Source organism: Zalophus californianus, chromosome 2 (genome assembly GCF_009762305.2).
Source record: "Zalophus californianus isolate mZalCal1 chromosome 2, mZalCal1.pri.v2, whole genome shotgun sequence".
NCBI classification, from domain to species: domain Eukaryota; kingdom Metazoa; phylum Chordata; class Mammalia; order Carnivora; family Otariidae; genus Zalophus; species Zalophus californianus.
The window spans coordinates 164,270,226-164,398,254 of record NC_045596.1 but is presented as its reverse complement, the minus strand read 5'-3'; the positions used below and the strand labels follow the sequence as shown (position 1 = coordinate 164,398,254).

General features: G+C 44.6%; 1 protein-coding gene across 1 annotated transcript; it reads left to right on the top strand.

Annotated features, from left to right (window-relative positions):
- Positions 1 to 54,178: 54,178 nt before the first annotated feature.
- On the top strand, positions 54,179 to 110,534 carry IKBKB (inhibitor of nuclear factor kappa B kinase subunit beta). Its single transcript, XM_027597548.2, is given in 22 exon segments — positions 54,179 to 54,283; positions 66,113 to 66,207; positions 67,617 to 67,734; positions 70,288 to 70,357; positions 87,200 to 87,288; positions 88,331 to 88,420; positions 90,544 to 90,668; positions 93,680 to 93,787; positions 94,958 to 95,087; positions 95,457 to 95,651; positions 96,318 to 96,432; positions 98,004 to 98,127; positions 98,672 to 98,823; positions 98,984 to 99,045; positions 100,299 to 100,408; positions 101,563 to 101,612; positions 101,722 to 101,821; positions 102,029 to 102,176; positions 105,371 to 105,466; positions 105,468 to 105,499; positions 108,040 to 108,130; positions 109,202 to 110,534. Coding segments are annotated over 22 exon segments (2,271 nt in total). The 3' UTR covers positions 109,268 to 110,534.
- Positions 110,535 to 128,029: the final 17,495 nt, after the last annotated feature.

Here is a 128,029-nt window from a genome sequence, read left to right as displayed (position 1 = left end):
GTCAAGGGAACTACAGGCCTGGGGTCTCGAGGGAGACCAAGAGGGAGCAGGAGATTAAGAGGACAGGTTTCTGGTCACCAATAGGTACCCCTTAGCTTTGCTGCAATACACCCAAATGACTCAGACCAGATTATACCTTGCTACGAACCTAGGCACTGGGACCTTTGTGTTCCTATTAAATAAGAGATTGTTTTTCTTCTGGGAAGCTTGAGATGGAGGAGGTAGGTGTAGAGAAGCTGATACAGTGACAATGGGGGCCTTGATTCTAGACAAGGGATTGCTGTGGAGGAGGGAAAAAGAAAAAAGAAATCTTGGTGAAATCACATCCTGGGAAAATTGTATCAAAACCCTTTGCTTTCAAGGAAGAGAAATAAAACCCCAGCCCAAATAACATGGAGACAAAATGGGCTCAGGGAAACCGGAAGGAAATATTCCTATAGCACTTTCCCAGCCTGGCATTCTTTCTGAGTTGGCACCCATCCCTTGCAGAATGTGTGAGTCACCAGTGGGAACCCCTTATCAATGGAGTGGGCGCAGGGATGGCACATGAGAACAAGGACCGCGCTGAGACCCCAGTTGGCTGGCTAAGAAATGATGTGATGTCTGTGGAAACTCCAAGAAAAGAGAAATGGGCAAGAGCCTTAGGATGAAATGGTTTGGGACCAGAGGACAGAAATTTTATGTACAATCTAAGGAGGTTTAATTTTGTTAGCCATCAGGGTGGATTTTTTTAATATCTTTTTTTTTTTTTAATTTGAGAGAGAGAGAGAGAACACTAGCAGAGGCAGAGAAGCAGACTCCCTGCTGAGCAGGGAGCCCGATGTGGGACTCGATCCCAGGACCCTGGGATCATGACCTGAGCCGAAGGCAGACGCTTAACCGACTGAGCCACCCAGGTGCCCCAGCCATCAGTGGGGTAGATATTATAACCGATGTGAGGTGGTGTTATATGGCATTCATTGTCTATGGCTTCATCCCAACTAGAGACTCTCGAATTGCTCAGTTGTATCACTAACCTGAATTCCATGCAAACATCAAGAAACATCAAATAGGCTAAAAGCCTGAGAAATGCCTTTATTTTTTTTTTAAGATTTTATTTATTGGGGCGCCTGGGTGGCTCAGTAGTTAAGCGTCTGCCTTCGGCTTGGGTCATGATCTCAGGGTCCTGGGATCGAGCCCCGCATCGGGCTCCCTGCTCAGCAGGAAGCCTGCTTCTCCCTCTCCCACTCCCCCTGCTTGTGTTCCCTCTCTCGCTGTCTCTCTCTGTCTCTCTCTGTCAAATAAATAAAAATTTAAAAAATCTAAAAAAAAGATTTTATTTATTTATTTGACGGAGAGAGAGAGCACAAGCAGGAGAGAGGCAGGCAGTGGGAGACGGGAAGCCGACTCTCTGCTGAGCAGGGAGCCTGATGCGGGGCTCGATCCCAGGTCTCTGGAACCATGACCTGAGCCGAAGGCAGATGCTTAACTGACTGAGCCACCCAGGCGCCCTGAGAATTGCCTTTAAATATGGTTGTTTTGTTAAGAGTCATTCACGAGATGGTACCAGAGATCTTTGCACTATATTTGCAACTCTTCTATAAGTGTGAAATTATTTCAAAATAAAAAGGTAAAAATTGGGTTATTCTCTTGGAGAAGTAATTCTACTTCTGCATAGGGGTGCCGACCCCCCACACTGTTGAAAATCCTTGTATACCTTTTGACTCCCCCCGCAATGGAACTACTTATAGCCTACTGTTGACTGGAAGCCTTACCGATAACATAAACAGTTGATTAACACATATTTTGTGTGTTATATGTATTATACACTGTATTCTTACAATGAAGTCAGCCAGAGAAAAGAAGTGTTATTAAGAAAATCATAAGGAAGAGAAAAAACATTTACAGTATTGTACTGTATTTATTTTTTAAAATATCTGCACGTAAGTGGACCCATGTGCTTCAAACCCATGTTGTTTAAGGGTCAACTGTATGTAGCCCAATGAAATGAATTTTTTAAATCCCTAGACAAGAAAATGTAGGTATAAAACATTATTTTGGCTATCTAAAAACTGAGAATAATCTATGTCCAAAAATAGGGGAATAATATGTTAGTCTAATGCAATATTACATAGCCATTATGGTGATTGATAATATAATTATATAGAAAATCAAACTGATCATAAATTACCTTACCCAGAAGAAGTAGAAAACAAATATGTATTACGCATTGTAATATAAACCACGTAAATACCACATATATGTATAATGAAGATTGGAAGAGAAAATCAAGTGTTGGAGGGTTGTACTTTTTAGAGATTTTTTTGTCAATTCCTTTCATGATATTTTTAAACTGTTTTAATAAAAAGAGATTTACTGACTCCACAGTGGATCCAAGCTAGTGTGAGTGTGTCTAGCGGTTTCTCTCTGACACAGGCACCAGAAGGACAGGGTTGTCTAGGACAATGAGTTGGAAGATTAGGAATTTTCCTTAACCTGTTATAAAGTTATCCTTGCATTTATTCAAACTCTTTTTGAATACATCTCACTTTCAATCAATTCCTTCCTGGAGGGGATCGAGTTTCTTCCTCCCCATTCTCTAAAACAACTTCCTGTCCTTGGTTCTAAGCTACCCCTTTGACCTCTGAGACGTGACCTCCAGTTTCAAACTTCTAGAATGGGTAAACATGCACCTGTCCAATTGCACTGGCTCCCTGGTGAGCGGTAGGGCTGGTGGAGAGAGCCTGCGGCTCTAAATCAGGACGTTTGTCTTTTTTCTCTGAAATTAGTTGGATGACTCTGGGCCAGTTTACCCTGTGCTTTAGCTTGACAGCAATAAACTCACAGGAGTATTATTTGGCTCAAGTAGGATAACAGAGGAAAGAAAACACTTTGAGGCAAGTGACATAAAATTGGTGATTTAGTAAGTCATTTTGTCAATATTTTTTGCAGTTCTGTACTGTCTTCTAAGCAATATTAGTGTCATACCTGTGAAAAAAACCAATGCTAATAATATTTTTTCTTTTAAAAGCCATTTTACAGGGGCACCTGGGTGGCTCAGTCAATTAAGCGTCTGACTCTTGATTTCGGGTCAGGTGATCTCAGCGTCGTGAGATTGAGCCCTGCATCAGGCTCCGTGCTCTGTGCAGAGTCTGCCTGGGATTCTCTCTCTCCCTCTGCCTCTGCTCCCCCCCCACCCCCCCACCGCCTCTCTCTCTCTCTCTCTCTCTCAAAAAAAAAAAATTACCACACTAAACACAAATTAATGAAGGAGGAGACTGTGTCAGGGAAGAGAGCGTATATGGGAAAATTCTGTATTTCCTACTCAATTTTTCTGTAAATCTAAAACTTCTCTAAAAGATGTCTGTTAATTAAAAAAATATTTACTTGAAAATGCAACATCTTATGATTTTAAGGGTGTCTGGGCTCAATTAGTCTGAGGTGACTTGAGCTACTCTAATCCCTTCCTCTATACTTGAGGACACTGAGAAGTGGCTGCCCCAGGTGGCGGTGTGAGTGCTGGGGGCCAGTGTGGGAGTGCTGGTCTCCTCTGTGTGCCCTTGTCCTACTGTACCTAGCACCACCAAACCCAGTAGCCTCCTTGAAGTCCTTGATTTGTCTCCTTTCAACCTTTCCTGTCATTTCTTTTTGTTCTAAAACAACAACAGCAGCAATAACCAAAACCAAATGGGCACAGATCCCTCCACCCGTTCTGCCCAGAGGCTGACCCCAAGTGTGAGGTCCTTGCCGTGTGTGGCGGGGACAGACTCCTTGGAGAGAGCTGCCCAGTCCTCCTCACCTGTGCGATGAGATCATGCCCGATAGGGGAGGTGTGATGACTTACGCAGGGCAGGCTCTGCATCAGTTCTGGTCACCAGCTGGGGAACAGCATGTGTTCAGGGTGACAGGAACATACTGTTTACACTGGACCCACCTTCCCACTGTGCCATTACAGGACTCTGCTCCAGTGGCCTTCTTCCTGAGTCAAGCATTTTTGCCCAGTGAATAAAGTTCTGGTGTAGCTTTCCATAGCTCCTTGCGTATCCAGACTCCACCTCAGGGAAATGATGCATGTTTTACAAGATGCTTTTTGAGCTTATCCTGACTGAAATGTACATTTTTTTCCCCCCTGTGATGGATTTGCACCAATCTGAGTGAATCTGAGATCAAAAATTTCCCCCAGCCTTCCTTTATCTATGGGGCACAGTGTTTCCTGTTTGATTTTAGATTGATGCCTTTAATCACACACATTCCAAATGTCACTTGTCCTATCTCACTGTGCTGGTTCAGGGATGAGGTGGCCCAGTCCACAGCTTTTATTAGAAACAGAGGGAAGTTGCCAGAACTCAGAGCACCAAACAAGCTCCTGTTGATCTGAATATTCTGACCTGACCTCCAATTTAAAAGAAAGACTTTGTGGGGGTGCCAAAGTAGCACAGTCAGTTGGGCGTCTGACTCTTGGTTTCGGCTTAGGTCATGATCTCAGGGCTGTGATCTCAGGGTTGTGGGATCGAGCCCGGTGTCAGTCTCTTCACTCAGCAGGGAGTCTGCTTGGGATTCTCTCTCCCTCTCCCTCTGCCCCTCCTCCCTACTCTCGCTCTAAAAAAAAAAAAGACTTTGTGAGCCCCTACTTACTTACCTGTAATGACCATCACAACTGTAACAGGTCAAGGCCACAGACCCATCCATTCCCAAGTTACTATTTCATGGGTTTGGGCTAATACAGAAATCACCTTGGAATGTGAAGAATGTATACATCAGGTTAGAAAACACTATGATGCCAACTTATTTTTTTTAAGATTTATTTATTTTACACAAAGAGAAAACACATGAGCGAGCGGGTGAGGGGAGGAGCAGAGGGTGAAGGAAAGAATCCTGAGCAGACTCCAAGCACTGAGCACGGAGCCCGATGTGGGGCTCAGTCTCACAACCCTGAGATCATGACCTGGGTCAAAATCAGGAGTCCAACGCTTAACCGACTGAGCCACCCAGGTGCCCTATGATGCCAACTTATAAAAAAACACCCCCCCCAAAGGGTTAACAGCATAGGAGAGGTTATAGCTACAGGTCTGAAAAGCAACTGCTCAGAGACAATATTGGAAACCAAGGGAGTAGGTGAGCCTCTCTGTAGAGAGTGTTGAGAGTGCCAAGGTCTGAACCTTGGATTTAGAGTAAGATTTTCTAGGGTGAGAATTTCTAGCATGTAGTGGGCCTCCGTGCCCAGGCTGGCCAAAGGCAAAGGGCTCAGGGAGAAGGAGGGCTGGTGCCAAAGAGCAGAGGAGACCCGAGGAACAGGAGGAGGCAAACCACAAGGCTACAGGGGCAGGGAACATGAAGAGGAGAAGGAAGGTAGTCATTGGGGTAGTGGAAAGTAATCTGACTCGTAAAGGAAAGTAAAAATTATTTCTGAAGGGTGGTGTTGATCATGTGGCCCCCGCGTCACCACACCACAGCTCTGATACCCAGGGATGGTACCTATTTGGAGCCAAGATAGTGAGAGGAAGGAGACTTCAAACAAGGAGGAGCCAAAACCTCCCACATGAGCCCGCCTTGAGCTGCCATGTGGTTGCGGCTAAGAACTGATCTTGCGTAGTGCCCTGTCTTCTACGAAGCTCTTCCATATACACTCTCACATCCGTTCTTCACACATGTGACATCCTGTGAGAGGGACAGAGAAAGTGTTATACCCAATTCACAGGGCAAGAAACTGAGGCCCAGAGAGGACTTGCCTGTGGCCACAGAACTGCTCCCTCACAACAAGAGAGCCCAATAAAGTCAGCCAGAATAAAATCTGGGCTCCAGCCCCGACGCCACACAGCAGAGCCGCTGTCCTCCCTTCAGGCCCCCGTCAGCGACCAAACAGAGAACCCAGCATCAGCCTGCCGTAGGAGGCAACTCAGATGACAATGCAGTTTGTTCATGTTTTTGTCCTGCAACCAGGAGAACCCGCACCACATCAGAAACAGACTCTCCTGGCACACGGGCCAGAGGGATCCCATTGTGGTAGCGCGCACACCACCCCTGAGCTCTTCACGTCCTCGAGGCAGCGCCGTGTGGCGGGCTCTTGCCTCCACAGAATGTTCCTGAGACTGCCTATTGCATTTTCTCCTGCTTGTCTCCCTCACTAATGGGAACAGTCCTGTGATCGCCCTCCACATCTCAGCTCCCACCCCCTAGGTGGGCACCCCCAGGAACCCCTCGTCTGAACCCACCAGAGCCTCCTGGTCAGGGGGAGGGCCTCAACACCCAGCAGCAGTGGTGCTTCGCCCTCCCCACCTGCCTCCACCCTGTCGAGCCTGGGACAGATCACTCTTTTTCCATCCTTAAAGATGCCAGAGGCATGCCCTTGCCAGAGTAATTAAAGTTGTCCCTGTAGATGTGACCTCCCATTGGACATAAGCCTCACCGTGGTGGCCGGGCCTCCTGCCTGCTGCCACAGGGCCAGGCTGGGGAAGCCACTCTCTAGCTGAGGGAGGCAACAGGAAACAGTGGGACGAACAGGCTCACATCTGGAACGTAGCTGCCCAAAGGCTCTGACGGCCTGTAACAGCACTGATATGGTCCAGAGGTCAGGCACCCTGAGTTCCCGGAGCCAGTTTCCTCATCTGTAAAACAGGAATGAAGTCCAACACTCCTACTTTCAGAGGCGTTTTTTGGAGGGTCAAATGATAATTGGCGAGACATTGCTATGTAAACATAAGTCAATTTTATTTTCCTGTATTAAGCTTTATGCCCAACATGGGGCTTGAACTCACGGCTCCAGGATTAAGAGCCGCGTCCCCACTGACTGAGCCAGCCAGGTGGCCAATAAGTCGAATTATGATTCCCTATGAAGTACCTTCATGAAGAGTGCAGAGCAAAAAGGCAGGTAGAGGGCAGGGAAGGTGGGAAAGGAAGTGCAGCTACCTCTGCACACTGCACCTGGAACCCGAGGCCCTGGGACTTTGCTCAGGCCTCCCTGGAGTCAGGCAGCTGCGGAGGTGGGGTTGACTGTCCAGGGGGTCGGCAGGGCAGGGAACACAGGGCCAAGAAAGGCTAACTGGCACCAATTCCTTTAAGCACTCTGCTTGTCCTAAACAGGAAATGGGGCCTGAATCCTGAATTCCTATAAATAATTCAAGGTGAAGCCACAAACAAAAACACATCTGAAGTGGTTCTATCCGGCTGGGAGTTGGACACAAAGTTAGACACGATCATTTCCGAATGTCCACATGTCATCCAGGCTGAAAGGGGACCGTGTCTCCACACTCTGACCTCTCCCAGCTGTGGCAGATGCCTGGAAGGCTCTGGACCCCGCAGCATGGGTCAGCACGCCCCGCGGGGGAGGCTGCTTCCGGGACCCAGGAACCTGCACTTTTCTTTCCCCGGGCTTTTAAACCCCGGAGTGACTGCCACTGGTAAACGCGCCACTCTGTGATCCTGTATGACCCGTTGTGCCCCTGCTGGCTGATGGGGTGACGCTCAGCTGCCTCTGGGGTCCTGCCGCTCCTCTTGGCCAGGTGTCAAACACTTCGCCACCCCTGGCTCCCTTGATCTGGCTATCATCTTAAAAACTGTTTTCTAAAGGTTAGTAAAAGGAGGTTGAGGACACTCTGTAGAACGTTAATAGCTACGACCTCTTATGTAGCACTTTCCAGGGTCGGGCACGTCACATGCATTTAATCCCGTGAGGTTGGTGCTGGGATCGTCCCCAGTTTGCAGACAAGAAAACCGAAGCCCCCAGAGGGGCAGTCACTTGCCCGACGTCATACAATTAGTGAGTGACAGCATTCGATCCAGCCTGACTCCAGAGTTTGCCCGAGCAACTGCGGTGCAAGGCGGCCCGGTGAAGACGGGAGAGCCCAGACCCGACTGTCCAGAGAGAACGGAAAGGCCGTTAACAAGGCAGCACGTTGGGCGTGTGCTAGCCAGCCGACCGGCATGCCATGGAAAGGCCAGGACTCTGCCGTGTGCTGGCGAGCTGTGGCCACCCCGAGCCACCTTGAGCACAGGAGGAGGTAGATTGGCCGGGGCGAGCAGTCAGCGGGCCTGATAGGCAACACACCCTGGTCTGTGCTTGCCATCTCTCTTCTCCTCTCTCTGCGTGACAGCTCCCCTCGGACGGCTGCTCTGGCCTCCAGGGGACATGGACCGGATGGCTCCAGCTCACATTCTTATAGCCTATTACCTAAGGAAGATTCTGGGGACCGGCCCAGCCTAGGTCCTCTATCTCTGCGGCTTGGGGTGTGGGGTCTGTTACCAGAAGAAGCAGAAAGGGGTGCAAGAAGACAAAGGTGGGGGGTGCCTCAGTGGCTCAGTGGGTTAAGCATCTGCCTTCAGCTCAGGTCATTAACCCCAGGGACCTGGGATCGAGCCCCGCATTGGGCTCCCTGCTCGGCATCAAGCCAGCTTCTCCGTCTCCCTGTGGTCTTCCCCTGCTCATGCTCGTTCTCTCTCTCTCTAAAATAAATAAAATCTTAAAAAAAAAAATACAAAGGCGGTAGACACAACATACTACCTCTTGAGAACAGATACTAGTCTCTCTCTGCACGGAGATCCTTGTACCTGAGTCCCATGGAGGTGAAGGGAGTCTTGTACTCCCAAATCCAAGGGTAGGCTAATCAGATTTGCAGAATTATAGAACTAGAAAAAGCCCTAGATTTCACTTGGTTTAGCCTACGCTTGGCACTTTCATTGCTCTGGACCCTCAGGTGCTCTACCAGTTCGTGGTAGATCTGAGCCACCGGGGTGCCTCGACCCAGCCCCCTCTCTCCAGAACACCATAGAATAAACCTTACTGCTCCAAAGAAATGAAATTAGACAAAGTTAAATATGATCACAGGGTAAGAGATGCCGTCTATCTGAGAAAAGGCTCCATATGAGCCTCCACAAAAATAGGTCTAAAAAGTCCCAGCCAATTCAATGCACAAAGTCATTATCACTCCATGGCCGACTGATTTGATCACTTGCTTTCCCTCTTTATAAAATCTGACTGTCTAACTCTTCCTCAGACAGAAGAGACAGAAGCAGGTGCACACAACTTCTGGTTTCCACTGTTCTTCTGTCTGTAGAGTCTGTTTCATATTTCTGGGGTATCCTAGAAATGGATCCTCACATCCTCAGAGTGTTTTGCAGAGAAAGTGAATCTCTTTCATGCAACTGAGCTTTTCATGATCCAGATAAATAAAGCTACTTCATTTCACCATTTCATTCTGATACACGTACCGAGATCCCGGAAACTTCATCTCAATCAAACAAATCTTATACCTCTAAATTCAAGCCATGTGGTCGGTCCTCACTCCACCTAGGGATCAGGGAGACAGAAGAAGACATAGGCATTCATTGATTTATGAGCTCAGTGTTTCACTTCTCAAAACAGTTATTGGATCCTTTACTATATGTCAGGCAGTGTGTTCCATGCTGGGGTTATAGAGGCAAGTGACACTCTGCCGTCAGGTAACAGTCTAGTGAGGAGACACAAGTTTTACGGCTGACTCTTGCACAACATGGGTTTGAACCATGTGGGTCCACCTAGACTCAGGGTTTGGGTTTTTTTTATAAATACAGTACAGTACTATAAATGCATTTTCTCTTTCTTATGATTTTCTTTTTTTAAAAAAGTTTTTTTTTAAAGATTTTATTTACTTATTTGACAGAGAGATAGAGAGCACAAGTAGGCAGAGAGGCAGGCAGAGGGAGAGGGAGAAGCAGACTCTCCACTAAGCAGGGAGCCCGACGCGGGGCTTGTTCCCAGGACCCTGGGATCATGACCTGACCCAAAGGCAGCCGCTTAACCGACTGAGCCACCCAGGTGCCCCAAAAAAAGATCTTATGTATTTAGTTGACAGAGAGAGAGAGGAACACAAGCGGGGGGTGGGAGGCAGAGGGAGAGGGAGAAGCAGATGCCCCACTGAGCAGGGAGCCAACATGGGGGTCAGTCCTGGGATCATGACCTGAGTGGAAGGCAGATGCTTAACCGACTGAGCCACCCAGGTACCCCTCTTTCTTATGATTTTCTTAATTACGTTTCTTTTCTCTAGCTTACTCTATTGTAAGAACACAGTATATAATAATATACAAACTATGTATTAATTAACTGTTACGGGTAAGACTTCTAGTCAACAATAGGCTATTAGTAGTTAAGTTTTTGGAGAGTCAAAAGTTACACTGATTTTCAATTGCATGGGAGGTCAACGCCACTAACTATAGTAGAGCCAACGATGCTAACTATACCCTTATAGTTGTATTATGTACTAGAGAAGTCGGCAGAATTATTCCGTAAAGGGCCAGATGATAAAGACTTTAGGCTATACTGTCATAACCACACAGTGTTGTCACTTCAGCGTGAAAGAGCCACAGACAAGGGGTAAGCCGCTGAGTTAGCGGTGCCAAAACTACCAGTTGGCTGATGAATCTTTACTTAGAAAAGCCGGTGGCGGGTTGATTTGGCCCCTGGGCTGTAGCCTGCCAGGGGCTGGACAGAAATGCAGCCGGACAGGATGGAAGGAAGCACGCGGTGCAGCTGGCTCGAACGAAGGAGGGAGGTGTCACTCTCACCGAGGAGACGCTAACACCCAGCAGGCTTCATGAGCAAGGCGAGGCCGACTTGAACGAGAGGGGTCTGACTTTGCCCCCCGGGCGGGGGCGAGGGGCCATGTCGCTAGAAGAGGAGGCACACGGGAAAGCAAAGCGCTTAGGCGGCCACACCAGTTCGCGTGGCTGGGGACAGGCGGGAAATGGGGAGCCAGCGATGAGGCTGGAGAAGGGGTCGGTCCAGCTCTAGAGGCTCTCTGAGCCACACTGAGGACTTTGGTCTTTGTGCTCAAGGCAGACGGGGAAGAGGAGCAAACGTGCGGGGGCTTCTGTGTTCCAGCTGCTATTCTAGAGAATTCACAGAAACAATCTCATCTCATCCTCGCAAAACACAGTGAGGTCAGTATTATATTATCAACGCGGTGTTATTAATTCGTAATTATTAATAATCTGGTATGACTAATTAATTTGTGATAGGAACATTTGCCCAAAGTTCACTGTTTCCCCGAAGCGGCAGAGTCAGGCTTCAGACCCGGATGTGTGTGGCGCCAGACCCCAGCTCTCCCCACGCGCTGCCCCTTGCGGGGCCCACGCACCGCCGAGCCTTTCCCCCCTCGCTCCACGGCCAGGGGCCTCCCTCCTGCCAGCAGGAAGCGTCGAGAGAATGCCACTGGTTTCTCAGAGTTGGACAGGACTTCATGCGGCGGGGGGGGGGGGAGTGAACCCCTTGGTGGTGGGGGAGATCTCCTGAGGGGAGAGGGGAGAATGGGGTCTCGAGAAGCAGGGGCGTTGGCCAGTCACCCCGGAGAGTCAGGTGGGGAGGGCAGCAGGTCCCTCCTGGCACCCAAGCGTTCCCACAAGCCTGGCGGGGAGCCAGCGAAAGCCTGGTTCCCTGGGGAACGGGGTGGGGGGGGAGCGGAGGGAGTGCCTTCAGCAGCTCAACTCCGCTGCTCTCTACTGCCTGAGGTCATGAAGTGAGAGGAATTCCAGAGATTCCAGCCCTGGCATCATCCCTGGCTCATCTCCTTCCTGGGCTGACTTTACTTAGTTACTTCCTCGCTGAACATTTTGGTTCTTTGATTCCACCGTCTGAACGTGAGGGTCATTCACCAGAACAGGTGTCTTTTTCCTCTACCATATATGCCAGGCATTTGTTTCCTCGGTGTTCAATAAATATGTGTTGAATTAAACAATTAATATTAAAGTATGTTATTTCTATAAATGTCTTTTATTTGGGTTTTCCACGCTTGCTCCACATCAAGACTTTTGGAAGCCATTCACAAAGGTTTGTCCTTTATAGAAGCCTGGCTTCTAGGGGTGCCTGGGCGGCTCAGTTTGTTGAGCGACTGCCTTTGGCTCAGGTCATGATCCTGGAGTCCCGGGATCGAGTCCCCCGCATCAGGCTCCCTGCTCAGCGGGGAGTCTGCTTCTCCCTGACTCCCCCCTCTCTCATGCTCTCTCTCTCCCTCTCTCATTCTCTCAAAAAAAAAAAAAAAAAAAAAAGCCTGGCTTCTTCCTACTCCAAGAGGCACCGATTCCGGCTGGGGAGGATCTCAGGCCTCTCACCAAACCTAGTAAATCACAATCTTTACTCCAATAACATCCCCAGGTGATTCGTATGCAAATTTGAGTTTGAGAAACAACAGTACATGATTTTGCAACTGTACTTAAAAATGGTCTCTAACCCCATACTTTAACCTCAAAAGCAATATTCTTTATATATTCTGAATCCCGTTCTAGTCTGAGTCCAGAAGACGTTATTAACCCCCACAAATGTCTCCCCTTCATGATTTTTCCCCTTGCATGTATCTGCCCCCTTCCTGCTTCTAGTGGCAATGATGGGTGGCTAGGTAAGAAGGAAGTGAAAGTAGAAATTTTTTTTAAGTGACACATTTGAGAATCAGAGCCAAATACCTCATCGCTGAAATTCCCATGTTACATAGGCTACGTATATCCTGTGTCCCATTTCTTCATTCCTTTGCCAAGCCTTTAGAGGTTCAGAGAGAAGGTGAGTTGACTTGTCCAAGTTCATACAGCTCGTAAAGTGGCAAAGGCTGGGCAGAGGGAAGAGAGTCCTTTGGTTACACCCCCGTCCCTGGAAAGATAGCAGAAGTCCTACGGCCCTTGGTCCTCAGCTCAGCTCCCAAGCACAGAAGGCAGGCTTTCTTCATGGCCATTGCCTGGGGTAGACGAAAAAACGCTAGCCTCAGAGCCAACACACTTGTTTTGAATCTTAGTTTCACAATTTACCAGCAGTGTTGCCTTTGGTGAGCTACGTGCTCTCTGAGCCTGTTCCTTGTTTGTGAAAGGGGGATAATGTTCCTTTGCAGGATGGCTGTGAGGCTCAGAGAAAGAATGCCCAGCAGGCCTGCACAGAGCCTGGTGCATCCAAGATGCCCCAAATGGGGGGGTTATCATCGCCCAAACAGTTTTTCCCACTTATCTCCCAATAATGCCTTCTTCAGATTGTCACCTTGCCCCAGAACATTCATTGGCTCCCTACTGCCTATGGGAGACCACCTGGTCCCCAGCTCACCTTTCCAGCCTTCTATCCTACTTTCCTTTAAATGAAGGTGTGCTTACAAATCTGGTTTTCTTATTTCTAACTTATATAAGCATTATTTCTTCTACAAATGTGTCCAATCGTTTGTTAAAGAGTACTGGTTGATTGTTGGAATTAAGCCACTTAATTGATGTCTGCTGTTATGTCCACTAGGAATTTTTGGCAGTTTTGTTTATTAAAAAAGAGTACTTCCTATTTCGAAAGACCTGTACCCTCTTTTTCTGTTAAATTAGACTTGAGGTTATTATTGCTAAAAGTGCATTCGAAGTTTAACCTGAATCCCATTTTAGACTGTTGACTATCTCGAGGCGGAGCTAACCTCTCCCCCTTACTAATAACCCCTCTCACTATATTGCGACATAGATGACTTCATGGTATTAATTGTTCATGAGTTGTTCACTTAGTTACGGGATTTCAAACCAGTAAGATTTGGGGTGTATGGTTCTGGTTAACTTTTATGCCAAAGTTGCAAGTTTCAGCCTTTGTTAACTTTCACAATTCCTTTGTCATGTTCTTACAGCACTTTCTTAAAATCCTCAAAGTTTTTTTCATTTCTATGAGTGAACTTGAATGTTTGAGGAAATGTTAAGCACACTTTAATGAGACTTAGGAAAGGACTAGGGTGAGTCCAGAGTAATTAGGGGTCCCCCAAATCAATAAGATACAACTGGGTTCATTCAAGCATACCTTTCAGTCTGCTTACCATGTTCTCACTCATCTCCTCTACAAGTCCCAATCGAATACATGATTTGTATTTGTATTGCCAAAAATTCCTAGTGGACATAACAGCAGACATCAATTAAGTGGCTTAATTCCGATAATCAACCAGTACTCTTTAACAAACAATTGGACACATAAGAAATAAGAAAATCGGATTTGTACATATTTTTCGTGGAGGAGAGAGTGGTATATGAGCACTTTATAGAGTTTTTCTTTTTCTTTTTAAGATTTTATTTATTTATTCGACAGCAAAAAAGAGAGAGCACAAGCAGGGGGAGCGGCAGAAGGAGAGGGAAAAGCAGGCCCCCCCCATGGAGCAGGGACCCCCCCCACACACACACAGCCCACCCCAGCAAAGGGCTCAATCCCAGGACCCTGGGATCATAACCTGAGCTGAAGGCAGACGCTTAACCAACTGAGCCACCCAGGTGCCCCTGTAGAGTTTTTCTTAATTATTAAATCCTCCTTGGAAACTTTCATAAGTACTGTGCTCTAGAGAACATAGCTGATTTATTCTTAACCCAAATGTTGCACATTTTTTCTGAGCCTATAGAAGCCCATCTGAGCCTTTCCATTGCCCAGCTTGGGTATAAGCTAAATTATAATGCTAAATTTTGCATGCTGTGTCTGTAGTGAAGCATAAAATCAGGTGATTTTATAACCATGATTGTACTTGTGCTTACTCTTTTGCTGAATGAAAGCTTTGCTGATATAGGGGGTAAGGAAGCTGAGGTGTAGGAGACTATCAGTCACAGAACAGACTCTCAGAGAGATATAAGAAGCATACGTGATTTGAGTTTTAAGCCATTACTAGCAGCTTTTCAGCAAAACATGCACTGTCTTTGGTTAGTTTAGGATAAAGCATGGTAAAGTATCTAATTCTAATGAGGGTCTTGACTTATGTATTCTCTAACATTAAAGTCATTTTCTTAAAGTCACCAATTTGCACCCCTAAATGTAATAATTTATTCAATGATCATCAATAGATGCTAAAACCATTAGGTGAAATATTATTAGTGAGCAGAATATTTTCATGGCACCAAAGTCCCAGCTGCAGAGTAATTATGAATCGCAAAGAGAAATGTACCTTTATAATGGAGAGATCTGGTGGTCACCACTTCATTATTTTTTTTTAAAGATTTTAAGTAATCTCTACACCCAACATGAGGCTTGAACTTACAGCCCCGAGATCAAGAGTCCCATGCTCCAGAGACTGAGCCAGCCAGGCACCCCTGATGATCACCACTTTAATCAAGCAATCAAAATCAGCCTCACATATTGTGTGACAGTCTGGGTATGTGCCTCCTAATGTAATGCAAAAAACACGCAGAATCACCCACAAAATATTGCCTAGAATATTCAGCCCGAGTCTAATCCAAGTTGTAAACCTAACTTCCAGTTCACAGGAAGTCCAGGGGAGGGGGGAAATGTTAAAAAATATCAAGAAGCCAATTAGACAACTCTAGGCAAATCCAGACTATGGAACATCCCAAGGCCATTGTCCTGGGCTCATCCAAAGGTCAAGGTCACTGAGGAAAAAAAGGGGTGGCAGAACTGCTGGACTGAAAGAGATTGAAGAACTCGGGTCGACTAAGTACAAGGCAACAAAAGCTATAAAAACATTCTTGGGACAATTTTAGGAAATTTGAATATGTATTGCATAGAGATGCTGTTATGGAATGATTACTAATTTTTGAGGTCTGATAATAGTACTGGTAGTTATGTAGGAGATTGTCTTTATTCTTAGAAGACGCATGCTGGAATATTTAGGGATGACCTCTCCATAATGCCTATAACTTACTTTCAAATGACATAGCAAAATATAAACATAACATCTACCTATCAATCTAATGATTGATCTACCTAACTATTGATCTATCAGTTGATCTACCTATCTATCTAGAGAGACAGAGACAGGGAGAGATTGAGAGAAAGAGAGGGTGCACAATATGGCAGGAAAATTACTAGCAGTTGTTTAATTTAGGTGGAAGATTTGAGGATTTTCATTGCACAATGCGTTCAACTTTACTGTGTGTTTGAAATCCCCCCTGTCCTTTCCAAAAAAAAAAGGGGGGGGAAATAAAATATCTTCATTTATATTTTAGTAGGAACTATCCACATTAGTTGAATTTTAACTTCATAAAGTCTTAGACATGCTTTACACAGGAAGTATTGGTTTAGTTCAATTATATGAACTCATTGCTAGGATAAAATTTACCACTCTAAGGACAGCTTCATCAAACCTTCATTTATTTTTTTTAAAGGTTTATTTATTTTTGAGAGAGAGAGAAAGCACAAGCAGGAGGGGTGGAGGAAGAGGGAGAGAGAAACCTCAAGCGGACTCTGCACTGAGCATGGAGCCCAACACCAGGCCCCATCCCATGACCCTGAGATCATGACCCAACTGGAAACCAAGGTTGGATACTTAACGGACTGTGCCAACCAGGAGCCCCTCAAACCCTCATTTATTGTTTGATTTTTTTAAAGATTTTATTTTATTTATTTGACAAAGAGAGAGACAGTGAGAGAGGGAACACAAGCAGGGGGAGTGGGAAAGGGAGAAGCAGGTTTCCGCATGGAGCAGGGAGACCGATGCGGGGCTCCATCCCAGGACCCTGGGATCATGACCTGAGCCGAAGGCAGATGCTTAATGACTGAGCCACCCAGGGGCCCCTATTGTTTGATTAAAAAAGAAAAAAACTCTGCTGATTCTTTGGGGACATGGTCAAATGTGATGCGGTGGGCCGTCTTGTGGCGTTTTTGGTGCTAGGGCCTTTCAGTTTCCAGGGAGCTAGACGCGCTTCTCATTGGTGTGCTGGGGCTTGCACATGTAATTGTAACAGTAAACAACTAACAATGAAGCCAGGCCTGACCTCTATGTTTACAAGCCTATAGAAGCCTATCTGCACATTTCCACTGCCCAACTTTAGTATAAGCTAAATTAACTCAGGAGGCTTTTGCATGCTGTGTCTGTAGTGAAGCCTAAAATCAGGTGATTCACATAAGTGCCAAAGCCAGGCAAAAATTCTATGAGATACATTAGTAATTTCAACATTATTTGTACCTTTTTTAAAAAAAAGATTTTATTTATTGGGGCGCCTGGGTGGCTCAGTCGGTTAAGCGTCTGCCTTCCGCTCAGGTCGTGATCCTGGGGTCTTGGGATCCAGCCCCAGGTCCAGCTCCCTGCTCAGCGGTAGCACTCCTTCCTCAGCGCCCCCCCGCCTCTCTCTCTCAAATAAATAAATAATCTTAAAAAAAATAAAATATTTTATTTATTTACTTGAGAGAGAGCAAGAGAGTGGGGAGGCGGGAGGGCAGAGGGAGAGGGAGCAGCAGACTCCCTGCTGAGCTGGGAGCTCCACTGGACTCGGGGCTCCATCCCAGGACGCTGGGATCATGACCTGAACCGAAGGCAGACATTTAACCAACTGAACCACCCAGGCGCCCCACAACATCATCTGTACTTAAAAATTAGTCTTTTGATGGAGGATACTAGTTAGTGCTATTCTACATACTAATCTTACTTTAGAGTTCTAACAAGTAATTGGGCTAGGTAATTCAGAAAGGCAGGAGGGTTTGCGTTAAACTAATTAAATACATTTAATTTTATACTTCTAAGTATAAACTATTTCTAGTTTATATTTAACTCATGTGCCACACATTAATTTTAATAAAATATTTATTTTCTGTCTCACAAGCATTAAGTAAATAGCATTTATAGATTATATGCTGCAAGTTCTTAGACTCTATTTAGGTTTTATGGCCATGTCTGGACTCCAGCCTCTCCCTCATTTAATAAGACACCGTGTGATCTGAGTGATGTCAGGCTGTACTCTTATAATTTATGTGCTTTTCTGTATGTGGATTAAGGTAACTTAAAACAAAAGATATCCAACTGATGAAAATACAGTCAAGTGTGGCTATAGACCAATTAGTCATGAATTCATTGTCATGATTTTGTTTAGATTTTGTTTATTTATTTGAGAGAGAGAGGAGGGAGAGCAGAAGTGGGGTGAGGGGCAGAGGGAGAAGCAGATTCCCCACTGAGCAGGGAGCCCGGTGCGGGGCTCAATCCCAGGACCCTGGGAACATGACCTGAGCCGAAGGTAGACGCTTAACCACCTGAGCCAGACAGGCGCCCCTTATTGTTATCATGTTTTTTTATTTTTTATATTATTTATATATTATATAAATTTATATATATTTATTTATATATTTAAGAGGAATTAAGGGCAATTTTAGGTTGCATGATCTTGAAAAAAGAACTGGATACCAGCTATGTATATCTCAACTTAAAAACTGTTTTGGTCCTGGGATGGAGCCCCGCATCGGGCTCCCTGCTCTGCGGGAAGCCTGCTTCTCCCTCTCCCACTCCCCCTGCTTGTGTTCCCTCTCTCACTGTGTCTCTCTGTCAAATAAATAAAATCTTAAAAAAAAAAAAAAACTGCTTTGAAGGGGGGCACCTGGGTGGCTCAGTCGGTTGGTCGTCTGCCTTTGGCTCAGGTCATGATTTCAGGGTCCTGGGATCCAGCCCTACATCGGGCTCCCTGCTCAGCAGGGCGGGAGGGGGGGTCTGCTTCTCCCTCTCCCTCTGTCCCTCCCCACCGCTCTTACTCTCTCACTCTCTCTCTCAAATAAATAAATAAAATCTTTAAATCTTTTTTAAAAAATCTTAAAGAAACTGCTTTGAAGGGTTTCCTGCTGGCTCAGTTGGTAGGTGGAGCATGTGACTTTTGATCATGGGGTCTTGAGTTCAAGCCCCATGTTGGGCAGAGAGCTCAAAAAAAAAAGAAGAAAGAAATTAATTAAATTGGTTTAATTAATGAAGCCTGGCTTCACTGTTAGTTGTTTGTTAGAATTGCATTGTATTTAATATAACTTAAAAAAATCCATGGTGTTGAGGGGCACCTGGCCGGCTCAGTCGGTGGAGCATGTGACTCTTGATCTCAGGTTTATGAGTTCCAGCCCCACATTGGGTGTAGAGATTACTTAAAAAAAAAATCTTAACAAAAACAAAAACAGAAAAACAAAAAAACTGCTTTGAACAATGGGCCAGGACCAAGAAGAAAGACCTTCTCCGAAAGTGTTGCTGTTTTTTCATAAGTTTACTGATCATGAAAAGAAAGTAGAGATGATATACATCTCTGATAAGGTTTCCGAATCATAGTGATATGACCCATCGGAAGAGTAATGTACTTTGTTTTTAAAAAATGCTAATGAAGTAAATATGGCAAAATGTTAACATTTATTTTTATTTTTTTTTTATTTTTTTTTTTTTTTTTAAAGATTTTTATTTATTTATTGAGAGAGAGAGAGAATGGTAGAGAGAGAGCATGAGATGGAGGAAGGTCAGAGGGAGAAGCAGACTCCCTGCTGAGCAGGGAGCCTGATGCGGGACTCGATCCCAGGACCCCAGGATCATGACCTGAGCTGAAGGCAGTCGCTTAACCAACTGAGCCACCCAGGCACCCATGTTAACATTTATTTTTAAATCAGTAGTGGATATATGGCTGTCTGTTATATTATTTTCTTTACTTTCTGAAGGTTGATATATTTTACAACCTATAGTTTAAAAAATAATTTTACAACCTATAGTTGAAAAAATAATTTGGAAAAAGCACACCATTAAAGTGAGGTCCTATGGGACAGCTGGGTGGCTCAGTCGGTTAAGCACCTGCCTTCTGCTCAGGTTATGATCCCCAGGTCCTGGGATCAAGTCCCGTATCAAGCTCCTTGCTCAGCAGGGAGCCTGCTTCTCCCTCTCCCTCTTCCGCTTCCCCTGCTTTTGCATTTGTTCTCTCTCTGACAAATAAATAAAATCTTAAAAAAAAATAAAGTGAGGTCCTAAAGATGACACAGTAAAGAGGAAGGATGTGACTAGACCTCCTGTCTTGCAAATGTGTTGTTAATCATTAAAGCTGTGATTAATAGAGCGCAGATGTGTGAATAAAATTGCTTTAACAAAAGCATGTGTTTAGATGTAAAGGATTTTTAAGTACATTGGCTTAATTCCAGTTGGTATTATTACTTCTAGTAGGCAGAAAGTGAAAAAAGGAACAATTTTTTAAAAATGTTTTAAAAATAGACTTTAGGGGCGCCTGGGTGGTGAAATCAGTTGAGCGTCTGACTCTTGGTTTTGGCTCAGGTCGTAATCTCGGAGTTGTAGGAGCCCAACATTGGGCTCTGCACTCAGCACGGAGTCTACTTGAATTTCTTTCTCACTCTTCCTCTGCCCCTTCTCCCCTCCCTCCACCCCTGTGCGCTCTCTAAAATAAATAAATAAATCTTTAAAAATAGACTTTATTTTTAGAGCAGTTTTAGGTTCATAGCAAAATTGAAAGGAACGTATAGAAAAGCCCCATATACTCCCAGTTCCCCTCACTGGTACAGCCTCCCTCCATCAACATCCCCCTACTGGAGTGGTTTATTCCTTACAACTGATGAAGGTAAATTGACACATCACCATTGCCCAAAGTCCATTGTTTGTTTGTTTTTTTTTTTTAAGATTTTATTTATTTATTTGAGAGAGAGAGAGCATGAGCAGTGGGGAGAGGCAGAGAGAGAAAGAGAAGCAGACTCTCTGCTGAGCAGGGAGCCTGATGCGGGGCTCGATCCCAGGACCCTGGGATCATGACCTGAGCCTCAGGCAGACGCTTAACAGACTGAGCCACCCAGGTGCTCCCCGTCTTTTTAAAGATTTTATTTACTTATTTGAGAGAGAGAGAAAGGCAGAGAGAGAGAGAGAGAGAGAGAGAGAGATTTCCATTGTTTTCATTAGGATTCACTCTTGATTTTGTACAAATGTACCTGCCATTATAATACACAGGATAGTTTCACTACTCTAAAAAATCCCATGTGCTCCACCTATTCATCCCTCCCTGCTCCCTAATGGCTGGCAACCACTGATCTTTTTACTGTCTCCATAGTTTTGCCTTTTCCAGAATGTCATATAGTTGGAATCATACAGTATATAGCATTTTCAGATTGCCTTCTTTCACTTCTGAATATACATTTTAAGTTTCTCCATGTCTTATCATGGTTTGACAGCTCATATCTTTTTAGTGCTGATTTTGGGGAAGGTCATCAAAAAGACATGACCGCCAACTGACCTGTGAGCTGGAGGCAGGGGATTAGAGGCTCCTCACCCCTCCGCCTTTGAACTGCGGGCTCCTCTCACGTTTCTTGCTCCAGAAGCTGCTCCAACAACACAGCGTTGAGATAGTGATGTGCTGTTGAAAACACTTGCCCAGTGTACATGACTGAACCCGGCTATATAAAGACAAACTTTTAAGATGTGGTGGGGGGTAATGTGGCGGTCCATCTGTCTTGCTGCCACCCAAGGTAAGTCTTGTATGTAAGTTCCCTCTTTTATTAAAACTGCTCCCTACCAACCTGAGTGGCCTGTTTCTTTCTTTGTCCTCCCCCTGCCCTTTGACTACAGAGGCCAGTTTCAGATTATAGCTGGCAAGCTCCCAGGAGGGTTGCAAACGATCAGTTGAATGAGTTTCCATTGATTGGATATACCACAGGTTATTTGTCCCTTCACCTACTGAAGGATATCTTGGTTGCTTCCAAGTTTTGGCAATTATAAATAAAGCTGCAATAAACATCCGGATGTGGATTTTTGTGTGGACATAAATTTTCAACTCATTTGGGCAAACACCAAGGAGCAGGATTGTTGGGTCATATGGCTAGAGTATGTTTAGTTTTGTAATAAACAGCCAGAATGTCTTCTAAATTGGCTGTGCATTCCAACCAGCAATGAAGGAGAGATTTCCTGTTGCCCCACATCTTTGCCAGCATTTGGTATTTCCAGTGTTTTGGATTTGGGCCATTCTAATAAGTGTTTAGTGGTACCCTGCTGTTTTAATTTGTAATTCCTTAATAACGAATGATGAGCAGCATCTTTTCATATGCTTATTTGCCATCTCTACATCTTGGTTTTTAAAGATTTTATTTATTTACTTGAGAGAGAGAGAGTGAGCAGGAGGAGGGGCAGAGGGAGAGGGAGAGAATCTCAAGCAGACTCCCTGCGGAGTGCAGGGCCTGACATGGGGCTCGATCCCATGACCCAAAAATCATGACCTGAGCCGAAATCATCAGATGCCCAACCGACCTGAACCACCGAGGTGCCCTGAGAATAACTATCTTAAGGTAATGTGAATATTGATATAATTTGTTCAAATGTGTGAATAATGTAGTAAAAGCGGTCATCAGGTTATTACAATTAAAAAAAAATATATGGAGGGACGCCTGGGTGGCTCAGTTGGTTAAGCAACTGCCTTTGGCTCAGGTCATGATCCTGGAGTCCTGGGATCGAGTTCCGCATCGGGCTCCCTGCTCAGCAGGGAGTCTGCTTCTCCCTCGGACCCTCCCCCGTCTCATGCTCTATCTCATTCTCTCTCAAATAAAAATAAATAAAATCTTAAAAAAAATATATATATATATATGGGGAGCCTGAGTGGCTCAGTCAGTTAGATGTCTGCCTTTGGCTCAGGTCATGATCTCAGGGTCCTGGCCCTGTGTCAGACTCCCTGCTCAGCGGGGAGTCTGCTTCTCCCTCTCCCTCTGCCTCTCTCCCCCACACCCCCCCCCGCTCTCTCTCTCTCAAATAAACAAAATATTTATAAAAAATTATAAATAAAATACTAAATATAATAATACTTCTTAATTTGGAGTATCACCTAAAACCAAAAAATAACTATCATTATCTAAGACCTGAAAAAAAACTACTGTTATATAAGTAACAGGAACTAGAAATTCTTAAAATCTTTCTCAGAGAATAAGAAGTAATAAGCTTCTACTAAGGCAGCATCACAATCCAAGGTTTAAATTAAATTGTATTTATAGTACTTGAACCCAAGAATAATTTTAGGGTTGGGCGCCTGGGTGGCTCAGTTGGTTAAGCGACTGCCTTCGGCTCAGGTCGTGATCCTGGAGTCCCGGGATCGAGTCCCACATCGGGCTCCCTGCTCAGCAGGGAGTCTGCTTCTCCCTCTGACCCTCTTCCCTCTCGTGCTCTCTCTCATTCTCTCTCTCTCAAATAAATAAATAAAATCTTAAAAAAAAAAAAAGAATAATTTTAGGGTTAAGTTACAAGAGTACAAGACAGATTACATGTAAATTTATGTATGTTTATATATAAAAGATGGGTTAGGGGGCGCCTGGGTGGCTCAGTCAGTTAAGCATCTGCCTTTGGCTCAGGAAATGATCTCAGGGTCCTGGGATCAAGCCCCATATTGGGTGCCCTGCTCAGCAGGGACCCAGCTTCTCCTTCTCCCTCTGCCTCTGCCTGCCACTCCCCCTGCTTGTACTTTCTCTTTCTGTCAAATAAATAAATAAAATAAAATAAATGGGTTAATACAATTAAAATGGTGTATATATGTGCTACATTTAACTGTAATGACACTGTATAATTACAAAGCGCTCTAATAACTAAATTTGGACCTAGCAGTAAAGCTGTAATGCTAGATTTTTTTTAAAAAGAACCTTATGAGTTTGCCCCAATTATTATTTTTTAATATTTATTTAAGTAATCTCTATGTCCAATGTGGGTCTCAAACTCACAACCCCGAGATCAAGAGTCGTATGCTCTTCCGACTGAGCCAGCCAGGTGCCCCAAGTTTGCTCCAATTAGATTAATAGGAGTAAAAGCTAGCTTAAGTCAGCTGATAGTAAGTTCATATCCCCAAATAGTACTACAATGAATTTTCTCACGATTTGAATTATCGAATAAATAATACAGAAGTTCAACCATGAGAGATTGTAGGAGTTTTTGCTCCTATAAACCTTCATGTGCTTGAATGAGTGCTGCAGCTATATTGCCTGTGAAAAAGTCATTTGTGATTTTAAGTCTTATCATAAATATACCACTTACAGGCAATAATAAAAATGGGTACATTCTTCTGCTTCCAGGAAGATGGTGTAGACACGCTTTTCCCTAACCCCCCTGCTACATACAACTAGAAACCCTGAACATTACATATAAAACAAACTTAAGACTCCGAAAGATGGAGAGAAGATGGACTGGCTGGGTCTATAAGACCCCAGAAAAAACATGGTGGTATGTTTCCTGGGCTTTCTTCATGCCTCACATACCCACATACGGAGCTGAAGCAGTGAGCCACCTAGCAATGCCGATGAGCTACACACACACACACACACACACACACACACACACACACACACACACACACACACACACACACACACACACACACACACACACACACACACACACACACACACACAACCCCACCCCCAAGAAAAGCCTGCTTTCTATAGCCAAAGGATCAAGGAAGGGGCAGCCTAGCAAGACAGAAAACTTGTAGACAGTAACTCTACCCTCTCCAAACATTGCAGGAAAAACTGGACCACACTCACCCACACCAGAAAGGCTGAGCAGGGAGCCTCGACCTCTATACTCTCTCCCCGAGCCCAGCTGGAATGAGGTATTCCTACTACCGCTCCCTCCTGGAGCCTCATGAAGAACAAGGACTTTCTCCACCACTCAGTGGTAACAAGGTCGCTCCCCCCTACCCCCAAGCAGGTGTCAGTGGAGACCACCTGAGGAGCCAGAACTCCCACCTGCCCTGCAATAAAAAGGAGCCCCACCCTCCTGTATCAACACTGGCCCAGTGGGAGAAATTTGTAACTATGTGTGATGATGAATGTTAACTACAGTTGACCCTTGAACTACACGACACCACCGATGCTGACCCCCACATAGTCAAAAATCCATATATAGGGACACCTGGGTGGCTCAGTCGTTAGGCGTCTGCCTTCAGCTCAGGTCATGATCCCAGGGTCCTGGGATCGAGCCCCGCATGGGGCTCCCTGCTCAGCGGGAAGCCTGTTTCTCCCTCTCCCTCTCCCCCCTGCTCGTGTTCCCTCTCTCACTCTCTGTCAAATAAATAAATTAAATCTTTAAAAATAAAATCCATGTATAACTTTTGACTCCCCAAAAACTTAACAGCCCACTATTGACCAGAAACCTTTCCAATAACATAGTCAATTAACACATATTCTGTATGTCATTGGTATTACATACTGTATTCTTACAGTAAGTTAGAAAAACTAGTAAGCTATAAAGTAAGCTAGAAAAAAGAAACTGTTATGAAGAAAGTCATAAGAGGGCCCCTGGGTGGCTCAGTTGGTTAAGTGACTGTCTGCGGCTCAGGTCATGATCCTGGAGTCCCGGGATCGAGTCCTGCATCAGGCTCCCTGCTCAACAGTGAGTCTGCTTCTCCTTCGGACCCTCCCCCGTCTCATGCTCTCTCTCTCTCTATCTCATTCTCTCTCTCAAATAAATAAATAAAATCTAAAAAAAAGAAAAAGAAAGTCATAAGAGAGGGGCGCCTGGGTGGCTCAGTTGTTGGGCGTCTACCTTCGCCTCAGATCATGATTCTGGGGTCCTGGGATCAAGCCCCGCATGGGGCTCCCTGCTCTGCAGGAGGCCTGCTTCTCCCTCTCCCACACCCCCTGCTTGTGTTCCCTCTCTTGCTGTCTCTCTCTCTGTCAAATAAATAAATAAAATCTTTAAAAAAAAAGTCATAAGAGAAAATACATTTACAGTACTAGATTGTATTTGTTTTTAAAAACCCACATGTAAGTGGTTCAAACCTGTATTGTTCAAGGGTTGACTGTACCCTTACTGTGGTGATCATTTCACAGTATATACATATATGCAATCATTATGTTGACCTGAAACTAGCATAATGTTACATGTCAATTGCCTTTTTTTTTTTAAGATTTTATTTATTTATTTGACAGAGAGAGAGACAGTAAGAGAGGGAACGCAAGCAGGGGAGTGGGAGAGGGAGAAGCAGGCTCCCCACTGAGCAGGGAGCCCCACGCGGGGCTTGATCCCAGGACCCCGGGATCATGACCTGAGCCGAAGGCAGACGCTTAACCAACTGAGCCACCCAGGTGCCCCACATGTCAATTACCTTTCAACTAAAAAAAAAATAGAAAGAAGAACATGCTAAATGACTCGAGGAGTCAATCTGTCAAATCCACACAATAGGAAAATCTATATTTAATAACCGTCTTTATTCAATAAATTCATGGTCTGGGGAAAAAGATGGGAATAGGAAAATGTTATCAGTTTTTAAAAAACATAAGAGACCAGATGCAATATGTGAACCTTGTTTGGATCTTGATTCAAACAGGCCAACTGTAAAAAATAATGTCAGGGACAATTGGACAATATTAAACACAGATTGGGCTTTAGGGAATATTAGGAAATTATTGTTAATTTTGTTATATGTGTTATAATGGTATTGTGATTATATTTTTTAAGGCTTTAGATAGATATATTCTGTTATATTTATGGGTAAAATCAAATGATATTTTGGAGTTGCTTTAAAATAATCCAGATTTTTAATTTTTTAAATTTATTTTTAAGAGATTTATTTATTTATTTGAGAGGGAGAGCATGAGAGCGGTAGGGGGGCGGGTGGGATAGGAAGAGGGACCAGCAGACTCTACGCTGAAAGTAGAGCCCCGTGCAGGGCTCAATCTCAGGACCCTGAGATCATGACTTGAGCCTAAATCAAGAATTGGATGCTCTACCAACTGAGCCATTCAGGTGCCCCAAGCTTTTTTTTTTTTTTAAGGAGAAGTTTGGGGAGCAGATGAATGAAGAATGGCCAGGTGTTGATAGTTTCATTTTCTCTGCCTTTGTATATGGTTGAAAATTACCATAAAATGCTTTTTTTTTTTTACAAAAAACAAAAACAAAACAAAACAAAAATCAGCTGAGTGGGAAACCCGGACTTCTGCCCCTCCTGACTGTAATGAGGCAGTAACCCTCCCCCCCGCCACACACACACCCAAGTTCCTCTGTGGGAGTGGTGTCAGAAGCAGCCAGCTAAAATACAAGGTTAAGAAGATCCAGAGCCTCATAATGAATGTATCACCCCAAATGCCCAGGTTCCAATAAAAAAAATCACTCATCATACCAAGTATCAGGAAGATCCCAAACTGAATGAAAAAAGACAATCAATCAAGAAATGCCAAGATTGAGATGACAGAGATGGTAGAATTAACTGTTGAAGATTCTGTAGCAGCTTCAGTGAGCAGGTAGAAACACAACCGGAAACAAATGAAAACTATGGAGAGTCTTAGCCATTTGTAGTAGAAAGTGGTGGAGTTAATATGAAAATGGAAGCTCATCTGCTTATGAGCATTAGGTAAAAGCCATGTTGTTAATCTGGCGGAAGAGAATGGGTGGACTCAGGCTTAGCGCAGAGAGCTGATTTACTTATGTCGGGTAGAGAGGCTCCCTTAACATGGCAAAATAAAGAGCATCAATTCAAAGTAAACATGGTTAAGAGCATCTTCCCTATGGTTGGGAGAAAAATTTCTAGCGTTGAAAAATAGTTAAGATTTTGAGTAGACCCGATGTTGTAGGTATCAGGTGCTCTGATTAGACAGCCTCCCCCTACAGCAGCACTGTGCACTGAAAGTAATAGAAAAGTTAGAGATACTAAAGTAGATGTTGCCAGCTGGATATGCAAAGGAGGTAGGGCCCCTATAAGCAATAACAGAAGTAACATAAAAACTCCCTATATGTGGCTGGTCAATTAGTAGTGGTTGAGTTTGTAGGGGTGGGGGAGCACTCTGGCCCATGCTATTTTCTGCCGCCTTCCACAAAGATGTCAACCCATTCTGCCTGGTTATTCGTCATCGTCCTCACTCTGTCGCACCTGCTGCAGCTGCCCACAGTCCTTCTGTGACCTTTGGTTTATAAAGCCAATGACACGTCTGCTACTGGTGTCCCCTTTTCCCCGCTGGTCCTCAGAGCCTCTCCCAGCTACTTCTGGCACTTCCGACACTCTCCAGGAGGGCTACGGAACACTGGGGACTGGAGATGCCCCGTCAACATTGTCACAAATGCCTGCTGTGGAACCAGCTAGCTGACAATGGGCAGGTCCCTCAGGACATAGGTCTGTGTCTTCTCTGTTCTGGGACCCCTAAAACGTCTGCATTGTGGTTAGGATTAATAACAATATTAATCAACATGATAGCCAGCAGAATGTCAGAATGTCAATGAGCAGAACTCTGTATGAGCCCACTTGCACTACTGCTGGAGTGCTGCATGAGGCCCCCTGGGTGTGAGGCTGAGTCAGATCCCAGGACTGAGTGTAAGCGAGACGGTACTGGGGGGAACCCGAAGTTTGTGAGGGCGAGTGAGTACAGTGAGGGACTGGTATTCAGAACATTAAAATAAGAGTAAACTGCCCTGTTTCTGTGATAAATGATTTTAAGAACATTGGACATATACTGTTTGAGCTTTTAGAACAGCATGTGGTCTAGAATTTTGTTTATATTGGAAAAATTAGAATATATAGAGAAACTGGGCCAAACTCAGACAAGGTAGGACTTTATTGAGCATATCTTACTTTATTAGCAGTTACCCTGTGAGGGTATTCTAATCTGCCTTTAAGGCCATGTTGTCTTATATAAACTCCAAAACAGGTTTCCTATTATTTTGGGGGGTAACTATTTTTAGTAATCAGGTTTTGGTTTCATGGATGATATATGAACACTTTTCGTTAAATAATATTAATGATTTTATATGGGAGGTTTGTCATACTTTGAGGTTATCCAAACAAGATGTGGAGATCCAGGCCCGTACATTTGTAACATGGGCGGGGTAATTTTATGATCACTTAAACCCTCATAGTTTTCTTTTCATTTTTTTTAAGATTTTATTTATTTATTTGAGAGGATAAGAGAGAGCACAAGCAGGGGGAGCAGCAGACAGAGGGAGAGGGAGAAGCAGGCTCCCCGCCAAGCAAGGAGCCCGATGTGGGGCTCAATCCCAGGACGCTGGGATCATGACCTGAGCCGAAGGCAGACGCTTAACTGACTGAGCCACCGAGGCGCCCCAAGCCTCAGAGTTTTCTAGTCTGACCTCCACTGGACACAAGGTGGTTAATCACCCTGACTGGGAGAAGAAGATAGTAAAACAGTCCATTCTGAGTTTCCCATCTGGAAAATAAGGGAGAATACATACTGTCCAGCGCTGGGGCAGTTGGGCATGTGACTGGACACTTAAGATGCTACAAATGATGTTTTGGGCAAACAGACTCGATTTAAGTGTGCCGAGTTCCTTTTGCTTCTTTTATTTATTTTTATTTTTAAGTAATCTCTATACCCACTGTGAGGCTCAAACTCCCAACCCCGAGACCAAGAGCCACATACTCCACTGACTGAGCCAGCCAGGTGCCCCCCTTTTGCTTCTTTTAATCTTCTTCACTGTATGCCTGTGTTGGAATAACAATTATTCAAAAAAGGAATTTACAATTAATTGTATATGTTAAATTGTCCCCTAGGAATGGGTTCTCCAGCCACATGATTACAGAGAGCAGGAATGGCCTGGGATTGGAAGGGCGGTAAGGACTATTTCCTAAACTGTAACAGGCTGGACTGCACATTAGCTCTATCCCTGTACCCTATAGAGGAAGGTCTTCTGTTGCATTCAAGAGACTGATCTGATAGTGTGTTGTTGCCAAAATAATTTATTTTCAGTGTTCCACAATAATAATAATAATAATAAATCTACTTACTACTTTAAGCATAGTTTGTATTTATTTCTCATTTCATCCTCATGCCAACCTAGTGGAACAATTATTATCCCCCAATTTTATCAGGTTAGAGAGGCTGATCTCATGTCAGAATGAGGCCTGACCCAGGTCAGCTGTGCACGAGGCCCAGCTGTAAGGCAGCCTCCTGAACCTCCAGGTGAGGATGGTGAAGACAGGGAGCAGGTTGCTGACTGACCATGCCCATGCTGCAAAAGCAAGATGTCTTTGTGGTTCGTTTTTTTGTTTTGTTTTGTTTTTAAGATTTTATTTATTTATTTTAGAGAGAAAGAGAAAGAGACACGAGCAGGGAGAGGAGCAGAGCAGGAGCGAAAGGGACAAGCAGACTCCACGCTGAGTGTGGAGCCCAACTCGGGGCTCGGTCCCAGGACCCTGAGACCGTGACCTGAACCGAAACCAAGAGTCAGATGCTCAACTGACTGAGTGGCCCAGGCGCTCCCATTTTTTTTTTTTTAAGATTTTTTATTTTTAAATAATCTCTATATCCAACGTGGGGCTTGAACTCACAACCGAGATCCAGAGTCGCACGCTCCACTGACTGAGACAGCCAGGTGGACCTTGTGGTTCATTTTGATTTTCAAAGTCCCAGCTTTCACTTTTCCCATGAGGAAGGCTATGTGTAAGAAAGCTGCTTGTGTTCCGCACATCAGCCATTTGGTTGTAAGACGGTGGGTCTCAAACTGGTGGGCTTAGGAATCATCTGAACCTGTCAAAAGGCAGATTCCTGGGCTCTTCTTCCTAGAGTACTATCCCATAGGTTGGGGGTGAGGCCCAGGAATCTGAACTTTTGAGAAACTGTGGTCTGTGGGGCACACTTTTGAGAAACAACGTAGGCTCTACATTGGAGGAGAACTAACATGGACTGTTAAAATTTTTTAATTGTGGTAAAATATACCCATAATGTAAAATTTGCCATCTCACCCATTTTTAAGTGTACCAGTCAGTGGCATTAAATATATTCACATTGCTAGACAACCATCACCAACACACATCTCCAGGACTCTTTTCATCTTGTGGAACGAAAACTCTACTCATTAAACAATAACTCGCCACTCCCCTGGGCAACCACCATTCTACGCTATTTCTATGAGTTTGACCACACTAGTACCTCATACAAGTGGAATCATACAGTCTTTGTCTTTTTGTGACCAGCTTATTTCACTTTGCATAATGACCTCAAGGTTCATCCATGTTGTAGCCTGGGTTAGGCTTTCCTTCGTTTTTTTAAGGGTGAATAATTTTCCGCAGTGTTTATGTACCACTTTTGTTCATCCAGTCATTTGTCAATGGACACTTGGGTTGCTTCTACCTTTTGCATATTGCTAATAATGAACAGAGGTGTACAAATATTCTTCAAGTCTCTGCTTTCAGTTATTTGGGGTATGTATCCAGAAGTAGGATGGCTGGACTCACATGGTAATTCTATTTTTTGAGGAACTGCCACTCTGTTTTCCACAGATGCTCTACTGTTTTACATTCTTACCAACAGTGTACAAGGGCTGCAATTTTTCCACATCCTCACCAACCCTTGTTATTTCCTGCTTTTTTTGATATAGCCATCCCAAATGGATATGAGGTGATACCTCATTGTGGTTTTAATTTGCATTTCCCTAATGATTAGTGATGTTGAGCACCATTTCATGTACCTATTGGTCATTTGTAGGTTTTTGTTGGGAAAATGTCTGTTCAGGTCCTTTGCCCATTTTTTAATAAAGATTTTTATTTTTAAGTAATCTCTACACCCAACATGGGGCTCGAACTCACAACCCCAAGATCAAGAGTTGCGTGCTTCCTCCGTGCCCATTTTTAAACTGGGTTATTTGGGTTTTTTGCCATTGGGTTGTATATGATCCACTTTCAGTTAATTTTCGTGTGTGGTGTAAGGTAAAGGTCCAACTTCAATCTTTTGTGTGTGGATATCTGATTTTTCCAAGACCATTTGTTGAAAAGGCTGTTCCTTAGCAGAGGTGTTTAAATCAGTAAGACCTGGGTTCAAATACTGACTGTCATAATGACTACTCCAGCAATATATAGGATATCCTCAGGAAAATCTCCTACAAATGAACTTGCCCTCTGAATGGAAGTCAGTGGGATACAGAGACTGTGGTTTGTCTGTTTTCCTAATGCAGCTGCCCCTAGGTCTGTGTGCCTTTTCCCAGACAGAGTATATATACATCTGTACCCAAAGGACCTCGGGAAAGCCCTGGCCTAAAGGGGCTGTTAAGCCTTTGTTTAGAAATCACACTTTTTACAATTCTCTGCATGTGAGGAATGGCTCTCTCTTTTCCCCTTGGTCCCCTCAAAGAAGTGAAAGCATTGTGATCCGAAGACACCAGGGGTCTGCAACTTCTGATCTGAGGAAAGCAGCAAAACAGGTCCAGACACCTCATCCCCTCAGTACCTCCGCTGACTTGTGTGCGCAGAGGCTCAGCGGCAGGTCAGGTCACCAGCCACAAGTCAGCAGCACCCAGGGGCCACCCAGCTCTGGGGTGGAGAAACTGTAGGGTGGTGGACAATCACCCAGGCAGGCAGAGAGCAGTGTGGGCTTTATCTGGACACCACTTGGTAAGCATCTGACAGAAAATAAAGGAGGAGGGAGACCCTGTCTCCAGGATCCCAAGTTTCATCCTATTGTGATCACAAGAGAATTGAAGACTTAGGCTAAGAGGGGAAGGGTATCCCTTAGTTTACCAGACACAAGAGCCCTCATCTGGAAAATGTTGGAAAACAAATATTTTGGAAAGCAGTTTGTCAATAACTATTACAACAATTATAACTGCATACTTTTTGAACTTGCAATTCCACTTCTAGGGACTTCTATGAAATTCTTGATGTGTGCGCAAAGATACACATTCTAGGATTATTTAAAATATTTATTTATTTATTTATCTGAGAGAGAGAGCATAAGCAGGCAGAGGGGCAGAGGAAAAGGGAGAAGCGGATTCACTGCCGAGCAGGGAGCCCGACGTGGGGCTCGATCCCAGGACCCTGGGATCATGACCTGAGCCGAAGGCAGATGCTTAACCGAATGAGCCACCCAGGCACCCATTAACACATTCAAAGATGTTTATTGCCACGTGTGTAATGGCTGACATTTGGAACAGCCATGAATGGGTTAAGAAGTGATACATCCATCCAATGGGATATGAAGCTGCTATTAAAAAGAATAAGAATGGGCAGAAATATATTTTCAAGACATTGAAAGTATTAAGTAGAAAAAGATCGCAGAAGAGTATCTCTGTGAGTGGCCTTGTGGATGTTTTCACTTTCTGTGCAATACATTGCTGTATTGTTCTGATTTTCCCCCTGAAATATATTGCTTTGCATTTTAAAAATGCATTTAAATAGGAAAAGTGTACGTCATAAAACTTATGCATGAGGACCCAGTTTATAAATTTATAGATTTATATGGAGCCCCTAGTGCAGATTAGCCATGGATCGACGCTTACCAAATCCTAGCTCTGCAATGTCAGGAAACATCTAGGTGCAAGAGTTGCTTCTTGATCTTGTTGCAGAAAACCACAGCATCCCCGTGAGAAGAGCCAGTTTCTCCAGCGGTTTTTCTGCCCTTTGACTGTCCCTATACAGCAATTTCAAGTTTCCTGACTAAGGAAGATGAACTGGTTCTTTAGACCATTGATACCATCATTTGTCTGGCTGCTCACTTTTGCCAGACAACCGTTCAGTGACTATCAGATGCTGGTGAAATAAAAAGGATGTTCCCCAGGAGGCTCTGATCTCTATCTTATTGCTTCTTTCACAGATATCTCTGGTCTCACCGCACACTGGCCGTAATGTGATTGGACTCTAATGAGGGGGGTATGCCTCTTTTTAAGAGACCCAGATATCTTCTCCAAATATGAATAACAGAACAGATAAGTGAAGTGTAGAGACCTCTTTTGGCAACCAGCTTGAACCATGGAAAGCTGAGTACGGTAGAAGGGCCCACAGCGACCCCCAGCCCCCTGGCTGAAGACGGACAGGCCCATCAGGCCACCCACTTCAAAATAGCCATAAGCCCTAGCTGACTGGTGGGTTACTTACACCTGGACAAAGGTACCAAAGAAGGAAAATTCCATACGTTCCCATACCTCCTCCCCTCCCCGCTTTAACGACAGCCCCCACCACTACCTCCTGGCAGCTGGTCTCTCCCTCACTATCTGGTCTGCAACTCCTTGCAATGTATTCAATAAACTTCTATCTCCTTTGTTCTGCCTCCCGTGAATTCTCTCAACACCCGCACCCTGCACTGCCAGCCTCCACCCCATCAGAACACCCCACATTTGGTGGCCCGCATTCCATCAGGAGACCCCCCACATGAAGGAGCAAATTTAACAATTGCAAAAAGACTCTGCTTTACTAGAAGAACTTTAAGAGGTTCTTTTCAACAGGGACTCTTTCTGGTTCATATGAAAAAGGATTCACTTTATAAAAATTGGTTAATACGGTTAGATTACTCCTTTCTGCCCGTGGACGCCACAGGGTAAGCATCGTTAAAGTCTCCCCTCCCACCGCCATCATGTCTAAGTCAGAGTCTCCCAAAGAGCCTGAACAGCTGCGGAAGCTCTTCATCGGAGGTTTGAGCTTTGAAACAACCGATGAGAGTCTGAGGAGCCATTTTGAGCAATGGGGAACGCTTATGGACTGTGTGGTAATGAGAGATCCAAACACCAAGCGCTCCAGAGGCTTTGGGTTTGTCACGTATGCCACTGTGGAGGAGGTGGATGCAGCCATGAATGCAAGGCCACACAAGGTGGATGGAAGAGTTGTGGAACCAAAGAGGGCTGTCTTAAGAGAAGATTCTCAAAGACCTGGTGCCCACTTAACTGTGAAAAAGATTTTTGTTGGTGGCATTAAAGAAGACACTGAAGAACATCACCTAAGAGATTATTTTGAACAGTATGGGAAAATTGAAGTGATCGAGATCATGACTGACTGAGGCAGTGGCAAAAAGAGAGGTTTTGCTTTTGTAACATTTGATGACCATGACTCTGTAGACAAGATTGTCATTCAAAAATACCATACTGTGAATGGCCACAACTGTGAAGTAAGGAAAGCCCTATCTAAGCAAGAGATGGCTAGTGCTTCATCCAGCCGAAGAGGTCGAAGTGGTTCTGGAAACTTTGGTGGTGGTCGTGGAGGTGGTTTTGGTGGGAATGACAACTTTGGTCGTGGAGGGAACTTCAGTGGTCGAGGTGGCTTTGGTGGCAGTCGAGGCGGTGGTGGATATGGTGGCAGTGGGGATGGCTATAATGGATCTGGTAATGATGGAAGCAACTTTGGAGGTGGCGGAAGCTATAATGATTTTGGCAGTTACAACAATCAAACCTCAAATTTTGGACCCATGAAAGGAGGAAATTTTGGAGGCAAAGCTCTGGCCCCTATGGTGGTGGAGGCCAATACTTTGCCAAACCACGAAGCCAAGGTGGCTATGGTGGTTCCAGCAGCAGCAGTAGCTACGGCAGTGGCCGAAGGTTTTAATTACTGCCAGGAAACAAAGCTTAGCAGGAGAGGAGAGCCAGAGAAGTGACAGGGAAGCTACAGGTTACAACAGATTTGTGAACTCAGCCAAGCACAGTGGTGGCAGGGCCGAGCTGCTACAGAGAAGACATGTTTTAGACAATACTCATGTGTATGGGCAAAAAACTCGAGGACTGTATTTGTGACTAATTGTATAACAGGTTATTTTAGTTTCTGTTCTGTGGAAAGTGTAAAGCATTCCAACAAAGGGTTTTAATGTAGTTTTTTTTTTTTGCACCCATGCTGTTGATTGCTAAATGTAATAGTCTGATCATGACGCTGAATAAATGTGTCTTTTAAAAAAAAATTGGTTAATACAATCTTTCAGAAACATCTATTACGAAGATTAACTGCAAGACCTTTATTGTTGGGGGCGGGCCGGGGCAGGCAGCTGCGCTGATAACTTCTGAATCCTAGTGAGACATCAGAACTTGCTAAGCCCTGCTCTATGGCAATGCCTTTCAAACAAGCTCTTGAAGAAGAACGAGAGGCAGTTGTGAGTCCCCACATTCTACTAACTTCTCTGTAGCCTGGAGCAAGTTGCTTCATCCCTTTTCCTTTTCTTCATTAGCAATGATGAAGAAATATATTCACATATTATCTTCCAAATATTAAAACATATTATGGGGGCGCATGGATGGCTCAGTCGGTTAAGCGTCTGCCTTCAGTTCAGGTCATGATCCCAGGGTCCTGGGATCAAGCCCTACATCGGGCTCCCTGCTCTGCGGGAAGCCTGCTTCTCCCTCTTCCACTCCCCTTACTTGTGTTCCCTCTCTCGCTGTGTCTCTCTCTGTCAAATAAATAAATAAAATCTTAAAAAAATATTATGAAGCTACAATAATTAATATAGTCCCCCTACCCCAGAGAATAAGAGAGCTGAACTGAGAAGTTCAGCTGAACAAAATAGAGTTCAGAAATAGACTCAAAACAAATGAGAAAGATGTTTCTGATAAAGGTGGCATTTCAGTGAAGTGAGAAATAAGATGGATTTTTATTTTTTATTTTTTTAAAGATTTTATTTATTTATTTGAGAAAGAGCGAGCACAAGGGGAGAGAGGCGGAGGGAGAAGCAGACTCCCCAGTGAGTAGGGAGCCCAATGTTGGACTCAATCCCGGGACCCTGGGATCATAACCTGAGCAGAAGGCAAACGCTTAACCACTTAACCGACTGAGCCACCCAGGAACCTCAATAAGATGGATTTTTAAATGAATGGCCAGAACAATAAGCTAGCTCCTTGTGTGGGGGGGGGGGGGCGGATAGCGCTGAATCACTTCCTTATTCCGCATAAAAAAGAAATTCTAAATGGATCATTAACCCTAAAAAAAGAAAGAAAGAAACTACAAATGTACAAAGAGAAAATTAGATTTTTAAAATAATCTTGTAGTAGAGAAGGCTTGTGTAAACAGAATATAAAGCCCAGAAGCCACAAAACATCAGTAAATTGGCTATCATAAATGTTTAAAAGTTTTTCACAACAACAAAAAAATAACACTAAGCAGTGTCAGAAAATAAGTTGGGAAAAATTTTGTCAAAAGGCTAATTTTCTCAGTTTACGAGGAAGGTATATATATCAATAAGAATAAAGAAAATATGTACTTATGAGAAAAAAAAATGTGACCAGGTGGTATGAAATACACATGGCCAATAAACCAATGAAAAATATTCAACATCAATTGTAACACAAGAAACCATAGTCAAATTGAGAAAATTTTAAAATTTTGCTAGTATTTAGAGTTAGTAACATTTGGTCCAACAGACATTCCCATACCTCACTGTTGGGAGCTTATGGGAATCAGGATAATTTTCTAATCTTTTCAAGGGATAATTGGAAACATATCATGTTTTTGAATGTATAAACTTGATCCAGCATTTCACTGCTAGAAATTTGCTCTCCAGACATATGTCCAAATGTAAGCCAAGATATATGTGCCAGAATATTCACAGCAGCACGCTTTTGTTAGCAAAAACTGATGACACTCCAAATGTCCATTAGAGGTGACTGGTTATATAAATCATGTTACATACCATAGAATAATACTCAGCTGATAAATCAATTAGGTGAAAATGTATGAGCTGCTAGCAGCCTGATCTTGGTTTCCAAATATCATTCTCCACTAAGAGGAGCCAGGGGGCGCCTGGGAGAAAAGGCTGATTTCAGGGTAGCTGCATAGAAAGTACAAGATGATCCTGAACCAGCTTTTCACGCCAGAATGTAAGGAAGTGCTCAAAGAATGATGGGGACCTATCAAAAGGACACTTAAATTTGAAGTGGCTTTCACTGGCCATCTGGAACAGTTTGAGCATCAAAACAAATAAAAATAATGGCATTAGATTATAACGCATTGAATAATCTAAGAATCTAAGAGTTCGTGGGATGCCTGGGTGGCTCAGTCGGTTAAGGGCCTGCCTTCGGTTCAGGTCGTGACCCCAGGGTCCTGGGATCGACTCCTACATCGGGCTCCCTGCTCAGAGGAGAGCCTGCTTCTCCCTCTGCCTGCTACTCCCCCTGCTTGTGTGCTTGTGGCTCTCTCTCTCTCTCTAAAAAAGAAAAAAAGAAAAACATCTAAGAGTTCACACTAGTATAAACAAACACAGAAATAAATAAATGTCAGAGAAAGGAAAGCTCTTTTTTATAGTGGAACGCCAGCTTAAAAAAAACCAACTTCTTTGCAGTAGAATTCCAAATATAAGAATAATAGCAGGAGCCCTCTAGCTGCCATCTTGCATCCCCGCGTGTGTGCACCTAATCTCATCTGGTCCGCCCGAGACCCCCTGAGCGCCAACCCTATTCCCCCGCGCGGTCCCATTTCCGATCCAACGAGATGAAAGAAACTATCATGAACCAGGAGAAACTCGCCAAAATGTAAGCACAAGTGCGCATTGGTGGGAAAGGAACTGCCTGCCGAAAGAAGGTGGTTCATAGAACGGCTACAGCAGATGGTAAAAAACTGCAGTTCTCCTTAAAGAAGTTCGGGGTAAACAATATCTGTGGTATTGAAGAAGTGAGTATGTTCACAGACCAAGGAACGGTGATGCACTCTAACAACCCCAAAGTTCAGGCGTCGCTGGCCGCAACACTTCCACCATTTCAGGCCACGCTGAGACAAAGCAGCTGACAGAAAAGCTACCCAGGATCTTAAACCAACTCGGTGCAGACAGTCTGACTAGTTGAAGAAGACCGGCTGAAGCTCTGCCCAAACAATCTGTGGAAGGAAAAGCTCCACCTGCTACCCGAGAGGATGATGATGAATTTCAGATCTTGTGGAGAATTCCGATGAAGCTTCCAAGAATGAAGCAAACTGAATTGAGTCAACTTCTGAAGAAGATACAACTTGAAGAAGTTACTGGGAGCTGCTGTTTTATATTATGACTGCTTTTTAAAATTTCGTTCATAGATCTGACTCTCCAATATTTTTAAGCCCAAGCCCCTCGGACACTGCAGCTCTTTTCAGTTTTTGCGTATACACAATTCATTCTTTGCAGCTAATTAAGCTGAAGAAACCTGGGAATAAAGTCTGAAACAAGGTTAATAAAGTTCTGTGCCAAGGGGGAAAAAAAGAATAATAGGAAAGTCATCAATGGATGCTGAATTGAATGGATGAAAAAGTTTGATGAGGAATTGGACATTTACACAAATTGCCTTAATTACAAAGAGAAAATAGTAATCTACAAGGGTAGAAATCCGGCAGACCTCCCCTTAACCAAGTGATCAAAGTCAAGGGCACCAGTAGTGGGGGGGATACAATGACATCACGCGCCCCCCAAGATGCTACTCTGAAACAGACACATCAAGTCAGAAAAACCCGCGTTCTACAAAATAACTGGCATGTGCGCCTTAAAAAATGTTAACATCAAGGAATACAAAGAAAGCCTGGGGAATTTTTCCAGATGAAAGGAGGAGATGGGATAGGAAAATCAAATGCCATGTGTGATCTTGGACTGGGGAAAAGAAGCTAAAAAGAATATTAGTGGAACAACTGACAGAATTTAAGGACAGACTGTGAATCAGGTAATAGTATCAATGTTAAGTCTCCTGATTATAAGAATTGAACTGTGGTTATGTAAGAAAAGGTCCTATTCTTAGTAAATACACACTGGAAATTAGGGGGAGGGGTACAGTGTCTCCAACATACTTTAAAATGGCCCAGGAAAAATAATATGTAGATGGAGAGATAGATACAGAGAAAATGATTAAGTAAAAGAAGTGAAATGTGAATAATTAGTGAATCTGGGTCATGAGTTCTATTATTCTTGTAGGTTTTCTATAAGTTTGAAATTATATCAAAATCAATACATATGCTGGCATGGAAAGCACTCCAAGATGAATTCTGGGGTGACGAAGGGACGGTGCAGAGCCACGTGTTTATTATGTTGCTTTTAAACAATGTCCCTTCTCCCCCCTGTGTAATGGACATACAAGCCATGTTTGACAGTGTTGGCTCTTGGGGGACAGGTTAGGAATCAAGACCTGGAGAGAGGTTTTTACTTTTCTTCTTCTTCTTCTTCTTTTTTTTTTTTTTAAGATTTTATTTATTTATTTGACAGAAAGAGACACAGCGAGAGAGGGAACACAAGCAGGGGGAGTGGGAGAGGGAGAAACAGGCTTCCCGCGGAGCAGGGAGCCTGATGCAGGGCTCGATCCCAAGACGCTGGGATCATGACCCGAGCTGAAGGCAGACGCTTAACGACTGAGCCACCCAGGCGCCCCAGGTTTTTACGTTTCATTTTGCGTCTTTCTTCTTGTCGAATTTTTCCTTCCCTCTGGTAAAAGATATTCCATAATGTTAATTTCACTCCTTCTTTTCCTTCTTCCAATAAAAATTGAAATGCTCCCACTCAGAGAAAAGGGCCTGAACTTGGAGATGGAGGCCCACGGGAGAAAGGAGAAAGGAGTTGGGTGCGACACACTCAGATAGAGCCCCCTGGCTCCTGAGCCAGGACGGGGGGTGGCCCAGGGACCAAGATCCAGTTTACCTATTTGGTGATCTGGCGGCCCTGAGCGTGGCCTGCAGCCTCCTGCAGAAAGGAGAAGAAGGGACTGGCAGGTAGGTGGGACCGAGCCCTGACAAGGGGAAGTGCTGAAGGCAGCCTGGGCTCAGGATGGATTTGGGTGTGACAGTTGAATTGCAACACAGCCCGGGTGTGTGATTAAAGTTCCCATCTCGGCTGGCGGGCTGTGTGGTCTTCCTCCCCACCAGCCTGTGCACTGGCTTTTCCCTTTCCTCTTTGTTCCTCATTCTTGGCAGAGGCTCTGCAGACTCGGTGATTAGCCATCCTTCCTGCCTTGGCTAGCTCAGCGCTGCGTTCTCCTGGAGCCTTACCCTGTTGGGTCAGTGGTTTGGTCATCTCTGGCCTCTGACTCTTCAACATGAGAAATCCAGCTCAACCCAGCAGTATGACCACACCTTAGCAGCTCTCCAGAAATGGTTGCTAAGAAGTTAAGTAAAAATGGGCCAAACTGCAAAACTATTGTGACTGCATCAGTGGGTGCCAGGGTCTGGGAGTCAGGAGCTAGGGGAGGGGGTCAATGGCAGGGGCATGGGGGAAACTTGTGGGGTGATAGACACGTTCTATAGAGTGATTCTCATTATAGTTACTAGGTTATATATACTTGTAAAATAACTCATTAAATTGTACACTTAAAATTGGTAAATTTTATTATCGTGTAAGTTATACCTCTATAAACCTAATTTTTTTTAAAGGACCAAAATGAAGTAGAGAGATTATCTGTGTATTTAAATTATCTGACATCCTCTGATAATAAAATGAATAGGGGTCTACAGTTCTTTTTTCTCCAAGGAATTATCCCTCTGGGTCATGCCATTTTCGCCCACTTTGCCCACTTTGCAGACCTGCCCACTGGAACAGTGTGAATTGACTCAGATTCACCTTCTAAGGGGAGGCATAATTCATAGCAAATCACTACGGGTCCCTTTTTCTTACAGGAAGTGGTGGCTGAGCAGGGACAGAGAAAGAAATTAGACACCACATACATGGCCCGTTTAGCTCAGAACTTGCTCATGCCAAGGGGAAGCCTTCCAGGGGGTCACAGAGGGTCTGGAGTAGGTCATGTTAGCCCGAGAAGCTGCAGCTAGTAAGCTGGTGAGTGTGACATCAGCAGGGACATGGGACAGGCTTTGGGCTGCAGCCTAAGGCATTGAGAATCAGAATGGAAGTTAGAGGCTGTGTTGGGTATGTCACAGGCCCTGGTTGCAAGCTCCTCTTCAGGACTGAGCTGAGGTTGGGGGTTGTGGCTGAGGAGAGCTGGTTGCTCTGCATGAAAAACCAGGAGGGATCTGTCCTTGTGTTCAAGAGCAGGAGGTCTGAGAAGCTGGGGGAAGGGTTGGTGGGGGCTAAAATCCAGGTGGTAGAAATGGGAACTTCTAAAGAGAAGTTGTCTGATGTTTAATTTCAAATTGCTGTGGCACTGTGATGTACATTCTCTCATCTCTCCAGACTTTTGGTGAACTCTGTAAAATACGAAGTCCTTCTGTGAATGATCATTTGGATGAATTCAACGGAAAGGACTGACTTCCATGCCTGGGCAAAGAACAGGATCCACAAGCCCAGGGTGGCAACATGATCCCGAAGCTGATTACATTCTTCCAATACAGAAAGAATTATAGAGCACCTACTATGCAGTCATAAATGCATTTATTTATTTATTTATTTATTATTTATTTATTTATTTATTTATTTATTACGTGGAGGCCTGTCGTAGGTGATGTGGGGCACCAAAGAGGCAGGCAGGGGCTGACAGTATTGGAGGAGGCAGGCAATAAACAGTAAACTAATACTGTGTCAAAATTAGTGGGAACACCCTTTCTGCAGCTGTGCTAAGGTGCTCGGTCCTTCTGAGGAAGGCTGAGTTGGAGTAAGGCCCTTACTAGCACCATGCTTGACACCTGCTAGCCTAGCACTCACCTGCACTTATGGCCTTGCTCTGAGTTCACCTGCATCCATTCATTCAGGTCTTGACGGGGACCAGAATATGCGACCTGAAAATATGCCACTTTGGCTTTTGGATTATTTTGAGCTGAAGGCAATCATGACCCAGCAGACTCAAGGAAAACTTTTAGCTCCCCCCTTAACCCCCTAAGAGAATTTAAATATGAAGCCTGGCTTAGAGAGAGAGAGAGAGAGAGAGAGAGAGAGAGAGCTATTGGCAGAGAAAACTTTTATCTGAATGACCTATCTGGATGGCAGGGTAAACCTCTTTTTACCAAACATCTGATCTTCTTACTGTCCTGTGACTCACCCTGGCCAATGTCAATATCTGGAAGCTGAGCTGCAGTGTAGGGGCTGGTGCCTTTGCCCCAGCAAGGAGGTCCCAACACCTCCTCTGCTGGTGCCTCAGCACAAGAGAAGACACTGAAAGCAAAGAAAGAAGCAACCGAGGGGTCCAAAGATGACAGAGGCTTTGTTCTTTATGATTAGTTCTCTTTTGTAACATGTTCCATAAAAAGATGAACTCTCTAAAAAAAATCAGCGGGGCTCTGAAGGACTGGACTAGAGGTGTAGGAACAAAATACCCAGTGGTGGTAAAGAAGAGGACCTATTTAAAAAGGGGGATTAAGAATTTTGCGGGGGCGCCTGGCTGGCTCAGTCAGTAGAGCCTACGACTCTTGATCTTGGGGTCATGAGTTCGAGCCCCATGCTGGGCATAGAGATTACTTAAAAATAAAATCTTTTCTTTTTTTAAGATTTTATTTATTTATTTGTCAGAGAAAGAGAGCACACACAAGCAGGGGGGAGCAGCAGAGGCAGAGGGAGAAGCAGGCTCCCCGCTGAGCAAGGAGTCCGATGTGGGACTTGATCCCAGGACCCCAGGATCATGACCTGAGCTGAAGGCAGATGCCCAAGCGACTGAGCCACCCAGTCGTCCCTAAAAATAAAATCTTAAAAAAAAAAAAAGAGCTTTGCAAAGGTAGGAGTTCAGAATCAGAGGTTAACTAAGACACATGCCACCCACCTCACCCACCATCACACACCACCACCTCTTACACCAAATTCCTGGAGAGATGTGAAAGGTGAAAGGGCCAGAGGTCTTTTACTGTAAGGGGCAGCAGAAGGTCTGAAACCCTTTCATTGTGAATCACAGAAGACAGGGATCTCAGCTGACTTCAGGATTATTGCATTTAAAAGATAACAGCATTAATAACTGCTATTCAGAGAGGGCTTAACAAGCACCAGGCTCTGTACTAGGCACCTCGTGTATATAATCTCACTTATACCTTTGAACCGTGAGGAATAGGTTTTATTAGCCCTCATTTGACAGATGAGAAAACTGAGGCTCAGTGAGGTTTAGTAAAGTGCCCTGAGTTCTCAAAGCCAAGAAAACGCAGAGCCAGGATTAGAACCCATGTCTCTCAGACTCCAGTCACTATGTATAACCAAGTGCTAAAAAATACAGTGTCTTTGCATTGGCCAATTCAGTCATTCATTCAGTAAATTTACACTGAGTTACATCTCTGTCATGTACCAGGAATTGGGAATGTAGCAGTGAACAAAATCTCTGCTTCCACGGAGCAAAAGCTCAGAACGGAAGTGAGAGAAGAAACACACCTGCCAGGTGGTATAAGCACATAAGCCCAGGCTGTATTCAGTTTTTCCCTGCCACCATTGCCAAAGGTTGGGCAGCTGTCCTTTAGTTATTTCTTTCTCTTTAATTTGATTTACTGGAATAAAAACGTGTGTGTAAAAATGAAGGGAGCATGCAAAGTGATTTCCTCCCCCAAGCTATCTTTCTCCAGAAAGGGTGACTCAAGTGCCCTTAAGTCCTCAGCTTTCAGTGTTTCATGCAAGATTTGAGGCCCAGTGGCCTGGCAGTCTCTGCTTCTCTAAAGTTTCACTATTGGCCCAGATCTCATTCCCAGGACGGAAGTGAGCCGCATTTTCTTTCCTTCTTTTGCAGCTAGCTCTGTGCTGATCCCCAAGAGGTCCAGGCTGAAGTTCATGCTCACCCTCAGTCTCCACCAGCCCTTCCACATCTCCCACCAGCTCCCCTGGAAGAAAAACGGTTTCTTCATGTCTTCCAACTACCGAGTTTTCCAACTTTTCTGGCAGAAGAATTTTTGTTTGTTGAAGGAGCGAGTTCTGACTTGCAGAGTCTTCTCTTTGCAGGGCTGGAGTAAAACAAAATTGGAAAGATAAGAGTTGCTGAAATCACTGAACCAGAGTTGGCTCTCTGGGGGCTGGGGAAATCCTTTCTATTCCGAGTGGTCTGTTTCATTGCCTTCCTATCTGTTAATCTGTCTCCTTTTACTATGTATGACTCAGTTCCCAGATTATTCAGAAAACAATTCTTTCCTCATTCAGAAGAGCTCAGTGCTGCTTTGCCTGGCTGCTATTAGGTAAGAGAGCAGAGTCTTCTCAACTGATTACACAAAAAGACTGCGTAAGAGGATAGTTATCTTTGATTTATCCTCAGAAATTTTATTTTAAAATAAACCCTTTAGAAAATTTATCCTTATCACTAGTACAGTTCTGCCTCTACAGCAGAACAAATTAGCACACATATTTTATTGCTTGGTCCTTATTACTCATCAATTGATGGCTTTCCGTGGATCTTATGTCCTCAACAAGATTCTAGGTACCTTCGATGAGAGTTACATTGCTTGTATCCCCTGGATTAGTGGTGCTCAGGACTGTGCCAAGCACTCAGGCTGCTCAGTGTTTCCTGATTACCCTAGTCACTGCTCAAAAGCACGCTAAGCCCCAAAGCAGGAAGAAAAAGGGATATGTTTTTTTGCTGCATCTGAAAAAAAATTTTTTTAAATGGTCTGCTCATGTCTCTAGAGAAGGATAGAGACCAGATGTAGGCAGTGGACATGTCTTATCTTGAGGGAAAACAGGGCTTAAGATGATAAATATGGTGGGATATAATAAAATCTGGAGGCCCCTTCCTGGGCCATCATCAAATTTTAAAAGATCTAAATATATGTTACCTTATCAGAAAGATTTATGTTCCATTGAAAACCAAGTTATTTTGAGCTGAGCAATTGATTAAATTAAACTCTTAAATTATAATGGTGTAGAACAAATCTTTGGCAAGGCTGCGGCTATCTTGCTAAGTTTCTCAGGGACAGTGATTTGCAGAAGTGACAGGATTAAAGAGAAATTTTTTATTTTTATTTATTTTTTTAAGATTTTATTTATTTATTTGACAGAGAAAGAGACAGCGAGAGCAGGAACACAAGCAGGGGGAGTGGGAGAGGGAGAAGCAGGCTTCCCGCGGAGCAGGGAGCCGGATGTGGGACTTGATCCCAGGACCCTGGGATCATGACCTGAGCCGAAGGCAGACGCTTAACGACTGAGCCACCCAGGCGCCCTATTTTTTATTTTTAAAAAAGATTTTATTTATTTATTTTATTTATTTTCTTGACAGAGAGGGCGCGCATGAGCGAGCACACGCAGGGGGAGTGGCAGAAGGAGAGAGAGAGAGAGAGAGAGAGAGAGAGAGAGAAGCAGACCCCCCGCTGAGCTGGGAGCCCATCTGGGGCTCAGTCCCAGGGCTCCCAGATCATGACCTGAGCTGAAGGTAGACGCTTAACAGACTGAGCCACCCAGGTGCCCCTAAAGAGAAATTTTTTATGATGTCATATAGCAAACAAACTTTACATAGGGCCCAGAACATCTAGGTGCTCAATAAATATGTTTGTTTTGTTAAACACTTATGTTGCACTTGGAATACATCAGGCACTATTCTAAGTGCTTTACAACTATTCAATCATGCTCCTTTCTCTTCCTGCTTTGAAACTGAGCTTGCTAATTAGCATGATAGGGTAAATGGGGGGGGGTGTTCCTGGGCACTGATGACCTGATGACCCACCTGTTTGGTTTGACATATTGATGTGGGGAACAAAGGCAGAAGGAAATGCAGATAAAATTAAATTTCCTTATAACCTGCAGCCCACTGACAAACACTTGAGGCAGGTGGAGTGTAACAATCCTCCAGGAAACTCCCAGCTGTTTTAATGTTGATGCTTTCCTAGAGGGAAAAACAACCTTGGCTTGACAATAGCAAGGCCTCCAGTATCCCCTGAGGCTTCTTTAGCGTATGAAAGTCCTTTTTTTTTTTTAAGATTTTATTTATTTATTTGACAGAGAGAGAGACGCAGCGAGAGAGGGAACACAAGCAGGGGGAGTGGGAGAGGGAGAAGCAGGCTTCCCGCCGAGCGGAGAGCCCCAAAGCGGCTTGATCCCAGGACCCTGGGATCATGACCTGAGTGGAAGGCAGATGCTTAACCGTCTGAGCCACCCAGGCGCCCTGAAAGTCCTTTTGGAAAGTTCCCTTGGTCTTTACTTCCTCCAGTTCCCAAGTATATAATCGGTTGCTCCTCATAATCCTGGGGCAGAAGCTCTTTCTGCCTATGGGTCCTGCCCCCGTGTTTTAAGAAAACCACCTTTTGCACCAAAGACGTCTCAAGAATTCTGTCTTGGCTGTGGGCTCCGAACCCCACCACTTCAAACCATAGCATGTTGGCTTCCAACGTGGGGCTTCGAGTCTTCTCGTCTGGACTCCGAGCCTCGGTGAAAACTTAGTGCGTACTTCATCTCCTCTCCCTTTACTTTCATTTCAGGGGCTTTTCAAGGAGTATGGTCTTATTGGAACACTTTCATGTCAATTGCTCAGGCTGAAATCCTCTTGCCTGTGGCTACTCTATGGGGAGGAGAAAGTCGGCCTTTTGGCTGGATGTTGGTACCTTGGCCGGAATGGTAATAAGACCCAGAAACTTGCCCTCCCTTCATTTCTGTCCTTATACAAAACTGTGTCTTGGGCACAGGACAGCCACCTACGTCACCAGGACAGCTGCCAATCTTAAGACTCCTGTGTGAAGTTTCCTCCTCATTGGTCTAATGTGATCCTCCCAACATCCCTGGTATAGCGGCTCCTGGCCGCGGGACCTCTACTGGGAACCGGCCGAAACCAGTACCGGAAGGAATTAAAACCCAACCAGGGACTGTTTCCTAGAGAAGTTGGCTGCAAAGACTACATGTGTTGGAGTGTCGCTTAGACCATGATGGATTTCTATCTTTGCCGTTTTCTGTCAATGTCGCCTATTGACTACTTAAGTACAAAATTGGTAGAATAAAAGTTTCACACTTAATGCTGATAACTCTAAAGACATGTGTATCTTAATTAAACCAACAAATTTAAATTAGTTTAAATACTGAATTATGTTCCACCTGTGTCCACTTAAAAGTCAATCAATTTGTTCCCCATTTTCAATTTTTACCTGGGGTGCCAGTGGGGAAATCTGAAGTGGGCGGTGTATACAGGTTCTCACTCTCTCTCACTGTTCCTCCTAATAGATCCAGGTTACTCTAGCAGTATGTGGGGGCTTCTCCCTCATTCATTTCCTGGGTTAATGGCTATAATTGGAGCCAAGAGTCTCTGATTAGTCTACCTCAGCATGGGGACTTTATGGAATATTCCCAAGCAGCTGCCCAAACTCCTTTTGTTTCTGGTAAGTTCCCTGTCTTCCCTGGCCTGACATGGACCGCCTATTTCCACGTTGGTGGGAAAAAAAAAAACATGGAGTCTGCTCATCTGTCTGAGCTGACAAGTTTTAGAAGTAGGAACACTTTCTCTCTGCCTTCTGGAGCACTTTACCTCTACTGCCTCCCTCCCCCCACCCCACCATCTCAGGTGCAGCCTGCATACACCGCCCACTTCAGATTTCCCCACTGGCACCCCAGGTAAAAATTGAAAATGGGGAACAAATTGTTTGACTTTTAAGTGGACGCAGGTGGAACATAATTCAGTTATTTAAACTAATTTAAATTTGTTGGTTTAATTAGATACACATGTCTTTAGAGTTAATCAGCATTAAGTGTGAAACTTTTATTCTACCAAGGTTCGCTGAAAGTCAAATAAGTTTGTGTTATCTCTGTTGCAATTTGTCAGCAAAAAGAGGACTTAAAATGATGGTTAATTTTTTTGTCTCAAAGTTTTCATGGGTAATTGTTAAGATAGCTTTCAAAGTCTTTGGTAAACTGAAAATTTAAAGTTTTACTTGGATAATAAATGGGATTGAATTCATTGGACATCCAGGCCTTTTCCAAATGAGATAAAATACTAGAGTGTTGATTACTGAACTTAGGTTTGTGCTTTTGGCTTCCTATTGCTGAGGATACTTAGGTCTATTGGTAAATATGCTTTGTGCTTTATTAAAAGATTGTACTATGAAAAAAACCTGTTTTTAAAATTGTGAAATGTATTTATAAATTTGTTACTGAAAAAATTCTGTCATAACAGTTCACAATTGGTTACTATTTAATTTTCACTGGAGATAACTTTTCAAGAGTGCAAAATTCTGCTAAATGTAGTTAAGACTGATGGAAATAAGGGAAGCAACTCTGAACGAAAAAGTTGTAAAGGGTTTATATAGGGACATCTTTGGAAAGGAATTTTTTTAAAAAGATTATTTCAGAGAGGGAGAGAAAGAGCAAGCGTGAGTGGGGATAGGGGGAGAGGGAGAAGCAGACTCCCCACTGAGCAGGGAGCCCGATGAGGTCGCTGGGACCATGACCTCAGCTGAAGGCAGACGCTTAACTGACCGAGCCACCCAGGCGCCCCTGGAAAGGAATTTTTTTATATGTGGTCAGGGTTCAAGTCAAAAGGAAAGGATTTTAAAGGTACACTGGTATGAGATTGAAATTCTGCTTTTCTCTCTGTTCAAAAAAGTTTTCTCGGCTGTTGGTTTGCCCTTGATAAGAAAATATAAACAAAGCCTTGTTTGTTTGGGTTTTTTTGGTCTGCCCAGAAAAACAAAACTTTTATTTTCTCTTTAGCAGGTCTCTGATTACATAAATCTCAATGTTAAAGGAGGTAAGTTTTGCTAATAGCTGTATAACCCTACATATCTGCCTTTTGAATCTCTTATTGTCACCTTGGTTATAGGCTAAATAAACAAGTTACAAGCATGGTAATGATCTGTAATCCACTATTCAGCCATGTGCTTTATAACTTTCTGAGTTTTTTTTTTAACATACTTCCCAAGGTTTAAATTATAAATGAAGTCTTTTTGACCCATAGGCTTGCTTATTTGATATGTTAAGTTATTCTGGAAGCACTGTTAAACAAATAGTAAGACTTGGGTTGTATTGCTTGGGTAAATGCTATAACTATTCTAGAGATTATATGCAATTCCCAAAGTTTCAATATGTTTTGGTATAAGGCCATCACTTAATATTGTGATTATTGATATGCTATGTGTCACAGAAGTGACCAGATTTCCTTGCCAGCTATACTGTAACCTCTCATCAGAACTTTAACCATGTCCATTTTTGAGTCTTTTATCATTTATAGTTATTGTTCTTATTCTCTTGTGAAATGTGTTTCATCTTCAAGGAGATTCATAAAAAAGGCTTTTGACAAATACGGGTTTTTGATATCTTTAAAATCCTAAAACTAAAATTGGTAAAAATTTCCAGAACTAAAAGCTGCATTCATTCACATGGAACCAAGAATCAGTAACATGAGACTAAATGAACTGAAGAAGGTGATTATGGTTTTTGTGACTTTTGTTTGAAACATTGCTGGTTTTGTAATGTTTGCTCTTCCAGATTAAGGAAATTTCTCTTAAGATACCATGATGTACAGAAATAGGATAAAATATTCCTCTGTGAACAAATTGAAGCATTTAACTTTTCTCTCTAGCGGAACCCTCTGAAATTCAAAAGGTCTCAATAAGCATTCTTTCTTCCACGGCAATCATAGTCATTTGCATAGGTTCAATAAGAGTCTGTTCTCCTTGTAAGAGGACATCATTAGAAACATTAGTTATTTTTCCAAGGCTTTGGCTGGAATATCATATTTGAGAGACCTGCATAGACTCAGATGTCACCAGACAGCTTTCAGGAACTAAGGTTGCCTTTATGAAGCATGAAGCCAATAGAGCCCCATGGAAATGTTGGCCTGATACCTTGCTTACAGAATTTCCAGCAGCCTTACCAGGTGAGTAAAGAATGTCACTTCCTGGCACAGTGCAGGAAACTCAGGATACCTTGCGGACCTCAGGAAGAGGAATTCTCCCAAATCTACAGGTATTGCAGGCATGTCTGATGGCAAGTATTTGGCTTGGTTTCTGGCCTAGAGATGCTACTAAAAGTTCAACCCGGAGATTCCTTACAATAAGTTCCAGCAAAGCACATTCTAAAAGATCTATATCATCAATCACTATTCTTGCTGAGCTTATGTAAATAATTAGGCCAAGTTTGTTAAAACTGGACTTGTTTATCAAATGAATTAGTCTTGATTTGGCTATCTCTGATTTATTTATTTATTTAAAGATTTTATTTATTTATTTGACAGAGAGAGAGAGAGACAGTGAGAGCAGGAACACAAGCAGGGGGAGAGGGAGAGGGAGAAGCAGGCCTCCCACCGAGCAGGAAGCCCGATGTGGGGCTCAATTCCAGGGCTCCCAGATCATGACCTGAGCCCAAGGCAGACGCTTAATGACTGAGCCACCCAGGCACCCTGCTATCTCTGATTTAAAATGAGGGTGATTAGACTATAGAGAAAATGTTTCAATAACACATCTTTGTAGATACCCTATTTTAAGCATTGTGACTCAAGAAAACTGGATTACTCTTTTACCGTTAGGGCTTCTCGGAGTGAGGATTGCCCCCAAAACAATCAATAGGGTTGAGTCCCTTTGAGTTACCATATGAAAAACCTTTTCTCACTGTAGACCTACCAATAGGTGGGTACTATGATGCTCTGTTATTCACTTGAGGCCAGGTTAATTCACAAATCTCCAAATGAAAATGCAAACTATATCCTCCCTAAAACTGATCTGATAGTCACCAGCATCCCACCCCATATAAGCCCCGGAGAGACGGTTTATTTAAAGGATTGGAAATCTAATACAGCAGGGGATTTAACTCCAAAATGGAAGGCCCCTATCGGGTCATATTATGTGCTCCCACTGCAATATAGAGGGGCACTCTTCATGGGCTTCTAGATCTAGAATAAAACTTGTACCTCCTTCACGGGAAACTAATGAGCAAACTAACGTGATTTTTGTTCCTGTGAACCTGTGGAAGATCTCAAATTTCTCTTTAAACGACAATAGAGGACTGGAGAAAAATTTTAGTTAACTATCAATGCCATTTTTATTGGGCTTCTCTTTCTCATTATAATATTAACCTTATTTTGTTGTCTTTTCTTGTGTCTCCCTGCCTGATGCCAAGACTTCTTCACTGCCATAACTTCCAACTGACAGATAATCCTTTCTATTCAAGAAGGTTCATATATGTTGGAAACCTTGGATTGGCTGCCTCTGACTTTGGTAACTCCTATACATCTCTACGCCCCTATTCAGCAGGAAGAAGTTACAGAAGATAAGCACTTCCACCCTCAACAACCTTAAAGATTTAAGGGTCAGAATTGTTCTGAATGATGTGGGGAACAACTGCAGAAGGAAATGTAGATAAAATTAAATTTCCTTATAACCTGCAGCCCATTGAAGCAGGCAGAGTGTAACATTCCTCCAGGAAACTCCCAGGTGTCTTTTTTTTTTTTTTAAGATTTTATTTATTTATCTGACACACAGAGAGAGCGAGGAATCACAAGTAGGCAGAGTGGCAGGGAGCGGCAGAGGGAGAAGCAGGCTCCCCGCTGAGCAAGGAGCCCCCCGTGGGACTCGATTCCAGGACCCTGGGATCATGACCCGAGCCAAAGGTAGATGCTTAACGACTGAGCCACCCAGGCGCCCCTCCCAGCTGTCTTAATGTTGATGCTTTGCTAGAGGGAAAAACAGCCTTAGCTTGACAATTAACAAGGCCTCCAGGATTCTGTGAGTCCTCTTTAGTATATGAAAGTCCTTTCGTAAACTTCCCTTGGTTTTTACCTCCCCCAATAATTGGTTGCTTCTCACAGTCCCGGGGCAGCAGCTCTTCCTGCCTATGGGTCCTGTCCCCATGCTTTAATAAAACACCTTTTGTACCGAAGATGTCTCAAGAATTCTTTCTTGCCATGGGCTCTGAGCCCCACCATGTCCAACCATGTTCCTAAGAGTTAACTTTGGCCTCAGGCTCCGTGCAGGCAGGAGTGTCCCCTGTGTCAGGCATAGTTATTACCATGCACTCCCTACAACCCTGCTGGTTCCTTTCTCCGACTTGTGTACTCTCCTGTCTCCCCTGCTGCTCTTAGGCTGAACCAGATGAAACAACTGATGTTTGTCGCTGGTGTTTCAACTGTTTCTGTTTTATTAAAAAATGGCAGTTTCATGCAATTCAACCTAATGTTGCCCACATTTTAAAGAAGAGAAATGGAAGCCTGGAGTTGTGAAGTAATTGGCCCTAAAATCTCAGAGTAGTCAATAGCAGTATTAGGATTCAAAATCCAGTTTGCCTCCTTCTGAAATTCTTAGTATGATACTTTTAACCAAATATTAAGAGCTTGGAGCTAAGAACCAGCCGCTTGGGTTGGAATATCAGTTCATCCACTTACTGGCCTGTGCCTTTGACATATTTTCCTCTCTGCACATCAGTCTTCTCATCTGCAAAACGGAGATACCAATAATGCAGTTATTGTCCCATGTGTAGGGTTGCCTTGAGGATTTGAATGTCGAATTCTAAGTATAGAGTGTATGTAGACAGTGCCAGGCACTTGGTAAGCATTTTATAAATGCGAGCTATTATCTTAAGGTTTCCTTTAATGCCTTTTTCCCTGCTTGAGTAAATTTACCAACGCACACCACCTTTGTGTGATAGCATAACGCCACAGACCTGAGAAACACCATAGCAAAAGACCTTAATGATGTCAAGTAGGTAGGAACAGAACGGTGAACTTCAGGGCTGCGAGCTTCTCTCACAATTTCCCTACATCACTGCGGCTGAAACTGCAGTTTCTCGTTAACACTACGAGATTCCTCCCCCCCCCCCTTTTCTTTACTTTTTTTAAGGGGGTAGTGGGGGCTGACGCTCCTAGGGAATACAGCTGTGATTTATCATTCTTGATACCGAGCCAAAAATCCTCCAGATAAAGGGGATGCAGTCTGAGGAGAGGAGGCCCGGGCAACTCTTGTAAACAGTCCCTAAATAAATCCTGGCGGGGGCGCGGGAAATTCCACCTAGTTAAAAATCTAGGAAGCGGTGTCAAGTTCACCCCAGGAGGTCTCTGGGGAGGAAATCCCCATCTCCCCTTGTCCCAGAAACCACATCAGGTTAAAGTCACTGTCTAAAGAGAGTTTGGCGCATTCGGGTTCATTTTAGGGGCACTCTTTTATCTCACGGAGCACAGCCTGTCTAGGGCTGACCGGAGCCGCCTAGAAGCCACACGCAGTCCTCCCAGAGTCACCTGGGCGAGGACGAGGGGGTACCCCGGCGCGGCCGCGGGCGGCGGGTACCGGGCGTGGTATGGGAGGGCGCCCCCCCCGCGGCTCCTTTAAGGGCCGGCCGCGGCCCACGTGCTCCGTGACGTCAGAGCAGGAAGTGTTTGAGGAAGTCGCGCTGGGCTGGCAGGTTTAAGATTCCCGCATTTTAATGTCTTCGGGGAGGTGCCAGAGCCCCCGGTTTTGCCGCCCCAGCCCCCGCCTCCCCCGCCCCGGGGAGCGGCTCCCTTGCCCCGCGTCCCTGCCAACAGGTGAGTCCCTCGGAAGGCCGCGGGGGGGGGGTGCCCTGGTGCCACCTGCAGAGCCCGCCTCTCCTCGCACCTCCCTCCTCACTTGAGGCTCCCGAAGGAACTTCTGTCGAGTTTAAAAGTCGGGGTTTCTGGGCGTACAAACCTATCTCTTGCGCGGGTTGGAGTTGGGAGGCCCGGAACAGCCCTGGCCCGGGTGGTTCCAGGTGGCCTCTTGGAAGTGGTGGCTTTAGGAGAGAGAGAGCCATGATTCATTTGGACTGTGTGAAGACACACGTGACCGTGGGGAAACGCAACGTTAGACTCTGTCCCTGCCACCTTGAGCAGAATGCGGGCGAGGCAGGGCGCCCCTTGCTGGAGTCTCGGCTGGGATGCCCTTTCGAGTTCAGGGGGTGTGGAGTAACGTCTCCTTTGAGTGTCTTTCCTTCCTGCCTCCTTCCACAACAGCTGAGGTGGGGGTGGGGGAAGGTGAGAAAAAAGTTTGGTACCAAAACCCAAAAACAAACCAGACAACCCGGTTTATTTACAAAATGAAAACCAGCTGAGGTTTTTCGTCTGTCGCATAGAAGGGCAATGTTATTTCTTACCTTCTCCGTCTATCTCAATGAGTTTCATTTTTTCTTAACCTTAATCTTTTGTCCCCCACTCCAAATTGCTTACAGAGCTAGCACGGCATCAGTATGAGCTGGTCACCTTCTCTGCCAACCCAGACATGTGGGGCCTGGGAGATGAAAGAACGACTTGGGACAGGGGGATTTGGAAACGTCATCCGATGGCACAATCAGGTAGGGCCTCTGTGGAGCTGGGAAGAGCTAAGGGCGAGCAAGGGTCGGAGGAGGGGAAGACAGGTTCCCCTGGAATCACCTCTGCCCAACACTGTGCTGGGTGGGGGAGGGGGCTCACCTTTGGCCAGGGGCTACTTGGGAGAGAGTGAGAAGGTGGAACTGGAAAGGGGCTTCAGAGCTGCCAAGCTGGCTCTAAGTGGTCTCCAAACTTTACTATGTTCCCCAAATAAACAGTACAAATATTTTAAGTTTTTAGCCTCGGTTTTATGTATCTTAGATTAGTATCTGTGCTACCATCACACTATCATGTACTAATATATTACATGTTACAAAACATACAAAAATAGAAAAATTTAAAGGATGACCATAGTAAAGTATATTTGTGTTTAAAAAGTTGCTTTAAAAATATTTTAAATATGTACTAATTATGATACCTTCCCAGTATTGTTTGCAATATTGCACAGCACAGGATATACAGATCCATATGAAAGTGAGAATTATTGTTAAAGGTAGTGGATGAAAATCCATGTTTCAAAGAATTTTTATAATTTGGAATTATTTGGGCTGATTTCTTTTTAGATCTGATTAGATCCTCATTGTTTTTATTCCTTCTGTGTCTGAAGTGAGTTTCTCACAAGAGGAGTGTTAGTTCTTCCATATTCCTGTTTGCCTGTGCTGGTGTTACATGTACTGAAGTTCTCTGCAGGAATTTCTTTAGGCACTTGTCCATTTTATGAGAGTCATTTTATTGAAATTGGATAATACAATCCATAATCTACCTAAGCCTGGGCCCCTGTCCACCAGCGCCTGCGGAATCACAAGTGATATGTACTCTTCTGAAAAATAATGTGAGGAGGGTGTCATAAAGCTAATATCAGAAAAGCTTAATTTCTTTTTAATTCTTTTGGATTCCAGTCTTGGGTAACCCTGGTGCACATACACCCAATTTGGAGACCACTGCTCTAGGGAACCCTCAGTCACCAAATAACTAAAGTTAGCTTTCTGACTCCAAAATCAGACCTGTGAAGTCCTTGAAGGAAGGCACCTGCTTTTTGATCAGGGGCTGCTGAGCGCTTTTATGGGCTGAAGGGATGGCAGATTGTGCCCCGCTTCCTAGGAGCCCGCTGCAGAAGCCCGCGGGAGAGTCATCAAGCCTACTGGCCAGCCACATGAGAGCGTCATTCCAGACAGCCACCCTCCTTTATCAGTTAGTTGGAAGACGTTCTAGGCCCTGCCCTGAGTCCTGTCAGCTCTGAGTAGATGGAATGACCCCTGGAGGAATGCGGGAGCCAGAGCTGGAGGGCGGCAATTCCCACGTTCGACCCGGAAACCAGAATTCCAGCAAACCCTATGGCCAAGTGGGCCATAGAAACACAACTGGCTCAAATGTGTTCTGTTCTGAATGTAACCATGGGCCTAGCATTACAACATAAGAGCCACATCATTCTATGGCCCCACATAAACCTGGTCTGGGCTGCTTCTAGATAGGCCACAGCTTTTAGATTCTTGACTACAGCATCTGTCTCGCAGCAGCTGAACTAGAGTTGTTTGGTTTCCCTCAAAAGGAGTTCTGTCCAGCTGTGCCATGTGTCTGTCATCTCTAGCTCAAAATGACCTCTGTCTGCTCTGTGAGTTTGGAAAGCTATTGTCAGATGGAATTTGTTTCTGGCTTTATAGATACAGGCCTGAAAAAATTGTGTGTGTGTGTGTGTGTGTGTGTGTGTGTGTATAGATTGGTCTTCTAGAATTACTACTTTCAAGTTCCTCCCCCTGTTCAAAACCCTGTTTGTTTTTCATTTTTATTTTATCTTTTAATTGAAGTATAGTTGGCATACATTGTTATATTAGTTTTAGGTGTACAACATAATGATTTGATGATTCTGTACATTATGCATTGCTCACCGTGAGATAGTCACCGTCTGTCCCCATACAGTGTTCTTATAGTATTATTGACTATTATTTCCAATGCTGTACTTTTCATCCCCCCATGACTTATTTATGGTACTGAAAGTTTGTATCTCTTAATTCCTTCATCTGTTTCACCTATCCCCCAACTCTCCTTTGGGAAACCATTAATTCTCTGTATTTATGGGTCTGTTTCTACTTTTTTTCTTATTCTTTTATTTATTTTGCTTAGATTCCACATGAAGTGAAATCATGTGACATTTTTTCCTCTAACTTATTTCACTTAGCATAATACCCTTTATGTGCATCCATGCTGACACAGATGGCGAGATTTCATTCTTTCTTATGGCTGAGTAATACTCCATTGCATATATATATATCCCACATCTTCTTTATCCATTCATCTGTTGATGGACACTTAGGTCGCTTCTCTGTCTTGGTTGTTATAAATAATGCAAATTATTTCCAGCAAACCCTATGGCCAAGTGGACCATAGAAACACAATTGGCTCAAATGTGGTCTGCTCTGAATGTAACCATAAACATAGGGGTGCAGATATTAGTGTTGTCAAATTAGTGGTTTTGTTTTCTGTGATTAAATATGCAGCAGTGGAATTACTGGATCATATGATAGTTCTGTTTTTAAGTTTTTGAGGAACCTCCATCCTGTTTTCCACAGTGGCTGCAGCAGTTTGCATTCCTACTAACAGTGCACAAGGCTTCCCCTTTCTTCACATCCTCGCCAACACCTTTTATTTCTTGTCTTTTTGATTCTAGCCATTCTGACAAGTATAAGGTGATATCTCATTGTGGTTTTGATTTGCATTTCCCTGATGATAAGTGATGTTGAGCATCTTTTCATGTGTCCATTTTCCATTTGTATGTCTTTGGAAAAATGTCTTTTCAGGTCTCCTGCCCTTTTTTTAACTGGATTATTGGGGCTTTTTTTGGTGTTGAGTTGTTAAGTTGTTATATTTTGCATACTAACCCCTTATTGGATATATCATTTGCAAATATCTTCTCCCTAGGTTGCCTTTTCATTTTGTTGATCACTGTTCTTTCTTCTTTTCTTTTCTTTTTTTATCTTTATTTTTTAAAGGCCAAACTCCTTATTCTGCTGTTTGAGGCCTCTTCACGGTCTGGCCTTACCCTATCTTTCTAGCATTACCTCCGCTTGTTGGCTCCCAACAAGTTGGTTGGCTGAGCCTTCTCTGGGACAAGCCTCTCTCTCCTGGACAGCTTTACGTAATTCTGCCCATTCCTCCAAGATCGGCTCTAGACCACCTCCTCAATAAACCTGCCATGGACTCCTTCATTCAATGGAAATTAGTTCTTCCATTGAATTCCCTCAGCTCCACTCATTTGGCATGCTTCATATACTGCCCTTTTGTCTGTGTATAAGAATGTGTCTTGTCAAGGCTCTAAGTTCCTGGTCAGCTAGGGCCCTGTCTGGCTTTGGCTTTCTTTCAGTTCCCCCATAGCAATTGTCTTTATGTTATACACACGTTATGTGCATAAAGTCATTCACTTTCTCTAAAGATCTTTTTTTTTTTAAGATTTTATTTATTTATTCATGGGGGGGCGGGGCAGAGGGAGAAGCAGGTTCCCAAGGAGCAGAGAGCCCGATGCGGGACTCGATCCCAGGACTCTGGGATCATGACCTGAGCCCAAGGCAGACGCTTAACCATCTGAGCCACCCAGGCGCCCCTCTAAAGATCTTTTTGGAAAGGGGAAAGAGCCATTAATCTGTCATTACAAATGTAAGCTCCCAACTATCATAAGTGTGACATGGAGAGGGGCCCACGGCAGTGATACCTTATACCAGGAGGTGGGATTAGTCAGGAGGTCGGGAGTGGGGGGTGGGGGGGAGAGGCTGCTTCAAGGAAGTGGCACTTAAGCAGAGACCTGAGTTATTGGTAGAAGTTAGCCGGGCTTAGCCGGGCTTAGCCGGGCTTAGCCGGGCTAAGAAAGTGGGAGGAGAGTTCCAGGAAGAGGGAGCAGCCTATTCAGAACCCCTGTGGTGGGGCAGGTCTTGGCAAGCAGGTGGGACAGAAAAGCCAGCAGGACCAGAAGGGAGGAAGGGGGGGAGCCAGTTGCAAGGGAGGCTGGAATGTAGAAAGTGACAGTGAGACCCTGCCAAGAGCTTTCATTTTTATCTGAAGAGCAACAGGAAGCTGTTGGAAGGGGGTCCGCTCTGACTGCAGGAAGAGTTTGGAAGGGGCCCAGGCAGTGATGTGCTGGGAAATTGGCTCCCCAAAATAACATCCTGAGTAGTAGTGTTTACCAGTTTCCATGGGGTAACTACTCCCACTATGGCTTGTTTCAAGCCACTGACAGTTTAATTAGCCGGTCTCACTGAATTCCCAAATGTTTAACAATCCGCTCTCAGAAGAGCTGGTACCAGGACACCACTGGCACTGCCCTGTCATGTGGGGAGACGAGTCATGAAGCTTTTGGAGATTGGACAGGTGAGAGATTGGACGCGGCTGAAGGTGGCTGGAGATGGAGAGAAGTGGGCAGATCTATGAGCTATTTTAGGACTTGGTGGGGGAATAGAAGGTGAGGCCTGAGAGAGCAGGAGGAGTCAACTTTCACACATACTTAGTGAAACCTTGCTGATGAGCCTGGCTCAGTCCGGGAAGCTCTCCGTCACCCTCCTGGGTTGTTCCTCGGGTGGGGAAATCCTTAGGTCTGCTGTGGGTGCTTAGGAGGTTCTTTAGTTGATGTCCAAGATCAGAACAGGAGTAGTGTATTCTTTGGTGGATGCGCCAGTGTTCACAGCCTCTTGAAGAAAGCTGGTGGGATAGGTGATTTTGACAACTTAACTCCAGTCATACAATGATTATACATATATCTATATACACATATAACGATTGTACTTTGCAACCGTGTACGTTTCCTAATATTCCATATACTTTATCTTGTCTACAAAAGAGAGACTTTTTAGTTTATCACAAGAGCAATTGCATAAAAGAATCTAAGCCTTGGTATCCTCAGTCACATTTGTGATGCCCAGTAATCAGACCTATCATTTATCGAGAACCTACCATGTGCCATCAGTGGGCTAGGCATTTTACATGTTTTATCTCCAGCCTGCATAACCCTAAAAGGAAGAACTGTTACCTTTTTTTTTTAAGTTTATTTAAGTAATCTCTACCCTCAAAGTGGGGCTCGAGCTCACGATCCCAAGGTCAACAGTCATACCTCCAAGTAAGCCAGCCTATTGTCTTTATTTCTGTTTATTGCTGAGGCAATTGAAGCACAGAGAGGTTAGGTCACTTACCTAAAGAGGCTAAGCTAGTAAGTGAAGGAACTGGAATCTGAACCTACATTGATTCAAATCCCAACTTCCTGTTTCTCTACTGTGGCTTGTGGCTTTTCCATGGTGGGTGATCCAAGATTATGGACACCCCTAGAACATTCTCAGGTCTCTTCAATCAGTCTAAACCATTTTGAAGCACTAAGGGAAAAACTCTCCTTTGGAGGACAACATGCATAAATCTTTCTAAAACAAATATTTCTTAGCAAGGGCAGTGTACCAAATGCCCCTACCCCGGTTTCCCTGAGGTTGTGGAATCTGTTACCAAGCATGGGCCTTGGCAGTCCTTGCTGTGTCTGTACTCCCATAAATCCTTAGCCCGAGGGTCAGCACAAACCGTTTATCAGTAGATAGGCTGATGTTTTCAATAAGACCTTTGTTAAATACAGAGGAAGAAGAAAAAGATGACCTGAGTGACCTCAGCCTGCAGCACCTTTTGGGAATAAGGGGGGAAAACCACATGACTCCCAGTCACCCATACCTGGGTTCCAGTCCTGGCTCTGTTACTTGCCAGCTTCATGGCTTTGGGCCCAAACTTCCCCCATGGATTTTCAGGATGCTAAAGATATTGATCTCCTTGGCTCTCAGCATGTTTGGGCATGAAATAGGGCCGCTGCTTTCTGAAAGGATCTGGAAATGACCCAGGGTGCCTTGCAAATATATTCTCTGTGCACTTTTGCTGTGAAAGAGGCTGGGAATTGCTGTCTGGTTTCTCAAGGATGCCTGTTAGGATGACACGAGGTAATGAATGTACTGGCTATCATAAAGCTATAAAAAGTAAGGTGTTACTAATTATCTCTCCAAAGTAGTACCGACTTTGACTTGTTTCCTCACTGGACAAGATTAAGCTCACTTCAGCTTATGTGTGTGTTTTGGAAGTTTTAAAGACTTCATTCAATTCACTAAGAATTTATTGAGCACCGACCCAAGCTCCATTAGGGGGAAAAAAAGAAACAACCTTGTCCTCAGTGTCTTTATGCTCCAATTGAGGAGGTAAAATGAATGCTTAGCAGTATATTAAATAGGTCTAAATATGGGCGCCGAATTGTGTAGAACTATGAATGGCTGTGTCCTGTACCAGCTGTGTTTGATGCGTTATCCATATTCTCTCGTGAATGCTCAGGGGAGAGGGAAGGCTCCTTGAGGAAAGGGAACTTGAGCAGAATCTTGGAAGGAGACAGACTGTAGAGAGTCTGAAGAGAAGACAAATCAAATGGGTAGAGTAACATCTACACAAGGCCAGAGAAAGGAAATGATGCTACTGTAATTTGCTAAAGGCTCACTCTGTGTCAGACACTCCATCTCGTTTTGCCTGAGGGGTAGAGTCATCTCCCTCTTATGGATAAAGACCCAGAAGCTAAACTAGTGGGCTCAGTGTCCCACATATACCAGGTGAAGGATGAAGGAGGTACACCCTGACTTATTTCACCCCATAAGCCCCTGTGGGTGAGTTTGGAGGCCTCTATGTCTGTTGGCTGTTTACACCAAAGGGAATGGGTTGAACTCAGAGCCTTCTCAGCCTAGACTGGTCAGCGTGGCTGAGTCAGTGGTGAAAGCTATAGCCAGACCCTGTACCTTTTGACTCTCAGACCTGAATTCTGTCCTTAGGCTCTCTCTAGGCCTAGCTTAGCACTTCCTCTCTGAAGTGTTCATCTTGGAGGGCAGGGCCTGAGAAGGAATGAGCTGATTATTACTAATTACCCCCTTTTACCACAGTGGCCTGTTGGATGGTTGCCACGGTAACAGGAAACAGGTTTCTGAGCCAGAGGTTTGAATGTACCTCTTGGCTTCCAGTGAGTTTCCCCTCCTCATGTGAAGAAGGCTAACTCTGGGAAGCTGGGTCAGCTCCTGAGTAGACTGACCTTCAGCTCACTTGTGCTGTCACACCTTTTGGTAGCTCTCAGCCATCTGAGGAGGTGCCCCCCCCCCCCGCCACTTTATACCATACCCCAGTTCCACACAAGTTTTGTTTTCATGTACAAAAGAATCGCAGACTTGAGGGACCTTCATGATAAACTGCATTCAGTATGGGTAACACTGTTGGTACCTGTCTCCATTTTCTCAAAATACAAACCAGTTTTAAATTTTGTCCCACATGAGGCATCACTTACCAGAAGTTGGAGGCTGAGATGGTTTGCGCCAAGTCTGGGTTTCCACAGAACTGAGCTAAGACTCTAGGAAGTTCTAACCAAATAAAGAAAGTCATCCGCTGCTCTTGGAGTTTCATTGCTAGTGAAGAACAAACTCCCCAGGGTTTCAAAGCCGGTATTTTTAGTCTGTTTCTGAACTGTTTAATTGAATTTTGCTTTCTAGAGCAGGTATGTTTTTAGCAACAAAAAGTCATTCTGTATGGGTTTCTGTTTCAAATGAAGTATTATTCATGGAAAACTGTAATGTTTTAGAATAGCCTCAAGGGTCACTGTGTAAGAAAAGTTTAAGTGTGTCTGTATCTGTATGAGACATTCCCAAGCCTAGGCAGTTAGGATTTCCCCTGAAACCGTAGGACTAAGCTGAGTTGTCCACAAACAGAAAGTGAGTTTTGATGTCTGTGCCCAGTTAGTCCACAATGTGTTTAGTATTCATATTGCGAAGTTCACTTTTTAGTTTGAATTAGGATACTGAGGCCAGTATCAAATCTTCAATCTTTAATATCAGTCTTCAATATCAAAATCTATTTCTGGACTCTGGGTTGGGCCGAGTAACAGCTGTGTGTTAGATCCAGTGAGTGTTGAACAGAAGATTGCAATTATCAACAGTTATCCAATGTATAGATTACCTAAAATATTTTCTAAATCACTTAATCTACCTTTGGGGTTTGATTTATTTGTCATTTTTATGAAGGAAGCATACTGTCTGCGGTAGGCAGAATAATGGCCCCTCCCAAAGATGTCTGCATCCTAACCCCTGAACCTGTGAATATCTTAAAAAAAAAAAGTGGAAGAGGGAGGCGGGAGAGTCAGTGTCCAAGTGATACAATGTGACAGGAGTCAACTGGTCCTTGCTGGCTTTGGGGATGGAGGGAGGGACCCTGAGCCAACGAATACAGGCAGCTTCTAGAAGCTGGAAAGGTCAAGGAAATTTATTCTCCCCTAAAGCTTCCAGAAAAGAACACGGCCCTGCTGACATCTTGATTTTTGCCCAGTGAGATCTGTACCAGATTTCTGACTCGAGAACTGTAAGGAAATAAATTTATGTTTTAAGCCACTAAGTTGGTGGCAATTTGTTAATAGCGGCAGTAAAAAACAAACAAAACACAAAAAACTAACTGTTCTGTGTATGGAAGTTAAAATAGGTGCAGATCTTTAAATATCTTGATTTAAGCTCTGAGTCATTCTGAGATGACAGACCGTGAGTTGCAGTATCTTGTTCTAAACTGTTACTTTTATCAGACTGTCCATTAAAAGATTACCTGCTGAATGGACTCCCTTGGCCCTGTTACCTCGTTTTGCACTTGGCCCATCAGTTGTAGAACCGTACATTCCAGTCTCAGTTTCCATGGAGAGCCCACCTGACTGGAAACAAGCATCTCTAATGGCACGTCAGAGCTGCCATTGATGAAGTTACCATAGAACTGGGCTAAAATGTTTCAGTCTGAACATTCAGGGGAAGTGAAACCTGAAAGCAAATTTAAATCCGTTTGAGGACAGACAGGAATCGGGAAGTTCACGATGTAGAGGGTGTAACGTTTTGTGAGATCTAACAGTCTGTACATCAATTGAAGAAACAGTATTTTCACACGTTCCCTAATTCATGAAAAGTATTAGATGGATTTCTACCTGAGTTCACTTGTACAGCTGCACTGGTTGGTTCAATAGCAACAGGATTTATGATTTTTGAAAGAGATCAGCTCTTCTTCAGAGAGTGCCTCGGGATCTGGGCCAAAGATTGGGGTTCTAATAGCAATGTGTGAATGGTCTGGTAGGACCTGATTATCAATGCCTGCTTCCACGGGCTGCACCCTCAGGATTGTGTGTCCTTACAAAAATAGGCATGTGGCTACCGCATGGGTGGGCCTTGGAAACATCATGCTAAGTGAAAGAAGCCATCACAGAAGACCACTTAGCATGTGATTCCATTTGTGAAATGTTCAGAACAGGTGAATCTGTGAGGATAGGTGATTGCCCTTGCTCAAGGGGCTGGGGGAAGGGTGCCTGCTAATGGATGTGGGGTTTCCTTGGGGGATGATGAACATGTTTTAAAATTGATGTGTGGTTTTGGTTGTACTATGCTGACCGTACCCCACACCGTTAACACGGCACACTTTAAAATGGATGAATTGTGTGGTATGTGAATTATATTTCAGTAGAGCTGTTAAAAAAATAGGCATGTGAGGGAACTGCTTGACACACAGCTTAACCACAGCAATATTGGGATCTGGTAGAAGCAACTTCTGAGAATATCATAGAGGTGTTGTCTCTTTTCTGGCACTGGCACTGTATGAGGCACAAGAGGCTTCTTTCTGAAGCTCATCTTTCTCGAAGGTCAGTTTTAGGGATTGGTCTAACAATCAGTGACTCAGTGGTTTTCTTAGACTACTTCTGCTCATGTTTGGAGACTTCCATTTTTCTTTTCCTTACTGGGTGGGTCTGTGTTCCTGCGGGGATCACGGCCAGTTTGGTAGCTGCGTGCCCATGTTGCAGTTCCTGCTGCAAGACAGCGCGTGCGCATGGGGAGGTCCTGCCACACTTCTCCAGGTGCCTGTTTCAAGATTTTATTGATTTATTTGAGAGAGAGAGGGGGAGAAATATGTGTGAGCAGGGGGAGGGGCTGAGGGAAAGGGAGAGGGAGGGAAAGAATCTTGAGCAGACTCCCCGCTGAGCCCAGAGCCCTGAGATCATAACCTGAGATGCCACCCAGAGTCTGTCAACCGACTGAGTCACCCAGGTGCCCCTCAACGTGTCTTGTTCAAGTCCCATTCAGCACCGTATGAATTGCTACACTTACAAGAATGGGGATTCTTTTCAGGGTGCGTTTCCTAAAATGACAAAACTCAGAAAATGGTCTGTCAGGGCCTCTAGAATATCCTTCTTCAGTTGGGCAAGTAGTAGAATCTTGGTATCGTTCTGCCATCTTTTCTTGCTGGAGGTTTTGCTGAAACCATCCTGCAGGCGTGGCTCTTCCCTAGTACATAGGGCTGTTGGGGAGGTCGTTCGTTGCTGCACGGACACAGAATATACAGGTTGCTGGTATAAGTCAGCTTGCTCACTGGTGGTGGGCCCAGCTTTCAGGCCTCTGCCACTAGAGGCATGGCCAGGGACACCCACTGTCTCTCAGCCATCCTGGAGGCCCCGTGGGCCTGAGGAGGTGGCAGCGGTTGCTCCCTGTGGTGGGCAGAGCACCTGAGGCCAGAGTCACTGTCCCTGCTGCCTCCAGCACTGTAGCCGTAGGGCTCACTCCTTTTAGTCTGTCCCCTGGGGCTCCTTGGTGCTGCCTAGAGTACCAAGGAAAAGGGATGAGTTAATCCTCAGGACACAGGCAGGCAGTTAATTATTCACAAACGTTTTATTGATTGCCTTCCCTTCCATTCACAAAATCTCTCGGCCGAGGGCATTGTGCTGGTTACTAGAGAAGAGGTTAAAGTGCGTGAAGATGGATAAGCCTGTAATCTAACCAAGAAAAGGAAATAAAGCTATGACTCTACAGGAAAGAAGTCTTTGGTAGGTGTGTGTGATGAAGTGGCCTGTTTGGAGAGCAGAGTAAGACCCCCTTGAGGTGGGTTCCTGCAGCGCCTGCGCACCTACGCGAGCAAGAGCATAGACCAGAGAAGCCCGGGACTGGACAGCTGGTCTGATACAGCTGCAGTGTCAGATGCGGGGGCTGGGGGAGGGGATGGGGGGCTTCTCGGGAGAGTGGCTGGAAAGGCCGGGTGGGGCCAAGCTGCAGAGGATTTTGGATGCCAGGAGTACTTGTGTGGCATGGGTCTGCTCTGCCCCCAGCAGTGTTATTGGACGCCTGCTGAAAGCTGGACACTGCTAGGTACTAAGCTTCAGGATAGCTCTGGAAAGTGGGTGTAGGCGTTCTCATTTTACAGATGAAGAAACTGAGTCAGACCAGGTGCTCTGCCCCAGGTCACAGAGCTAGGAAATGCTAAATTGAATCATCCTCTGTGTTCCACCTGCTCTGCTAGGTTTGCCCTCTCTCTGGAGAGACGAAACTTGCATGAAGTATGAAGGCAGTGTGGCATTAACTGTTAGGTTGAGTCACAGGCAGGTGCCATTGGCATGGGTCAAAATGGTCAATACCAGCAATGTCCTGTGGTTCTATCTAGCAGTTGGGGCTCAGAGAAGTGAGAAAGCTCTTCGGCAGGAATGGTGAGCAGAGGTTTCATGGAAGAGGGGGGACCTGAACAAGGCCTTGGTGTTGACTCTGGGTGGCTAGAAGTGAGAAAGTCAGGCAAGAGGTGGAGGTGTGGAGGCCAGCCTGAGAGGCTGGCAAGTGACTTGGGGACATCTATCAGAGGACACGTATGTGGGCCTTGGGATCCCAGAGGTCCTGCGGGCCGTGCTCCGGGCCCCAAGGAGACAAGTCATGTTTGACCCATGGCGCTCTCGGTGGGTCTGGTCGGGAGTTCTGCTCCTCCTGTCCCTGTGCGTGCTCTCTCTTCAGGAAACAGGTGAGCAGATTGCCATCAAGCAGTGCCGGCAGGAGCTCAGCCCCCGGAATCGAGAGCGGTGGTGCCTGGAGATCCAGATCATGAGAAGGTGAGGGCCCCCGCGCACCAAGCCAAGACAGGGCTGTCATTGCAGGGGGGACGCGGGGCTTTGAGGCATTGCAATGAAATCTGGAGGGAGCCCTTTGAGCTTTGGGATCGGGAACAACGGCCCCACCTGCTGCATCTGGAAAAGAGAGTCATAAATCTCAGTCCCTCAGTCAGGATAACAGATGACTTCTAGAGGAGTGGCCCTCAGTGTCCAACTCTGGGCTTTTGGTCAGCTTTACTTATATTGAATAATTTAAGATAGCCATCACAGTGACTTGTCCTTTGTCACAGCAGAGATCCTTTTTTTTCCCTCCTATATTTCTGATTCTGAGATGGTATGTGACTCTCCACTGCCGTAAACTGATCGCAGATACTTATTCCTCCATTGTGGAGACAGGGACTGTCAGGCCGTGCATGGGTGCTGTCCTCCCACGTAGTGAGGGGTTTAAGTAAGCATTTAGGTAAACTAGCAACCTAGTTGTTTTGCAAGACCTCAAACAGGTGCTCCCTCCATGAACCTCTTAAAACACACACCCACCCACCCACACACCCTAATCCCCGCTTGAATGGCCTGAGATTGGAAGTCCCTCTACTTTCTATGCTTTTGGCAAGACCTGTAACAGGTGCTCCCTCCGTGAACCTCTTAACACACACACACACACACACACACACACACACACACACACACACACACACACACACACACACACACACACACACACACACACACACACACACACACACACACACACACACACACACACACACACCCCTATCCCTGCGTGAATGGTCTGAGATTGGAAGTCCCTCTACTTTCTATGCTTTTGGCAAGACCTGTAACAGGTGCTCCCTCCGTGAACCTCTTAACACACACACACACCCCTATCCCTGCGTGAATGGTCTGAGATTGGAAGTCCCTCTACTTTCTATGCTTTTGGCAAGACCTGTAACGGGTGCTCACACACACACACACACACACACACACACCCCTATACACACACACACACACCCCTACACACACACACACACACACACACACACACACACACACACACACACACACACACACACACCCCTATCCCTGCGTGAATGGTCTGAGATTGGAAGTCCCTCTACTTTCTATGCTTTTAAAAGCAGTTTCGAAGTATAGTGAGGACTTGATATGGGCACTCTAAAGAAAATTAAGTTGCACATGAGGCACTCACAGTCCTTGAGCTCATGGTGCTGGGTGGATGCTAACTGACCTGGCACCGAGGTAAGTAGCCCGTGCCTGACCTCTGTCCTCCTGCTTATTCCAGAGGGCCCTCGGCTTGTCCGGGCCTTTGTTGTAAAACTTGTAAAATGGACAGAGGAGGAGAGTGGGTTTGAGCCAGATCCTGGGTTTTTCCCTCATTGCTGTCTCCTTCCTAGGCTGAACCACCCCAATGTGGTGGCTGCCCGGGACGTCCCCGAGGGGATGCAGAACTTGGCCCCCAATGACTTGCCCCTGCTGGCCATGGAGTACTGCCAGGGAGGAGATCTCCGAAAGGTGAGGCTTCCAGGGTGGTGGGGAGCAGCGGGGACGCCATTCGCCCCTTTCCTCACCGGGAAGCTTGGGCAGCCGTGGTGACTTCAGTGGGCTTGCTTTTCCTTCTCAGATCCCCCTCTTCCATGCTCAGGGTGGGGCGACGTGCATGATGTGAATCAAGAGACTGAATCAGAAGCCCTTAGGGGAAAGCCAGGGAGGGGTCGCTGTATGTATGTCCTGCACCATGATTACTAAAATGACAAGAAAAAGTCACCAGATTTTGAGGACGGGGAAAGACTGGACCAGTTCCAAAACAAACTTTCCCTCCCTGGGCATGTTAGGGCCACCAGCTGTCCTTCAGCGTCCACGTCACTGCTGTCCTATCAGGGCTTTTGTCCCCCAGATGTGGCAGCACTGCAGACAGGGTCACAGAGTGGAGCCGGAAGGGAGCTGGCTTAGTAATCAGGGAACTGGGCTGATGTTCCAGAGCCACCAACTGACTCACCATCTGGGCATTTGTCCCTCTAGTGCATTCACTTCTCCTTACAAGAGCATGTACTTCAGGGTGGGTGACGTCAGCCCTTCCTTGTCTCGGGGATGGTCATGTCTGGCCCCCTCCCCAGTGTCGTCCGAAACGGGATCATACAACCTGCTTTTAGACTTGGCCTTGTTTGATTTTCAACATCCCTGAGGTGCTGGTACAACACGATTCCCACGTGAAGGATGTAGATGGATGGTGAGGTGGATTACCAGGCCTCACACGGCTACAGTGGCAGAGCTTGGGTCACAGCCCATGGGAAGCCAACTGCAGGCCACCTCTCCATCTAGGACACTGAAGAATGCCACATAGTATGAGGCAAAATAGAAGTTGTCTCTGGACAACTAAGTTGTTTTTGTATTGAAAAAGAGGTTGCTCTGTTAGTGCACATCTCCCTGAACTCTTCCCTCTGGAAGAAGGGTCACAATATTTTGGGGGGGGGCGGGGAGGCAGGATACCCTAGCATTTCTTCTGTCTGGCAGTTTCCTGGACCCAGCATCATGTGCTGTTTCCATTACTTTTTTTGGCCCCTTCTGTCTTCTTTTTGTAAAGGAAACTTTCCACAAGGGTTGATCTGCCTGAGTGGCTTTCTCCTGCCATGGGAGATAGGCGGGTCGAGGGAGTGGTGCAGCAGGATGTGAACAGTCATTGGCATGACCTACAAGCTGGGGACTGATAACGGATGAGAAATGGGGAACTTGATAATGCTTCAGTTTTCCTCTTTGTTTTCCTAACCTTTGACAATCATCTGATTACTAAATGCAGTTATTTAAAATGGGAGCTCGAGTCATGTTGTTGCAGTTGAGTGAGTGGTTCTTGGAGGGCAGCATGGGAGTTGGTGGGCTGTGACCTGATTATGGAGGGCTCGGAAGCCTGGCAGAGAACTTGAGACTTGATCATGCAGGCCGCGAAGAGCCAGTCAGCCAGGGAAGAAGATGACGAAAACTGCAGCGTGATTGACCTCGCGTAGGGCACAAGATGATCTGGGGGAGGCGGGCAGCCCTTGCACTCTAAGGGGCCTTTGTCCGTGGGGTCCCCCCACATGGGGTGGGCAGTGCAGGGAGGGCGCCGCTGCCCAGAGCGCCAGAGACCTCTGTTCTCTCTGTGCTCCAAATGAGGTAGCCTGTCTTTCCCTCCTCTCAAGAGTTCAAAGCCTATCCCCCTGCGCACTGAGAGACCAGCTTGGCCAGCATGTGAGCAAATGTAGAAGCCAAAACTGACTGAAAGAGTGAAGTCTGTATGCCCAGCTCAGGAAACGGGCTCTTCGATGTTCTTGGATATAAATATTAGTTAGTGACTATAACCCTCAGCTGGGAAGTTATTTTCTCCATTGTTTTCATTTGAGGCCAGCCACCAGCAGCATATTGAGCCAGGGCCAGGAGGGCAGAGAGGGCACGTGTTTGAGCTCAGGCCTCAGCTAGACACGGCCTCATATTCCAGGGCTGCACTGGAATGGCTGTGTGAGCAGACCTCACAGAACCTCTCCAGTCTCAGGCTCCTCACCTGTGAGGTGCAAATGCCGACGGTATTTCCCTTGGTGGCAGTGGGAGGATGGATGAAAGGAGACAACGTAGGTAGAGCTTCACTGAGCTAAATCGTGTAGAGGTTTGCCGGGTCCCAGGCTCATTAAATATTCCCCGCTACCATCATCACCCCACTGGCCACGTTGGAGAAGTGGTCAGAGCGTGGTGTACAGTGAGTGCCTTCCATCCTAACCTCTTCGGGATGCAGGAGCAGTGGTCCCATTGTGGCGGAGTGTGGCCTCTGGCCTGCCTCCCTCAGAACTGCGGCTCAGGTGAGCCTGAGAAGCCCTCCTCTGAGAATGACTCAGACACCTCACCTGTGAGTACGTGAGGACTTCTGGGAGTTCTCACTACTGCTTCCTACTTCCCTGCCCAGGCCACCTGTTAGCCTACGTCCCCAAAGCCCCGGGGCTGGGGTGAGCACTCAGATGACTTCAGCTGGGAAAACACACTGTGGGCTTGTCGGTGGTCGGGGACTGCTCACTCTGATGCTTCTTCTCACCTTCTTGACAGTACCTGAACCAGTTTGAGAACTGCTGTGGCCTGCGGGAAGGAGCCATCCTCACCTTGCTGAGTGACATTGGTAAATCCCAGCCCTGGAAGTCAGGCTGTGCCCTCCGGGGAGAGTCTGTGGTGCGCCTGTGAGTCCTGGCGGAGCACAGAGGGGAGCTATTTTGGTCCTCCGTTCCCTCCAGAGGGTGGGGTTGAGGGGGCACAGAGTGGGGAGGTCAACAGGGGACTAGTCAGGCAGGTGCTGAACTCAAATAGATTTCTCTTCCTTCCGGACTAGGTCATGAAGTGAATTGTGGGTATATAGAGTAACAGATTTCCTTCCCATTAAAAAGCTCCACTCCCTACTTTCCTGGAATGGCCAGCAATGGAATGGGTTGTCATTTGAATGAATTTCATCCCTTGGCAACTAAGTTTTCCACTTCGACATTGGCAGTTCTTTTGCCAATTATAGGCATAGGAAAAACTGCTCCTGCTTAATCCTTTGGTGCTGTTACTGTCCTCGGACACGGACGAGGGTGTCTGCCACTGTCTCTGAGAAGGTCAGGGAAAAGAGTGACCTCAGGTCACAGAGCTCAGGTGCAGTCTCTGGACCCTGGTGCCTGCTCTGGAGGGAGCGTGGACAGGGGTCTCCGCAGGTTAGCACATGGCTCCAGCCTTCAGACGTGAGAGAGGGCCTGATCCAAACCTCTTTTTTTTTTTTAATCTCTGAGGTTGTTGGTACAAGTTGATAGCTTAAAGTTTAAAGTTATCCAGAGCTTATCACTGAGTGTTTGCCCCCAGATGTGGGCACTGATACAGTTTTCATCCCTCTCCCTTGCGAGTTCTTTGATGCTGCATGTTTTTTTCTTTTTGTTTGCTCAAACTTTTTTTTTTTTTTTTTTTTAGAAAAATGTCAAGTGTATAGAAAAGTTGAAAGAGTAGTACAGTGAAACCCACATACCTTTCCACTGGGTTCATCAGTCATTACCATCTTGCCGCACTTGTAAACCTGTGTTTTCTAACTTTTGTCCTGGAAGGATAGGTGGGCCTCCAGGCTCTAAAATGCTTTGCTTTGTAGGTATGGGTCCGCCTTTACCTTACCCTGCGCCACTTTTCATAGAGGATGGGCAAGAAGGAAATGAAGGCAGGGAGAGCCCAGCAATGACATCAAGTTATGATCCAAACAATCTGACACAGAAAATTCCATCTCCCTTTGGATGGAGTTCACCGTGAGGACAAGTTGACATTGCACGAGTTTTATCTGATTTGAATGGTGTCCACCACCCGCCAGGCTGGTTCCTTCGTGAGTTGGCCTGTGTGGGTCTGCCGGAAGGGCCCTCTCTGTTTGCCTGGAGGATCTAGTCCATAGGTTAAGAGTCCCACCTGTTTTCCTGACACTTACTTTGCCACATGGCTCACCAAGGCAAGTTTTGCTTAGACAATACTTGTCTTGTTACCCCAGTGACCAGATTACTCATTTATTCTCTGTTGAGTTCCGTTAAAGGCAGGTTAGTAGGTTGGGAATATTCTTTTGCTCTTCATGGGAAACTCATTTTATTTCTCTCTGGTTAGAGCTTTAAGTCATTTTTTAAAACGTTATTCTCTCAGATATTTTTCTTTCACTGATGAGATTATTTGTGCATTCAGCAAATAGTTATTAAGAAAGTCTTTATTGGCAGGAGTACACAGAACATTCTACTTCCTCATATAACTTTTACTTCCTCAAGTGATTCTCTAGTGATATTAAGAGTGCCTCAACTGGTTGCATCTTCTTTGGACTGGGCACATTTTGTATCCAGTTACCATTGACTGGTGTGACAGCCTTCATATTATGTATTGAAGTTGTAGGTGTGTGTTTAAGTCATTCATAAGTCAGAATTATGAATGCTGGTAAGCTCCCAAGTGCGTATGTAGTTCAGCTCTCCTACAGATGGATGAACATTCAAATTCTTTAGGTCACTGATTCCCTCTTTCCTCTTCATGACCCTAAACTGGAAATAGTGAGTCTTTGAAGTACTAATGCACTAGAATTAAATTCTTGAAGGAGAGACTTGAGTCATTGCTGTATCTCCAGCATCTGCAATAGTGGTATCTTATGTAGCAGCTTCTCTGTAAATATCTGTCAAGTGAATGACATAAATCCCAAAGGAAATTAAAATAAGTAAGACCTGCTTAAAAAAAAAAAAAAAGATGTTCACATATAATAAACAGTCCCAGGTCAAATGCCCACTCCTCTACTTATTGGCATTGTGACTTTACACATGTTACCTAGTTTTTTTTTTTAACTTTTTATTGTTATGTTAATCACCATATATTACATCATTTGTTTTGGTGTAGTGTTCCATGATTCATTGTTTGTTCATAACACCCAGTGCTCCATGCAGAATGTTACCTAGTTTTTAAGAACATCTGTTTTATTAGCTGTAGAATGGGACTATCACGTGCCTCATTAGAACTGTTACGAGGATCAAATGAGGTGCTATACCAACAGCTGCTAGCACGGTGTCTCCTGCCCCTAGCATCATGTGCCGCTAGCACATGTTTGTTCCATTCTCAGTTCCTTCACCCTCTGGATTTGGATTAATAGCATCCCTTTTGAAAAACATGTCACCCTGATTTGGGATCTGGTAAGCCAGGCTGCTGGTTGCCTTGTTGAAACTTCCCTTCCTGGAAATGGTTACCTTTCAGACCTGTTCCTGTGTCAGTCACTTTTTGGAGGCAGTCACATCCCCTGGTATTGTGGTTGTGGAGGTTGTTGATAAGCTTGTATTTTACTTTCATTCCCATTTCTGATTTGTGTACAAGATTTATCAAATTTATTTCTTTTGCAAGGATCTCCCCACTGAAAGTTCAAAAGCTTTTCTTGGAGCTCATCTAACATAACTCTTTTGTATTCTGAAACATTTCCTGAGCATATTTTGTTCTAGTTTGTTCCAAGTGCTGGCCTCCTGTTTCCTTTGTTGGAGTTGCCACTGCTGTTCTCTGCTGGGTTGACTTCAGATAAGGGGCAGAGCCACACCCTTGACCACGGGGTCCAGAATTCATCGTCTTCTCTTCTGGATTAAACCTGTTTTAACGTAAAACCTCTTCTGCGCCACTAACCTTACAGAGATGCCCACTCAGAGCAGCATCAAGATAATAGAAAAGATTTTTCCAATGAACTTTATATTGGCCAAGAAGATAGTACAGAGTACACATGAGAAAATGAGCAGTTGCCTGGTGAGCATGTGCCAGGACAGAACTATTAGACAAATTCTTTTTTTTTTTTTTTTAAGATTTTATTTATTTGAGAGAGAGAGCGCGCAAGTGAGCACGAGCGGTGGGGGGTAAGGGGGTGCCGTGGGCAGAAGGAGAGGGAGAAGCAGATTTCCTGCCGAGCAGGGAGCCTGATGTGGCCTGAGCCGTGTGACCTGAGGTGAAGGCAGATGCTTAACTGAGCCACCCAGGCGCCCCAGACAGATTCTTTTATGCTGGTAAAAGATCAGGAGACAGGTACAGATGCAGCCAGAAATGATCTGGATTTCCATATAACCCTAAAATAGCTCAAGGAGGTTACATCTAAGTGAACTCTATTTAAGCAGTCTTGCTCATTATCCTTTGGAAAATATTGGAGTGTGTTTCCTTTTGCCAGCAGAGGTACAAACTCCTGAGACAAGGTTGAGGGACAGATGGACACACTCCGGAGGCCCATGTCTCCACCGTCTGACAGGGACCTGCCTGTGCCTTGGCCAGCTGGGTGGTCCCTGTTGTGTGATCTCATGGCCTTATTGGGTCTTAAGTCTGAGTCAATCTTCTTTGATTCTCCAGATGGTCAGTTCACTGTGGGGACTGACCATCTTGTCCTCTGAACCTTCAGGAACCCCACTCCCCATCTCATCTGTGCTGCATTTTCAGAGTCACCATTTCTGTCCCTGTTGGAGCTGCTCCTCTCAGGCAGCAGTACATCAACATTAAAAAGCAGAGAGGGTTTCAAAGAGAATACAGGGCTTTAGGGAAGAGAACTTCAGTCTTTGAATCAGAAAATTGGCCTCTCTATTTAGTGTTTCTCTCTAATTGTGGATTTCTAATACAAGAGGATTATCTGATCTCAGAAATTCAGGTCATTGGTATATAAAGTATGTTGGAAAGCATACAGGAACTTTATAATAATAGAAGACAACTGGCTTTTGGTCCTGGCTTCTCCATGTTCCCAGCTCTGTCACCTTGGGCAAGGACCTTTTGGTCTGTTTATCTTTTCATTTCTTCTCTATGGAAAACGATGGTAACTTTCTGGGCCTACATGTCCTCAACTTTAAAACGAAGGGGTTGAGATAGGTGGTCTCTAAGGTCCCTTGTAACTAAATATTTCGTTTTTATTATTCAGGGGCTGGTTTTCAGAATGGGTGCCCCAGAATGTCTTTGACACCCTCTCCACTGTCCCAGCCTGACCGTGTGCCCGGTGTCTCTCGCCGCTCCCCTAATGTGTCATCTTCCCCCAGAGTTTTGTCTAGATGCTTTCTGTTCATTCCTGGTCCATCCCCTTTGTCCCTGTCTGCACCTGGACTGACTGCCCACTGCTTTCCAGTATTCTGTTTGCCAGGCTGTTCTCACAACATCTTTATCAACCATATTCTCTCCAAAGTCTGTGTATTCAACCCTGAGCTCTATTGTCAACTCCATACCCATGTCTATGTACTTCTCCCAAAGTCGTTACCAAATGGAAGTCCTGGTAGATTTCTTCCTTAAGCCAGATCCTTTCCCAGCATCCCTTTGTTGTATCACCAGCCCATCTTCCCATCGGCAACCCAGACATGAATCTTGTGTCTTAGAACCTGCTCTCTTCCTGCTCCATACCCTCTCATTTAAAGGCTCCAGATCCTTTCAGCCCTCCTTCGTGTCACATATCCCGTTTTTCCTCTCTGTTCCCACTGCCTGCACTATGTCAGTGTCAGAGCAAATCATTGTCATGACCCCTCACCCGGCCTTCCTAGCCCCATCTTACTCACCCATCTTCCATGCTTTTGAAGAGGACACTTTTATCATAATCCTTCGAGGCCAGACCTCTTCACCTCACTTTTCTCTCAATCCACTGTCACCAACTTAGCATCTGTATGGCTCTCAAAACCCCCTTAATCAACCCTCCTGCTACCCTTCGCACATGGCCGCTCTCTTTAGAATGCTGCTCTTACACCTCCCCAACGGTCCTAAGTCTTCCTGTCTTCCAGGACACGGCTTTAGACCTGCCCTGGCCCGTCACTCATAGTGGTTCTCCTTCTCATGGCTTTCCTCCGCCCGCTGCCTCCTGCACTCGGTACTTGGTGTCTCTGCTATTGCTATGGGATCTCTGCCCGTGCTTGACCGTGGAGACTGACTTCTGGCACGGGAGCTGCCGGCCAGACTCTGCAGTAAGTGAAGAAAATGCCTTGCTTCAGTGGCACATTTCCCACGATACCTAGGAAATACAAGACACCTTATCAGTACTTGTTGAACGAACGAGATTGGTTGTGCACTTTTCTCCCAGCACTCAGTGTGACTGCCTTGTTACCTTGCTGATTAGTCATAGGGGCTATTTTAGCTGAGAAACCCTCAGCTGGATGAAATCTTTCTCCATGTGTTCACACTGGGCCTTCTAATATGTTTTGTTTGGAAAGTCTAGTGACAGCAGAGTGACTGGCACATAGTAATATGAAATGTGCAAAAACAAAATGCAGCTGAGTCGATTTTAAAGATCTTATTGACTTTATTCAGTGATTCATGAATTGGGCAGTGTCCGATCTAGCAAATAGAAAGGAGCTCTGAAGAGCTGTAGAAAATGAAAGACTTTGATAGGCAGAAGGGGGCAGGACAAGGAAGTCACTAGCAAAGAGTGGATTGGTTTAGGTAAGGTCACCTTTCTTTGGAGATGGCAGGGGTCCCATCAGGCAGATTACCTCATTAATGCAGACCAGGTAATTCCAGACTGACTAAGGTTACATTCTTGGGAGAGGCTGAATCTATGGTTAGGTTAGGTCTTAAGTCTTGGTTTGGTGACGTGGGCTTAGCACAAGTGACTCCATTTTTGGCCTTTTATCTCTCTCTCTCTCTCTCTCTTTTTTTTTTTTTTTAACAATTCCTCCCTTTTGATTAGACTTTCAGCTTAACTAAGAGATGTGATCAAAATTAAAGGAATTAGTGCCACTCCCAGCTACTGCTCTGAAGTTCTTACAGCTTTTCCCGAATCTGTGGTATTCACAGGTCATGACTTCAGGTTCTCATTTCTTCAGTCAGTAACTCTCTTCATTCCTTTTTGGACATTCTAGTCTTAGGGAGATCATTTGGTGGTTAGTGGCAATGAACATGCATTTAAAACTTTTTGAGGAAATACAGTGCACCAGGGAGATGACTGTGATTATTATATGCAGGGTGATTCCTGATGTCTAGAGTGCACTTCAAAGCCATGGTCTCAAGACCCAAACCAATCAAAATCAAATAAAGAATAACCGTGTTGAGTCTCTTTGTTAAGCCAGGCAGCTCAGTTCAGTGATTTTATGTAGCTGAGTTCCAGCTTCCCCAGAAGTGTTAATCCACGGGCAGCAAGCATTGTTGCCCATAGCACAGACACCTTGCTCAGCTGCCGGATTATCAAGAAGGACTGTCCTTTTATCAAGCACAACTTTGGTCAGAGTCTAAGGATTTTTGTTGGGCACCTGTTGCTTTAAGAGTTAAGGAGAGCATCTTGATCATTTGTACCCCTAACTGGGAAAGCAAGGATCTGCAGAAGGGAGCTAATTTTGAATGCCTCCTGGTAATTCCCATTTGAGCCTATGGCACAGGACTGGCATGGAGGCCGGTAAAATTTAGGGGTCTGTGGTCCACACAGGCGGTTTTTATTCTCATTACCCTTGCCTTGTGTCCCTTTCTTTGTGTAGAGCCTGGATGCAAGGTTCCCTGGGTTTGGGATTGTTAACCAGACACCAGGAAATGGTCCCCCCCGGGGTTAGGGAGTCTGACACAATAGAGAGGGGGTAGAGTTTGTTCTAGAGAAACTGACACATTGGAAATCGTATGTTTGTGATAGGCAGAACTGCACAATCACCACCATTGTGGCCTACCCAACAGTTATTTGGGGGTTGGGTTACCCACCTTAGCAGTGGCCTGCAAGGTACAGAGGACAGTGTTCTCTTCCCAGGCCAGTGCCAGAGTAAAGGGCAGAAAAGGAGGAAGAAAGGATTTCATGTTTAAAGTATGAAGTCTTGATCTGGTGGCTTGGGTGGAAGTAGACTACTTTGGTGTTAACTATTTCTCTTGCTAGTCAATTTGATTTTGAGGTCTTCACCTGGTGTGTAGTCCCTGAAGTCTGAAGGAGCCCTTTTTAACTGGTAGATGTGGACCTAAGTCCATGAAGTCTGGCTGCCATTTGTGTGGTGAGGAGGACCTGTTGTAGTCCCTTCCAAGGAGATTCAAGGGCAGTCTTTGTCCTTATTGATTCCAAATCAGAAGGAGTAGGAGAAAATTAGAAATGTTAGTTTGGAGAATCATAGCTAGATATTTGAAGAAACTAGAAGAATTCAGGATCCAGTCCAGTTTACGGGTATATAACAAAACCTCAAAGAAGATTAACAGGACTAGAATCTAATATTTACAAAAGTGCAAACAATTTTTCTCTACAGTTACCCCCATTTTTAAATTAAAGATAATTGCAGTAAAACTGATTTGTTTGCATTCATCTTGGCCTGATTACTTAGATAAATGCAGCAAGAGTAGTGATTAGTCATATAAGCTCCGTTTAAGACTACTTTGTGGAACTTTTCATAAAGAATCAGATTGCACTCTTAAAAGCCTCTGAGGCCAGGAAGCCACTCCAAAGACTTACCATCAGATTTTACCTGCAGTACCAATAATTTGGGTGAATTTCTCTCTCCTCGAGGTTCCCCTAAATATCCTGAGGTTTCTGGGCCTGCCGGGAGTGACCTTTCTTACTCATCTGGTAAGGCTGCTAGGAACCTTTTATAAGCAAGGTACCAAGTAATTTTTCCAAACAGTTCCTTAAACTGTCCCGTCATAAACATCTTTCTTAAATGTGACATTTCAGTCAAGTCCTTGATAATATAGCCCATGTTTTTTAATTTTGTCCTGTTACAAGGAGAATGGAGTCTTACTGAACTTACACAGTTACCTAACTATATTATCACGATAAGAATACTCAAGAGTTTCTGGATTCTGGAGGGATCAGGTAGGGAGAAAAAGGAAAGGTTTTATTCATACTTTTGTTACAAAGGTATGCTTTATCAAATGGCTGTAAGTCATAGGTAGCTTAAAAACTTTCCTTAAATTTGGAAAGGAAAAACAAAACATTGAGGAACCAGCTGTGTTTCAAACAAAAAGTCATAATAATCATCCTCCTCCGGTCATTCAGTCATTTAATTAACATCTGTTCTGCTTGAATCCAGTTCTTCCATTAGTTCTGGAAATTCTTACTGAGGACAGTTTTATGATCTTAAAGTGATCAGAAACCTGTACTCGCCAAAGTTTTTTCCAGAGTACAAACCTGTTCTCTTTGAAGACGGAGCACTTGCACAAAAACACTTTCTTAAGAGCATCAGAGTAGAACAGTAACTCTCTGCAAGCGACAAAGACTTAAAAATGCCCATTGTTAAAAATCTGAGAGTTCATTTGATTAGGAAATTTAGTAATTTCTGTGATATACAACATTTTAGGATAATAACTGGAATTATTATTGGGGTAATATTCTAGAACGTGTAGATTTCCAGGAATTTCATAGTTTCTGGAACACTTACATATCTACACAAGTACAGAATAAAGAAAGCTTAGTATTACTCCCCACTTGACAATGCTTTCCATGTAATTTAACACAGTAAATAAGCCCAATTAGTTTTTCACACCCCTTTGTATGGAGAGAGTAAATCTTTTGAGATGTTCCAGGAGCCCTCTGCAAAATATCAGGTAGTTCAAGTCAGAAAGACTTCATTTAGACCAGTAGTCCAAGAAAACTTTGTCCTTTTAACAGAGAAAACCAAATTCTAATTTTGTACCAGCTTATTTTTGATCTTAAAAAACTCCTTTTTTATTCAAATCAATTCATTTTAATCTTAGCTAACTTGACCACACATAAAATTCCTTTCTCAGGATTTCCTTTTTTACAAACCTTCTACATCTTTTTTACATTCAGATTTTGTCCTGTGTCTTTCCTCTTTTCCATTCTGAAATAAACAGCCTCACTTTAGGACAAAATGTCTTTTCCCTCAACAAAAATGCCTCTCTGTTCCTCATACCTTCTTTTACCAAAAACACATCCTGCTTTCGTTGTGTACAGAGATGTTTCTCTTATCATTTACAGTAGCTTTGATTATGTATTATTTAGAATTTTTAATCCTTAGAAACTTTATAGTGAAAACTAAGACATAAGCAGTTGTGAACTGCCTGTTACACCAACATTCATTACCATGCAAATGTATGAATATATTTAATAATTTTTAGAAGCATATGCTTTTGTTTAGACTACCCAGGGAAACTTCCTGAGACATTAGACAAAGTCAGCCATCATCCTGTTATTTTTCCTATTGATGATATAATATAGATATCATATGTTCATATATTATCACATAGATAATATCAGGTTATTTGACTTGTAAACCTATGTAGAATAAATGTTCTATGTCTGCATCATATTTAATGCTGACAACACTGAAGACGTCTATTTTAATTGAACCAACAAACTTAAATTAACTTTTAATACTGAATATTTTCCCAGAACATGTGAACCTGAAAGGCATTTGGGTTAGTTTCTATTATATTTCTGAGAATTTTAGGAATACTACATATAAATGCTTGTTTGTTTTTAAGCCAATTAAATAGAGCCCTTTTGCATATGAATTTTGGCAGTACCATTCAGAGGAAGAATATGCCACACATCTGCAACACACATACGTATAGGCACCCATAAACATACAGACATATGCAAACAGAGCCCTTATAGCTTTCATTTTAAAATTTTAGCAATAAGATGGGTATGATAATGCAAAACTCACTAATTTATAAAAGAGAATTTGGATCCAAATCATGTTTCTGGCAGATGAAATAAGGTTATCTGCTTAGATGCTTAAAGCTTTTTCTATCAATATTTGTGGGGAAGACACTTAAGATTTGTAGTTGTCCTTAAAAGTAAATGTATGGAAGCTGTGGACCAAATTTGGGACAAGGGAGCTTCTACAGCAATTTGTATTTGTAAATAGCCTCCCCCGCTTTTTTCTTAAGTCCTAGGAATTGGGGATGGTCTAGATGAGAGTTCCTGGAGACAACCAGGTAGAGCATTTACCTCTCAAAGGCTCAGGGAAAGAGTGCAAGTTCCTCTAAGAAGTACTTTTGGGGGTGCCTGGGTGGCTCAGTCAGTTAAGTGTCTGCCTTTGGCTCAGGTCGTGATTCTGGGGTCTTGGGATCAAGCCCTGCATCAGGCTTCCCGCTCGGTGGGGAGCCTGCTTCTCCCTCTCCCTCTGCCATTCCCCCTGCTTGTGCTCTTTCGTTCTCTTGTCAAATAAATAAATAAAATCTTTAAAAAATAAAAAATTAAAAAGATTTAAAAAAAGAAGTACTTTTGTTCCCTAATGTCAGAATTTTCACAGTCCTTACAAGACTTTTGAGAAAACTAGGGGAGGTTTTGGGGTTGGTAAAAAGGATAGGTGGGCTTTGAATTGTTTCTAGAGCTGCATTTCTGGTTTTGTAAAGATTTGTAAGGTAAGGACAGTTGCTTTTAATTTCTCAAGGAATTGGGCTGTAACTTAAGTGATAACATAGGCCGATCTACCCATTTAAACCACATTATCTTTAATTTGCTTTTTTTTATATCAAGGAGAAGATTTCTAATTAAAATCAAAAGTTTGCTGTGTTCTAGATTTAGAACCATTTGTCTTTGGAATGTTTAGCAAATCCTTCTGCAAAGGCTTCAGAAGTTTTTTTCTTTCCCTCTGGATACATAGTTTTATTTTAGTTTAGGGGAGAAGGCCTAAAAAAAAAAATTACCTCTCAGGCTCTGAGTATCAGCTTCCAATTTGGCCAACTTCTGACCACAGTGTTATTTTTAAAAAGTCCTTTCAGGGGCACCTGGCTGGCTCAGTTGGTAGAGTGTGTGACCTTTGATCTCAGGGTTGTGCGTTCAAGCCCCATGTTGGGTGTAGAGATTACATGGAAAAAAAAAAAAGTCTTTTCAAATATTTTGTCAAGTTGGAGCTGGGACAAACAGTAAATATTCCTGGCAGTATTGAACAATCCTTTGGACTCAAGAGGCCTCCCCAGAGAGGATGCAAAAGATATTTCCTTTTCTTTCCTCTCTCTACTGGGTACTAGAGACAGATATCAGGAAGAGCTGACTCTAGTAAGAATTCTCAGCTTAGCTGGCTTCTGCCAGTCTTTAAGGATCCCATCTGTAGACTCTGAGTGGGGTTTAAAGTAGAGAGTGTAGCTCCTGTGTCTACCAGAATTTGGTAAGGATTTTCATTAGTTTTAATTTCAGTTTCCCCTTAGCTGTTTAAGGGAATAATGTAGCACTTTACCAGAAAATCCCTCAGAGTCTCATAATTGGGGGCCTTCTTTCGGAGGCAGATATGTGAAGGACATGCACAAAACCTTTGAGAAAACCTTTTTTCCAGTGTCCCAGTTGATTGCCAATGAGACATTGATTTCCAAGCCGGTTTTTTGATAATGCACCCCTGGGACGAGGCAATGCAGAAGACCTAGGTGTTTTATTTATTTATTTATTTATTTATTTAGTTAGTTAGTTAGTTTTGAGAGAGAGAGAGAGAGAGAGGATGGGAGGAGCGTGAGTATGAGTGGGGGGGGTGTGGAGGTACAGAGGCAGAAGGAGAGGGAGAGAGAATCCTAAGCAGGGTGTACATTCAGCACGGAGCCTGGTGCGGAGCTCAACCCCACAACCCTGAGATCACTACTCGAGCCAAAATCAAGAGTCAGACACTCAACCAACTGAGCCACCCAGGTACCCCTAGGTGTTGCTCTAGATACATTTTGTGTCTGATTTTTCATTAGCCTCTTTGCAATGAAACTTTCAATGAAGCTATTTTGAAATCTTGAGACCTTTTGAAAGCTTCTATACATCTATTAAAATAGGTATCCCGTTCTATTTGATTTGGGAACGCTTGCGTTTAAGTGTACTTCTAAAATAAAGTATCTTGTTTAATTGGAATGTTCCCCATGTTGGTCATTGTAATTCTAGGTTGTCCTTAGTAAGATTTTGTCATTTTTGTAGGTATTTATACCTTCCCAAACTGTAGTTCTTAGTCATTAAATAAGCAGGTTGCTGGAAGGTAGTGCACTCAACTCTTTGGAATTTAAGGACTTTTTTTCTTTCTTTCTTTCTTTTTTTTTTTTTAGCTAAGTCTTTGATTCCCTTGGAGCCAACCTAATACCTAAGGGGAATGTGCTGGTGGTTTAGTGATTATAATGTGTTGTATGGGATACCACACTGTGTGGAAATTTTCTTGAGGTTACAGGTGCCCTAGTGTCAATCTAACCCAACTTGTAACCAATTTATTCTTAAGTTAGGTGACCAATTTAAAACACAGGAGTCTCAAGAGTTAGGTAGCATGCGTTCTAACAGCTTTTACATGCTCAGTTGTACCCACTAGTTTTGTGGATTTTGGCTTCTGAGATTAACAATAGCCTTCACCTACACAAATCACAGTGGACCCAGTCTGACCCTGGTCGGTAACCACCAGCAGTGCTCACATGGAACTGGGGACTGGGGAAAGGACTAAAGCAACAGACGCCAAAGAATGGGGACTGCAGGCTGGGATTCTAAACAGATGGAGAACTGTGAACTGGACTGCTAGCAGTTCCCGAGGTGGAATCTGGGGACTGAACCAAGGGCTAGGGATTCCAATCAAATGGGGAACTGTGGAAAGCCAGTTAGGTGGGGAGCCATCTTATTGCCAGTTAGTGCAAAGAGCCGAGCTCAGAACCAAGAGGAACTTACCAATGGCCCTTGGACAGCAAAAAGGAGAACTTGAAGGGTTCGAGGGTACCATGCCTGTGTTTCTAGTTGCTGAAGTTATCAGAAGTTTCCTTCGGATCCCACGGTTGTCACCAAATGTATTGGAAAAACAGAAGCCAGCTGAGTAAATTCTAAAGATCTTGTTGGCTTTGTTCAACTATTCATGAATTGGACAGCATCCTGTCTAGCAAACAGAAAGGAGTTCCAAAGAGCCGTACAAAATGGAAGACTTATAGACAGAAGGGGGAGGGACATGGTAGTCACTAGCAAAGAGGTGGATTGTTTCAGGTAAGGTCACCTTCCTTTGGGGGTAGCAGGGATCTATCAGGCAGATTACCTCGCTAGTGCTGACCAGGTAGTTCTAGACTGACAGGCTGAAAATGCAGTGAGGTGAGGTGTTTTTTTTTAAATATTTTATTTTTTTTTGAGAGAGAAAACATGAGCAGGGGGAGGGGCAGAGGGAGAAGCAGACTCTGTGCTGAGCCAGGAGCCTGATGCAGGGCTCTATCCCAGGACCCCGGGATCATGACCTGAGTCGAAGGCGGACGCTTAACTGACTGAGCCCCCAAGCACCCAGTTAGGTTAGGTATTAAGTCCCTGTTGGTGATGTGGCCTTAGCACAGGGGCACCATTTTGGACCTGTTTCTTTTTTAACATAGTCAATTTTTATTGAGTGAACAAACATCCTGTGCTACTTCTTAGTCACTGGTGACTTAAATCAGTTGGCGACTGTCTTTCCTTTCTCATCTCTTTGTCAGTTTTTGGTCCATTTATCTTTCCATTCCTTTTCCATGGAACGTATCCTAAACAAGATTTTTTTTTTTTTAAAAATTTGATTTATTTGAGAGAGAGAGCATGAGCAAGGGGGAGAGGCAGAGGGAGAGGGAGAGGCAGACTCCTCACCAAGCAGGGAGCCCAACGTGGGGCTCGATCCCAGGACCCTAGGATCATGACCCGAGCCGAAGGCAGACGCTTAACTGACTGAACCACCCAGGCGCCCCAAACAAGAATGTTCTTAAGGGAGTTTAATAATCCCTTTAAATTTGGGGTGTGGTAAATAGGAATTCATCGATACAACTCTTACAAAACTGCTTTTCTGCATGGAAATCTCGCGGTCCTGGCTGGTCCCTGATTTGTGGTTGTAATCTGAAAAAAATATGTAAGAGCTGTGATTTGAAATTCTGGTTCATCAGTAAGAACTCCAGAGCGTAGCATTCTTCAGTTAGATATTTATGTCTTCTCATGAACTAAGGGAAAGTTGGGGTAACTACCTGGTTGCCGTTCCCGACAGGGATAACAGAGAAGACTGTTGTTCTCCTGTGGCAAGCCCTTAACCTGACCCTCTCTACAGTCTTTTCTAGGAAATGTCAACTGTGTAGCTTAAAAGTTCACAAAGAGTCAGTACTTCTTACAACTCTTTTCTAGAATTAGAATGTGAGAAATTAACTTTTAGGCTTTACGCTCTGTGGTATGATTTTCAGTTTTTACACACATGTATTATCACTATCACTAAGGGTTTAGATTTTTTTTTTTAAATATTTATCTGACAGAGAGCATAAGCAGGCGGAGAAGCAGGCTTCCCGCTGAGCAGAGAGCCTGACGTGGGACTCGATCCCATGACCTAAGCCGAAGGCAGACGCCCAACTGATTGAGCCACCCAGGTGCCCCAAGGGTTTAGATTTTTAATAACCTTTCAGATGCAAAAGTATTTTTCTTAATCTCAAATTCTCATTTTCCATCCAATTAGATTAAGTTCTCTCATCTCGAGACAAGTTTGACTCATTCTGTGACGCTGCTTCTCAGGTTCTATTTTGTAAAATGCAACACAGTCAGGCTGTGCCTTTTACAGACTGATTCAGTAAGGGGAGCTGTTTCAGAGTTGTTGCCTATCGAAATTTTTACTATCTTATTCAGTCCAACAAACTACATATAACAATATTTGAAGAATTCTTTATTTCCAGACGTAATATTAAGTTGACAGAGGTATTTGAGAACAAATGTCCTGAGATGAGGGTTAAAGTTTGTTATGCACAGTTGCTTACATGTAAATAGCTATTAATAGTAATCAGGGGATTAGTTACCAGCTTGTATCCCTCCTCACTAAAGATCAAATGTAAGTATTTTACTCCAAGCTATGCAATAAGCATCCTTATCTATATGTTACGGAGCTTTGACTTTATGAGCTAGATTACTAGAGGTGGAGATAATGGGTCAAACAATATGTACATTTAAGACTCAATAGATATTGTGGTATTTCCCGAAAAGGCACAGCATATGTACTCCTTTAGCCATGTAGGGAAATGCCTTTTATTTCTCATCTGAAATTCTTGCCGATTGAAGAGGAGGAAGAAGGCATTTCATTTTGCTTTATTTTTATTAATTTTTAAAATATTTTTTAAAAGATTTTATTTATTCATTTGAAACAGATACAGAGAGAGAGAGAGCATGAACAGAGGGAGAGGCAGAGGGAGAAGCAGACTCCCCGCTGAGCTGGGATTCCCAGGACCTGACATCATGACCTGAGCCCAAGGCAGACGCTTAATCATCTGAGCCACCCAGCCACTCTTCATTTCACTTTAATTTGCAGTTTGTGGATTACTCATGAGCTCAGGCAACTTTGTGCAGAATTGTTCACTTTTAGAGTAAATTGCTCCCTTTTCTCCTGAGCTGCTTTCTTACTGATTTGTAAGAACTTTTTGTCCATTAGGTATATTTGCTGTCATGTATGTTGCAGTTGTTTTTTTCTAGCCTTTTTGTCTCTTGACTTTGTGTATAGCCTCATGTTGCCATAAACTTTTTTTTTTTTTAAAGATTTTATTTACTTATTTGGCACAGAGAGAGAGCAAGCACAAGCAGGGGGAGCGGCAGAGGGAGAGGGAGAAGCAGACTCCCCACTGAGCAAGGAGCCCGATTCAGGGCTCGATCCCAGGATCCTGGGATCATGACCTGAGCTGAAGGCAGACACTTAACTGACCAAGCCACCCAGGTGCCGCAGTCTATTGAGTTTCTAAGCATAAAGTCATATCAAATACAGATAATTTTATCACCTTCCAGTATTTACCCCATTTTTTTCTTTTGTAGTACAATGAGCTAGGACTTCTGTTAAAGTTATTAAACCTCTTTTATGGGTGCAGATCACATCGGGCTTGGAGCCCTGCTGCAGCGGGAGCCCTGGTACTCTGTGCCATGGCCCTCCCATATGACATGCTCACATCTCTGCACAGCCAGGGTCGCGCAGGCTCTTTCCTTCCTTCCCAGCTGGATTCTGAGCTCTTGGGCATCATGTCTCTTCTTTTATGTCCTTCCCAGAGCCCAGCAGAGAACTGAGCACATAATAAACACATGTTGAACTGTCAGATTCGTGGAATGTGCTCCTTGTCTCTTCTTCAGGGCTCTCCGCTTCTTTCTTGAAGCTGGCCTCGGACATCAGTAGACGTTAGATCAGATGACCAGAGTGCTGTCTGCCCAGAAGGTCCTTCTCCTTTACCCACCCTGTGGAGTTTAGACTTTTGAGCCTCTACACCAGAGACGTTCCCCTTCTCAAACTTCATCAGCGTCACCTGAGATCTTGTTAAAACACAGATTGTGGGGTCACCCCTACATTTCTGAGTTAGTAGGTCTGGGGTGGGACTGCAGAATTTTGCGTTTCTTACAAGTTCAGACGCTGCTGGTCTGGTAGTGCAGTTTGGAAACCACGGCTCTAGACTAATTGGTGACTTTGTGCGAAAAAGCCAGATTCCTGTGGTGCTCCAAATTCTGCTCAAGTAACCAGGTCCCCTTTCACGTCACCCCAGGAGCTTCTGCCCCAGGCCTTGTCCCTCCCTCTGAGTCTGCGCTGAAAGTCAGAGTGTGTGTCAGGGGCACACAATATTCATCTTTCACAGGATAGGCGATTTTGAAGTGAAACACATTTTGTAGGTTTAATGAAAATTGACCCCCTTTCCACCCTCTCAGCCTCTGCACTTAGATACCTTCACGAAAACAGAATCATCCATCGGGATCTAAAGCCAGAAAACATCGTCCTGCAGCAAGGAGAGCAAAGAGTGAGTCACCTTCCTGGAAAGTTCTGGGGACTACCTCAGGGGAGCTGCTCTAGCAGAGAAAGAACACCCTTTGTATCTTTATGTTTGTGTTTCCTTGACTTTGTATTTGCTTTGATTCTCTGGGAACACTTTTTGATTTCAGCAAACAGAATTCAGCAAAAAACTTGCTTGCAGATGGAGGCAAATTTGAATGGATCACATTGTTGCCCAAGTTACAGGAATCTGATAAGGAAAATAATGTTTCTCTTCCCACCTCCGCCCCAGCCTTTGGGACCAGCCCCTCTGAGAAATAGATTTTTTGTTTTCTGTGTGTTCGAGAGCGCAGCTTTTGATGCTAACCTGGAAACCAGCTCTGAGCTGGTTCTGGATGTGATGCAGAGGAGGCATTTGGAGCTGACACCTGCCCATAGAGCCAGGCCCAGCCTGCAGTCTCTCCAGAGCTCTTTGGGACCCTCCTCAGGGCCCCTCCTGCTTGGGTGTGGCGGTTACCTCCCCATGGGGCTTGGCGCTATACCCTTTCATAGCCTTGTTTGTTTAGCTGGGGGTGACAAGCAGGGGCTCAGCTGAGTGGAATATAGTAACCCAACCTGTGGGCCACTCAGTCTTTTCTGGTGGAGCTTCCATCAGCATTCTGGGCCTGACCCCGACTGTCCTAGCGCTCACCTTGGTTCCAGTTCACACTCCTTCTTGCCAGTAGTTCTAAGATTTGAGAACTACGGGTATTCACTGAGGAGGTCTTTCACCTCATCAAGTCCAGATTTAGCAATCTTGAGGGCTGGTGCAGAGTCCATTCATTTTGACCTTCCTCTGGTGAGTAGTTGCAGAGCAAAGGAGAACATGTGCCTTTTTTCAGCATTTTTACCCTGTATTTTTTCTCTTGCCCTCTTTCTGCCATGTTGAAGGCAGTCTCCTGTGTGGTTCTTAGGAATTCAGGATCTAACACCACCTGGGAATTCAGAATATCCTCTGCTCTGGTCAGCAATCTGTTCTTATAGGAGGACAGTGTATTCTCATAATCCTTCAATTTTTCCTTTTTTTTCAGTTAATACACAAAATTATTGACCTAGGATATGCCAAGGAACTGGATCAGGGCAGTCTTTGTACTTCCTTTGTGGGGACCCTGCAATACCTGGTAAGCAATGGGGTTTACATGTTTGCTTATCAGCTGCTCTCTGACGGCTCTACGTGGGTGGCTCCTCTCTGTCCTTGCCTTCTAGCATCTAAGTCTTGCCAGCTCTTTAGAGGTTTCCCAGAAGTATAGGAATTACTGTATGACAGAGACATACTCTGTTCAAGTCAGCACTTTTTGCCAGTGGAGGCCCAATGGAAAGATAGTCATCTTCTCTGATGTCAAAAGGGCTTTGCTAGTGTGTGCTCTCGCGCACACATCCCGTAACATCTTGGGCTTCAGTATTTTATCTGAAAATGAAGAGTTTAAACTAGATTCATGCTGGTCTGTAGAAGCCACAGTTTCCATGACATGTCTTGGGCCACCAAGAAGGAGCTGAACTCTGAGCCCCCACCCCTTCTTTACATTATTTGGTCTGAATATTGGGGTTCTATTTGAGTCATTCATTCAGGAAATACTGAGTATAGTCTATGTTTGCCAGGCACTGTGCTGGGAACTGGCGATGGATTGGTAAAGAAGACAAGCATTTCCCTGGTCTTAGGAGTTTGGAGTTTAGTGAGAAAGCAGGCATTGACCCCACACTTACACAGATAACTAAGAAATTAAAATTGTGACAAGTGCTACAAAGGGAAAGTGCAGGGTGTTATAAGAATATGTATTAGGAGGACCTCACCTAGTCTGGGACCTGAAGGATGAGTAGATGCAAGGGGCTGGAGGTCGGGGAAAGGAGAGGAAATTGAAGCAAAGGATGTGAGAACCAGAAGGACATTGAAGGGTTTTAATTTGGAGAGGAATTGGGTTTACCCTTTGAAAAGATCACTCTTGATGCAGTGTGGAGAACGAATTATACTGAACAAGAGTAAATAGCGGGCGAGTAGTAAGGAGGCTGTTGTGATGAGCAGCTGAGAGCTGCTGGTAGCAGTGAGGTTGTAGAAGGTAAGTCAAGAAATGCCTAGCAAGAGACTCAGTAAGACTTGGTAATAGATTGCTTGTTGATGGTAACAACCAGTAAAATTTTGGTTGAATCAAAGGGTCGGCAGTTTAATAAACAAGAAAAAGTTGAAAGCCACTGGGCTAAATGAGCTTAAATATTTTATCTAGTTCTTAGATAAAAAAGAGAAAAATTCTTTGAAGTCTCTCTGAGTGCGTTTCTGCTTCCTGCTTATCTCACCAACTAAAGTAATGGGCTCCATTGCTTTATGACCTGCTCTGTGGAATAGAGGTTTCAGAGTGGTGACCCATGGGGGGTTGTGATTCGGGCCCTGTGTCCATATCACGTAATTATGTAGGTCCTGCTGAGCATCCTCTGAGATCCTCATGGGCTCAGCAGCAGTTAAGCAGGGGGACCCCATGCTCTGACCAGGATGCTTAGTCAAATCCTTCACCTTCAAGAACTAAAACTTCTGTCCATAACCAGATACAGAGATTGATCTGCCCATCCCCCAATTTTTCCTCATGATTTGCACTCCCTGGCCCTTCCATAAGTGTCACACTTCTAACCAGACCATGCACGGTCCTGTTTCCCTGCCTTTGCTTTTGATGGTCCTTTCTAGAATGTCTCTTCACAGACACTCGTGAGGTGCCGCCTTCTGAGCCAGGTTCCATTCCCACCTGTGCTTCAAAGCTTTGCTTGGTCACTCCAGCTCTCTCTGGGCAGCAGTCATGCATCTGGCTTTTTTCCTGCCTGATTGTAAATATCCCATCCCATTGTACCACCACACGTCCTGAGTCACATCAGTTTAGGAGATGTGGTCCGCATTTAATGTGTGTGTTATGCATTTGGTGTGTCTAGCCTGGTATCATTTTCCTTTGTTGTATGTAACTTATCTTCCCACCTGGACACGGCACCCAAGAAAAGGGTAATGATGTGCTCTGGTCTACCTAAAAATACCCCTAGGGGCCCTTGTATCAGCATCAGGCATGCATGAGGTACAGAAAAATTCTAGATACCACCAGCTACACGTGTGGTCCACCTCCTCCTCCTTGAGTGTGGACATGCCAGTGTCCTCTGGATGGAGTCAGGGGAATGGGGGGACATGATGAGAAGGGCCTGTTGCCCCCTCCTGAGGAGGCTCCTCAGCAGCAGGAGCAGCTCAGGTGCTTCCCCACCACATGTTCTTCTACAGGCCCCAGAACTTCTGGAGCAGCAGAAGTACACGGTGACCGTGGACTACTGGAGCTTTGGCACCTTGGCTTTTGAGTGCATCACAGGGTTCCGACCTTTTCTCCCTAACTGGCAGCCCGTACAGTGGTGAGTGAGGGACTGGGGCCTGCGGGTGGGGCCAGGAGCACCCCCTGAAGGGGCGAGTGTGTCTCTCTGTCTTTGTCATGTCTTTCACCTGTTCCCATCTCACTGGGTGCTCCCAGCCTAAGACCTCTGTCATCTGTCTCCCATAGAGGATGTCCCTTTAGGATCCAGCATGTGGGCACTCCAGGCTCAGAAGTCCTAGAAAAGGAGAGCAGTTGTTAAGTGTTAACGTCTTTAAATATAACACCCTATGAACATTTGCCGTGTGTGCAGTGGCAACATGGCCGTGTTTACAGACCATTGCATACGTTGTGCACTTCCACTGAGGATGCTGTGTACTAGTAAACAAAGGACATGTACATATGACAAGTGAGAAGTATTTACATGGAAATGTATTATTGACATATTTTACTATACCTCAATAGAAATTTTTGTTTCAAAAGCATAAGAAAGTGGCTTAAAATATGACCCAGTATGTACACAAATGTTACCAAAAAAAAGATTACTTAATAAAAACTGAAGGATATAATTAAGGTTTTAAAAAATTATATCTTTACCTTTTTTTATTACAAAAATATGTATTCATTGTATATGTGAAGGTTAGTCATTACCAAAATGCATAGTTCAAAAACATTGCCCTAAATCAGGTTTCATTTGGAAATAAATTTTGTTTTTATTCCCAGCTTTTGTCCTTTTGGAGCAGTAATAAGTTCACATGGTTCAAACTTCCAAAAGTAATAAAAGAGTATGCACTGTAAGTCCTCTCTGACCAGCCTCCCAGCCACCTGGCTTCCTTCCCCACAGGCACCTGATACCACTGGTTTTGGGTGTGCTTCCAGGGATGTTTCAGATGGGTATAAGCAAATTGGCCTATTTTTGTCTCTTGGTTCATTTATGTGTTTCACCCCATTTTTACATCAATGATAGCATAATATGAACTGCCCCGCAAGTGCTCTCAAAGCATTTCTATGCCGTGAAAATTTCCTTCACACAATCCAGAAACAACCACTACAAACGTTTTTGTGTGTCTCCAGGCTCTTCAGTATATGTGTTATACTGTAAAAAAACCCACAAATAAATTACTACAAATACCCTCATATAACCTCTTTTTCAGTCTTGCTATTGAAAAGGGCTTTATGTTTTTCCGTTATTTATAATGTCTGTTCAGTATTCAACTGAGTGGCTATACTGGAATTTTTTTTTTTTAATTTATCCCTTGTTACTGGAAGCATGAGTGTTTTATAATCTTTACTTCTTAAAAGAGCACCAAGAATAATGTCCTTGTATGGAAATCCTTGTATATCCATAATTATTTCTAGTCCCTAGAAATGGAATGAACTGATCAAAGATTATGCACATTTTAAAGGTTTTTGATGTGTATTAAAATGCTCAACAGTAAGGCTATATAAATAATGTTTCCACAGGAACATACAAAGCTACCTCTTTCACCACACCACTGCCAGCACTGGCTATTATCATTTTTCTAAATACCTTTCTGGAACTAATGAGAACATTAACTTTTTCAAAGGACAGGTATTTGCATCATGAATTATTTATTTATAAGATGTAACCTTGGAAATCCATTCCAGAAGAGTGGTTTTTGTGATGGCAGTCCAGTTTAGTCAATATGTATAAGCCCAACACTGGAAATGCAAAGATGATTGCAGCCAGGTCCCTGCTCTTCAGGAGTCTGGTGAAATGGCAAAGTATGCCCTCCTCTGGTGATTTATTTTAAAACAAGCAATACTTGTTGACCTACATAGGTTCTGGAACATTGAGGAATTAGCTCATTAATTTATAGTCACACCTGATACTCTAGCCATCATAAAAATAACTTTACCTGTACATCAGTAGTGTTTTTAACTAACCAAAGAATTACTACATTTCTGCAGTTCAGATGTTGAGTTTTTCCATTATTTTTAACAAGGTGAGTTAAAAATCCATTCGAACTGGAAGAACAAGTGCTATTTGAAAATATGTCTCTAATGTCTCAGCATCTTTATAGTAAGTCTGTTGTCTGCAGAATCAGCTTCTTAGAACTCCCCTCGCCAGTGCTGGAAGACCAGATGACACTTTCAGGTAGACTTCTTGGACCCCCAATTAGAAGCTGTTCAGTGGACTAGTTTGTGAGAAGTGTCTGTCTCATCTGCCTTGTAATGCCTCAGACAACTTTTTAAAAACTTCACGCTCTGAGTAATTGGTTATCTTTGAAGCATTGTTCACACTTAAGTTCTTTTCCTCATCACCAAAAAGCTTTGAAACTAGTTGGGTTTAAAATTTTTCTCCTTCAGGATGCCTGGGTGGCTCAGTTGTTAAGCGTCTGCCTTCAGCTCAGGTCATGATCCCGGGGTCCTGGGATCTAGCCCTGTATCGGGCTCCCTGCTCGGCGGGAAGCCTGCTTCTCCCTCTCCCACTCCCCCTGCTTGTGTTCCCTCTCTCGCTGTTGTCTGTCAAATAAATAAGTAAAATCTTTAAAATTTTTCCCCTTCAAATACTATTTCAGATGCATCAGTGCATCTGTGAGTTCTCTAAACTGGGAAATGTAAAAGTTCCTTCACCACTAGAGGTAACATCTAGCCATCTACATTTAGAGGAACATGAGTTGTGCATGCATGTGTTCATATTTCCCATCAATATGATATTCGTGCAGTGATCCTGGTTTGGAAGTTCTAATTTTATTCCCCCTCAAAACATGAGTTTTGTATGAGATAAAATGAAAAGTAGAGGAAATGATGAAGACACGCTAAGGGCGAGATCAGGAGTCGGCTGTCCTGGCTGTGGAGCTCTGGGCACAGGATGGTCGCTGCCTCCACTCCCGCAGGCAGTCCAGACTAGCCTCTGGCTCTGAAAGAAGCCATCCTAGCAGGATCCTGAGGCACTGACTGTCACCCAAAGATAAAATTGCAACCTGGGGGTATCCTGTACGGTTGTAAAGTGATCTGTTACAGATGTAAAGTGCGTCTTGCCCATTAAGTGACTTAGAGGCTGTAATTAAGGAGATGACATGTTTGCAGGCATTCCAAAGTCCGGCAGAAGAGTGAGATGGACATTGTCGTCAGTGAGGACTTGAATGGAGCCGTGAAGTTTTCAAGCTCTTTACCCTACCCCAATAATCTGAACAGGTAAGGCCCAGTGGCGCTTCTCTACGTAGTTCTCTTCCTCTTTTACAAATAAATGTTTGCGATGACATCGGATAGCTTTTAAAGAGGTTATCAGGATAGCATCCCGTGACTAAGGACTTGACATAACCATCTCCATCTTAAACTTAGAATGGATTCCCGCCCCTCACCCCATCTAGAAATCATCTCTTTCCTCAATTCACATAACAATTTATCTGTACCTCTTACCGCCCTTAGTAGCTTCTACCTCATATTACATTTGGTTTTGCATAGGGCTTATCTCCTCAACTGTAGGCCTTTTCAGGGTAGGGAATTATATTTTACTTCTCTTTGCACTCCTGTGTAGACTTATACTGTGTCTTAGTCAACAAATAAATCTTTGTAGTTTGAACAACATTACATTCTAGTCTTAGAGCCCAAATGTGGACACTTAAAATATTATTATCAGCATCGGGTAGTAGTACAAAAGAAAGCAGCAAGGCAGTCACACACAGCTGAGTAGCATGGATAATAATTACCATGGGTATTTAGAGAATGGGGAGAGAGGTATCGTGTGGACTAGAGCTGTGTGGAATGACTTTGGATGAGCTGGAACTTTCTGGAAGGATCTGGAACAATGTGCAGGACATGGATAGATGAAGAGGAAGGAAGTTTGAGGGGGAAGGAGTGAGGGGAGCAAAGGCATATTCCAGGGGGCAGTGAGTAGGGTGTTGGCTTCTGTGGAGGTGGAGAGCACCTGTGGCCAGGGAGGAGTGTAAACTTTGTTGTGGGACCACGAGTGGTTTTTTTTGGGGGGGGTGGATTAACAAATCTGGCAGGATGGCATCTAGCTTGTGTGTGGGGGGCTCACCAGGAGGTAGGACATGCCTGCAGCGTTCAAAGAGTTTTACAGATCATTCTCATGCAGCCAGGTGGAGATCAGTCTGTTGACTCATCTGTTAAGACATCTTGGCTTTCAGGGGGTGTCATAGCAGACCAGGCGAAGGAATAAGCACCTGAATCATTAGTTTGGCTGGAAATGTTCGCTTTCCCTCAGATTAACTCATTTTCAGTAATCACATATTGGCTGCCACGGATGTGTGTAGCAGTGAATGTACGTGAGGTCGCGTGGGAGGCCACCTGAGAACAGCGTTGGAGCTATCCCCTTCCACTCCATGCTCTTGTTCTCCTCAGCATCCTGGCACAGCGACTGGAGAAGTGGCTGCAGCTGATGCTGATGTGGCACCCACGACAAAGGGGCACCGATCCTGTGTACGGGCCCAACGGCTGCTTCAAGGCCCTGGATGACATCTTAAACCTGAAGGTGAGTGCGGAGCCAGGTCAGCCCCGAGGCAGCAGGTCAGGTCCCCAGTGGGCTGTGGTAGGGCTTGGGAGAAAGAAGAGCGCCTTAAAAAGCAGGTCATGGGCCATCTGAGCAGTGGGAAGGGAGGCCCCGTGAGAGTGCTTGCCCTGGGCCAACTGACATTGGTTGTGAGGTGGTAGCTGTGGACAAACAGGAGTATTAAAGACCAGAATGTATGAACCTTGGCACTGGGGCTCCCTTCCCTCCCGCTAGCCTAGCCACTCTCTTTGTGTGGCTGGGAAATGTTGGGAGCAGCAGACGATCCAGGCAAATAGGTGGGCCTCTCTGTAAAGATGGGTTTTTTCCAGTAACATCTGGGTTGTGTTGCAGCTGGTTCATATCTTGAACATGGTCACAGGCATCATTCACACCTATCCAGTGACAGAGGACGAGAGTCTGCAGAGCTTGCAGGCCAGAATCCAGCACGACACAGGAATCCCTGAGAAGGACCAGGAGCTGCTGCAGGAAGCTGGGCTGGCGCTGATCCCTGACAAGCCTGCCACTCAGTGTATTTCAGATGGCAAGGTGAGCCCCTGCTCCTCACCGAAGGAGTGAGGAACACTGAAGTGTTCCTCGGACTTCGCCTCCCAGCTGTTCAGATTTCAGCTCTACTTTGTCACACAGTGCAGACGCCTGCCTGTGTTTTCGGTTGGAACGTCAGATCCCCTGCATGGCCCCATGGGAGACACGAGTCCCTCCACGCTTAACTCGTTAACCTCCAGACCACTCAGAGTGCCTTTCCATTTCGTTTGTTGCCAAGCAATGCTTCATTCCTCCAAGTCAGCCAAAGCTTTGTCCGGTGTACCTCTCGTGTACAAAACTGTGCAGACAGCCAGAGCTATGCACACCACGGCCCCTGCCCCAAGGAACTGATAAAGCCAACTTAGGAGAAACAAGCACTGGATAGGAAGGGAGATGGCGAACGTCTACATTGCACAGTAAAGACAACAGAGAATAGATAGAAAGTAATGAGTTGTAAATAAGACATCCATTTGGATAATAAGTCTAAAAGAAACGGGAATGGGAAATCTAGGCTGGAGTCATGAAGAAAGGCTGCATGGGCGCTCAGTACTTGCCCGCTGAAGATGCCGTTGGTGAACAGCAGGAAACACTCAGAAATCCCTGTGTTATTACTTGGAAAAAGCAGGGGTGGGAGCCACAAGATCTCATCTTGTTCTTGTTCCTTTGCAGCTGATTGAGGGCCGCACGCTGGACATGGATCTCGTCTTTCTCTTTGACAACAGTAAAATTGCCTATGAGACTCAGATCTCCCCCCGGCCCCAACCTGAAAGTGTCAGCTGTATCCGTAAGAACAGCATTGTTTTCTTGAAAAAATAATCTTTTGTAATGCTTGCGACGGGGTAGGAGGAGGGAGAGACATGGACCAGGGGAGGGGGTCCACACCAAGGAGATGAGCTTACCTGGTCCCCAGGGCAGCCTTCTTTACTTGGAGCCTCTCCGTAGCTCAGCCAGAGAAGAGGAAAGGGAGTCTTCAATTTCAGTGTCATAGGTAGAACTTTAAACATAAGACAGAGAATACTGCCTGCAAGTCTCTGAACTTGATCAAATCAGATGGCCATTTTACTTATTTTTGAAGTTTTATTTATATTTTAATAATTAATACATGTACATGATACAAAAAAAAGCAAAAGGTACAAAAAGAATAAACAGTGAAAAATAAGCCATCCTCTCTTCCCAATTTCCCAGTCTCTTCCAGGGAAACTTGCTCCTGTCAGATTCTTGGGTATATCTTCCGGGAGTACTCTACTCATATATAAAGTTTATATATATATATATACACACACACACACACACATATATATATACACACACACACCCCCAACAAATGGTAGCATCAACATGTACTGTTCTGCACCTGTCTTTTTCACTTAATAATATATTTTAGAGATTTTTCCCCTGTTGGTGCATATAGAGCTCCCTAATTTTTTTTAATAAAACTTTTTTCTGAAGATTTATTCATTCATTTGAGAGAGAGTCTGTGGAGCAGGGGGAGGGGCAGAGGGAGAAGGAGAGAGAGAATCCCCAAGCAGACTCCCCACTGAGCTTGGAACCTGAAGGAGGGCTAGATCCCAGAACCCTGAGATCATGACCTGAGCCAAAATCCAGTTGGCTTCTCAGCCAATGGAGCCACCAGGTGCCCTGAGCTCCCTAATTTCTAATGCTTGTATAGTATTCCATTGTATGAGTCTTAATGGACATATTAATGCATCCCTCATTACTACCACACACACACACTTACTCACTCACTCACACTTAAGAATAGATCAAGAGCCCAAAGTCTTAGTTCCAGACTTACTGCTTATTTAAACATATTCTAATACTACTGGTTGAAGCTGAATTTTTGGAAAAGTTCACGTGACCTTAAATGTTATAAAGCTTTCTGTTGAAAGCATATGAGCCTGTATACATGTGATTGTCTATACATGGTTCACAAACTGTTTCTTCAAATCAATATTTATTGACTGGTACATGCTTGTGCTATCAGTGGAGTGCAAAAAAAAAATGTATGTGACAGTAACCAGGCTTATTACCCAGATAACTTATGTAATAGCATATTAGTTCTTTTTTTTTTTTTTAAAGATTTTATTTATTTATTTGAGAAAGAGAGCACAGAGGGAGAATGAGAGGGAGAAGCAGGCTTCCCGCTGAGCGGGGAGCCCAGTGCAGGACTCGATCCCAGGACCCTGGGATCATGACCTGAGCTGAAGGCAGACGCTTCACTGAGCCACCCAGGTGCCCTGCATAGTAGTATTCTATAACTAAAAAATGTGAGAATACCAATGATGTCACACGAGGCAGGACATGGTTAATGTGAGGGCAGTTATTTTCTGATGGTTGCATATGTCTCTGTTCCAGTTCAAGAGCCCAAGAGGAACCTGTCTTTCTTCCAGCTGAGGAAGGTGTGGGGCCAGGTCTGGCACAGCATCCAAACCCTGAGGGAGGACTGTAACCGGCTGCAGCAGGGACAGCGAGCTGCCATGTACTGTACCAGGCGGTCTGGGACTTCACTTACTTTAAATTGCTTGGTGGCTTTCGCCACAGGGAGGGGCCCAGAAAGCCACTGGTAGGAGAGACAAGAGGGAGACACTGGTTTGGATGGGCAGGAAGTGGTTGGCTGGGCAGGATTGACTTCATGAGGTTGAGTGAGGTCAGCACATGGAGCAGGAATATAAACTGAGGGCCGGGCTGGCTGAACTAGGGGCAGAATTTGGACTGTGGAAAAGCTCATGGCAATTTGGGTCAGCAAAACTCCCCTGACTGTCATGCTGGGGACTGCCTGACTCCCTCTCCGGGTTATTGGCCCTTGCTGTGGTTCTGTGCCTAATTCCAGTTTTGGTGCAGAACCTCATGCTTGCTGAGGGCTAGGAAATTGTCTTTATGATTAGAGGTGGCTGCTTTTGTTATAACAATAATAATTATAATAGGGACCTGCCTTGGCCTTTGAGGTGGTTTTGGTATTATATAGGAAATGGTATTTGGATCCCAGCGATGCCCGAAGGTTCTGTTTCTTGTGGTCCCTGCAGGATGAATCTGCTTCGGAATAATAGCTGCCTCTCCAAGATGAAGAATTCTATGGCTTCCATGTCTCAGCAGCTCAAAGCCAAATTGGACTTCTTTAAAACCAGCATCCAGATTGACCTGGAGAAGTACAGTGAGCAAACTGAGTTTGGGATCAGTGAGTGTACTCTCTGCAATCTGGAGAGACCATTCCTGTCTTTTTTCCCCTCTTCCTGAGGTTTCTTTTGCTTCTTATAATTGAGTTCTTTGTTTCTATTTTGGTTCTGTGGTGGTTTCATTTTGTTTTTCTTTTTTTCCCTACATTTTTTTTTTTCCAGCATCAGATAAGCTGCTGCTGGCCTGGAGGGAAATGGAACAGGCTGTGGAGCTCTGTGGGCGGGTAGGAGACTCATTTTATTTTTTTTTTTTTTAAGATTTCATTTATTTATTTGTCAGAGAGAGAGCACAAGCAGGGAGAGAAGCAGGCTCCCTGCTGAGCAGGAAGCCTGATGTGGGACTCGATCCCAGGACCCTGGGATCATGACCTGAGCTGAAGGCAGACACTTAACCAACTGAGCCACCTAGGTGTCCCAGGAGACTCATTTTAGATCCCTGTTCTTAGCGGGGTGGGGGGGGTGGGGGGGTGGGGAGGTGCTTCTTACTACCATTTCTCACTCTGTCCTCAAATACTGGATCGATTTGTATGTCTGAAATCAGGTTGTCCTTGTCATGCTGTCTGACCTTAACTAGGCCTTGCTAGGAAGAGGCCAGGGCAGTAGCTGGCAAAGGGGGGCCTCACGATGGCGGATGGAGGAGCCCCCCAGACCCGGTGCAGACTTGAGTAAGGAGCAAAATGTGAAGCATCCTTGTGGGCAGCCCAGACCTCTTCCTCTTAGAAAGGGCCTTGGATGAATGATCGACACTCCATCCCGCCAGGGTTTTGCCTAGTTTTGCTGAGACACTAAATCCACAGGAAAGAAAAAGTCTAAGCGTAAAGTAGTAGGATAGCATAAATCAAATATCACTGAAAAGAGTTAATTGTGAGGTAAGGGAAGTAAGTATAGCTTTAGTGAACCCCACACAAATTGAAGACTGAAGGCTCCACGGCCTTTTCTGGACTTTTTGCCATTTCCTATGTGAACTTGGGTAGGGACCTTCACCTCTGTGTCTTAACATCAGTTTCTGTGAATCAGTACTGACTTAAAGGTGGGTATTACATAGATAATGCCTCCCCTGGCCACAGAGACAGTCCCACCTTGCACTCACACACAAAAACTGTGAAACAGGAGCCTGGGCCTCCCCCCCCATGGGATGGACAAAGGGAAGAGAAAGGGATACGCGTTGGGCATCTTCTCTATGCCAGGCACCCTGCCGGGTACTTTACATGCTGTATCTTATCTAACCCCTAAAGTGGCCCCTTTAGAAGCCTGTTTCATCATGGAGGAAACTACAGCTCAGGGGTCAGGTGATTTGCCCACGGGTCACACAGCTAGACCCGGGCTCCAGACCCAGGCCATCTGACTCCAAAGTCTGTATCCCTTCTAGCCAATTTTTCGAGAGTCTTCAGTGCATTTGGAGGGTGTTCCCCCCCAAATCTCACGCCTCAGAAGGCTCTCATTACGTCAGTTGACATTAGCACAGCTTTTTCATTAGGAGAACGAAGTGAAGCACCTGGTGGAGCGGATGATGGCGCTGCAGACTGACATAGTGGACCTGCAGAGGAGCCCAATGGGGCGGAAGCAGGGGGGTACGCTGGACGACCTGTGAGTAGCAGCCGGGCAGCAGGCCAACCCGCAGACGCCCCAGACAAGCTTCTGCACGGGTGTTGCGATCATCCAAGGGTTCGAGTGTGGTTATTATGGCAGCTCTGTGAGACCATTCTGTAGAGCATGACCCCCTGGTGAAGCATCTTGGCATGTTCCAGGGGAGTTCCAGAGATGAGCAAAGGCAAATCACCATCGCTGTCAGCCTTCATTTCCATATCTATCGAGCGGCAAGCAGAACTGTCTGACCTCACAGAGTTGTGAAGGTCAATTCAGATGATTCAGATAGAGCATGAGTTCATAAACTTATAGGCTGTGATGGAAGCAGCCTTCGCCACAGTATCAGACCTCACTGTTCGTGCAGCCCGGCCTGATCCAGGCGTGGTTCGAAGAGCAGAAAGTACAACAGAGAAGGAGCCTGCCAGGTCTTGAGAGTTTGAACCCGGAAACTGTTCATTTGAGTCTTTATCAGGAATTTGGCCTTGGCTCTAGGAGGTGATAAGGTGTCCCGGCAACGCTGTCCTACCTGAAGGGAATCACACGAGCTCCCAGGGGGCAGGTGGGAGGGAAGCAGGCGAGCTGCATCAGACTCACAGGAGCTCTGGCTTGGGCTCAGCAGGGTCCTCTAATGCCTTTACTAGGGTTCTCAGGACCAGCAGCTCAAATATCAGAAATCTGATGATCTGGATTCTATATTTTCTTAAATTATTTAACCCTTTATTCTCTTTAGTTATCAAATGAAAGTCACCTCTGAAAATGTCAGCCAGTTTCACTGTGTGGAGGCCAGAAAGGGATAGGAGATTGCGTTGCCCCTGGACTTGAGTTTTCAAGGGCTTAGGCCCAGTGATGGTACTGGGGTGGTTATTGCAGAAGCCGTGTGGAGAGGAAATTCCGAGGACAGAGTAGAACTCGCTTCCTTGAGACTCTTTCATTAAACCTTAGAGATGGTTCAGGTTTGATGACGAGGGCCATCATTTCCTTGTTGTAGGCTTCACCTATAATGTCTCCAGGGGTAATACTTTTCCCCAATCAAGACAATGCCAGTCTTGCTTCTAAAAGTCAGTAATTGTACTGCCAGAAATTAGTTAACCAGTGTTTCAGATGTGCTTATTTGACCTCACATCTTGACAGAGCTTCTCCTTTGTATGTTTCAGAGAAGAGCAGGCAAGGGAGCTTTACAGGAGACTTCGGGAAAAACCCAGAGGTACGCTGGGCATTCTGTGTGCAGCGGGGGCCTTGTTTTGTCAGTGTGCAGTGTAGGTGCTCTCTGTCAGCTGCCTTGAGGAACTGTGTGGCTCCTTCCCTCTCTCCAGACCAGCGAACGGATGGCGACAGTCAGGAGATGGTCCGGCTGCTCCTCCAGGCCATTCAAGGCTTTGAGAAGAAAGTGCGAGTGATTTACATGCAGCTCAGGTATACGCCCGACTTCCCTCCCCGAGGGTGGAGTTCGGAGAAGCAGCGAGGCCACACGTGAGGTCATTTTCTCAGTCCCCTCTGACTTGCTTAGCCTGGAGAAAATTTATCCGCAGCTGCTGTTGGATTCGTAATTCCCAGGGATTATGTTCTCCTGCTTTTTCCAACCCCAATGCCACTGGAGCCTGTCACATTTACTCTTTACAGTAAAACTGTGGTTTGCAAGCAGAAGGCCCTGGAATTGTTGCCCAAGGTGGAAGAGGTGGTGAGTTTAATGAACGAAGATGAGAAGACTGTTGTCCGGCTTCAGGAGAAGCGGCAGAAGGAGCTCTGGAATCTCCTGAAGATCGCTTGTGTGAGTGAGCCCCACGGCCAGGCCCTCAGCCCTCAGCCCGCCAGTGTCTCGGGGCCTTTCCACCTCTGTGCTGCTGTCACCACCCTCCAGGGGAGACCACAGAGCCACGGACCAAGCACTCAGCTGCCGCCGCTCCGTTCCTATTGCCCTCCTCCGGGGCCGGGCATGGGCGGGAGGGGTGGAGTCAGGCCTGCGCTAGGTGTTCTTACTTCTGCCTGCATGCGTTTCCTGTGGCTACTGTAGTGAGGTACCACCACAGAGTTACTCCTTCACGGTTCTGGAGGCCGGATGTCTGAAACCAAGGTGTTGGCGGGGCTGGGCTCCCTCTGCAAGCTCTAGAGGAGAATCCCTCCTTGCTTCTTCCAGCTTCTGATGGCCCCAAGCATTCCTTGGCTTGTGGCTGTGTCACTCCAGTGTCTGCCTGTGTCTTCACAAGGCCTTCTCTGTGTCTGTCTCCTGGGTGTCTCGTATAAGTATCCTTGCCATTGGATTTGGGTCCCCTCTCAGTAGTCAGGGATGATCTCCTCTCAGGATCCTTACCTGCATCTGCGAAGACCCTTTTTCCACTAAGGTCACATTACCAGTTTCCTGGAGTTAGGACATGGGTGGATCTTTTGGGGGACCTTCATGAAGCCCACTACAGGGCATGTCTGCATGACCTGGTTGATCCTCATCTGAGTCTGTGCTGCTTAGTATCGTCACCCGCACTTTCTTGCCCACTGTCTTACTATAGATTTTATTTATTCATTTGAGAGGGAGAGAGAGTGTGCACAAGTGGGGGAGGGCGGCAGGCAGAGGGAGAAGCAGACGCCCCGCTGAGCAGGGAGCCTGACACAGGACTCAATCCCAGGACCTGGAGATCATGACCTGAGCCGAAGGCAGATGCTTAACCGACTGAGCCATGTAGGCGCCCCCTCCCCCCACCACTCTCTTACTGTAGCTGAGATTCCGCTGCATGTTGCTCACAGAGAAAACGGGACACAAAAAAGAGCCTAAGACAGAGAGGGAGAAGAGCCAGGTAAAGGCCATGGAAGCCAGAGCTGGAGAGAGAGAGAGCACACTGTGCAGGCTGCAGAGAGGTTTGCCTGGGATGAAGAGTGATTGAGTCACTGATAGTGTTAAAGAGCAAAGAGGAGAATGGGAAGATAGTTGCCTAAGGGGGAAGAGGATGCAAAGGTGTTGTTTTTAAGATCATGGACTGGAGCAGATTTGTAGGCCAAGCAGAAGGAGACAGTGCACTGGGAGATTCACAGAATCAGAGAGGCAAGAGACAGTTAAGTCTCTTAAGTCCTGAGAACAACGGCGTATCAGCATGATGAGCATGCATGGAAGGATCGGCCTTGGGAAGGGGTGGGTGACATTTCCTCCTGTAAGAAGGGAAGAAAAGAAAAAAGGAGAGTTGACAAGGAGAGAAGATTGAGGAAGGAGAGGGAAGTTGAGGTATTCCCAGGGATGGCCTGCTCCACCATCTGCATTCATGTGACATTTATTGAGCACTGACCATGTGCCCAGGAGCTTAGGAATGTGATGAAAACTGGAGGTAAAGGAGGAAAGAAGCATGGTGCCCGACCCAGGAGCTCATAATCTGGTGAGGGGCACACACAGGGAAGTGAATTTGAATTTGGGGGCAGGAAGTGTTAATCAGCAGCTTTAGTGCTATAAGCTGAGATGTAGCATGAATGCAAAGAGCTACACCTGCTTCCGTCTTGGAGGGAAGCACAGGGAATGTTCACAAGGAGGTGTTGCTTCAGCTGAATAATGAGTAGGAGTTAGGTGGATAGGCGGAGATGACCTTCAGGAGGGAAGACTTTGCTCTATCAGAGGCACAGGACTTTGGCCTGAAAGAGTAGGTGTGTTCTGGGTGCTACACATAGAGTGTTGTGGTGTGGGGGAAAGGGTGTCCTGTGGAATGAACGGGGAGGCAGGCGAGGGCCACGTTACACAGGCCACACTTTGTTTTGAAGGCGTTTTTGAAGAAAACACCACAGAATTTGTTTTTATCTTCCATGTTGCAGGAGGTTAAGCATGGGAATGGTTTGATCACATCTGGGTTTTGGAGAAATCCCTCATGGCAGCTGGAGAAGGGATTTGAGGCTTGGACAGACCTCGCCCCCGAGAAGGGCTGGAGTCTCAGAGCCCTTGCTGCACAGGATAGGACAGTGGGAGGGCTGCCCTCCTGCCACACTCACAGGCCCAGGCAGAGGGGAGGAGGCGGATGGCTGGGTCTCTCCATGGGTGACGAGCAGCAGGGCAAAAGTTGGGGGGGGGGGCTTGACTGACTGGTTAAAGCTGGATCTTGACGTTCAGCTGGAAGGAGGGATATGGAACCAGGGTGGGTCCCCCAGCTTGCGAGGCTGAGTGGGATTGAAGTCACACGGGCTGCGGCAAGCACAGGAGCCGGGTCCATGAGAAATGGCAAGGCCAACAGACCAGCGTTTGGCTGGGGCCGTGGAGAGGGGAGGGGCATGCAGTGCTGAGAAGGTTGACAGTGGGTCATGTCTGTGGGCGGCAGGCACCTGGAGCCCGAGCCACTGGTTTAACCTCTTGACTGAGGTGGAGTGGCTGTGGCAGCCAGCGGGCCGCTGGGGGTGGTCAGAACATCCTGGTTTTCTTCTCGGCCGTCCCACAGATGATGCAGTTCACAGAAGGCCACTTAAAAGCTTTTTGTGTGTCTCAGGTCTTCTGCTTGGAAAAGTGAAGCCATGTCTGTCTTAATTTCCTTGTTAGAGTTTGTTAAGCAAACTAGTGAATAAAGCCTATGAATACAGGAACTCAAATCTCCCCAATTTAGCATCTTTTATCAAAAAGTACACCTCTAGCATCTGCCTTCAGCTCAGGGTCCTGGCATCAAGCCCCACTTCTGGCTCCCTGCTCAGCGGGGAGCCTGCTTCTCCCTCTCCCTCTTCCTGCCGCTCTCCCCCTGCTTAGGCTGTCTCTCTCTCTCTCTCTCTCTCTCTGTCAAATAAATAAAATCTTAAAAAAAAAAGTACATCTGTAGACACAGAAAGATTTTCTAAGCCAAAATGCAAACTGTGGTCATGAGTAGGGATGTTGACTAATAATTCGTAGGAATAGCCAATGTCCTGGTCTTGTGATCAGTTGTTTCATGAGAAAATACCATGGTGTGAATGCAAAATTGGGATCGTCCCTTTGCTCCCAAATTCTATTGACTTTTTTTTGGTTTTGTCCTTTAGAGCAAAGTCCGTGGTCCCGTCAGCGGCAGCCCAGACAGCATGAATGCTTCTCGCCTCAGTCACTCGGGTCAGCTGTTGTCTCAGCCTTCTGCTGCCCCCCAACAGCTTACCCGAAGCCGTCAAGGAAAGGTGGGTCACTGTTCAGCACCAGGCGTGACAGCCATGGGCGCATCGGGAGGCCATGGGAATGGAGATGCATGTTTATCATTGAGAGATTATTTCATCTGTCTGGTGATTTCACGCATGTTTTTCTTTGTGTTGGTTCATATGCTCTGCACATACGGTATTTTACTCTCCAAGTCCCTTGTAACTTGCTAGCTAAGTACTTTTCTGGTCTGAGGGTTGGATTACGAATTGCTTGATGAGGACATCAAAAGTGCTAGTCCCGTCAGCCATCACCTGTTGTTGAAAACCAGATTCCCCACAGGGCATGCCCTGTTGGCCACGCCTCGGTCATCTTGCCTCGTCCCTCTCACCCCCCAACCACTCTGAGTTACCAAGCTACGGTTTTCCTCCTCCTGCCTGTTCTCACCCCCCACTCTTCCCTCGCTTTCCCCTCCTGTCATCTGGGCCACTGCCACCGCCAAGGTGGTGAGCAGAGCGTCTCTGCCTTTTCTGTAAGTCGTTTCACCTCCCTGCTTCCTGTCTAGTACCACCTCCAAGCCCTTTCTGGTCAAATGAGTCTTCACAGAATCCGAGTGGATCAAGTATTTTCTTGGCCAGTAACTAGTAGTGGCTTCCCACTACCCTAGAGGATCCACGCTGAGCCTTTTCAGACATTTGAGGCCACCTCGGAGCCACTCTCCAGGCTGATCCCCTATTCCTGTACAAACTCCTGGCCTTGCCCAGTGGTTCGGAAAGTCTGATCCAGACCAGCAACATCAGCAGCATCTGGGCACTTGTTAGAGATGCAGATGCTGAATCAGCTGCTCAGGGGTGGGCCCAGCAGGTAGCTTTTCAGACGCCTGGGCTGGTTGCTGGTGCACACTGAAGTTCCAGAACCTCTGGCCAGTGTCCTGCCCTGGGTGGTCCTCCCACCTGCAGGACACATCTGTTTCCCCCTCCTCCAGTGCCCTGATCACACACACACACAGAGCTCTCTCATCTTGGACCCCGGCGGGGTGGGGGGGAGGTTGCTTCTAGTTCAGCCCCATGCAGTTTCTTCAACACCTTCTGTGTGTCGGGCCTTAGGCACTGGTGATGGTTAAAATCATTCCCGTGACCCAGTCTTCAGACGTAGAAAATAGATTAATGATTGCCTAGGGCAGGTGGAGAGGGGATGGGAAAGGGCTAATAATGGGTACAAAGAAGGTTTCTTTTTAGATGATGAAAATGTTTTAAAACTAGATTGTAAAAATTGTGTAATTCTGTAAGTATACTAAAACTATCGAATTATATGGTTTAAGTGGGTGAACTTTAGGGTCTATAAATTATATCTCAATAAAGCTGTTTTAAAAATTCTGTTCCTGTGCTTGGGGAGTTCATAGCCTCTGCTGTTGTGGAACTTACTCATACGTGGCCTTAGATTCTTAACTCTCCCCAACCTGCGGTGAGCTTGAGGACGGTAACTGGGTCCTGTGCCTCTTCCGTTGCCCTCTGGAGCTGGTACTGAGCCTTCAGACTAGTTAGTAGCCACACGGAAGGGGCTGAGCAAACATGTGGTCTGTGTTCCTTCATCAGAGTGTCATGCTTTGCAAGGTGAGCAGAGTTCCAGGGCACTGTCTTCCTGGATTGGGCATAGTCCCTCCAGTGATATCCTAGAAGCTCTGGAAAAGTCATCCCGGGAGAGGTTGTCTGTCCATATCATGAGGCTGAGGTTGGACTGGGACAGCGGCTTGTTGTACTCTCCCCTCTCCCCCCACAGTGGTTCTTGAAAGGACAGGTGCATTTCTTATCCTAGAAAAGAGAGAGTGGATTAAATCAAATTAGCTTCTAGAACTTGCTTTTTCACAGATCTCAAGGAACTGTGGAAATGGTGAAATTTCTTGGTCTATATAATTTTTTTTTTCTGTTTCAAAAATTGGAAAACAGGTGATTTGTGAGATATCTTCAGATTTTGGCAATTTGGAGAGAATTAAATTCAACTATCTAGTTAAGTCAGAAAGCACTCATTTACTTCTAACTTTTCTATTAAAAAGAGAGGCTGGAGGGGGAGACGAACCATGAGAGACGATGGACTCTGAGAAACAAACTGAGGGTTTTAGAGGGGAGGGGGGAGGGGGGATGGGTTAGCCTGGTGATGGGTATGAAGGAGGGCGGCACGTTCTGTGTGGAGCACTGGGTGTTACGCAGAAACAGTGAATCATGGAACACTACATCAAAAACTAATGATGTAATGTATGGTGATTAACATGACATAAAAAAAGACATTAGGTAAAAACTAATGAGATCTGAATAAAGTAAGAACTTCAGTGAAGAAAAAAAGATCTTTTTCACAGTGTGAAACGGTAATGCTTATTTATGGCTGGGTGTGGGCTTCTGAAAAGTGCTTAACGAGATGAATGAGATTACTAGTCAGGACAAGGTGCTTTAAGACACTCAGCATCAAAGTAATTGTAATTTAATTTTTAAAATCTTGTCAAAGGCTCTGTAGCATATTTTCTAAACAATAGTATTATCTCTGAAAAATCACGTGGAGCATTTTCTAACACTGTGATCCTTTCCTTTAGTGAAGAACTGGTGGCTGAAGCACATACTCTCTGCACCCAGCTAGAAAATGCAATGCAAGACACCATCAAAGAGCGGGACCAGAGTCTGAGGGTAATGTGCTGTGTGAATCCCAGCTATACCACATCCGTCCTTTCCACGGCAAACCAGAAAAAGAAAACAGAAAGGCAATCCAGCATGTCCTCCGTCTCAGTATATGCTTATGCTTTTCTAGTACTTATTATTATTATTCATAGTAATGCTAACAATTATTGAATCGGTGCACATACTTTGTGTGCAGTACTTCATTTAATCCTCATAACACTTAATTTTTATAAGGAAGGTAACGTCATTCTGGGAAGGTCTTTCTGCCCCTGTGGTTTCCGCGGCACTTCAGCGTCGTGTGTATGGAGTGCTGTGCTAGACTCGGAGGATAGAACCAGACCCTGTCACAACCCCCTCTCAGGGGCTCAGGGCTTAGCGGTAGGTAGTACTCGTTATAGGGAAGCTAAGCTGACGGAAAGTGAGTCAAGATGCGGGTACATTTTAAGGCAAAGCTTACCTTGCTGAGAGGACCCTAAGTCATTCCTCAGATTTTAAAAGGCCCTTTCCTGCCAAGACAGTGACCTGCCAACCTCCCCCCAACTTCTCAGTTGTCAGAGGAATCAGACGGGATACTACTACTAATTGTACTTACTTCTTATTTATTCGAGTGTCCGTCTCTGGTTTGGGGCTTTCTCTGTTCTTCGTCGCTCTTCGTCCTCCTGCTGACAAGGGTGTATGTGGAGCATTTCACTGCCGAGTTGCATTTCTGCCAGAGGAAAAGGAAGTCTTATCAGGCCATTTCATCTGGTAGGGTTGGAAATGGGTAGCTGAGATTAGCTCTTGGTACCACCTACCCACAGCGAGCATAAATAAGTGCCGTGAACCACAGGTAATACTCAAACTTGCCGTCTAGTTTCCATAGTCACAGCGTCTGAGGGACTTCACGCTAGGCCAAAGGAAAGTTCCTGTACGGTTTTGAAAATGTAGCTTTAGCCCAAGAGTAGCCTTCAATAACAAGACTGCTATGAATGAGAGGATTTAAGTTTCCTTCTAAACTGTACTGGTCGCCTCCTGAGGAAGACAACTAACCTGAGGTGTATTGGTAGCCACTGTATTTTTAACGTGCCTGTTGACTTTCAGTCTCTAGACTGGAGCTGGTTACAGACGGAAGAAGAAGAGCAGAATAGCCTGGAACAGGCCTCTTGACTGTGTGGGTGGCCTTGACCAACTTGATGGGGCTGCCTGGCCTGAGGTCCTCCCACGGTGGCCCCTGCTATAATGATGTCCCAGAAGTCTCCGGCACCCAGACAAGGATCTCACTTCCCCATGAGTTGAGACATTCGCCATGGGCCAGGGGTGTGGCCCTCCGTGGGCACTACCAGCAACTTGTCTGCACACTGGAAGTCCTCCATCACAGGGGCTCAGCAAACACTGATGCCAGGCATGAGCTGCTTTCTCTGCTCTGAAAAAGTGCTCAAGGTACTTGCCCCCCAGACCATTGGACAAATGTCTAACGGGACTCTTTCAGGACAAAGTGTGAGGGACACTCGATGTCAGCCTGTCCCCTCCTGACCTTCCTGATCTCCAGAGGCCCCGATCCACCTGTCCTCACAGCTAGTGTCTCATCTGGATTTGGAACCAAACAGACTTTTAAATCATAGACTTGCCTGGCCCCATCCTTTCTCTTCCTCTTTTCATTTCACTGCTGCTAAAATTTCCCTTTTACCAACAACTTTGGTGGTTGTGCTCCCTCAGCAAGGTTGTAGGTGAACACTAGCTCTCCCCGCCACAGTCCTTTCAGCCACAGAGTGACTCGCGAGAGCTAGTGCAGACGAGCCGCTTCCTTCCTTCGGGTCCCAGAGACCACCTGGGAGTGAGTCATCGTGGGGAAGAAGGAAAGAAGAAAAGCGTACCTGTCAACCCCACGTCTGCCGACCGCCGTGCCTACAACTGTACTTGCTCAGACACAGCTGTGTGGGGCCAGTGATGGGACCGGGGAGCCCCTGCTTCTCATATCATCTAGCAGTATTATTAAATTGATTTATTTAAAAAATAGTTTCTATATTTTGTAACGTAACTCAAACATTTGTACTGGGTTCCACAATCTATTTTTACAATATTTATGGTTAGGACTTGGGAACTCGAAAACCAACTTAATGGAAAATGTCATGAAATTGAATAGCACGTGGATCAAATGGTGCCGTGTGGTCCTAGCACTGCTTCTTTGACATTTCACCAAACTTCTGTATATTAAAGCAGGAAAGTAAGACGAGTTCAGATGAGCACAAATAGGCGAGTTTGGTCAGAGAAGGAAGTTGGAATAGAAGAGTTTCACAAACTGGCTTCCATGGAAACAGTACAATGGGTTTCATGGTCAAGTAAGTTTAGGAAATGCTTCATGCTTTAATTGTCTCTTGGAGATTCACATTGTACACTGGCATATTAAAGTTTCTGAGAGCCCTGTGATAATAAACTGCCTTAACTGTGTAAATCTGTTTACCGAACAGACAATAGAGCCTTCCCCCCACCATGTGAGTGTAACATTTATTAACATCCCAAAGAGCTGGAGTTGGATACAGCATGATTTTGGAAATACTGGTGAGGAGCATAGTGGGAAATCAGACCACAAAGACAGGCTGGGATGGGGCCAGATTGGGGAGGGAATGAATGTTGGGCTAAGGGTTATGGGCTTATTTTATAGGCCCTCGGGGGTCACTGAAGAAGTTTGAACAAGAAAATGACATCACCAAAGCAATGGTTTAAAAAGACCAATGTAACTGGGATATGCTAATTGATTTTTTTAAAAAGTGAAAACTCGAGGTAGGACTTCTGCTTCCAAGAACATGAAGTAGATGTACTTTCCCCAACCCTCCCTTTAAGTATAACAAATCCTTCAGCATTTTTTATAAACAAATATAAGAAGTTGCTGAAAGGTAGAAGGCCAAAGACCAGCTGGAGACCTTGGACCTGAGCAGTGACGTGGTGGTGAGTGTCTGGGTTTTCCTTTTGCTTCATCTGCCCCAGCTGGGTGCTGGAGAAGCCAACCAACAGGCACAACTAAAGAGCCTGCTCCCTCTAGTGGTATTAGACTCCCAGGGCTGCGGTAACAAATTACCACCCACCGCACGGCCTAACACAGCACAAATCTGGTCTCTCACAGTTCTGGAGGCCAGAAGTCTGGAATCCGGGTGCTGACAGGAAGCGCTTCCTCCGAAGTCTGAAGGGGAGATTCTTTTCCTTGCTTCCTCTAGCTTCTGGGGAGTCCAGGTGATCCTCCCCTCGTGGCTGCATCTCTGCCTCCCTGGTCATATTGCCATTCCGTCTTCTGCCTGTCAAATCTCCCCTGTGTGCCTATTATTAGAACGTTGTGACTGAATTTAGGGCTGATCTGGCTAATCCAGGGTAAGCTCCTCTTCTCAGGACCCTTCATATAATCACGTTTTGCCATGTAAGGCAATATTCACAGATTCTGCAGTTTAAGATGTGGACATTTCTTCCAGCGGGGGCCACCATTTAACCCACTCCAGCATACTATCTAGCCCCTCAAAATTCATGCTCATCCCACACGTAAAATACATTCACCCCATCCCAACATCCCCAGAAGTCTCAACCCATTACAGAACCAGCTCCACTACCAAAGTCTAAATGTCGTCAGCTCAGAAGTCCTGAATTTAATCATCATCATCACATTCGGGGAGACTTGGCATGAACTATCTGGGTCGAAAGTCTTCCATCTGTAGACCTGTGAAACTAGAAAACAAGTTACCTGCTTCCAAGATACAATGGTGAGATATGCATATAATAGATATTCCTGTTCCAAAAGGAAGAGAATGAAAGGAATAAAGGAGTCACCAGTCCCAAGCAAGCTAGAAATCCAGCTAGGCAAATTCCATTAGGTTTCAAGTCTTGAGAATCATTCGCTGTCACTTGAGGCTCTGCCCGCTGGGCCCACGCCAGCTCCACAGGCCTCGAGTTTGGGCCCACAGTGACTCATCGGCCTCTGTTTCTGTGTGCCCTCTTCCAGTCTCTGCCTTTGTATCCAAATGTATGGCCTCAGAATCATTCCACTTTCCCTTGAAGGCGCGCATATGTTTACAGCTGAGGGGCTCCTACCAACCGTTCCCAGCCTGAAGAGTCGGAAGTCCAACAGACATCTCTTTTCATCCTCTCTCTGACCCTTTCAATCCAAGCTGGTTTTTGTGATATTCTCAAAAATGTTGCAGGTCTCCTGTGTATGTTCTGAGAGTCCACATACCATTAGACAAAAAGCCCAGATCTTTCTTGGGCAACCCCATCTCAATTCCTGGCTTCTGCTGACATGCTTGAGTGAGTCTGTGAGTCACACACGTAGTCCGGCTGCACCCTTGTCCTACTCTGCAGAGGATGCTTTCCCAACTGTGAATTTCTTAATTTTAGCATCTTTTGCAACCCGGATGGGCTGAAAACCTTGAAAATCATCAAGTGCTGGTTTTTTGTTTTTGTTTTTGTTTTACAGTCCTTCCTTCATGTCCTTCCTTTTGCATTTTACTGTGAGCAGCAGGGAGAAATCAGGCTGCACTTTCAACACTTTGCTTGGAAATCTGAGCAGCTAAACATCCAGGTTCATTGCCTACAAGTTTTGCTTTCCACATAATGGCAGGACATAGCTCAGCCAAGTAACATTCATATTTCTACCAGCATTCTGTCGATGATGATATATGTATTCTCTGAGATGATAGAAGCTTTATCTACCATGCTCCTCACTTTCTGAGCCCTCATCAATGTCTTTATTGTCCTTTTTTTTTTTTTACCCAAGAGAGCACATGCACATGAGCAGGGGTTGGGGGGCAGAGGGAGAGAATCTTAAGCAGACTCTGTGCTGAGCATGGAGCCCAACACGGGGCTCGATCTCATGACCCTGAGATCATGACCTGAGCTGAAATCAAGAGTTGGATGCTTAACTGACTGAGCCACCCAGGCTCCCCTAATGTCCATTTTTATACCACTAGTCTGCTTAAGGCAACCTAGGCTGTTTCTATCACACTCTCAGAACTCCTCTAGCCTCTATCCGTTATCTAACTCCAAAGCCACTTTCACATTTTTAGGGATTTTTTATAGCAGCATTTCACTTCTCAGTGCCAAACTGGAACAAATTACCACAAACAAGGTGGCTTAAAACAACACAAATGTATTCTCTCACAGTTCTAGAGGCCAGAAATCTGAAATCAAGATGCTGGCATGATTGCACTTCCTCCAGAGTTCCTAGAGGAGATATGTTCCTTTCCTTCCAGCTTCTGGGGGCTCCAGGTGATCCTTGGCTTATGGCTACATCTGTCCAGTTTCTGTATATGTGGTCATATTGCCTCCTCTCCTATTTGTCAGATCTCTCCTGTCTCTGTAAGGACACTTATTGTTGGATTTAGGGCCAATCCTTGTACTTTAGGATAACTCCTCTTCTCAAAATCTTTAATCACATATTTTGCCATATAAGATAATACAGGTTCTGGGAATTAGGACATGAACATACCTCTTGGAGGGCCACTGTTCTACCCATTACACTAGTCAAAGAGCCAGGACTGGGGCAGCTTAGCAACACAGAAAAATTTTAAACAATAACCACTCTATTCCAGAAACACCACAGAAAAAAAGTGTCTCACCCCTGCTAGAAAGACCAGGTAGGAAGCTTAAACTTCTAGGCACATCAGGCTATAATGAAGTGCCCCACTGGAGTGATGTCAGACAAGACCAGGTGAGGAACTGGGACTTGCAGTGATGCTAAGCAGTAACAAGGTCTCTCCCACAGGTGTTAAGTGGAGACCACATGGGGAACAGTAAGTTGATATTGGTGGAGACATAGGTGGGAGCTTCCAGGCCCACCTGTGCCAGGAGTAACAAGGAGCTCCTGCCCTCAGGTGTCAGTGGAGGCCTACTGGGGAGCCTGAACCCATACTACCACCCAACAGTAATGAAGAGCCCTTCCCACTCAGGTGTCAGCAGAAGCCAAGTAGAAAGCCTGGGCTTCCACTTGCCCTTGGTAGTAATGAGACAGCATTCTGCTTCCCCCCACTGGAATGATGTCAGAGGAGACCTGCTAAGACAGAAGAATTAAATAAAAGCCAGAGTCTCATGACCTAACATTCAGGTGTCCAGGTTTCAGTCTAAAATCATACCAAAAATTAGGAAACCTCAACTGAGGAAAAGATAAGACACTGAAGTGGCAAAAATTTAAAATTAAGAGGATTTTTAAAGCAACCACCACTAAGAAATGCTTCAAACTTGCTTGAAACAGATAAAAAAAATAGAAAGTCTCAGAGAAATAGAAAGAGAAAATGTGATGAAGAACGTGAAAATTTTAAAACTGAAAAATACAATAACTGAAGTAAAACTGTCAATGGATAAGGTCAGCAGCAGAAAGCAGAGAAATAAATCAGGGAGCTTGAAGATACAATAGAAATTTCCCAATCAGGGGTGCCTGGGTGGCTCAGTTGTTAAGTGTCTGCTTTTGGCTCAGCTCATGACCCCAGGGTCCTGGGATTGAGCCCCGTGTCGGGCTCCCTGCTCATCAGGAAGCCTGCTTCTCCCTCTCCCACTCTCCCTGCTCATGTTCCCTCCCTTGCTGTGTCTCTCTCTGTCAAATAAATAAATAAAATCTTTAAAAAAGAAAAAAAAAATTCCCAATCAAAACAACCAAGAGAAAATAGACTGGAAACCACAACAGAACCTCAAAGGCCTGTGGGACTATAACAAAAGAGCTAATATTCATGTCATCCAAATCCCACAAAGAGAGAAGAAAGAGGGTGTGGTTGAAAAGTATTCAAACAGGTAATAGCTGTAAATTCCACAAATTTGGCAAAAACAAACTGTATATTCAATAAGCTGAGCAAACCCCAAGCAAGACGAACCCACACAAAGAAGTCCACACAAACACATATAGTCAAGCCTCTTAAAACTAAAGACAAAGGAAAAATGTGTAAAGCTCCAAGACATATTTTACTTTTTGGGGAGTAAGGTGGCAGGAATGATTTGAATGACAGCATATTTCTTATCAGAAACCATGGAAGCCAGAAGAAGTGGCACATTTTTCAAGCGCTGGAAAAAAACCCAAAAAACAAAAAACTGTCGACCCCAAATCCTATTTCCATCTAAAATATACCAGAGGCACATTCAAAAAGTGTCTTCTGAATGAAGGGGAAAATCATGAAATTCTCAAAGAAAACTAGAGAATTTGTAGCCAGTAGACATACCCTAAAAGAATGACTAAATGTAGTTCTTTAAATAGGAAGAAAATGATAAAAGGATTCTTGGAACTTCAAAAAAGAAGGAAGAATAAAATAAAGAGTAAAAGTATGGATAAATACAATAGACTTGACTTTTTTGGAGTTTTCTAAATTATGTTTGATGGTTGAAGCAAAAATTATAACATGGTTTGATATGGCACCTGGTGTATGTAGAGGAACTATTCAAGACAAATTTTTTATAAATAGGAGAGGGTAAAGGATATAAAGAGAGGCAAGGTTTCTAGACTTAAAGTGAATTCATAAAATAACACTTTAAACTCAAGTATCTAGTTAACTGAGGGGGAGGAACAAGATGGCGGAGGAGCAGGAGACCTAAATTTCGTCTGGTCCCAGGAATTCAGCTGGATAGGGATCAAACCATTCTGAACACCTACGAACTCAACAGGAGATCGAAGAAAAGAAGAGCAGCAACTCTCTGAACAGAAAAGCGACCACTTTCTGGAAGGTAGGACGTGCGGAGAAGTGAATCCGAGGCGATATTCGGGAGGATAGACGGCGGGGGAGGGGGCCTCCGTCGGCCGCTTCTGGCAAGTGCTAGAGCCGCGGAGCACAAAATCGGAACTTTTAGAAGTCCGCTCCGCTGAGGGATGTCGCTCCAGTGGCTAAGCAGGGGGTGGAACCCTTGTGGGACAGTGTGGTCTCAGGACCTCGGGGTCACAGAAAGACCGGGGGTGCCTGAGTGCGGCAGAGCTCCCAGGTATCAGAGCGGGGAAGCCGGCTGCAGAGACGGAGCCAAGGCGCGGGTTCTCGGCTCGGGGTTGCCATAAACTGTGATCCGCGGCCCAGTTGGGCCACTGCTCCTCCAGCAGGGACCCAACAAGCGGCAGATCCGGGGAGACTCCCCTTCCTCCCCCGGGAGGAGCGGCGTGGGAGCGCACCGCAGGGATCTGCTGGGTTTGGAGACTCCACACCGGGTCGGGTGCCAGAGATAGAAATGCTCGGTCACAGGCCGGGTGAGCACGGAGTGCGGCCGGAGACCAGGGAGATGGGAGTGATTGACTGCTTTTCTCTGGGGGTGCACTGAGGAGCGGGGCCCCGAGTTCTCGGCTCCTCTGGGGCGGAGATTGGGAGACTGCCATTTTCACTCTCTTCCTCCAAAGCTGTACCGAGAGCTTGCAGGGAACAAAAGCTCCTGAGAGCAAACCCGAGCAGATTCCGAAGCCCGGACCAGCAAGGGCCGGGCAATTCCACCTCTGGCAAAGACATTTGGGAACCACGGCAACAGGCCCCTCCCCCAGAAGATCAGCACGAACAGCCAGCCAAGACCACGTTTACTGATCAATGAGAACGGCAGAACTCCAGCGCTAGGGAAATACTGCACATAGAATTCATGGCTTTTTCCCCATGATTCTTTAGTCTTTCAAAGTTAATTTTTTTTTAACTTTCTTTTTGTTTCTTGAATTTTTCCCTTTTTCTTTTTTTGTTTTTAATCTTTTTTTTTTTTTTTTTAGAGAGAGAGACACAGTGAGAGAGGGCACACAAGCAGGGGGAGTGGGAGAGGGAGAAGCAGACTTCCTGAGGACCAGGGAGCCCAATGCAGGGCTCAATCCCAGGACCCTGGGACCATGACCTGAGCCGAAGGCAGACGCTAAACGACTGAGCCACCTAGGCGCCCCTTTTTTTCCCTTTTTCAATCGACATCTTATCAATCCCTTTTTTAAAAAATCTTTTTTATTTTTCATTTTTAGAGTCATATTCTATCCCGTCATAGTAGTTAACCCTATTTTTGGTATATATATATATATATATATATATATATATATATATATATATATATATAGTTCTCTCTTTAAAATTTTGGGATACAGTTTTTTCTAACAGATCAAAATATACCCTAAATCTTTAGTGTATGGCTTTGTTCTAGTCTCCTGCCTGATCACATTCTCTCCCCCTTTTTTTTTTTTAAAATCCTCTTCTTTCTTTTTTCAACCAACTTCTCATCAATTCCATTTATAATTTTCATCTTTACAGTCATATTCCATCCCTTCATCATATTTACCCTTATTTTTGTACATATATAAGTTTCTCTTTCTTTAAAATTTTGGGAGGCACTTTCTTCTAACAGACCAAAATACACCCAAAATCTAGTGTGTGGCACTGATCTATGCAACAGTCTGATCATATTTGATGATATTCTTTTATTTTTTTTATCTTTTTCTTTTCTTTTTCTTTCCCTTTCTTTCCCCCCCGTTTCAGATCTCTTCTGATTTGTTTAGTGTATGTTTTTTTGGGGTCGTTGTTACCCTGTTAGCATTTTGTTCTCTCATTCACCTATTCTCCTCTGGACAAAATGACAAGATGGAAAAAATCACCTCAAAAAAAAGAGGTAGTATTGACTGCCAGGAACCTAATCAATACGGACATTAGTAAGATGTCGGAACTAGAGTTCAGAATGACGATTATAAAGATACTAGCTGGACTTGAAAAAAGCATGGAAGATATTAGAGAAACCCTTTCTGGAGAAATAAAAGAACTAAAATCTAACCAAGTCGAAATCAAAAAGGCTATTAATGAGGTGCAAAAAAAAAATGGAGGCTCTAACTGCTACGATAAATGAGGCAGAAGAGAGAACTGGTGATACAGAAGACCAAATGATGGAAAATAAAGAAGCTGAGAAAAAGAGAGATAAACAACTACTGGATCATGAGGGCAGAATTCGGGAGATAAGTGATACCATAAGACAAAACAATATTAGAATAATTGGGATCCCAGAAGAAAGAAAGAGAGAGAGGGGCAGAAGGTATATTGGAGCAAATTATAGCAGAGAACTTCCTTAATGTGGGGAAGGAAACAGGCATCAAAATCCAGGAGGCACAGAGAATCCCCTCAAAATCAATAAAAATAGGTCGACACCCCAACATCTAATACTAAAACTTAGGAGTCTCAGAGACAAAGAGAAAATCCTGAAAGCAGCTCAGGACAAGAGATCTGTAACCTACAATGGTAGAAACATTAGATTGGCAACAGACCTATCCACAGACACTGGCAGGCCAGAAAGGACTGGCATGATATATTCAGAGCACTAAATGAGAAAACTGTGTAGCCAAGAATACTATATCCAGCTAGGCTGTCATTGAAAATAAAGGAGAGATAAAAATCTTCCAGGACAAACAAAAACTAAAGGAATTTGCAAACACGAAACCAGCCCTACAACAAATATTGAAAGGGGTCCTCTAAGCAAAGAGAGAGCCTAAAAGTAACATAGACCAGAAAGGAACACAGACAATACACAGTAACAGTCACCTTACAGGCAATACAATGGCACCAAATTCATATCTTTCAATAGTTACCCTGAATCTAAATGGGCTAAATGCCCTAATCAAAAGACACAGAGTATCAGATTGGATAAAAAAACAAGACCCATTGATATGCTGTCTGCAAGAGACTCATTTTAGACCCAGAGACACCCCCACATTGAAAGTGAGGGGGTGGAAAACCATTTACCATGCTAATGGACACCATAAGAAAGCTGGGGTGGCAATTTTTATATCAAATTAGATTTTAAACCAAAGACTATAATAAGAGATGAGGAAGGACACTATATCCTACTTAAAGGGTCTATCCATCAAGAAGACCTAACAATTGTAAATATCTGTGCCCCTAACATGGGAGCAGCCACTTATATAAGGCAATTAATAACAAAAGCAAAGAAACATATTGACAACAATACCATAATAGTGGGGGACTTTAACACCCCCCTGACTGAAATGGACAGATCATCTAAGCAAAAGATCAACAAGGAAATAAAGACTTTAAATGACACACTGGACCAAATGGACTTCACAGACATATTCAGAACATTCCATCCCAGAGCAATGGAATACACATTCTTCTCTAGTGCCCATGGAACATTCTCCAGAATAGATCACATCCTAGGTCACAAATCAGGTCTCTACCGGTACCAAAAGATCGGGATCATTCCCTGCATATTTTCAAACCACAATGCTTTGAAACTAGAACTCAATCACAAGAGGAAAGTCAGAAAGAACTCAAATACATGGAGGCTAAAGAGCATCCAACTAAAAGAATGAATGGGTCAACCAGGAAATTAAAGAAGAATTAAAAAAATTCATGGAAACAAATGAAAATGAAAACAGAACCATTCAAAATCTTTGGGATGCAGCAAAGGCAGTGCTGGAGTCCAGCTCCAGCAGGAAAGTGTTTCTTGAAGGAAAGGATGGCGTCGGTGAGTGAGGAAACACGGACACAGGATCAGATTGTAAGCATCTCCCTCCCGATACCCTCGGAGGGACTTTTTTTATTCATTAGAATGTTTCCTTGTTTTTCCATTCTTTCATGTGATTTTATTTTTTACATTTTATTGCAATCATTTCAGATTTAAAAAACAGAGCGTGACCATGCAAGACAAAGCATGACCTATAAAGGTTATCTAAAGTTTATTCTTTCTCCAAAGGCAGCTTACAATGTGTGCATCCTATCTTATCAAAATACTTATTCCATTTCTATATGTCTCTTGTCCTTGCTCCATAGACACCACGGAGGATCACTCCTCTTAATCCTTTCCCAGAGGCTGTCAGATGATGCCTGCACCCTTTTTTCCTTTAATCTTATACTATTTGTTCATGTCCTCATTATCAACTCCATTACAAGGAATGGGAAGAGTAGGGGCAAGGAAGTCAATCCTACACCAGGGGCTCGCCTTGAGGGGCATACCAAAGGTGGCCTCCTATTTTGTATACAACATAGGGAGGTCCCTGTACTGTGGGAGTGTCATGAGATTTTTCTTTCCTAGAATCCTGATGTTTCAGAGGTGCCTGAGGAATCTCATCAATAGGAATTTTTACTGGGCCTGGATCCAACAGCTCCCTTACAGATTGGAGGACATTGGGTATTTTTACTTCTTGGCCCATCGTCGGCCTTTTTGGAATCAGTTTCATTATGATTGCTTGCATAGGCATAATTAAATTTATAAATCATTTTATCATGAACCCCCAGAATTGATTATAAAGATTGCCGCAAATAAAATGAAAGGAAGTAGCAGGAGCCAGCTGTGGAGTCTCCTGATTTTTCAGGATTGTCCCTCATACTTGGACTTTGTCAAACAGCATGAGTAGCTTGGCTCACGCCAGGCAGTCCTAAGAGGAAAGTATATAGCAATACAGCCTTTCTCAAGAAACAAGAAAGGTCTCAAATACACAACCTAACCCTACACCTAAAGGAGTTGTAGAAAGAACAGCAAATAAAGCCTAAACCCAGCAGAAGAGAAATAATAAAGACCAGAGCAGAAATCAATGAACTAGAAACCAAAAGAACAGTAGAACAGATCGACAAAACTGGGAGCTTGTTCTTTGAAAGAATTAATAAGATTGATAAACCCTTGGCCAGACTTATCAAAAAGAAAAGAGAAATGACCCAAATAAATAAAATCATGAATGAAGGAGAGATCACAACCAACACCAAAGAAATACAAACAATTATAAGAACATATTATGAGCAACTCTATGCCAGCAAATTAGATGATCTGGAAGAAATGGATGCATTCCTAGAGATGTATAAACTACCAAAACTGCAACAGGAAGAAATAGAAAACCTGAACAGACCTATAACCACTAAGGAAATTGAAGCAGTCATCAAAAATCTCCCAACAAACAAGAGGCCAGGGCCAGATGGCTTCCCAGGGGAATTCTACCAAATAGTTAAAGAAGAATTAATACCTATTTTTCTGAAACTGTTCCATAAAATAGAAATGGAAGGAAAACATCCAAACTCGTTTTATGAGCCCGTGGAAGTTGGTCCCAGCTCTTGCCAGGGGGACTATATCCGTGTCCGCAAAGCCATCACAGCTGGTTACTTCGACCACATGGCCCAGTTGACTCGTAGCAGCTATGGCACAAACAGCGGCAGACAGTGTTCATTCACCCCAACTCCTCCCTCTTTGAGGAAGAGCCACGCTGGCTGCTCTACCATGAACTTGTCTTGACCACCAAAGAGTTCATGAGACAGGTAGTGGACATCGAAAGCAGTTGGTTTCTGGAGGTGGCTCCCCACTATTATAAGGCCAAGGAGCTAGAAGATCCCCATTCTAAGAAAATGCCCCCCTCCAGAAAAAAAAAAAGTAGGCAAGACACAAGAAGAGCTAGGGTAAAGGGGAGGGGACACAAACAGAACCCAACAGCAGCCCCTTTTCCTTCTGTAACATTATTTAATATCTATTTTTGGAATAAAGCTTGTGGGAACTTAAAAAAAAAAAAGGCTCTAGGTTGTGAGATCGAGCCACACGTTAGGCTCTGCGGTAGGCGTGGAGCCTGCTTAAGATTCTCTCCTTCTCCCTCTGCCCCTCCCGCCTCTAAAAAAAATAGTGGCAATCAAGTGCTCGTGAACCTGTGGGGAAGCAGAATCTCTCATACGTTGCTTGTGGGAATATAAAGTGATAGTCTGAAATAGCTGGGCAGTTTAAAACAAACAAACAACTGGGGCGCCTGAATGGCTCAGTCAGTTGAGCGTCAGATTCTTGATTTCGGCTCCGGTCATGATCTCAGGGTGGTGAGATTGAGCCCCGTGTGGGACTCCATGATCAGCACAGAGTCTGCATGAGATTCTTTTCCTCTCCTTTTCTGCCCCTCCCCTGCTCACATTCTGTCTCTCTAAAAAAATAAACAAGTAAAATCTTTAAAACAAGCAAAACTAGATACCATATGAGTCAGCAATCACTCCTGGCATTTATCCTAGAGAAATAAAATTGTATGTTCATACAAAAAGCTGTTTGTTGCTGCTTTATTTTTAATAACCTAAACCTGGAAGCAAAATTTCCTACAATAGGTGAGTGGTTGAACAAACTGTGACAGATCCATAGCATGGAGTACCACTTGGCGTAAAAAGGCATGCAACAGCTCAGATGGAATTAAGGGTGTTACACTGAGTGAAAAAAATTTAATTTCAAATGTCAGGCACAATCTGGCTCCACTTATATGATTTTCTCAAAATGATTATTGTAGAGATGGAGAATAAAGAGAAATTAGTAATTTCCACAGATTAGGAATCTTGGAGGGGAGGACAGTGGGTGTTTAAAGGGAGAACACAAGGGAGACCTGTATGGTGTATCTGTATCTTGATTCTGGTGGAGTTACACAAATCACACGTGATAAAATGGCATAGAACTATACACACACACTGAACCAGGATCGCTTACCAGGGTTTTAATATTGTAGTGTTGTTACGTAAGATGTAACCACTGAGAAAAACCAGGTGAAGGGGACATGGGACCTCTCTGTAGAATATTTGCAACTTCCTGTACATCGGTAACTATTTGTAATTTCCTGTGGATCTATAATTATTTTAAAATAAAAAGTTAAAAAAGAAACAAGAATAAAGAAATCCCTGGAGGTAGAAGCCCAGTTTTGTGGGTGGATGTTGGGTTGGAGGGTGAGAGAGGGGAAGAGAGGAAGTGTGGACAATAAAGGCTAGGAGTGGAAATGGAAAGAGTGTGGGGAATGTGAGTGACATGAACATTTAGTAATATATTCTATGTATATAATAAGTGCTTAATGCAAATTGACAATAATTTATTTGCTAGTCAGCAATGCTAATTTTATCTTTATCCTTTTCTTCTAGACCCATCCTGATGAATAAATGAGGTAGCCCTCTATGTCATCTTGACTCCAATTTCACTGAGATTCAAACATTTAAATAAAGATATTATGGCATATAATTTGATGTCCTCATTGATAGAATTTCCTAGAAAACTGTCGTTCAATAGAACTTTGTGTGATGATGAGAATGTTCTAATCTGCACCGTCCCATAGATAGCTACTAGTCACATACGGCTGTTGAGCATTTAAAATGTGGTTGGGGGGCGCGCCTGGGTGGCTCAGTCGTTGAGCGTCTGCCTTTGGCTCAGGTCATGGTCCCAGGGTCCTGGGATCGAGCCCCACATCGGGCTCCCTGCTCGGCGGGAAGCCTGCTTCTCCCTCTCCCACTCCCCCTGCCTGTGTTCCCTCTCTCGCTGTGTCTCTCTCTGTCAAATAAATAAATAAAATTTAAAAAAATAAAATAAAATGTGGTTAGGGCAACTAAGGAACTGAATTTTTATTTTATTTAATTTCATTTTAAATGTTAATAGCTACATGTGACAAGTAGCTACTATATTGGACAGAGTGGTTTGAGAAGAAAAACACTGTCTTTACAAGATGTGTTTGGAACAGGACCAGCATGTATGAATTGGTTAATATATGCCAGGCAATGAACTAACTTTACTTGAAATGAGTGTTTCATCAACTCTACCACAATCAATGGCAGATCACAGTTACGGGGGGTCAGGTGGCAGTTGTGTCAGTTATAATGACATGTGTGAACTGAGTCATGGCTGTCACTCAGCAGAGCTGTATCCATTTGGTACCACCCATGTTGAGTTTATTGCCTTTTAAAATCTCTTCAGAAATACTGCCCTTTTGGTTTGATTTGAGACAGAAATTGATTGTGTACCCAGAAAGGCATAAGAACAGAGCAGTGAGCATAAATCTGATATTGGTCAAATAAATACTTCTTGAGGAGATATGGCCGTAATTCCATATTTCCTTTCAAAGTAACAGCCAAATTCTTATGGGTCCTAAGAAAGGAATATACCTAAAAGTAGGTGAGGCTGTCCATTTGTCACTGAAATACAAGCAAAAAGACTGTTTATCACGTGTCAAGCAATGCAACTGAACGCAAGAGAAATTGCCAAATCCCTCAGAATAGCTAGAAAAATTCCAAGCAACAAGAGGCTGGTGTGACTAATCCATTTGTCATCCAGGCTTATAGTTAAGACATTGTGCCATAGTTTAATTGATAGCAGTTTTTTCTTAGTGGTACGGAAAATGATGGTGTTTCTTACAATTCAATGGATTCAATACTGTTAAAAAATATAGTCTCCTGCAGTCCTCACAATTCTAATGAGGTAAGTGTTATCATTATCTTCATTTCATCCATGAGGAAACTGAGGCATGGAGAGGTTTAATAAGGTTAAATTAAATCTGACCTTGAGAGGGCCAAGAGATGTCTCAAAAGTGACTCTTTCTTGGAGGTGTTGGCTGGAGGAGTGGGCAGAAGTCCGATTTTTCTCAACACAAACTGCCTCCTGATTTGTTGGAATGATGTTCAGTTACTGTACACTAACATCAGGAGGTTCAGAGTTTTTTTTTAAAAACTTGTTCTATGAAGATTTGACAAATACACAAATACAAAGTAGTATAATAAACTTCTATATTCTATTCATCCAGATTCAGATTTATCAATACATGGACAATCATATTATTTCCTCACCAGCTGCTCTAATAATGAAGAAAATCTCAGACATCATAACATTTCACCCATATGTATTTCAGCATGTATCGCTAAAAGTTTAACACTTTTTTTGTTTTCAACATAAGTACAAAACTATTATCATAATTCTTTCATTCAGCGTCCAATCAAGGGAATGAAACTACACAGCAAATTTAACAAGGAACATTTAAATATAACAGGGAATTGGCTTCTTAACCAACTGAGCCACCCAGGCGCCCCCTCCCCTTTTTTTTTTTTAAAGATTTTATTGAAACCAATTATAGAATTGGCTTCTAACAGGTAAAGAAAACTAAGAAAGCAGGAATAGAAAAAGAAAGTAGCCATAGCCCCATTTGCTGAAAAAGCCCCACTCCACCCCCCAACCCCCAGGCTGAGACCCAGACATCATCAGGGACAGGGTGACTGTGGTTTACCCCTACATGATGGGGAAGTTTGGTGCTGAGTTGGCCAACCTCACTGGGAAGCTGCTCCCAGGCACTGGGGAAAGCTGTCCGTTGGGAGGTCTGGACCACACAACTCACTGAGAAACTGCCAACAAGAGTGGTATGGGGGAATACCACAGGGGAATCTTCCTGCTGATTGCCACACATGCTAGAAGCTGCCAGTAGAAGCCCACCGGAACCAGGAAGAAGAGCCCCTTCCCCTTCCACTAAGAGCTCCAGACAAGCAGAGATCAAGACTGCCAGTGTGGGAAGCCCAAATGTTGCAAGTGGGTTTTTGTATATGCAGTGAGAGAAGTCCTTCCTACTTTTCACCCTTTGAATCCCAGACCTATGCATTCTCACTATAAGGAGACAGCATCATATAATGCTTTCTGATTCAATGTACAGACTGCATCCTGTAAGACAGAACTCCATCTTCATAGGATGTTGTGGCCCAACTGGTATTGTAACCATGTCCTCCATTAAGCTATTCCAATTTCAGTTACCACCACTTTTGGATGATAGGGTATGTGGCCACATTTCCTTTGCTGTGAAATGAGTCCTTTGATCAGAAGCAATGCTTGAGGGATTGCAGTTCTGGGAGTCCACAGATGGTGGTGCAAGCAGAAACAGCCAGGAAAGGCAAGTCCATGTCCAGACTATGTATCTATTCCAGCGAGGAATGATGATAATGATGAACATCTGCCCCTTCTAACATCATCAAACTGCCATTATTTGGCTGCCTTGTTTCCCAGGGCAGCTGTGCCATACTGGGGGCTAGTGTTAGTCTCTGTTGGCAGGTTAAAGGTAGCACAATCCCGGTGAGCCTTGGTAAGAGGAAATTGAGCCTCATTGTTGAGCCTGTGCATAGCCTCCATCCCTGCCACCACGGCACTGTGTTCATAGTCTACTGAGCAAACAGAGAGATGATGGGGCAAAATGACTCACCATGTAATTTTGTCAGCCATATTATCAAGAGCCTCCTGTACAGTGGATATCCTTTGGTGGGCATTCACGTGAGATGCAGATATCTTCAGTCTGCGTCCGTTCTTAGAGGTTCATCCACATGCCTCTTCTCAGGACTTCCTTGCCGGCAATCTTCCAATCCTACTCTCTACAAGTTCCTGATCATCCAGCCAATCCATTAGTAACAGCTCATGAATCCGAGTAGACCCATACTTCTAGCCATCTCTTATTCCAGATAAAATGGACAAAAACTGTAATTCTGCCCACCGAGAGGATTTTCTTGCGCTACTGTGCTTCAAGAGCTCCCCCTCAGTGGGGTGTAGTGCTGTAGCTCTTTACTTTCAGGGGGCACCTGCATGTCACGTAGAGCCATCTATAAACCAGGCTGCAGTTTTTCTTCTTTAGGTAACTTATCATAAAGGACATCGTCCAAATGCCACAGGCCCTGATTGAGAGGACACAGAGCAACATGAGACAGTACTGAAGGGCTGAAGGGGTCTGAGCCACCTGCTCATGCAATTCACTCACCCTTTTGGATATTCTTCCAATTAGCCTTAGCACCCAAAGAGGACAAGTATTCTGATCTCTATCACAATACATCAGTTTTGCCTCTTTGAACTTCCTATATTATCACTTAAGTTATTTTTTCAGTATGTTTTATTTCTAGTTTCTTTTTCATTGGTTGTTGCTGGTAGAGAAGAATTAATGTTTGTAAGTCAGTCATGTATCTGGGAATCTTACTGAACTTTTATTAGTTCCAATAGTTTATCTTAATTCTATAGCGTTATCTGTATGAGTTACTCTTAGCTGCACATAATTATGGTTTTGTCTTTTCTAATACTAATGCCTTTACTGTTTGCACAATTGTGGTAATAGTGGACATCCTTGCCCTGTTTTGAGGCTAAAGTTTCCCTGTCAAGAAAAGGTTTTTAAAGGTTTTATTTATTTGAGAGAGAGAAAGAGAGAACCTGAGTGGGGTGGGGGGGAGGCAAAGGGAGAGGGAGAAGCAGGCTCCCGCTAAATGCAGAGCCGGAGGTGGGGCTTGATCCCAGGACCCCGAGGTCATGACCTGAGCTGAAGGCAGACGCTTAACCAACTGAAACACCAGGCGCCCCTCTGTCAAAAATTATGTTTCTTGTGGGCTTCTGGCAGAGTCTTTATGAAGTAAAGGATATTTTCTACTATTCCAGTTTTCTGAGCCCTTTTAAAAACACAAATTGGGGGACACCTAGCTGGGTCAGTTGGAAGAGCATGTGACTCTTGATCTTCAGGTCATGAGCTCAAGTCCCACACTGGGTGTAGAGATTACTTTAAAAAAATCAAATCAAATCAAATCACAAATTGATTTGAACTTATCAAATGCTTTTTATCTGTATACTGTATATTTATTTGTATTTGTATACTGAGATAATGTGATGTATTTTTTCCTCTCTCCTATTACTATGAGGAATCCTGTTAGATTTTTCTGATGTTAAACTGTTCTTGCATTGATAGAATAAACTCTACGTGCCCATGATGTTTTAAATAGACTTTATTCTTTTTTTTTAAATATTTTATTTATTTATTCATGAAAGACAGAGAGAGAGAGAGAGAGAGAGAGAGAGAGGTAGAGGGAGAAGCAGGCTCCCTGCTGAGCAGGGAGCCCGATACGGGACTCGATCCCAGGACCCTGGGATCATGACCTGAGCTGAAGGCAGACGCTTAACCATCTGAGCCACCCAGGCACCCTAAATAGACTTTATTCTTTAAAGATTTTATTTATTTATTTGAGAGAGAGAAAGAGAACAGCAGGGGTGAGGAGCAGAGGGAGAGGAAGAAGCAGACTCCCCGCTGAGCAGGGAGCCTGACACCGGGCTTGATCCCAGGACTCTGGGATCATGACCTGAGCCAAAGGCAGATGCTTAGCCAACTGAGCCACCCAGGCTCCCCAATAGACTTTATTTTTTTAAAGCAGTTTTAGGATCACAGTAAAATTGAGTAGAAGGTACAGAGATTTCCCATATACCCCATGTGCTCACAAG